The 132,055-nt window shown below is 39.7% G+C and overlaps 4 protein-coding genes across 4 annotated transcripts; 2 read left to right on the top strand and 2 right to left on the bottom strand.

The window, feature by feature from the left end:
* Positions 1-1,703: 1,703 nt before the first annotated feature.
* myct1b (myc target 1b) lies at positions 1,704-5,576 on the bottom strand. The gene is made up of 2 exons (XM_084742459.1): positions 5,376-5,576; positions 1,704-3,304 (listed from the first exon to the last, which is right to left on the bottom strand). The coding sequence occupies exons 1-2, from the start codon at positions 5,428-5,430 to the stop codon at positions 2,808-2,810; spliced, it is 552 nt and encodes a 183-aa protein (XP_084598585.1). The 5' UTR covers positions 5,431-5,576; the 3' UTR covers positions 1,704-2,807.
* A 13,772-nt stretch (positions 5,577-19,348) lies between these two features.
* On the top strand, positions 19,349-120,848 carry syne1b (spectrin repeat containing, nuclear envelope 1b). The gene is made up of 144 exons (XM_084742499.1): positions 19,349-19,833; positions 20,890-20,951; positions 27,826-27,921; positions 31,200-31,283; positions 33,357-33,449; positions 34,162-34,340; positions 34,435-34,631; positions 35,336-35,445; positions 37,873-37,980; positions 38,079-38,216; positions 38,702-38,866; positions 38,990-39,102; positions 39,743-39,911; positions 40,010-40,106; positions 40,593-40,795; positions 41,482-41,646; positions 41,760-41,912; positions 42,012-42,155; positions 42,664-42,831; positions 43,007-43,165; positions 43,252-43,416; positions 43,663-43,797; positions 44,459-44,617; positions 44,957-45,165; positions 46,278-46,386; positions 46,578-46,742; positions 47,015-47,182; positions 47,313-47,489; positions 50,255-50,395; positions 50,518-50,678; positions 50,928-51,078; positions 52,377-52,604; positions 52,696-52,794; positions 52,916-53,103; positions 53,319-53,442; positions 54,057-54,223; positions 54,378-54,531; positions 55,134-55,759; positions 56,474-56,653; positions 57,208-57,358; positions 57,505-57,663; positions 58,077-58,259; positions 58,392-58,493; positions 58,578-58,781; positions 58,960-59,167; positions 59,741-59,853; positions 60,040-60,245; positions 60,328-60,477; positions 61,663-61,954; positions 62,912-63,084; positions 63,199-63,508; positions 63,892-64,056; positions 64,996-65,352; positions 65,498-65,634; positions 66,344-66,521; positions 67,090-67,272; positions 67,362-67,505; positions 68,705-68,860; positions 69,205-69,369; positions 69,460-69,632; positions 69,809-69,962; positions 70,122-70,265; positions 70,687-70,851; positions 71,015-71,332; positions 71,582-71,737; positions 71,927-72,097; positions 72,242-72,568; positions 72,655-72,807; positions 73,870-74,037; positions 74,807-74,983; positions 75,099-75,245; positions 75,332-75,457; positions 76,074-76,250; positions 76,520-76,785; positions 77,367-79,527; positions 80,742-81,079; positions 81,854-81,998; positions 82,095-82,313; positions 83,412-83,680; positions 83,822-83,987; positions 84,116-84,271; positions 84,358-84,510; positions 84,646-84,828; positions 85,115-85,252; positions 85,494-85,679; positions 85,843-85,965; positions 86,095-86,277; positions 86,477-86,620; positions 87,537-87,719; positions 88,009-88,149; positions 88,505-88,618; positions 88,727-88,888; positions 89,705-89,899; positions 90,334-90,510; positions 91,498-91,689; positions 92,078-92,209; positions 92,519-92,619; positions 92,747-92,900; positions 93,018-93,146; positions 93,263-93,418; positions 93,681-93,890; positions 94,682-94,783; positions 94,895-95,014; positions 95,360-95,560; positions 95,689-95,862; positions 96,056-96,187; positions 96,560-96,756; positions 97,014-97,146; positions 98,204-98,386; positions 98,573-98,722; positions 99,599-99,775; positions 99,874-100,029; positions 100,141-100,296; positions 100,422-100,592; positions 100,783-100,916; positions 101,261-101,465; positions 101,730-101,912; positions 102,016-102,162; positions 102,260-102,414; positions 102,648-102,795; positions 102,885-102,979; positions 103,110-103,344; positions 103,712-103,906; positions 104,141-104,266; positions 104,447-104,602; positions 105,486-105,644; positions 106,686-106,852; positions 106,954-107,116; positions 107,461-107,648; positions 107,737-107,887; positions 107,977-108,159; positions 108,373-108,510; positions 109,834-110,025; positions 110,166-110,493; positions 111,712-111,783; positions 112,574-112,701; positions 112,994-113,120; positions 113,286-113,497; positions 114,069-114,269; positions 114,373-114,501; positions 114,762-114,974; positions 116,522-116,614; positions 117,556-117,614; positions 119,769-120,848. Exons 1-144 carry the CDS (start codon positions 19,758-19,760, stop codon positions 120,007-120,009), a joined length of 26,328 nt encoding a protein of 8,775 aa, XP_084598625.1. The 5' UTR covers positions 19,349-19,757; the 3' UTR covers positions 120,010-120,848.
* Positions 120,839-125,912, bottom strand: ccdc170 (coiled-coil domain containing 170). Its single transcript, XM_084742500.1, has 8 exons — positions 125,755-125,912; positions 125,408-125,590; positions 124,673-124,975; positions 123,326-123,505; positions 123,067-123,240; positions 122,585-122,827; positions 122,163-122,366; positions 120,839-121,319 (listed from the first exon to the last, which is right to left on the bottom strand). The coding sequence occupies exons 1-8, from the start codon at positions 125,779-125,781 to the stop codon at positions 121,041-121,043; spliced, it is 1,593 nt and encodes a 530-aa protein (XP_084598626.1). The 5' UTR covers positions 125,782-125,912; the 3' UTR covers positions 120,839-121,040.
* A 900-nt stretch (positions 125,913-126,812) lies between these two features.
* Positions 126,813-131,813, top strand: rmnd1 (required for meiotic nuclear division 1 homolog). The gene is made up of 12 exons (XM_084743047.1): positions 126,813-127,009; positions 127,394-127,855; positions 127,938-128,043; positions 128,130-128,205; positions 128,863-128,902; positions 129,593-129,693; positions 129,787-129,893; positions 129,989-130,053; positions 130,186-130,262; positions 130,571-130,691; positions 130,809-130,925; positions 131,197-131,813. The coding sequence occupies exons 2-12, from the start codon at positions 127,421-127,423 to the stop codon at positions 131,227-131,229; spliced, it is 1,278 nt and encodes a 425-aa protein (XP_084599173.1). The 5' UTR covers positions 126,813-127,009; positions 127,394-127,420; the 3' UTR covers positions 131,230-131,813.
* The last annotated feature ends 242 nt before the right edge of the window (positions 131,814-132,055 follow it).

Genomic DNA, 132,055 nt, shown 5'->3' with positions numbered 1-132,055 from the left:
CACAGTGCGGTCGTGTTGCCAGGCACTTTTCCGCTGGCGCACTTCGGGGTTGTGGCTTTAAAACGGGTTGCCATGAGGCAGGTAGCACGGAAAAATAGACCCCGAACTTCAAGTCGGGTTAGTATTAAATCACCAGAACACATAATATGTCTCGCAAAAACAACTTAAGGAAATTATGCGCAGTTGAATAAAAAAAAGACACATTCTTATATGGAGTCTGGTCCACAGGCTGTTATAATCAATACAAGCTTTGTTGCTGCGCCTCAAAAGGGGGTTTCTTTCATAATGGCAACCTCACACGGCGCACCCCATCTTTGTAACGCGAGTTGAAGTGACATTCTTGACACAAGACCTTGATGTGATGAATATGCTGGTGACTGACTGTCCTACCTTCAAATCACACTTTTAATTATCATTAATTAAGCGATTAATTGCACCATAACTTTCCTTCACTTTACATATAAGTAGACAAGGCTGACATTTGATTGACTCATTTTGTATAAATAACTGATTTCTGGCACCACTTCATGTAAAGGTACCTGTAATAAGCCTTAGTTAATAGGTAATTAAACGCTTAATTGATGCCTATTAATATATGTGATAATAAGACTCATATTAGCATAATAAACACATTAACAGTTACAGTTGATAAGTATAGAATAAAGGATTTATTAGTCTGAATAAACACTGTTTCCAATTTAGATCCAGTGGTAAAATAAATAATTGTATAGTTAGATGGTAATAAAGGTATAATAGGTCATAAGGCCCTTATAACATGCCTATCAATATCAAGACTACACAGATGTTATTAATAGCATAATAACCATGTTTACTGTTAAATTATGAGACATTTATAAGCACTTGTAAAACCCAATTAATATATCGCTTAAGAGCCATAATAAAAGCCTTATGAGTTTATAATAACGTTACAAACACATTTATCAAAACTACATATCATGTCATTGTTAAATCTTTTTTGTTGTTGCTTTATTAGGATTTCCACATGCTTTATTGCGCAGTTATTTACAGTTATTAAAAGTTAACAGTAACTGTTCATAAGGGAATAATAAGAAGGATTTATTAGCATATTATGCACTGTTTACGCTTTAGATCCAGTGGCCAAAAAATACACACTAAACTTAGTAAATGCATAGTCAATTGCTAATAAACTCATAATAATATATAAAGCCCTTATAAGATGCCATTATTGTTTATAATAGCATTGCAAACACCTATTAACACTAAACATTGTTGGCTACCTATCATGTCATGGTTATGTTCCTTTTTTAAGATTTATGCATGCTCTATTATGCATTTATTAGCAGTTAAATGTGAATGTATTAACATTAATAACATAATTTTAAAAATGCATAGCTAACTGCTAATAGACACACAACAAAGTATGTAGAAATCGCAATAAAATAAAAACACAATAGGTAAGTCCGTGAAACATAGTAAAACTATTTGTTCTGCTATACGATCATAAGAAACTCATAAGGCTTTTGTTAACATTCTGAGAACAGTTTCTTATAAAGTTTATTATGCTGTGACTGTCTTATCAACACATATTAAAGTCAATAAGTCCCTCATAAAGGCCTTATTACCTATTAACTAACATTCATTTCACCTCCTCAGGCACCTTAATATGAAGTATTGCCGATCACAGTGGTTTCATTTTTTGCACAAAAACACAAGCACAGGAATAAAATCATTATTAAATCTTTATTGTGATATTAGATAATATAACTATCTAGCACACAGTGTTTCCCTCATCTTCACGTGATCAGAGTAAAATCCACCCACAGACTTTTTTTTTTTTTTTTTTTTTTTTTTTTTTACCAGCAGCGTCTCTCAACTGGTGGATACATCATGGATCAGATGCTCTGCAATGGTCACAAACAAACTGTACTTGAACAGCAGCAATTAGTTGATTAATCAGTTACTTTTCAGTTGCTTGCTCCATATGCTCCAGTTTAAGGACAAGCTGCTTGTCTCTGCTTTATTTTGTAATATTCTTACATTGGAAATCACTTTAAGCTGGTTCATCTTAAAAATGTAAGTTCTCCTTCTGCCTTAAAAAGTGATGATAATTGTCTCAAAGTTGTCCTATGAATTTTGAAAATGTAAAACCAATTGATTTAAGTAAAGTGAACATGAGAAAACATTCAAGTTCAAAAGGCTTAAAATGTATAAGTTGAATCAACTTAACTGTTTTGCATTTATCTCAACATGTATTAAAGACACAGAGCAACTCTCTATAATGTATGTTTCCTTAAGAGCACAAAACAGAGGGGTTTGAAGAGAGTTTTAACTCTCAAACAACTGCATGCTGGGAAGTCTGCTAATATGCTGCTCAAGTTTCTTTCAAAACATAATTAAATGAGTTCAGTGAATTCACAGCGGTACATTAATTCAACTAAAAGCTCATTTTTCATTTCAATTCTGCAGTGGTCTGAAAAAAACAACGGGAAATTTTAAATTTATTTAACTTGAGAATATTAATATATATGTTAATGAGAAGAGATAAGTTGATTCCACTAAATTCCTGTGTTATGTTTTACAGTGAAAAACAACTCATCACTCAATGGAGGAACTAACATATTAATGTGTCTCTTACTGTGTATGTTGCAATACTGAGCCTGAGACTTGGTGGCTGTGGAAGCAGCTACAGACACACTGCTTTAGATTGAAAAGTGTCAATAAATGTCTGATCTGTCCCTTATCAAGATCAGAACACAGGCAGAAAGTTCAGATTAATCCCACAATGTTGTCCTTTTTCAGTTCTTGGTGTGTAAAGACCAACAGATTCAAGTGCAAGTCTCCTCAAAGGCGTGGATGACACTGTCATATGCAGGAGGGGGAGTGTGTGAGGGCAGGAAACCTTTAAGTCCGTTGTTTCCCAACCAGAAGGAGTGTCTCTTGTTTGGCACGAGGGATGCAGAATCTGATGACGCTGCTGTGTCCTCAGACATGTTGACCTGAGTGTCCTCCCCCATGTCCAGGCCGGCCCTGCTCCTCTTGGGCAACGGGCGAAAGGTGGAGGTCTCTTGGCCGGGCTTACTCCCCAGAGGGCCCACGGGCTCTAGGGAGGGCTGTCTGTAAACGCTCAGAAATGTGCTCCTGTAGAGGCCCAGCTGGCCGTTCATGGGGTTGTTTGTTTGTGAGGTGCCAGATCTCTTTTTGGAGCGCCTGGTGATCTTGGCGGTGGCCTGGCGCCTGGACGCCCAGGTCAACAGAACGTAGACCAAAGCACCCAGCAGCAGGCCCACGAGCACCGACAAACAGAAGGCTAGAATCATATCACCTGGAAAGGAAGAAAATCGATGCAGAGTGTCAGAAACGGGGAAGTACAGTAGGATCAAAATAATGGTTGGAAATGTTTAGTCGAATGTGAGGCAGGATGCATTGTGTTGTTGTTCTAAAAATGGGGAAGATTATTTCCCCAGATGGCTGTTTCAGCTGCATTTCAAGTTGGAAATAAAATCTGCTTAGCATAGACGGAGAGTGGTTGCAGCAGCTGAATAAAGTACATCTCTTACAGTACGTGCCAGATTTGTTTCAGCAAGTTTTGTTCTTTCTATTGATTTTTTATTACCGGACACGGCTATACTGGGAACTATGTTATATAAAATCTTACATCACACCTGCATGTGGGTTCATGATGTACAGTGTCATTGTGTTGAAGCACAGACTGAACATATTATTAGTGTGACGCATGAAGACATAAACTTTTATCATTTGATTGTCACGTTGTCCCTGAAATTATATAACACTGTAGGGGAGAGCGGGGCCTATTGTCACAAGGGGAAATTGTCACACCGGTTGTTTTCTCCAGCACCAAATCTAACAGCTGCACATACAATCATGGAGCGTGACTACTGAGCAGAACAGTGCAGGAGATGGTTAATTTAGATTAAATATTTGGAGAAACTAAAACCCCTTTTGATTGGATGCCTGCTATTGATAATGCATTAAACATTGATGGTTAAAAAGTCTTTTTTGAGAAGCACAGTTTGTATTTTTACTTGACTATTTTTATTAAAACATGTAGTTTTACTTGTAGTTGAGTAACACTTTAGTAACGTAGCAGCACTTCTACTTGAGTACAGATTTCAGTACTGTTTCCATCACTGTCTAAGAAATCATTTTGCTCTAGACATGCAGAATATGTCAGTAAGGTGAGAACAACTTTTAGATTTTTCAGCCGTAAAAGTAAAAAAAAACTAAACTACACTATTTATGGAATGAAACTGATAAGCAAGTATGTTCAATTATGATATTTGTGCTCCAAATAGAGGAGAGAAACAGTGTATTTTGATATCCAAATAAAAGTCTTGCAGTAAAGCTAGCTTGTGGAAAGTTGTTTGTGTTGTTGTGGGTTCACTCTAAACAATACACTTTTGTTGAAGCACAGACTGACCATATCGCTGGTGTGGGGCATGAATAGCATCAATTTTAAGGAGCAGATGTTTAACGGTTGAATTTATCAAAATGTCAATGGAGTCTGGCGGGCAGACGGCAAGCAGCTATTGAATTCAAACCTCAGGATAATAGGTTTAACTTAACATCGACAAGAGACTGACATTATAAAACTAATTTTTGGACACACAAATGCTACATATTGCTTCTTTAAACATAAATATACAAGTGTTAACATTTCTAATATTTACTTTTATAACTCATAAAAAAACGAGTTGTTCTAACTTGAATATTTCCTCATCAGAACTTCCTCATCTACTGCAGTGCTGTCAATGTATACTGACTACAAACGTTTACTGAGTTCTCACTAAAAGTTATTTGAGTCAAGTTTATATGCACATTTCAACAACAAGGCAGTTCTAAGTGCTTTATATAAAACATAATACAAGATTTAAAAAAAGAAAAAAGCTAAGTGGCATAAAACAGAAGAAACAAAGGGAGATAAATAGCCCTAAATCTAACTTAATAAAAGGCTGTGGCAAACAGAACAGTTTTAAACTGTGATTTAAGAGACATTAGAGATGTTTTCTGGAAATTTGTTCTAAATATGTGTTTCATATTGAATGTCTTGACTCCACAGACAATAAGAGATGCCCTGAGTGGTTTGGATGGTGTATTTTGTCATTTTAATGTAATATACTTTGGGCCTAAACTTATCGAGCGCATTATTCGGAGCTCATTTGTCAATTTTCCAAATGCAGAGACATCAGTCTAACAAAATGTGTTTCAGTGTATCTAAGAGAGTCAGTTCTGGTTTTATGTGAAAATATAATGTGCTGCTTGAATTGAAGAACCATCACATCTACATTTTACAATACAACATACAACTCTCTCATAGTGGTTTTGAGAAAAAGAGTCCTTCGATCTCCAAAAGAAAGAAATATAGACATACTCACCAAGATTAAACGATTTTAGTATCTCCAAAAGGGGATGTGTTTCATTTTGAGCCATAATTCCACCATAAACTGGTGTCCGATTCCACGCTGACTCCGAGCAGACACACCAACACTGAGATTTTTCCAAGACAGGCTTTTTGCTCCCCCCCCCCCCCTCCACAGTGTTTGGTACGGCGGAAACTTTGCTGTCATGCTTCCTTCCCTCTCTGGCTTTAAAATTAGCAAGTGCATTGCTTATCTGTGTGGGACATAACACTGGGAAACAGGGTTGTTTCCTTTTGCATCATTTCCTCAGGATCAATACTTTTCAACAATGGCTTTATTGGCTTCAGCAAAGGCACGTTTCTCGTGTTCTCTTGAAATGAGAAAATATATATATTTTTGTTATACACAGGTTCTTGATAGGACTATTGAATATAAAGAAATCAGAACCATTACAACTAACAACATTACCTCTGACGTAAAAAGTATTGGCAAAGTTTCCAACTGTCTTGACAAGGTTCTGGATCAGCTAAACTATGAAAAACTAACCATCCACAGGAGTCTGCAGGCTATCAAGCTCACAGTCTCTACGGGGATTTCCTTCAATTGTTGCACTGTTCCCACTTCGCTTCTGCCCTCGGAGTCTTCAGGCTGACATTACCACAAAACCACCCCTCTGCAGCTCAACAGCTGATACAAAATGCAAGAAAAGCCAGGGACACAGGAATGGGGGAGAAAAGGGACTGACTGAACAGGGCCCTCATGTAAGGGAGGGCCCACAAAGAGACTGGAATGAATAGCCTCGGATGTGGGCAGGGTCCAAAGTTTTGTGCCACACCCCTGAATACAAATAAATTGAAATATTTATCCATCCATCTATATTTCATAAGCATGCCATTTTTTAAATTAATATTTTGGTCAGATATTTACAATGAAATAAAAAGGTAAGAGATAAGATAAGATAAAACCTTATTAACTTGAAGGAAATCCTAGTGCCAGATTGCTCCAAAAATTATGGTAACATAAGAACAATAACATTAACATCAAATAAGTGAAATATAAATATAAAATATAAAGTGTGTAAGTTCAAAAGTAAGCTAAATAGAAAGAGTACTAATGGCAGTTACATTGAAAGTAATATTGGCAGTGATATTGCGAGGTAATAAAAGCACAAAAGCGGGAAAAAAAGATCAAAATTCAAATCTAAACAACAAAACACAGCACCCTCGGAAATATACATACCTGCATACCTGGTCCAAATGCGAATTATGCTCGACTAGGTATAGCCTCAAATCTTAATATTGAGAAATTGGTCATGGGATGGACCCCATACTTTAACAAATAGATCTCCCCTCCCTCCTATGTAACCTGCTCATAACTTGCCATTTATATTAATATCCATATTGAACAATATCCATTCTTTAAAAGTGAATATAGTTTCCTGTGGTGTAATTATTATACACCCTATTATTATACTATGATTCCCGGCGTTTTGACAAGCTAACATTGCGTGGTAGTCATCACAAGACACATAACATGGAAGTTTTGATAAAGCACAAATTATTTAATTCCACAAATTGTCTCATTTGCCATAATCATATAATATAGGCCACCTTCCTGCTGCATCTCCAACATGAATCACTGTTTCTAAAGTCTTGCTAATTTGGCAGGAATCCAGAAGGATCTACCTGAAAAATGAACCTCGTACAAATTCCCCCCCAAAAAAGGCTACAGAGAAGGTTTTACATGAGGAAAACTACAAATTTAGTTTAGACATTCACATGATGAAGAAGTCCTGCAGGTGGCGCTGACGTACTTGCAATGAAGATTCATTGGGGAAACTGCAGCATTGTGCACTGTCACAGTCAGTGTGTGTGATCTGCATAATAAAATAGCCTGGAGGTTCCCCAGAAACATCATATAAGAATATAATAATGCAGCTGCAGGCTTGTAAGGGTTTCATTTGAGTTGGATTATTATTAAGTTTTCTAATTGACCATTTAACTGTGGGGGAGCAGTAACGAAAAGTTAAAGTAAGTAATTTTCAGTATAACTTCTCATTTTTACTAACTTGAAAGTTATTCAGTGCTGTGTTTTCTTTTGTTTGTTTTTTTACATAATTACATAATCTTGACTATGAAGAGAGAGCAACCAGCTGGTGGTGTGTATATTTTGTATTTAGAACATTTATTGTGACAGGCTGTCTTTTGCATTTTAGAAAGTGAGAAACCTCTGACTATTTATTAAAAGCTTCCCAACTGTAACTGCAGACTCCAGAATGTGATACAACATGTGACCCTTTATTAATGACTTAATGAATGGATTGCGTACCAGATGGTCTGCAGCCGCTTCCCTTCCCATTAGATTAATTTAGGATGTAACTAAAAAGACAAAGAAAGTATTATTCTGGAGGAGGATTTTCCACAACCTGAGCAACCAAAACTTGTTCTTGCAAAGGACTTAAACCCGATCAGTAAAGTATCAGTAAATGATCTTTAACTATGAATACAGCCACAGCTTTTATGTCCTATAAAAAAGGAGTGCATTACAAGAAAGTTGTGTTCTTTATGTGTCTCTGTTGTTGTTGTTAGCATCCAGTAATTATGGAAGACCAAAACAGCCTAAATAAATAAATAAACGACACAATAAACAAATTAATATGCCATTAAATGCATCAAAAACATATTAAAAAGCAATGTAGGTATTAATTTATTTATAAAATGTGACAGAATTGATACTTCTGTTTGCTTCTGTATTTACTTACCTTTGCATTATTTCCCCATATTCAACTTCTTTCCAATTTATATGTAGAATTATACAGTATTAATTAATTTATTTACATATGTATTTCTTTATTATTATGCACTTCAATGTAGCATATGCAAAAAGGGGGGAAAAGAAATAAATAGGTTTGCAGAAATAAATAGGTGAAAAATGCAAGTGGAAAATAATAAATGAATAAATAAATACATAAAATGAGAAATTAAATGGGAGATTGGTGAATTAATTCAAATACAAATAAATACAGAGGCAAACTAATATAGAAATATCAATTTATGTTACATTTTCTAAATTATATAAATATAATTACATATTGTGATTTTTGTTGCATTTCATCAGAAGTCATTATTAGGAGATAAAAAAGTCAAAATTATGAAATTCTGAATCATGAAATAAAACATTATAATTATGAGATAAAAGGTCAACGTTATTAGATAAACATGAGATTAAAAAAAAATCATAATCATGACTTTTTATCATATAAATATCTCATCAAATTTACTACGACTTAGTACGGAGATTTATTTATTTATTTTTTTTAGCATTGAGTCATTAATTTATTAATTTTATTGAAGTTTTGGTTCTCCCTAAGATATTACTATAAAACACCATTACTACAACACTACCGTGAGTATAAACTCAGTCTGAGTGCCACAAACAAACCTCAGGAGAAAGAGAAAGAGAGAGAGACAGGGAGACATCCGGGATTCCACTCTGTTCAGTCAAATAATGGACCCTTTTGTCCCTAAAAAATTAGGAAGACAGGACAGGAACTACACCACAACACGTCCCACCCCTCCTCCTCTAGTTTGTGCAGTTCGCTGCCAGCTGCGTGCGGCCGCTCTTCTTCTTCTTCTTCTTCATGTGGTTACAAACTTGCACTACACGCCACCATGTTTCAGTTTCACCGTTACCAATGGCAACAAGGAAACACACCGACACTTCCTCTGTGAAGTTATCATGCTCTGCACTCCTCTAAGTGGTAAGAGATGAAATGTCAGATTGTGATTCATTGAAAGCGTTATGTTTGGTCGTCGGTTGTCAGGGATTTGTTTACTTAAGCGTTAATTAGTATTTTTGCGAGCGTTGACGCGTTCAAGCTGACTAACTTTTTGGTGTTTTAGTAACTTCCTCTCGTGTTGAACTGGGGCTAATAACAGTCACACCCTGCAGTCTCTACACCATTCAAATCACCATACAGGTGTCCAACTTTATTTAATCAATTCTTGTTAAATGTTAAATCATTTTATGACAATATAATGTGTACACAACTGGCAGAAATGTAACTAAAACCGTTAAAAACCGAAAATGGTTGTGCCAAGCTAGCTAACTTTGACACATTTTGGGCTAATTTAGACATGTTCACACTCAACACTTAGACTTCCTTTTTGACTGTCCTTAAAGTGCTACTATCTTTGTAAGCGTTTACCGTTTCACTCACTTGTATGTATAGTTACACACTAACCATTTTGCTTTCTGTAATGTATGGTTGTTGTCCAGTTAGTTAATGACAGGTTTGTGTTTATGTTTTTTTATCATTGTTATCTTTGTCCTCTCTGAGCTGCTGCATATCTATGTTCATGTTTGTGTCTTCCTGTTAATTTCTCCTTGGTGCTTATTGATACTAATGATAGTGCATACTGACAGCATACTTGGCCAAAAGTCTGTAAAAAGCATCTTATTTACCACAAAAGCGTGATAAATCAGAGCCACTGAATTATAGGCAGATTATGGGAAAGGTGTATTTTTATTTATTATTTCGATATAATATCTGATTTGATAGATTACGTCAAAGCATTTAACTTCAATCAATATTAATTTCAGCTCATTATGAATAAAAGCCATATAGTGTAAAGTATATTTGTGATGTACTGATGTACTTTACTAGAAAAATTAAATGAAGAGTCAGAACTCTTCTTTGTGTTTGTTGTAATAACGATGACAGTTAGACTTAGACTGAAAGAAATGTATATTGTGCATCGCTAATATGAGCAATGGATATATTTATACAGTAAATGTGATCATTTATAAATATCATATAGTCGCAAATAGTGCAGTTTAGTAGCTTTAGTTTAGTTGAGTTTTAGTTTTCAAAACAGACATTTTGTCATAGGAGGAAAAACACAGGTGTTACTTATCACATAAACAATGACTCTGTTTTACTCATGACAGCTGTGACTGTGAGCCAGCATGCACAGTGCCAGGACCCTGGACCAGAAGCACTTGAATGGAATTCAGCCATTGTTAATTTTATGCACCTGTGCTTTTTCTATTGTAACATGTCAAAGTGTGAAAAGGCCTTATTGAATTTCCACACAGCCTCTTTTGTCACCAGGTAGCACGTGGATTATTTCTTGTGATATCTTGTGACAAAAATACAAAAAGAAATACTAAATTATTCAAGAAATTCTGTGTTGTTTAGTGTCCAAGAAAGGGTAAAGCATCTGGAATATGGAAACAAAAGTTACAGTAAGAGGAGGCAGTTGCATAGTAAATACACACAATTGCAAATAATAGGTAAAAGCAACAATAAAAATTTAAATAAAAAGTGCAATATCCAAATAGCAGAAGCTGGAATTTAATAATAAAAGAAAAATGTGTGATAAAACAGGTTTGTTTGGGACATTCCCCAATAAATGTCACATCATCATTATTTTCAGTGTAAAATGAAAATTATGATGCAAAACAGATTGTTCCCTCTTATTGTGAGTCATATTGCTGTCGTGATATCTGTCAAAATAATTGCTATAAAGAATTTTCTTTACCATATTGTGCACCCCCTGTGGTAATCCTTTAATGACTGCGGTAAACTTCAGTTCAGGACTTTCTATTTCTAAGCTACAAAGTTACAAAAGTCATCCTGTGTTAATATAGGTATTCAACATGAGCATGTTCAAAGAACAAGTTAAGAAGTTAGTTGGTTCCAAAATGCAGGCTTACAGGCCTTTAATAAGTTAATAAACAGTGAGCAAAACAGTGTAGTAAAGACAGTGCTCAATAGGTGTGGCCTCATTTGAAACCATCTTCTATTTTGCAGGCAATGAATGGAAGAAGTGCTTCTATTGGACAGTAAACCTGCTTGTCCCTGCATGAAACCTGAGATTCAATTGGACCTGGCCCTGCAGTGAAACTAGAAAGAGAAGAGAGAGAGGAGCAGAGGGAGGGAGGGGCAGAGGGGATGTCCCACTCGGGACAGTTGTGAAGGATCTTCTGCACTCAGCATCAGTGACCCACCTTGTCACACAGCTGCGGCACACAGACGACATGGCCTCTCCAAGGCACTTGGGTCGATCAGACATCGCCAATGTGATGCAAAAACTGCAGGGTAAGTGTCACTCTTTTGCTCAGCTGGCTTACGGACAAAACATTCTCTCCTCCTGCGTTGCTGCACAGTGATATTGTGCTGATTCAATGCCTGGGCTGCAAGCCCATCTGAAGTTTGCCAGCTTTTGCAAGGCAGAATGCTCACACACACATGCTTACACGCACACGCCCACACTCACACTCACACTTACTCACTTAGCAGTAATTAGGCATACAGTTGTAAAACGTAGCATTAAAATTAAACTATTTCTCTTATGGGTACTCTTGTACCTCATTTCTGCATTCTGTGTTGCTGGTGAAGACTGAAATAGTTTTAAAATGCACAAAAATTGTAGAGAAAGAATGTTCTTTAGTATTTAACTGGCCTGTTCTTGAGTGTACGTAGCCTTTGAGAGCATAATACTGTGGTAATTTGATTTAATGTGCACACGGCCTCTTTTGTCTCCAGGTTTATTTATTTTCCAACATAGCACGTAATCTTATTTGGAGTAATAAGAAATTTCATGCTCATTCTTCTGATATCTTGTGACTGAACAAGACATACAAGACATACAACATTGTTTGGTGGCCAAAATAAGGTAATTAAGAAGTTACCAAAAGGAACATGATTCATTTTATTTGATGAATTCTTTGAATTCTTGATCTCAACACATGAATCAGAGCTCTCCTTTGGTCTGTTTGTCACCAGGTCTTAAAAAAAAAAAAAGAAAAAAAAAAAAAGATTTTCTCTATCTGATTTCTGTACATTTGTTGGAAAGAGCATCATGACATTCTCATCTTGTTACCAGTAAAAAGAGGAGCTTTTTAGACAATTTTTTTTTTTCCATGAATGGCTTATCTTTGCCCTTCTGCTTCATCACTTCTGAGAACCCTGGACGTTTCCTGCTGAGTCTTGAGTTAAAAGTCATTCTTTCTATTTGAGGTAGGCCAGGAACCATCAGTAATATTTAATCTGGTCTGGGTCTTGACATGGGATACTGAGTCACAACAACTGTGGCTTCATGAATGCACAGACAGTGCAATGAACAAGACTAAAACCTGACACCCTTTCTGCCCTTGCTAAGAGAATAGATCGATAACGGGAGTCTCTTTTTGTTGGGCTCCCCCTTTTGTTACAAGGGTATTGGGCCACTACCATCACTACACGAGTCTGGTCGATTTTGGCAGCCGCTGTAGCTCAGTGTATATTCATCTCTGGATGTGCAGTATACCAGGAAATTTTACACATTATGGCTTGTTACCATGGTGACTGTTATGAAACATTTGTCTGTGGTTGTGCCAACGCTGCCCAGTTTCTGCTCTTCAGAGCCTTGATTTCCTGTGCACTGCGAAGCTATTTCCATTCACTTGTAATCAATATATTATAAGCACAGTGAGGGTGAAATGTGTCATGACAAAGAACACCTGCCATTAATTTGTTACTGTTTTACACATTTGATGCATGCCCTGACACAAAGATATTTTTTCTTGTTAACACTGTATTGTGTAGTGATAAAAACAAACTAAACCTCCTCTTAACTGCTGCTGAAAGAAATAATCACAATGACGTTAAAAGTTTTAAGATTATAAACCTAAAAGACTGGGTTGTACCAGCAAAGATTTAATCTTAGAATAGTTCTAGTTTAGCAAAACTAGGTTTAAAATAAGTAAACCAGATTGAAAATTAAGTAGAGTTCTGTTGCACAATTAAAAGCTATTAAATAAGTTAGTAAGTTTAATCAATATGGAGATGCTTGCTTACCCAAATTAAAATAAAAATACATGATAAATAAATAAATTCATGAATAATAAATATGAGTGCTGCCAGAACCAAGTATGTTATAGGGTATAGTAACTTTTGACTGCTGTGTATTCCCTAACAAAATGTTAGATTGTTTCCTAGCTAGCTAAAAAGTTAACAAAAAGTTACCATTGCTAACTAGCTAAAAACTGAACAAAACACTACATTTGCTAACAAGGTAAAAAAAATGATAAAACATCTAATTTGCTTACTAGTGAAAAAAGATCATAAAATGTTACATTTGCTCACTGGCTAAAAAGTTAGTTAACTACTCATGATGACCCGGTAGAGAAGCTAATTTCTCCTCCTTTGAGAAAAACTTAAATGAATTAATGGAAAATTAAAAAAAAAACAAAAACAGACAGCACCACATTAAGGAAGGAGGAGAAAGTCAAGCAGCAACTGACAGACTGTTTTAACAGATCAACTGAAGTGAAAAAGAGATGCATCATAAAACTCAGTTTCAGGTTGAGTCTGTCCCTTAACTTTGAGGATTTTGATTATTTTGCTCAATCCATCTCAGAAAGGCAAAATAGGACTTTAAAGTTTTGGTACAACAAAATTTAATTGAATCTAAGTTTAGATTAAAAACTAAACAAGATTTAAGGAGAGGTTCATCTTTATTTATTTTAAGATAATTTAAAAGTTTGGTGCTACATAATTTAAAGTCAAACCATGATTTAATTGTATTTTTAAATTAATCCTTATTGGTGTCATTCATCCAAAGATCTGTAAATAGTAAATGCATTGTACTGACTTATCATACAACATTAAAAAAATCACATCTTGAATACTGTGTGAAGGAAAATCCCTTGAACAGTGCACAAATGGCATGATCTGCAATGCAGAGTGCCAGCCACTGTTGCATGTTTCATGTCAGGAAGTGGAATTTGGTGTCAGGTCACATGTGGAAGACATTATTTTGCCAGTGGTTATAGGTGCTCTGTAGATGGTGAGCAGCAAGGTACTCTGGGCTTTTTTCAAATCCAGCTTCCTGTCATTAAAGGCATCCTACAGAGAGGGTTACTTCAGACTCACTTTGACTGCAGCAACAGTCCATCTGGGTGGATGAATTATTGACACCAGCAAATATGCAGTCATACACACTAATGACCGTGCTAGTGTTGATTCTAGTGGTCTATATTGTATTAAAAATGTGTGAAGTTCCCAAACAGCCAACTTGTTGCCGTCCTGACTCATCATGCTGTAGTTGTGTTTGTTTGATTCCAGTGCCATAAGACAGACATAGTGTAGCAACACCTTGCAGCCTCAGATGCCCTCAAAGTACAGTTGATGTCAGTTTCCTGGTGGAGTGTGCATGACAAGCGAGTTGCTCTCATTATGCCTGGGCTATTGTGGGTTTTTTGTGGGTTTCACTCTAGTTAAGGCTGTGTGTCAAACAGGATATGCTGAAACACAGCTGGTGAAGCGCTTGTGGTGACGTCTCTTAGTGTGATGATTCCCTGCCCTGAGTAGATTCTGACAGTTAATGATAATGATTGTGTGATAATTTGTTAAGATTTTTAACTGATTTCCAGTAATTAAATGAAAAGTACAGCATATTTTTTTGCCTCTTTGGTTCCTGTGATAAGTAATCAAGTGACACAACATGAAAGTGAAAATCTTAAGGGCTGTAACAAATAAGTATTTTCTCAATTTACTGATAATTCATTTAGGCTATAGATGGGCTGGGTTTTGTTTAAAAAATTACAGTGTGAAGTACCAGTAAAGTACTTAATCCTATACCATGTGTGTAGTATAGCCATACATTCGAACATTCTGGTGGCATCTCAGCACCATGAAGTGCCTCCATCAAATACACCATGCTCGACTTCACCACACTGCAGATTATCAGGGTTGTAGCAGCTGAGGTAACCCCATTACATGTTGCATTAAATCAAAAAACACTTGCAGTGACTGGCTTTGAGCAAAAAGATACAAATAGTCACTTTTTTCTAGATCTGGGTAAGAAAAAGGATAGCTTGCAGGTCTGGAGAAGTTTCAGTACTCCTTCCTACTGGATTATTTTGGCCGATATCGTAAAGGTATTGAGTTCCAATACCCAGAATACAGAATATCAAAAAATAGTGAAAAAAGCTTCATCACAATTCTTCTGGACCTTCAAATGTTTTCAAATGTTTTGTCTCGCCCAACTGTCCAAAACCCAAACATATTAGTAAATGTCAGTATTCAGTAAAATTATAAAGAGACCTACAGAGACTCGAAGTCCCTTCTGGTGGACCGCCATGGGACCTTACTTCAGAAAATATATGAATGGTAGTCAATTGCAAGAAAATATTTTGGATCCTCTTGTGTAAAGAATTATACATATGACGTTTGTCAATTTAAAAGCTAATTTTACAAGTCAAGGAAGTCACCATTTGTCATTTGTTTTCTTGAAAATGACAGAAATGATGAATGAGTCATCAAAAGAAGTTGCCATTAAATTTCAGTTGATCAACCAAGCCATTAATCTCGTTGGTAAAAGCCTCCCTGCTCTGCACATGCAGCCAGAAACACAAGCTTTGTTGTGAAAGGTCAAAAGTGCTAAAGCATTGAGAACCACTGTGTTACGACACACCCATTGTTTGAAATCTGCACACCAAGAGGGTGGAGTAGTTACATCACAGTTGGAGTAAAAGCAAGTACAAGAAAGACAAGCGTACATGTTGTCAGCTGTAAGAGATGCTTCTACTCTACAGTGTCAAGAGCAGCTGCCAGGGACATGCAGCCATCTCACTGATATGATCTCATGAACAGAGAATCCCACTCTGTACTAAACCAAGCTGCCTCAGACGGTTTTGAATATTGCAGAAGGGAGTGGTTAAAAACAAACCATATCTCAATTTTTTTTTTGTCATACTGCTTTCATTTGTTGCCCTTTTTTGGAGCATAACATTACAGTGTTGTCATGTTGTTTTTAAACATTCAGTAAGTAATAAATCCTCATTGTCAAGCATTTCTGAATGGACAGCTAGAAAATCATTTCTTGCCCTGCCTGATTATTGTTGGCCTGGCAGAGCTGAAGTAGGACTGCTCTTGACTAAATGGAACAACAACAGAGTGAGTGCTTTTACAGTGCTCCCAGGTGACCAACATGGGCCAATGAAGCCAAGCACCTACACTACAGTATTGCCAAAGGTATCATCTGTCCTAAGATCACCTTAAGTACTCCATTACTCTTGTGAATTGCAGATGCTGTAGTGGTTTGATGTGTTTGTTGCTGGGGATATCCACTTTTAATTGCCACTTAGCTACTAGTACTACATCAGGCTTAATTAAATCAGTTGACTAAGACATAATGACTCAATGATGGGGAGCTGTTTTAGGTACGGATTTCATGCTTGTCAGAGTTAGTATATCCAGACCTGACCTACATATGTGGCTACATCTTATTACACAAAGGGAGCCGTGTAGCTGAGTTCAGGACTCTGGACAGCTCCTTAATAGGTAGCTGGATCCGAGACCGAGCAGCTGGAATACCAGGAAAACTTCAACTTATCATTTACAAGTTTGTTTCTTTCATGCACATTTTTTGTTCCATCTCTTATCCCGAAAATTAAAACTGTCAAAATGTTCTTCTTATTTTCACTAATCCTGTTCATCCACCAAAAAAATAAAACATAAGACCCAAAGTAATTGGCCGGTGGGTTGCGAATTCCACCCACTATCCACCCATGCAAGGTGGAGCTGTAGCAATTAAGTTTAAGTTTTTGTGAAAATCAAACTTCTTTCATCACTTTAAGCTCTCAAGTCTGGTCTTTTGCTCTAAAAATGTCAAATTTTGTGATTCTTTGAAATCTGTTTGGACCTTGATTATTGCTTTTGTGACTAAATTTTGTTTATTTTTGAGCTTTAAATCATTTCTCATGGCTGCTCAGCTTTGCAAGCAAGAAAGTTGGACCTTGTCTTGGGAATTGCTTTGTTAAACTGCTTTGCCCAAGCTCAAGAATGAACCTTCAAGCTCAAAATGTTGCCAGTTTCTTACTATTTTATTTAGTAAAACTGCTTGTGAATGGAAAGCATGCAACATTTTAGTAAAACAAAGCAGTTTAGTGAAAACAGGTGCATATATCTCAAAAGTAATTTAGCAAAACAAAGATATTGTTTTGTTATCAGGATCAAAATGCATGTGTTGGCAGTTGTAATGAAAGATTTCAGATGATATTGAGCCCTAGCTGCCTCTGCTGGAAAGAAAAACACATGACTTCCTATGTAGCAAAAGATTTTTCCAGGGTCGGACCTATAGGGCACTGGAAAAGCAAAAGCAAAGCTTTAGTTATAAGCATATAGTTATATATTTTGCCTCTGCTCTGCTTGTGGGACAGCAGTTCTGTTTTTTTAGGGCTTGTTTTCAGAACTATGCAAAGTTACATGAAGATGTATTGATATGTTTTTTCCAGGTGGGTGGGTGTTGGAGGTTCAAAAAAATGCTCTAAAAATATTGGTAACACTTTCCATGGAGACCACATCTACAGTGCATTATGGAGGCATTCATAGTTTATTATAATGATTTTATTATAATGCTTTTTGCACTCATAAACACACATATTGCTGTCTGATGCACTATACCAACAGGCATAAAACATTATAAATATGACTTGTAATGAATTTTAAGTTCAGCTAGAGGTTAACTGATGAGGGCTTAAACATTATGACTACCTCTACTCACCTGTAACACATCAACAATCAACTGTAGTGAGGACTTATAGTGTGCTGTGGTAGTCCATGCAAGTTATCACTGCATGTGAATTACATATTGATGCATCTATAATAATGCATGCTCCATCATAATGTTTTATTTTTAGTGGTAAGTAAAGTATAATGCATATTTTATGTATTTAAAATATTTTATGCTGCATTATAAGTGATTATTATGTAAGCCACCAAAATTCAGAGATTTACAAGTATAATTTTCTGCTTTAGGAGCGTAACCTTAAGGTATAAAATCCATATGAGGTATTCATAAGTGTTACCATAAGTAAGTGTTACCGAAATATTTCAATGATTTGATTACAGTCAATTATAAGGTTAATGTTTTCATTTTTAACGTGTCTTCATTGACATACCAGTTGGAGTACCTAACCTGTTTTTTGTTTTGGACTTAGCTACTCATAAATAATTGTGAGCAGCATTAATTGTAGTATTTCTAAAAGCTCATTGTTCTGAGTGCACACATCTGTCAACATCAGTTTAATGGTGTTACTTTTAACCTTTAGCTGTTTTGACGTAAAAGGGGCAAAAAAAAAATCCATTTTCACCCAAATAGCTTTTCTGGGCCAGTTCCACCAGCAGTCTATAGAGCAGCAAGAATAGAATCACAAGCTCAGGCCTATTTTTAGTCTATCAGAAAAGCTTTTAGTATGCCGGTGGTCCTGAAAGAATAAAGGGACTTTTCTGCAGGAGATGATAAGCTATCAAGTACTATACTTATTCACTATTGTGTGTTATATTCAGAGAAGTGGAGCAGCAGTCCAATAGAAAAACAGGCTGGTCAAAGCGTAAGTAGCTCTGCTTGGTCTTACAGGACAAAAATGCATCTGCTTTAGAGCTTTTACGTGATACTGTGTGTGCAGTGGGAATCCCAGGGTGGGTGTGTCCGCTTTGTCGTCACAATAGCATTGACACTGAGAGGGAGAGCAGGTGGTAGATGGCATTCACCAGCTTCAGCATTAATTATTAAGATTTGTTGCACCATGGTGAGCTTTGTGCAGCACTCTTTTAATTTAGTGTATTTAATCAATGAGCCTGCAGGGACTTCATTGATTTTACAGCCAACATTTAAAAAACAAAAACAAAAAACACATTTGAAAGGGATTTGTTTCATCATTGTCTTGGACACTGTACTGTAATGCTTTTCAACTGTGTCAGTCTCATAGAAGATTAGGCGAATCATAGGCAAACACAGGCCCCCACACCACAGACACACACACACACACACACACACACACACACACACACACACACACACACACACAGCAAACGCACACACATAAATCGGGATAATGCAGCCAAGGCTGTGACATCACCGCCTCCCACATGCTGATTGGTGGAGCCATGATTCCTCTCCAGCCTCAGACGGTACGATGATACAGCGAGGCAGTGCAGCGGGGGCTGTGCACATCCACACAGGCATGGCTCCTCAGGATGGGAGAAACACAGGAAGATCATGGAAGGATGGGATTGTAAATGACCCTTTCTGCTAGCGTTTTCTCTTCCTCTGCCGCCTGTGTGTGTGTGTGTGTCTGTGTGTGTGTCAGTGTGTCTGTGTGTGAGCGTGTCAGGGAGGAGGGGACGTTTTCATCCCAGCCCTCCAGCAGCTTTTGCTTTCACTGGGGAAACCAGGCAGCCAGATCTGTTTTGCTTCCTGCTGGAAGAGAAAAGGGGAAAAAGGGAGAGCAGCTGTGTGTTTTTGGGCCAGTTTTTTCCACTGTGGATCTTAGTTTCACACCTACATATATGTACGCTGGAACTCATGACAGGCAGAGGGAGAGAGCCGGAGAGTGGGTTGTAGAATGGCTCACTATAAGGATGTATCTGTCAGGAAGACTTCTTTAAATCTGGTGACTGGATTTTTTCAGTATCTACGTGGTAAGTAGGGCAACAGCAGCCTTCATCCCTCATCTGTGTGCACATATGTAGCTAATCTGGGATATAGCAGGGAAAATAACATATGCTAATGCTTTGTAGGTGAATCCCTACAGTATAATGGTACACAAACAGCTGTGCGTGTGCTGCATCTGTGTGTGTGTGAGCTATGCTCCAGTGGGCATCCCCTGTGCATCAGTGATGAAGCATTTGCCTGTGGGTCAACACAACGTCTTTGCTCCATGTATAGTGCTCGCACTGCTTCCTTAAACACGTGACCACTGTCTATATCTCTAAGGGTGGATGTTTAAAAATGGCCACTCTGTGTGCGGTGTGCAACCATAGCCTATACCGGCATGCGTGACAGGGTGTTAGAAATCAGTGTTCAATGCAACAACAGCTATGGCAAAGAAATCAGTTGTTTTGTTACACGTGTTGCATTATTCATGAGGCTTTGTGGCTGCATGTATTAATAGATCACAATGGAGGCTGGGGGTGACCTAAACAATCACGCATGTTATTACTGAGGGCAAGGGCGGCATGCGAGATGTGTAGGCAGAAATTTTCTATCCACTCATTCTCTAATCTCCTCGTATGACCTCTTTTTGGCAACACTTCTTAGGATCATCTATTAGACTAGAACTGTCTTACGTTATTCTCATTGCACAGATCTAATAATCGCAGAAGTCATACTTTGTAACATGCTTGGTGCAGGGCTGCTTTAATGCTACAGAAGCAGTGTAAAATCATGTAGCATTAGCAGGAGTCGTCCTACAAATGCTATAACTGATAAAAGTTATAGTTAGGGATTAATATTTTATGCGTTTTATGTTTCTGCGGTAGCTATAAACCCAACCATATCCGTGTTAAATCATTTAACAGCCACTTCTTTGCAAGAATAAGTCTGTAATCTCTGATCATCAGCTCCTGTTGCGTGCATTCTCCTCATTTGCTTGTGTGTCCTCTAGTCTCAAGTGTGGGGCTTAGGCTCAAAGTCAATCATCAGAGCATGTGGCATGTATCATTCATTGACATGCCTGTTGTGCCTTTCATTTCCAGATGAGCAAGAGGCAGTGCAGAAGAGAACCTTCACAAAATGGATCAATTCTCATTTAGCAAAGGTAAGTGTGAATTTCCATCTATGCTTGCCACCGCATCATAAATCACTTGACAGGGTTTTACAGGCTCATCAGACATATGAAGCAAATTGTCAAAGCAATTACATCACATGCAACTGAAGATCTATCTGTGTTGACCTTTTTCATCAGAGAGACTCGTGATGTTCTATTGCTCGTCATGATTATATACAGTAGCTTCTCTTTGGTCAGTGATATTTCAGGCTACTGACCCGTCACGACTGTGGAGGGAACTGACTGCAAGATGAGCTTTGCCATGCAACAATAATAGCCCCTAATAACACTGCACAAGACCACACGATATTTTAATTTGTCCAGTTAACTGTTAATAATGACATAATTTACCTTGTTTCTATTTAATGGAACAGGGTTTGTTTATAATGACAGTTTGCTGCATCTAATGGTGAGGAAGGAACACGCCCTGGACACAGAATATCTATGACTCTGTTTTCCTGAAAGGAGAACCAGTGAAAAGGTCATGCTGCTTTTTGCTTTTGCTGGAAAGATGACACAGACATGACAGCGCTCGGAGGCATCTTTACAGTGCAGAAATTGCACTGTGCAGTTCTGTTCTAAAGATGCTCACCAGAGGCATTTCTAATATTACAGTGGAAAGCTTATATTGATAACGGTTACACTGATCAGCCGCTAATATGGATCAAAAGACTTAGAACAGATTCATACAACTGCTGTTTAAATACTTATCTTATAGTAATCAAGTTTACTCACATCATTCATTTTGAGTCTTTTCATGCATGACAACATGAGGAAAAAAGAAAACTATGGCAATTTTATTTTTTCTAATACTTTGCCTTGCAGTAACCTTCTGCTGCTGCCTCCGTTTGCTGCATACACATTGAAATCATGATGGGGAACAAAGAAAGTCATTTTTTTCAAATTAAATAGAAAGGTCTATCTGTCACAGACTACAAGATACGTCCACTTCACTACACAACCATGGCTAAACCCAACCATGTAGTTTTCCTGGCTAAACAAAACCAAACTGCCACTGTTTCAAACTGTCAAAATGAACCAGTGGGATGCAACAGTGAACCTACAGTAAGCTATATTCCATATATAGTACTGATGTACTGTATTATAAGGTATTTGAAGTATACAGTGCACAGGTATTTAATTTATACAGTATTTTGAAAACTATTTGAAACAGCTGTACTGGATTTTGAAAGCAAAGCTGTCGGTTTCATTACTTTATATTCATCTAATAAATATACAAATGTCAAATGGTAATCTGCATGATAAATAAATAAAGAAAATGGTTTAAAAATCATCCACTTAAAGTAGGCCTGGGAGCTGAAAAACCTATCATGATAGTGAAGTTTCATATTGGCTGATATTGATAATTTGTGATCGTGTAGGGTGTGACTGACTACATGTTGTGTCCTCCCAGGCATGGAAGGTGACAAAGTGAGTAAAAATCACAATATTTTTGACCAAATACCTTGATACTGTGACAATGTTGTAGGGTTGACTATGTTTCACAAGATATTAACACAGTCAGTAAAGGGAAATAATAGAACAGATATAATATAATATAATATAATATGATATTGATATATTGCCCAGGCCTAACTTACAGTGATCGATTAAGTGGACTTTGATCTCAATATAAAAATTAACTTAATTATAGCACTTTTCATACATGGGGTTAGCTTAAAGTGAGTTGCAATAAAGGGTAGAGACAAGAGAACAGATAAATAGAGGAAAATTAAAAACAAATGCAAATACTGTGCAGTAAAACCTGCAGTCAAATGTTTAAAGCTTAAGTTGTTGTCTAAAGCTTTAATGTGTAACATTTCTGCATTAAAATGTCTAAAAATGCAAGACATTTGCAATATATTTTGTTGAGTTGTGTACTTACATCATCCCAAATGTTTCCAGCAATGTTCAAATGCAGAGAAATCTGTAATTTATTCAAGGTCATGGTCTGCTTCCTGCCAGCCATTGCTTGCTAGTTGCTAGCTGCTGTAACTTCCAGGAAAACACGGGATGCGTCGGGTACATCAGACAGTCAGGAAGGAAATCGGCACACATGACTAAATATTCCACACCACTTCACGTCATCGAATGTTTGTTTTTTTATTGTTTTAATGTGACTGCTAGTGGGAGAATTTACATATTGTGCATTTCAAAATGTGCACAGAGCTTGCATTTCTTATGGCCTTGGGCAGGGTATTCCACAGTTTTGATGCGTAGTTAGAAAAGCCTTGAGCTGCAGATTTTCTCATTGTGTGATCGTTTATATTTTTTAAAAACAGGCAGCAGAGGATCTAAGAGGTCATGCAGGATTATAAAACAACATAGAATTGGTATGCTGGTCCATTTTATACTTGGATGAGCTTCTGCACTGCTAGTGGAGTGTGTTTGTGTGGACGTACAGCAGGTATAATGGAATTATTTAGAAACTGGTTGTGTGTGGGGTACATATTTGTTGTGCATTAAGTGTCTGTGTGTCCTGCTGTGTGCAAGTGTGTAGGCATGTGCGTGGGCGTTTTGTTATTCTTGTGAGTGTGTGTATTTTGTGGACAGGATTGGCAGGGACAGTGACGAGGTGTGCAGATGGGAGAGCAAGAGGGTGAGGACAGCTCCCTGCAGGCAGTCGTCTGCTTCTAAGGCTCATCCATGTCAAATTACAAGGAGTGCACAACAATAACACATGCTGTTTTACATCGTGCTGTGACCCTAAAATAACATACTATATTCAGTTATGTGTGCTGAATTAAAGCTATAATATTAAACATTTCCACATTAAAATGTCTAAAAAGGCTAGACATATGTTATATATTTTGCTGAGTCATGCACATTTCAATTTTCAAACCCAGAGAAATCTGTAATTTATTCGTGGTAGCAGTGTGTTTCTGAACAGTTGCTGGTTGTTGTAAGTGCTGGGAAATGCAGGATATGTTGGATACTGAGTGAACTGAGTCACACTTCGCTAAATGTGAAATGAATAAAACTTTGATTGACCTTTGACCTCATTCGTGAACATGACTTCTGTCAGATGAATTTTCATCAGCAGTGGTGGTTGTTTAACAATGAAGACAACAACTCCCATAATCCCTTGCTACTTCATGACTAGAGCTGCAACCAATGATCATTTTCATTGTTGACTAATTTGTTGATTATTTTCTTGATTAATCGCTTTGTTTTTTGGTCTATAAAAGGTCAGAAAATGGCCAAAAATGCTAATCACATCCTCAAATGTTTCATTTTGTCCACAACACAAAGATGTTTACTTTACAGTCACAGAGGGGTAAAGAAACCAGAAAATATTGACTTTAATAGCATCCAGTGTTCCTCTTTTTTTCATTAGCCCAGTCAAACAAGTTAGTCAGAAACCTACTTGCTTAAAGTCAGTTTTTACAAATTGTTTCATCAGTTGAAAACAGCATTTTCTATCAATTTGTTGAAAAAAATACTTAAATGATTAATCAGTTATCAAAGTAGTTTAATTCTTTGATTACGACTTGCCAGTTTTTCTTGCTGAACATGGTATTTTGTTTGCAAGTGGGCAATTCCTATTGTTGAGTCCTGATTTAAGAAGGTGAAATCAACTTTTTCCTTAAAAACTTGCTCAAGATGATTAATCAATTATCAAAATAGATGATGATTAATTTAATAGTTGACAGCTCATCAGTAATTTCAGTCATAGTTGCAGCTCTATTCACATCATCAAACTAGCAGCAGAACTTACATAATATGTGTGTAAAGTCAACTTTAGGGCTGTGAAATATCAGAAATTTCCTGTAAAAAATTCAGAATAAGTCCTGAGTGATCTCTTTTGTGACTGCGATCACTGATGACACAGCAGAGTGTTCGACCAGTCTGACACAGCTTCAGGGTTTAAGTCTGGGACCTGGCAGTGAGATTTGGTTTAGAGGGGTCTTTTGTTGAGCCTGATCTGCCCACATTAGTTCAAAGCTGGGCTTCTAAAACTTTAGAAGAATCTCAGTTATGTGGCGGGCCAACGCAGAGACGCTCTGTTGGTCTATTCTTCATTATTCATGCACTGCGCTCAAGCTCACTCACTGTGCATACCAATAGGACTAATGTAGCAGAAGCCGCATCATGAAAGAGCTCTCAACAGTCTTATTTACACTGTGGACAGCTGCTGTGTGACCGAGATCAGCTTATTTAACAGACTTTTCATGTCAGTGCACAAAAGTTTTCTTGCAATAATTCACATGAGTTCTGTGTGTTTGAATAAATGATTAGTATTGGCCCGAATGGAAACTCCTTTTTATGGGTGAAAGTGTGTATTATCTAAGTTTGAACTTCCTCCAGTTGTCACACTTTCCCCCCAGCCTTTGTGTTCATTTCCTCTGATAATGTATCACTAAGCACCTTTCCAGTGATTTTCGGGGTTTTTCCATTGTTAGGAGACCTCATGTGACTCTGTTGCTTTATAAATTCATTTTCCAGGGTGGGAAAGATTTCCAAATTACAGAAGCTATTTTTGCATGATTGTGTATATTAGCAGTTGTTTGGAAAATATTCATGGTTTTAATCTGCCTATCAGGAATAGAATAGTTATGAATAAATTCTTACAGCAAAATAGTATGTTAAATTGACAACTCTAAACACATAACTATATGTGCAGTCATGCAATACTAATGGATCTTTAGGTGCAGTGTTAATTGTGCAATTCATATTTTCTGAACAAGTATTGTTCATATTAATCTCAAACAAATAATTAAATGGACAGTTCACACCAAAATCTAAAATACATATTTTTCCTCTCATATGTAGAGCTATTTATCCATCTACATTGTTTTGGTGTGAGTTGCCGAGTGTGTTAGATATCGACTGTAGAGTTGTCTGCCGTCTATCAAATATAATGGAACTAGATGGCATTCAGTTTGTGGTGCTCAAAGTGGCAAAAATTACACTTGAAAAACTCACCAGCAATGTCTTTTTCAACAGACAGTAGAAAGAAGACCTTGTTGTGAACAGTTTCATGTCGGGACAATTTTTTTTTTTCTACCAAACTACACCCACCAACCATATCACTGCACAGAAGGAAGTGTGCATCTACTCATGGATGACAGTCTTGTGCTTTGACAGTGTGGGATCCATCTGTTTTCTTTCTTCTGCTTATCAGGGTTCAGGTTGTGGTGGCAGCAGGTTAAGCAGGCTAGTCCAAAAATCCCTCTCCTCAGTAACACATTCCAGATCCTCCTGGCATTTCCAGGCCAGATGAGATATGTAATCCTTCCAGTATATTCTTGGTCTGCTCCGGGGTCTCCTCTCAGTGGGACATACCAGGAAAACCTCCAGACGGAGGTGTCCAGGAGGCATCCTAATCAGATGTCTGAACCACCTCAACTGGCTCCTTTAGATGTGTTTAGCTCCCTCCAGACATCTGAGCCCATCATCCTATCTCTAAGGCTAAGCCCAGCCACCCTATGAAGGAAACTCATTTCAGACATCTTTCAGTCACTACCCAAAACTCATGACCATAGGTGAGGGTAGAAATGTAGATCGACAGGTAACATGCAGAAGTTTTAGCTTCCATCTCAGCTCCCTCTTTACTACAACAGTCAAGTACAATACCCACATTACTGCTGATGATGCACCAAGCTGCCTGTCAATCTCATGCTCCATTGTTCCATCACCCTGAGGTAATTAGGCTCCTTCGCTTGGGGCAGCAACTCACTCCCCACCTAGAGGGAGAAATTCACTGTTTTCCACCAGAGAATCATAGCCTGAGACCTGGAGGTGCTGACTCAGTGTGTGCAATGCAGGATGTAAAAATGACTGGCATTGTCCAGAGCTGAGCTCTAATGTCATCACCACTGAGCTAGCTAGCATAATCATCACAGTTGGCAGGTGGAGTTTGGTAGAGAGAAAATAGTTCCTACATGAAACTGCTCACAACAAGATTTATAGATTGTGTTGAATAACTGGGTCACGGTTTCAGGAAAGTGACATTGCTGTTTAGTTTTTCAAATACATTTTTTGGCACTTTGAGCACCACAAGCAGAGTGCCAAGTAGTTCCATTACATTGAAGAGAAGGCAAACATCTCCAAAATTCTACAGCTTACACCAAAACAATGTACATGCATAAATGGCACTACAGGTAAGAGGAAAAATGTGTATTTTTGATTTAGGGGTGAACTGTCCCTTTAATAGCATTTGAATAGAGATTCTGGCACTAAACATGACACATATCCCACAGTACTTTTGTGTCAGGAGGAAGAGAAGTGTTCATGTGCAGAATAACAGGACAGACGCTTGCCTCTTCACGCTGCTTTGCCCCAAATAGGCAGCCAACTGCATCCTGTCATGGAATATGTTGAGTTGTGAAATGACCTGCAAATGGTGCCAAATAAAGAACTCCCATGTTGAGCATTCCTTTTAATTAAAGCTTTATTCTGCCGAATAAATACACATCTGTTTAATTTACTTATACTGTACAGCGCTGCTTGTGTGACACAGTTGGTTATATCACAGTCATTCATCATGGAGGGTGTACAGCTCTGTAAATGTGTGGATATGATATCAGGAGGCAGGACCCAATTAGGGTTAAATGAGTACCATCGCCTCAGGACTGGGCACCAAGCCACTGTTCAGGAAAAGGCACCATCTTTTCAGCTGCAGGGAGGCTCTGTGGTTGTTGCTAACAAGCCTGTTTCTCACAAACAGCGCTTGGTTTCTCTTCATCCCTGCTAATGGCTTAGAATACTAATATCTTTAAAGGCTATTGAATTAACAGTGTGACATTACTGGCTCTATAAAAATATTGTTTGTCAAGACTGATTAATTTCTAATTATCACAAGTTTGTATTTATTGTAATGATTAGTTTCTGTGTTGTTAAAGCTGTGTTCTCTCTCCTCCAGTATAAACCACCACTAGAGGTTAACGACCTTTTTGAGGACATCAAAGATGGGGTGAAGCTCTTGGCTTTGTTGGAGGTGCTGTCTGGCCAGAGACTAGTAAGTAGTACTTCTTGATCGTTTTTGCACAGGATTCAGGACAGGCCATCGTTAGGGGAAGTTGCCACATATAGTGGAAGTGGTATAAATCATGCAAAAGCTGGGGTCCTGAAGATTAATTTGAGATGCAGCTGAGCACTGTCAGTTCAGAGTGTACAAGGGCTTAGAACATTATGATGAACATTTATGATGCCATTCCCATGCTCAGTTATACCTCGTAAGGTGTTGCAGCAAGTTTTGGATTGATACCATTTGTTACACAGATTTAGTGCAAAATTTTACCACTGTAGAATAGATAAAATTGTCAAAATACCTCATGAAAACAACAAGACTGAGGAAAGCCATCCATCCTCTGAATGCTCCAGGTCTCTAATTTGAGGCTGTGACGTTTCTTGAGGATGCGATTATCCCAGAGCTCACAGTAGGTCATTTTTTACAGAGAGATCAAGTTTCAAAAAGTGTTCTCACTACTGTTACAAGTTCAACTAGGAGTACCCAAATGCAGATAACAGGAGGCAGAGGGGAGAGTTCAAAAGATATTTAATTAACTAAAGACCAACAAAAGCTTACATGAACAGTGCAAGGGAATCCAAAATCCAGGCAGGGAGAAAAAAACAAAAATCCATACACAGGAGGAATCAAAGGGCACAAGCAAACTGAAGTCCAGGAAACACTGACAAAGACGGGACCAGACGAGTGAATGAACCAACAAAGTAAAGAGGACAAGACACGGAATTAAATACACTAGGGAGGGGGAGGAAAACAAGACACAGGTGAGGGCAGTCAAAGACAGGTGAAAATAATTACTGATCACGAAGGGCAGGAAAACAGACAAAAAAAGGAAGTAAACCCAAAACACATGAGGGAGGAACAGAAACTACCAAAATAAAACAGGAAATAACCAACAAAATCCAACACCGTGACAACTACAATCAAACAGCTATTATGGGGACAAATATCATCACACATTAATGCATTAGGGCTCATTGAATCCACAAGAGTCAGCTTTCCAGTCAGTCCCAATTTATGCAATTCTACTAGTTTGTGGACCCCAGTATCCAGAAATATTCAAATACACCATTTTTAGAAAACAAAACGAAAATAACACATTTATGCTGCATGCAAAAGACTGTTTTGTTTTTTTGCAAAACTGCCTGGGAGTAACACTCTCAGCGGGGTCCCTTCAGTACCCATAGAACCGATTCTGATTCAGGTAGCTGGAGGAGAGATCTTATGACAAGGTGATTTACACTCCTGATGAAGTGTGAATTTACTAAAGGGGAAGAGCCCCACTGTATGTTAACCACTTAGAATAATGAATATGTAAATTAATGTACGCCTTTCCACCTTCACATTACAAGAACTTGTACATGTATGTGTGCATTCCCCACTATATTATATAATACCACTGGTAACATTTATTTTATGGTGCTTAACAAGAAATCTGCACACAGATTTTCTACACCTCTTACAATAATTGCTGAGTCACAAAGATTTAAGACAAACTTTAATGATTTGTAGAGTTCTGAGCTGTGCTATTGGTCGGTCTTTAAAGCAATGAAATACTGCTCAATGCTGTTTTTCCACAGCTAAGCAGTAAAGATGTTGCCTGATAGTTATCTGCATAAAGGTCTAGGCTGTAAGATTTAGAGGTATTTACTGGCAGAATATGGCAGAAATGTAATATTTTATTCACAAGTATATTATCATTCATGTGTAACATAATATACAATATACAAGAATCATTTACCTTAGAACAGAGTAGGGCTGTGCAATTAATTGAAATTTTATCAAAATTCAAATATCCAAATTGCAGATGCTGCAGTTTTTTTTGATAAATGTAAAATGTGTGACAAAACAGCCTTACAATGAAATAGTGTAGTGCTGCAGAGATGCCCTGGACCACAAATCTTATTCTCAAAATGTAAGAAAAAATGTTTGTTGGATCACAACCCAACAAATGTCACATCATCATGATTTAACTTTTTTTCTTCAGAGAAAATGAAAACTGTGATCCAAAAAAAAAAAAAAATTAACAATATCACCAATCTTGAATCATCATAATTTCCTGATAATAGTAATATTTGAACCATATCATGCAGCCTGAGGGAGTGAGTCCACTTCCATGAAGGTAGTCTCGTTCCACCGTTTCTACAGTAGCCCAGAACAGACGAACCTAAGACTGGTTTAGATAGAGCCTTTTGTATTTTTCATTTCTCCTACCACCACACTTTGAAGGGGAAGGTGAGGAGAGGTGTTTGCAATGTGCAAGCTCACTGAATCCTACGCACCGGTCCTTTAAGTTTAAGAAATCATCATAGATGACAATGAATGCAGCCAGTTGCTTTACTAAATAAATAAATTAATTAATTAATTAATTAATTAATGAATATTTTACTTCAGTCTTAAGTAACACATCATCAACTAAATGCTTTAAACTAATTGAAGTCAACTCATTCAAATTCATAAAGCAATATCTTAAAATAAGATTTATCCTCACTCAGCCGTGTCAACACAATTGACTCAGGATGCACAACCTAATCAAGATTGTAAATCTTTTCTACTTTCAAAAATCCCAAGTTTAGATAAACGTTGTTGCTCACATTAAGTGTTGGATCGCTGCACAGAAAGACCTAATTTAGATCTGAGCCTCCCCACTGTGAGAGGCTGGTAGCTCACCGGTATCTGTTTCTACATCTCTCTGTCTCTCCTTTACACACACACACACACACACACACACACACACACACACACACACACACACACACACACACACACATACACACATACACAAACACGCACACAGGCTCAGTCTCTGATTTAGTAATCAGACCTGTCTTGAAACAAACTGCCATGTCATCTGTAAAGCTGTTACTTGGCAAGTGAGTCATTTGCACATCATGGCGAGCAGCGTCTGATACTTTCACTTACTGCTTTCAGGAGTGCACTCCCGCTGGTTTACATCAGCCAAAAAAATTTAATACAGACACATCTGATTGAAGCTCTTATTTTAGAGCACTGGATTATACTTTTTCTCTTAAAGCGGCTTTGGTACTCAGCAGTTAATTTATGTAAGAAAAGCCCTGCTAATACTCCCAGACCACTTTCACTATCTTACTGTGTAACTATTGGCAAACATGATGGTTTTTCTACCAAAGTGGGTGGTTGGTACAGTACAGCAGACAAAATTACAATCTGCAGTTATGTAATTTCTGTTTCAAATCAGAAGATGGTTGAATGAAGATATCCTTTTCACTTTCTTCCCTCTCTGTCTTCAGCCACGTGAGCAAGGCCGCCAGCTGAAGAGGATCCACTGGGTTTCCAACATCGGCACTGCGCTCAAATTCCTCGAAGGCAGAAAGGTAAGCATTAGTGTTTTTTAAACACTTTTTTCCCCACAACTAATGTCGTAGTAGAAAAAAACAGTGGCATGTCTTAAAGGATAATTTCAGCATTTTTTAACCAGGATCCTAATTTGTCATGTTTTTGTATCTAAGTGAGTAACGGAGACAGCAACTTTGAAACTGATCCAGTATTGAGGAGGACCACTGCAGCCGTCGGGTGTGAAACAGGCTGCAGTGTAATTCTTATGGGCAGCAGCGAACCTCCTCAGTGTGTCCACTAAAAGAAATTATTTTGCCACTGACAGGCTTAGATAGACCGTTTTGTAGGGTAAGATCCCCTTTTTTAAACCCGAAATGGCCAATTTAGCACTTTCTCCAAAACCACCAGACATCATCGTAAAACACACTTAATTCAAACTCAACGGAAACAAAACAAGCGTTAATTCGCAATAGCTGCATCCAGCTACTGTGGTGTACGTACATGCATGCCTCCAAGTATGTATGGATTCACACACATACACACACACAACCCCCTGACCTATGTGGCAAAAGGCTCATGAGTTAATAAAGGGGTTGTGGCTAAGGCTAAGGTGAGGTAAACCTTTACCAATGAAAAATTAACTCTAAGTCCAGTAATGGCTCCCACAAATGCCTGAAACAATCAAGTGAGAAGTTATGGAGGGGGCGTGGGACACACCATTGGAATAGGAGCTCTCTGGTGAGTGCAGTGGAGCCTACCACAAGAGTCTACGACAAAAGCTTTACACACCGTTTCTCCCTGCTGCTTCTCTAATGTCTAACCTCCCTCTTGCGATAAATGAAGTATTTATTTCAACCAAACCAGAGTTGGTAAATGTTGGAGCAGTGGAAAGATGAACTGGGACAATTTATGTGAGTTTATCTTGTTTTTGTTGAGTTTAAATGATTGTTATTTTACAATGATAAAATACTGTTTGTGTAAATGGAGTCTGGTGGATTTGGTGAGAGCGATAACAGCTCCTTCTGGTTGAACAAAATGTTACTCTCTATATCTGTCCTGATTCTTTCAATAATGTTGTCAGATACTTATAATAGTCATAATAACAATCTGAGTTAATGGCAAAACAAGCACTTTGAATTGATGTACTTTCACGATGCATAGTTGCCCATAAGGATTACATTGCAACCTGGCTAACGGGTGCAGCTATCTCACTAAATACTGAATCAATTTCAAAAATTGTTGATTATTATTAACTTATACAAAAACAAGAAAACGGGTTGAAAAAATTCGAAGTTGCCCTTAGTCCAAGGTATGAAAACAATGAGAAAAATCTGTTGACTAGATGTTTGTAAGTGCACATAAGGTGTCTCTGGCTGTATAACATGCACTGTGTTGAGAGAAGCAGCAGATAGAAACAGGACTTCTTGATTACATAACCCATCTCTAAATCCTTTGGCTCTATGAAGCCCGTGTCCCACTTTCATCCGGGTTCCCTGAGGACTGAGACTTACATTGTTGTGATCTCTCTCCCATCATGTGTGCCTTCAGTCTGTGTATCGAGGATCTCCGGTCAGTCGCCATTAAACGCCCTGTGTGATCCTATACTGTATGCATTCTTTTAATTTGATGCACGATGTGTACTCAGCAATGCTTGGATACAGCAAATTTATTTCTATGAATGCAGTCATTATACTTTTCTACTGACATGCATCTTGATGCATTTTGATTCAAACACTAGTTACTGATGTGTCTGGCTCCTCATAATTATGAGCTGCTCAAATGTAGAGATGAAAACATGCAGATTGTGGCAGTTCTCCAATGCAAGGTTTGCACTGCTGTGTTACCTCTGCTTTTCTTTTAATGCCAAGTTGAAAACAATTCTCTTCTCTTTTCTTTTTTTCCTTCTGGTTCACTGTGGCTGTTTCTGTCTTTCTACTTTGGCTATATTAAAGTACTTACCTTCATCAAAGACCTGACTTTGATGACTTGATGACTTTGAGCAAAAAAAAAATGCTTGCTATATTGTTTCGAAGAGAATCACTCACGTCCAGACTGTCTGCATGTGACTGACTTATTTTCCTGAATAATCCTCTTCTTTGCTTTTGTTTCAGATCAAACTCGTTAACATTCATGCCACTGACATCGCAGATGGGCGACCGTCAATTGTCCTTGGTTTGATATGGACCATTATCCTCTACTTCCAGGTAATACTTCATCTGATCCCTGAAAGTTTAATAACTATATTCACCTCAAGGTGAGCTCATGTCCTGTGAATAATCCTTGCACTTCACAAACTCCTGGACAAAATGTTTTTTGCTCAACATTTTGATACAGTGTTGATCTCTGTCTTGTCTAAAGTTCACAAAGCTTTTGCAGCAATTGCAATTGAGTTAAGTTAACTGAACTTCTCAAGAGCAGGAAGCACAACAGCAAACACTCTCCATCACCACATTCTTCATGATGCCCTTAATTAATCTAATTTAAATATTTTTTGTAAATTTTGTAAACCTGAGAAGACATGTTCAGTAAGCTTATTACACTCCCAGTGAATTTATTCAATTTTTAACTGTTTAAGTTTGCTTGATAACTTTTAGTAAAATGAACAAAAATAAAAACTTGACTCAACATTAAAAAAAATGTCGGTCTCATAAGGAATGAGTTTGTGTCTAGTGAATGTAAAGTTTTCAAGTAATTTTGATAGTCCTGAACATTTGTGTGGACTGTAAATGCTAGAATTTTGTGTCATGGATGAATTGGGGTTTACAGTGAAGAATGCATAAAGCAGACATCACTGGATAGATTATGTCATAAACTGCAGATTCAGGCGGACGCCAAGAAATTATGCCATTTTCTTTTCCTGCTGTTATGTTCACAATGCAACCTTTTCTTTTCCTGCTGTTCTTGTTCCTCATTTAGATTGAGGAGTTAACCAGCAACCTGCCAGCCCTCCAAGCCTTGTCCAATAGCGACTCTTCTGTGGAGAGTTTAGCCAGCTCTGAAACAGGAAGCCCTCCCATGAAGAGAAAGGTAGTCAACAAATTCCAGGGCAATGCCAAGAAGGCCCTGCTCAGATGGGTGCAGTGCACAGCAGCCAAGTATGTCACTTTTAAATGACCTTTTTGCCCAGACTATACACCAAATATACAGGTACAATAAGATATAGTATGTAATTACATATATTTATTTCAGGTATCATGGAATTGAGGTGAAGGACTTTGGTCCCAGCTGGCGCGATGGTGTCGCGTTCCAGTCTGTGGTGCACGCCATCAGGCCAGACCTGGTTGACATGGAGGTGGTGCGGAGGAGGAGCAACAGGGAGAACTTGGAGGAAGCCTTTGCACTTGCAGAAAACGAGCTGGGTATTCCCCGTCTGCTGGATCCAGAAGGTGCCTTTGACCTTTCCTGCTGCTTACATTAAAGATTCCAGTGTAGTAGATTATTCAGACAAGCTAGCATTGCATATGAGTGTGGTATAGTAAAGTATTTGAGCGAAATTTGCCAGTGTTTTAGACATATATCAACAAATATACAATATTTATTACATTAATGAAGTTGTGTTACTCTGTCAATCAATTCTGCATGAGTGCTTTTGACTAAATGTGTGTTGAAAAGATCAGTGAAATCCTCCAGAGGATTAAAATTCCGTGTGTACTTGTGGCTCTGAGTTTTAGTCTGTGGAGGTAAAACAGTCTGCAGTGGCTCTGCAGTCCTGTCTTCACTAGCAGAATCGTGATGCTTTATTACACAGAGAGCTGCACTGAAATGTCTCTGCTTTTTACGGGAGCTTGACCCTGATTTACAGAAACATCAGGCCTAGGATGGAGATGAAAGTAGACATATTATAATTAGCTGTCAGGCCTGAGGAGATTTATCCTCTTGAGGATGCAAAATGTGTTTTTTAATTTCAAATTGACTTCATATTAAAAGTAATGGCTGTGTCATATTAGCTGTTTATTTCTACAGGAGTGAGATCATATTTTAAGTTCAATACTGAGATGATTTTTAAAGGCCTGAAAAACATTTGCTGCCTATGTTTAAAGGAGGTAATTTCCAGTGAAGTGCATCAGATAATGTTTGTGTTGCTCTGTAGATGTGGATGTGGACAAGCCAGATGAGAAATCCATCATGACATATGTGGCGCAGTTCCTGAAGCACTACCCAAACCCCCACCACTCTGAGACTGATGGACAGCAGGATGAGGTACTTCGTTTAAAACTTATGATACTGTATATTAACAGCATGTAAAGCGGTGATACCTCAGGCTGGAGAAGAAATACTGTCGTGTGAAGGTGTAGTTTCTTGACAAAGGAGAAATGTGTGACAAAACAACATTATAATTGTAGTGCTGCACAGATGCCTTGTTTTCTTTACCGTTTTGTGCAGCTCCACAATATGTGTTGCTAAATACTGTATTAAAATTCATATTTAACTCAATGTTATTATTTTAAAAAGTGTATATATTGTTGCCATCGACAAAATTTGTGTTTTGTGTCATTCATAGAGAATGACGTCTTGCAGAGATCATTACAACATCATATGCTTGATGAAAAAGTGCTTTAAAGGTCCAGTGTGTAAGATTTACATGGAATATTTGGCAGATATGGAATAATATTAGGCCTAAGTATGTTTTCATGGGTATATATTCACCTGAAAAATAAGAATCATTGTGTTTTCATTACCTTCGAATAAGCCTTTTCTGTCTGTGGGTCATCTTTCATAGAGGCCGCAATGTTGCACCACTGTGTTTCTACAGTAGCCCTGAACAGACAAACAGTAGTTTGAGATAGGCACTTTCACATTTTTCAGGAGTTTCACGGCCACTGTAGGGTCTCCACCTACATGCTAGATGACACTAAATCCTACACACTGGTCCTTTAACTGCTGCTGAACTTCCTGATCCTTTCCTACGTCCTGGCCCAATCAAATTTCTCCTTTTCTGTTTCCAGTTCTTGTTACGTATATGTTAAGCACATCTGTGTTAAAGAGAAAATTTTGCAAATGGTTAAACAGTGTTGCTAGGGGACCTGTAAAGAAACATATGTTGTCACTTCTGAAGGTAGCTAATGTTAGCAAAACACTAGCTAACCAGCTACTCTGACCTACATCAATTGTTATCTGATGTTTTGCTTTGTGGCAAAATGCCAATCCACATTAATTGTTAGCTAGCTAGTTACATCTGATAGCTTATGTTTTTCCAGATCCCCCAACAGTATCTTTTATCTATCTTTATTTTTTTCTCAACATGGAATATCTAACTACTGTAAACAAAGGAGAAGTTGACCGAGGTTCTTCCAACAGTCACGCTTGCTCAACTGTTGGAGCACAGAGTAAAAAGGCATAGGACCTAGGAAAGGTCAATTATTGTTATCCTGTGCCTCAAATTTTTCATGTTTGTCATTTTATCACATGAAGCTCCCATGAATCAGAATAATCATTGCATGAACACAGCAGTAATGTGATCATCACGGTTTTGTTTTCCATCATCATTAATTTTTCCATCTTCGTATTTTTTTGTGCACATTAAGCTGCTTCTTGGCTCAATTCCAACTTTTGCACTGTCAGTGCCAGTACTTCAGGTGAGAGTTCAGGTCGCACAGTAGCGCTGCATGCTTCTCTGTTTGGAGTATGTTCCCACCTCACCCTCATCTCATCTCTCATCCTCTTTGCTTCTCTTTAATAATGCATCTAATGCATTTTGTGGTGTGTTTGCATCTCTTTGTGTGCCTTGCTGCTTTCCTGGATAGTTTGGTCCCCACGATATAGAGCAAATGCTTGAGGTATGTTTCACTAAAATAACAGACTAAATCAGAGGTTTGAAGAAGATACTAGCATCTATACTTTTCCTTCTACCATGAATTCTAAAACTAATCTGTGCTAAAATGTAGAGGTTTGCTTTGTGTGAAATCTTAGCAGGTTAAAGGGATATTTAGGGTTATTTGAAGTGGGGTTGTATGGGGTACTTAGTCAGTGTATTACCTACAGTAGATAGCAGTCGACACCCCCAGTTTGGAGAAGCAGCCACCAAAAACTCACCTAAAATAACAAATTATTCAAAGTGTACTCTTTTAAAACACTGAAGTCACACAGTAACACAAAGTAACTAACCAAAGTACTGTTACTGTTTTAGCCAATGGAGTTTGCTTGGTTCGTAGAGCGATATTTGGCTTACACAACTGCAATATCCCAATGGAAATGGGCGTTTGATGGAAAGGTAGAGTGGTGAAATGATTCTAATTGGAACGTACACTGAAAGTGATTTAGATTTTTTTAGGTGGCTAAAGTACGTTTTTCTCCTGACCCCGTCCACAACAGTACATTGCTTAGCTTCTTCCACCGATATGCCTGCTGCTTCTATAAACTGGGGGTATGTCGACTGCCATCTACTGTAGGTAAGAAACTGACCTCATATAACCTCACATCAAATAATCCAAACTATCCCTTTAAGTCTCTTTTCTAGTCCTTATGTGTGTTTTTTTCTCTTTAATCTGAATTGACGAGTTGTCTCTGGGATGTCAGTTTGGTGTGAGTTTCCCAAAATATTGGAATGCTTATTTTAAAAAAAAAAAAAAGGGATTAAAACCAGCTTATTCCTGTCAGTCTGAGCTGAATGTTCCCTGGTTGTGACAGAGAGAGGAGCGAAAGATGCTGAGAGAGCTGAAGGTGTTTTTAGATCAGCTGGAGAGAGATGTGCTGCGGGCTCAGGGAGCAGAGGGAAACCTCACTGACAAATATCAGGTGAGTCAGGCCTGGAAAGACAAAGTGCATTGTTACATAACAGGCATTTATCCGCTCTCACCACATGTCTTTCTCATTTTATCCTTTTGTTTTTGCAGGCATTCAAGAGCTTCCGTGTACAGTATGAAATGAAGAAAAAGCAGACAGATCCGCTGCTTCAGCCGGTACACAGAGACGGCAAGCTGTCCGTGGACCAAGCTCTGGTCAAACAGGCCTGGGACCGTGTGTCTGCCAGGGTAATTATACTGCATACTTTTGCACAACGTGAATTATTTATAACCAGGCCAAACAGAATTAATTACAGTAATTAATAATGCCCTAAGTTAAACAAAACTGATAATAAATAATAGATTGTCAATTTGCTTTTTATCATCATGCTTTTTGTAGCTTTAAAATTGCATTATCATAGTGAAAGTAATCATAATGAGAGAGAAACACAACTGAGGGCTCCTCTCTTCACTGGCTGCCAATGAAAGTTCAGTGGGGTGCAAGCATTTGAATCAAGAGTTTGTTCAGAGGGGAGGAGACAGGAACAGAGGGGGTTTTGTTCATTGGCCAGTCTGCTCTTCTGCACATCCACAGCATGTCTCGACCGGCATAAAACTCTTTTGTAGCCTGAACGCTTGTGAACATGTGGACATGTTTTGATCAGCATAGCCTCCTCTATGGTGGGATCTTGCTTTGGTAGAGTGTTTTCTTTTTTAATGGATGTCAATTGCAGCTGCTGGACTGGCACATCCATCTGGACAAGTCCCTGCCTGGTCCTCTGGGCGTTATTGGAGCCTGGCTTCACAGGGCAGAGATGGCTCTCAGAGAGGACATTCCCATCCAACACGCTCACGAAGAGACAGCCAATGTTCTTCACAGAAAACTAGAGCAGCACAAGGTAACACAGCAGACCTTTGAGTTTCAGTGTATTTAGATACCTACCATGATGTTGCCATGGTTGGTATGCAAATCTTTTTTTAAAGGCAAAGTATACATAAGTAAATGTGATTACATTTTGCAGGAGGTTTTAAAAAACTTAGAGTCGCACAGGCAAACCTTCCAGCAGATCCATAAGGACAGATCAGTGAATGGGGTACCTGTCCCACCTGAGCAGCTCCAAGATATGGCTGAACGGTAAGATATTTATCAGAATAATTATAATTACTCACTGTTATGTGAGTTCACTTTATGTACAGTTTCATCTAAAACAGTAATGGTATATAATTTAACACCCAAACATCAACTTCATGTTTGCCAATTTGGATTTTAATTCAAGTTATTCTTAAAGGCAAATTATGTAGCCTGTCACCTGCAGCTCTTCATCTAACAGCTCACTGTGGCTGCTCCTTCTTGTTCCATTACTTGCTGCAATATTTCAATCTGATCTGCTGTCAGAAAATGACAAAAATGACCATTGTCTTGTTTTATGGACACATTTTTTGATGAACAATAACGGTTAGTGCCCATCTAGCTGACAAACACATTGTATTTCCCATGACTACGTCAGAATCAAAGTCAGCTCACGTTTTGCCAGTTAAGTGCTCTTAATGTGAAGCTGCTGTTTTGTTTTCATTAGCAGTAACTTCATAGTGCAAATGCAGTACTTTTATCAGTGGTCTATAGAATCAATCACTGTTGAGTTTCTTATTTATTTTAATGAAAATCTTTTAGATCATTTCTAAGTAAAACATTTCCTGTCTTTCCTGTCTTCTGTGCCTCTTGTAAAATCAAAGCAAAAAAAATAATGATTATAGGGCATGTGTTTAATTTGCAGGTTCAATTTTGTGTCTACATCATCACATGCTCACTTAATTAAACTGGAATTCTGGGAAATGAAGTATCGACTGATGGCATTTCTTATGTTGGCTGAGTCAAAGCTCAAGTCCTGGATCATTAAATATGGCAGACGGGACTCTGTTGAACTCCTGTTGCAAACCTACCTTGTAAGTTGAAGTTACTGTTGTTGTAGTTGCAATATTTACGTGGTGCTTTGTCTGTCAACTATTTAATCTGTATGTTCATCTTTGCCTTTGTATTCCAGACTTTTGTAGAAGGCCACAGGTTCTTTGAGCAGTATGAGATCATCTACACAGCCCTGAAGCAAGCTGCAGAAGTTTATGTAAAGTCTGACAGTTCAAGTAAGAATATTTTCTGTTTTCATCTCCATCCTTGACAATTTGTTTGTTGTTTGGGTATATGTATATATATAAATGTGTCTGGGCTCACGGTAAATGGTCTTGTTATTGATTTCATGTTACAGGGTCTAAGACCTGTAACAAAGGTAAGTCCAAAAACAGTCTGACGATCTTTAAAACCTTAATTTTGCCTGTCTCCTCCTGAGCTGTTTCTTTCTGTAAACATGGGGCTGCTTTTTTCTTTTCTAACATATTTTTAACTCCAAGAACTGAAAAATCATGACATTGCATTATGCATGAAAAAGTAACAGTACTTGCATTAGCTGGAATGCTATTTTAGCACGATCTCTCTGACCTAACACCATGTGGCATCAACCAAACGGCCAAATGATCAGCAGTCATAATCAATCATTGCTGTTTTTAAACATCTACAGCTGATACCAATGTTAGTTTTAACTATACTTAACTGTTTCCATATTTTACTTACAGTTGATGAAGCAGAAGGGGTAAGTAAGTTCCTCAATGATGCCACAGCTCAGTGGAAGAATCTGGCTCTGGAGGTGCGGAGTGTTCGCAGCATGCTGGAGGAGGTGATCTCTAACTGGGAGAAGTACAGCAGCACAGTGGCGGGTCTGCAGGCCTGGCTAGAGGATGCTGAGCAGATGCTCAATCAGTCAGAGAATGCCAAACGTGTAAGTACAATCACAGATACTAAAAATGATAAACAGTATTATTATGTGTGCCGGGTGTAAGCCTGGAGTGGATCATTCATTTGGTCGTGTGTGTGTGTGTGTAAGTTTTAAATTCATCAGTCTTTCAGAGGCTGTAGCGGGCTGAGTTTTATAGTAGAGTGAAGATACTGGTATCATATCACACTAGATGACGTGTGACATCCATCAGTACCAACCTTGTCATGGATGTTGGGAAGGCAGATAAATAACACTCCGAAGTTTATAAGAAAAAAAAAAACTGCCATGGCCATTTTCAAAGGGGCCCCTTCAACCTCTAACCTCAGCTGACACTCTTGTGGACTCAACGATCCAATTGTACTCATGTGTGATGAGGACAGTGCAGTCAGCTCTATGACAGAACAAATCGCTACAACTTCCACTGGGACATGCGGGCTCTCGTCCATGAATAGGCAACATCCAGTGTAAATTATTTAAAATTTCAGCTTTTGTGAGTTTCTTGTTTGTGCTTCACTGTCTGTTGGCTGAGTGCAGTCTTCTAGTTTGCAATGTGCAGCTTTTATTTGTGCTGTTAAACTGTATGAGGAATGTTTTTTTAAAATGGTCACAAAACATTTACGAGCCTAATTGGCTGGAGGCAGTGCATCTACTGTACCAAACAGTAATGGTGTTTGTTTTCCTTCTTTTAGGATTTTTTCAGAAACCTCTCTCACTGGATGCAGCAGCACATGGACATGAACGATGCCGGGAACTTCCTCATTGAGACCTGTGATGAAACAGTCTCACGAGATCTGAAGCAGCAGCTTCTCCTTCTGAACGGAAGATGGAGGGAGCTGTTTGTCAAAGTCAAACATGTAAATACAGTGCAATAATAAAAATAATATAATTATAGCTTCTGTCTCATCAGTTTAAGTTTTCAAACAGATAAATATCAACCATGTACTTTCTTCCTCTGTGTCATTGGCAGTATGCAAGAGCAGATGAGGTAGATAAATTGAGGCAAGACTACCAAGATGGGATTAATACCTTGAAAATGTTCATGGATGGAACCAATGAGAAGTTGAATGCTCCTGTTCAAGTATCTTTCCTGAATGTCAGAGCCTTTGTTCAAGATGTTGAGGTAAACAGTTGATACGTGCTTTTTGTTCCTCAGGTTAGACTGACTATTCATCACTCTTCTGTACAATGAAAAATCATCATACTATACTGTATATCCTAGGAAATCAAGCACAAAGTGCCAGCTATGGAAGCCGCCTGTAAGGCAGCGAGCCGTACTGCTCAGCTGTTGACCAAAGACACTCCACAAGAGGAGGTTTCACAGATGACGGCTGTGATGGCCTCGATCAAAGAGCAGCTGAGCAAGGTGTGTGCATGTCACGATACGTTATGTCATCCACTTATCTCTTATTTATCCTTTTCTGTGTGTGTATACATGTGTGTTTATTGTAATTAAACTGGTTTGTGTTTTTCTAGGCTGATACCCAGTTTGTATTGAAGGTGCTCATAACAGGGTTTATGCCAGTGTATTGCAAACCCAGTGGCCCGCCAGGCCTAAGCATTGGGGAATTCTTTCAAAAATATAGTAATATAGTATATGTAGGGTATTTTTTTTTAACTAAAATGTATCACACAGCTCCTCCTCCTTTAACTCAGTGTGTAGTTGCGTGTAATAGCTGTGAATGCAGTAGTGCAGTGTTGTGCCTAACACATTTTCTGGTGGAAACCCTGCACAATTTTTCACCATACGGTGTGGATGATTGCTGGCATGGCGATAAAGAAAGTGGTTGCTATTTGATATTGTTCATTTAAGATAAAAACAGCCTGACAGTCACTCGTGTTTCCCATTAATCAACATTCTTTCCTCCAATCAGGTAAGGGAGAGATGTTTGCCTCTGCTGAGGGAGTCCCAGTCTCTGTTACCTCCACTGGAAGAAATGGAGAAAAACATCACAGGCTTCTACCAGGCTCTGGAGAAAGCCAGTCATATCACCAGCACCACTGACTCTGAGGGACCAGTAGACTTTAAACAGAAATGCCAGGTAACTAATACAGTGGTGCCATACGAAGTTTATTGAATGACTTTTAGAAAAAGAAATTACTTAAAATACCCAATGTCGTGCATATTTATTCTCTTGAACCTGGTTTTACACCAAAAAGCATGACCTCAAAATATGAATAAATGGCTGACACCCTGCTTGTCATTGAATACTGCAGGAGCTGGTGACCTTCACACACAGCTGTAAGAAGTGTTTGACAGTGATAGAGAGAAACCACCAGACCATCCAGAAAATAATGAACAGCAGTAAAACCCTCCAGCACATGGACATGAGCCTTCTGCAGAAAAGAGTAGCAGACCTGCAGGCCTCCTCACAGGTACAGAAAACCTCAAAGACTATTTCAGTTATGTCCAGTGTTTGGATCCATGTTAGCATTTAAACAATACTCATTTGTTTGTTCAGGGCATGATTAAGGAATCTACAGAGTGGCGGAAGCATGTGGAGGCAAATAGCAGCCTCATGAAGAGATTTGATGAGTCACGACTAGAGCTGGAGAAGGTTCTTAAAATGGCACAGAACTGTCTGACGGAAAGAGGGAACCCAGAGGAGCTGCTCAAGAAACACACAGTAAGAAAATGAGGCTTGTCCAAAATTCAAGACAGCACAGTCTGTCGAACCATCATGGTTACTTCACAGTTTTGTTTTGAGCTAATGAGGCACCCAAACCATCATTATTTCTAGGTTGACAGTGCCAGACGTATCTGTAAATATAATGTAACTTATGTCTATTTAAATATCTCAACCAGTCCTGGCACAGTGTGGAACAATACAACAGAAATGAGACACACAATGAATTCTTGATTTCCTCTGCAGGAGTTCTTCGGTCAACTGGACCAGCGGGTCTTGAATACATTCCTCAAGGCTTGTGATGAGCTGACAGACATTTTGCCAGAGCAGGAGCAGCAGTCGCTGCAGGAAACAGTCAGGAAGCTGCACAAACACTGGAAGGTTAGTGCCTTGAATATTGTCATTTTTTTAAGTGCAAGCATGCAGCCCCAAGTAGATTCCAAATAAATTATGATTCATTTCTCTTTTGTATCATGTGTTTTTAATTATGTAAGATGAATTTAAATATATTAACCCCCAGGTCTGGGCCTAACTAAGCATAATTTTGAAAAATTCTAAACAGTTGGCAAGAGGCTAAGGAGAGGGACAGGGGTGGGAGTGCATGGGACAACCACTGTAGGGGGCATGGCGTAGCCCCTGACTCTCTGAAGGATAAGCAGTTATAGACAGTGATTAATGAATATTATGCATTATATATTATGCTGTCAGCATATTGTGATATGTTGTACACATTACTGCTCTGTTGTCCAGATTAATGATTATTAGAATGCTGCAAGTAAAACCACACAAATGTTGTTATCAAATTTGTTGTTTTACACATACACTTTATTTGTCATACCATGATATATACAGTATTGATGTCGGAAATTTTATAATTTTAACCTATTCTAGACCTCTACATGATTTCTTTTGGCTTAGCACACTACTCACACTGTATAATAATTATTAATTAAAACCTAAAAAACATTTGAAGGACACTTTTCAGCATTGCACAAATTGCTCAGAATCTGGCTTCACAATTGTTGTATTTCTTTACCCACAGGATATTCAGACAGATGCCCCCTTTCACCTCCTGCATCTTAAAGTGGAGGTGGAGAGGAGCAAGCTGACAGGGTTGCTGCAGGAATGCCAGGCGGAGTTGACCAGGGAGAACCGCCACCTGGCGAGCATGGGGAGCGAGAGGCTCGTCAAGGAGCACAGGGTGAGCACAAAGTGGCTGCGGCCGGCTGGCTGCATCCCATGTATTGATTAACACAGTGTGAAAAAATTCAATGCAAATTCACTGCTGTGTAGCAACGTGGGAAGATTTTGATTAACTTGATTCAAAATAACTGAGGCTTTTCCTGTGTGACAGCAAATACTGTCCTCAGTCAGTAGCGTTTAGCTGTCATTCACATACATTTACATTTTTTATTGTGTATAGAGCAATAGAACACTTAACAGCAGTAAAATCCACGCCATCCTTTGTTCATGTTGTTCACCTCTAACACAACAAAATGATCGTTCCCTTCTTTTTTTTTTTTTAATTTTTTTATTTTAGGGCTTCTTTAGGGAAAAGGGCCCCCAGTCCATCTGTGAGAAAAGGCTGCAGTTGATGGAGGAACTTTGTCAAAAGCTCCCAGAGGGAGACCCTGTCCATCAAACCCTGGAAACAGCGAGAAAGGACTTTGCTGAGGTCCAAGAGGAAATCGAGAGCACACATCAGAAGCTAATGCAGCACCAAGACAAATGGAAGGAATACAATGCAAGGTGTAGTAACTATTACTACTGCTATTTTTACTACTAATACCACTACTCTAATGCAGTCAAGGGGTTGCAACCTAAACACATCCAGTGTAGGAACTGTTGTCATCCAGCATAGAATTGAACTTTTTGACTGTTGCAAGGCTAATGTAGCAAATGTTGCAACAATAGAGGTGATTGTGTTGATGTGTTGTTTATTAACCAGGCAGCTGCCTGCATTCATTACATACCCAAAGTAATCATGTTTAAATTCTTTCATTCATTTGAGATAAGGAGAGAGAGAAAAAAGAGGTGGTTGAGGAAAAGGTTTACGATGCATATACTTTATGAATGATCATGAAATACAAAGTTTGTTTAGGATGAAAAAGTGCGGGTTGGTTGGTGGCTGTTCGCACTTTTGCCTCACAGCAAGAAGGTTGTGTGTTCGAATCCTGGTTCAGACGTGGTGATTCTGTGTGGAGTTTGCATGTTTTCCCTGTGTGAGTTTCCTCCAGTTGCTCCAATTTCCCAAAATGACTGTATGACTCATCACCAGCCAAGGTGCCCTCTGCTCCCCATAATAGGATGGGTTAAATACAAAGAATGAATTTGATTGTGTAATTGTACTCTGTATGATCACCTTTACCGTTACGTGGAGTCTGAACCAGACCATTCACACTCGCCGCACGCTCACCACATAATGTAATTACCTCTTGAGGAGCTGAACATCTGCAAGAACAAACCCTTTTAGCTCCTTAACCTTTGATGCCTGTTGCCACAGACCTCAACAGAGAAAATGTCTCTTTAATCTCTTTTAGGCACTAATATAATTTTTTTTGTATTAATTAAACCAATCATTGTCTAAAATCTAAATCTAAATATCAGCAACTAATTAATTTAAATTTACATAACAATGTATTTTACACACACACTTTTTGATCAGTTGTTACAGCCTGAAGATTTAGATTAAAGATGAGTTGTTCCACATTGTTATTTTGATGTCTGGCGAAGGTTCGTGACCAGAAACAGTGTGCTTCTTTTAAACTCAGTGCTGACAGTGTGCAGAAATGCAACCTTTTCTTTTGCATGCAACTGTTCCTGAAATCCGTTTGAACTTTTCCCTTTATGGTGTGAAACAGGTACGCTGAACTCTCCTGCTGGCTTATCTCCAAAGAAAGCCAACTGAGGCTGCTGAGAAGCCGAGCCAATGACCCCAGAAAATATGGACAAGTGAAGTCTACCATCATGGTGAGTTAGTCCGTTTACCCCACAGCCCAACTATCCACTGCCTCCTCCTCTCCTCTGTCATGTGTCACTTGTGATGTGTTACTGACTTGTTAATGTCGCTGCTGGGATGTTGATGAGACTGTGAAAACACTTTACATCATGTGATCCTTTTGACCACATGGGCTCTATCACTCTTTTTTTGTTGTGTGCAGGAGCTGAGGAATGATGCAGAGCTACAGGAGGGGAATCTCGGCTGGCTGAAAGCCCGTATGGCTGTTCTTATTGAGGTCTGCGCTGACAGCGATGGCCAGAGGCAAGGAAGTGCCCTGAGCAAGCTCTCTACTGATTTTAAGGGCCTTCTTGCTTCTCTCATAGAGGTAGGTGAAACTGTCACTGGTTTTATTTTGGTGCCAGACAGAAATTGAACATCATATCCCTTCTGGGAATCTACAGTATACTGCTTAAAGATTTTAACTTTTATTTAAGGGACATACAGGCATAAAAATATTACAGTAATCTGTAATCAAATGTAAAAGATCAGTGCACATTATTAGGACATTATCATTACTTTCATTTATTGAAAATTTATTGAACTTGCATACCCCAGTGTTTGTTCTCACACTGTTTTGTTATCTGTTCTGTTTTTCAGGCTGAGAAGATGGTGCTGGCTGTGGGCGACTGTGTGCAGTTCAGAGAAGAGGTACAAACTACTCTGGATGATCTCATACAGGGCCAGAAAGAGGCTCAGGCTGAAGCCACCAAAATACTGGACTGTCCAACTGTTAGAGAAGCCCAGCAACTACTCCTCATTCACCAGGTACTGTAGGACATACACAGAAAATGTATATAATTGGTAGAATTTATTTATGTGGTTAACTTTAATTTCACTAGATAAATACTTGATAAATAAATACTCTGTGCCAATACATGTGTCTTTTTCTCCATAGCAACTGTCAAAGCGCCTGAAGCTGAAGAGAAAGGATGTCCAGCAGCTGATCACCAGAGGCCAGCAGCTCCAGGCCGAGGAAGGTTTGGGAGAAACCTTGCAGCAGGACCTGCAGAGTTTAGAGAACACAGTCAGCAAAATGGAGCAGAACATGGATTCACAAGAGCAAAGCCTCGAGGTGAGTCAGGAAACTTTTGGGACCAGTGAATCATGCTTCTTGGATTAATTTCTGTGAAAGGAATATACGATATGCGATGAGTCAATCACTGTCCCCCTCAGCTGAATCCTGACACATCTCATCCTGTCTGTTAAATTTAGTTATTAGATGACAGCATCAAGAGCTGACTCATTTACTAAAAATAACGACATAAGGTATACTGCCTCTGCCCTTTTCTTCTTAAGTCTAATGTTATTTCAGTAAAGTGTCAGTATTTGTTCTGATTTCAGATGAAACAGTTTATTTTACACCTGCTATTATTTACATCTGTGATTTTGTAGTCCTTTGTGACGTTTAGTCTTGTTTGTTGTTGTAAAGGTCTGATCATTATGTGTGCTTGTACAGTATGTGTTTGTTCTGTAATGGTTTTTATTAGGCTTCCTTTCATTTATGCTGGAGGATGTATGTATAATGTGTAACAACAACCTGCCCAGGGGCTATAAATGAAAATTACCCTTTTGGCTAACTCTGATACAATTGCATCATATTGATGTTTAGGGCTGCAGGGTATGGTAAAAAAATTATATTGTGAGTATTTTGATAGATATTGTGATTGTGATATAATTCACAATTACTGGCAATGTTCGTTTTTACATTACATGGCTTACATGTGCAAAAAGATGTTATTAAAAACAACAGGACACATTATCACCAGGAGCTCAGTGATAAGGACTGAGTTGGGTTAAGAGAAGGAAAAAATAGATGAGAAATGTTGTGTGCTGAGATAGTGGGCTAGCTTCAGAAAGTACCTGTCCTTACTGATAAAGACACATTATGGCAATAAATGATTTTCTGCAGATGTTTTTCTTGGCACTGTGGCAGTAGCTGAAAGTGTTTGTTTCAGTGGACGTCTGCAGCCTTCTAAGATGTTGCCACTTAATTGTTGGACTGCTTTGCCATGGTGATAGGACAGTGTTTGTTATTCATTGTCACTGAAAAATATTAAGCTTTCTTATATCTGGAGAGCAAGGTTTATAGGCTAGGGCAGCACTACAGTAACTTTTCTTTATTACTTAAAACAGAAAATATTTTGATTAATTGTGCAGCCCTATTGATACAATTTATTAATGAGTGTTGTTTCCTTTAAATGAATGAGTCAAGTAAAGCAAATCTTGAAAGATTTGCTGAACATTTCGTGGGCAGAAAAGAGCTTGACCATGGGAAATAGTAGAGGGATTCCTGTAAATGCACAAGGCTTTGAAGATGCAGCATTTGTGGAAAATTGTCCTGAATGGAGGGTAGAGAGCTCTGATTGATGTTTTCTGCTGGAACGACTTGCCCTCTGAGGCTTTACAGTTCCTTTAGAAGATGGTGATGCAGTGAGTCAGTCATCACACCCCTGATGGTGCTTTTATAGAACATAGACAGGATGGAGGTGGGAGCCTTGAAATGGAAACTGTTGGGCTGTGCTTGTTCGGGACAATGCACTGTAGATCCAAGTAAAAGATTCTCTGTGAGATGCTGGTGCACATGAATAAACCTGATGTTTCTGCCTCTGCGGCAGGAGCACAGCTGCAGCACCGCTGGGGCGAGAAGCGCGCAGAATGTAAGATGTACCACCTCTGTCAATAAGCTGACTCATCATCCGTGCTGATAAAGCCAAATACAGTGGTGTCATCTGCATACTTAATGATGTGGTTCAAGCTGGATTGGCAGTACATGTATCATGTGTCAGTGTGGCCTTTTGGTGATCTTGTTCTGGGATTACTGCCATCGGAAAGTAATTATTTTCCCGCTGTAACTTTCATAATATATTAGAGTGATAGTGATAGTAGGGTGTTCCAATATTAGCAGTGTCCGAGTTTGCTGCTAAACAGCATTGCTTTTGACAAACACAGCATATTATTAGTCTCTTCTAACCAAATTGATTTGGTTATGTTGTGTTTTATTGATAAAGCTACTTTATTTTTATGATTTTGTTTTGGTGGAACACAAAATTACGAAAGATATTAACAGACAGGTCACTAGAAGCAATACAACACAGCTCATGTATTATCACTAGTTAGCTTTGTGTTAAAGGGAGATTTAACCATAAAATCAGAAAAGATATTTTTTTCTCTGGCCTGTAGTGCTATTTATCCATCCATTTTTTTTTTTTGGTGGAAGTCACAGAGTTTTGAAGATATCAACTGTAGAGAGGTCTTTCTTCTCTCCAAAAAATGTGACAACAGCCACAAGTTCTGTGTTGGTCATTTTGAAAAATTTGAAAAATTCAAAGCCATTGTCTCTTTACAAAAACGATGATGTGGTTACTCAAGATAATTCAGAGACTTTGTTGTAAGGTTAGTAGGTTAAAGGAGTCTGAGTTCAGTAGAGCCCTTGTAAAATAATGAAAGAAAAATCAGGTCCAAGCTAATTCAGATAGAGCTGACAGACTTTGTAAAACTGATCTGATCTGATGAAGGACCAGCTCAAATATAACTTAACATCAACCGTTAACAGAAGGCCCCTCATCACTAGTCCACTGTAATGTAATATATTTTCTCCAGCAACAGAAATAAGAATGTTTTATGACCTTTTGCTGTCTACAGTAGTTATAGTCCTACTATACTACTATAGACTAAGAGACACCTTCCTTCATTGTTGAAACAGCATTTTTCACTAGCAGACACCTCAGATTGATCTATAAGGGTTGTACTCTTAGTGTATGATGCCTTACGTGTAAGATATGAAGTTGATTTGATTTGATTTGATATCAATGATTTTGTGACATTGCCATCCCACAGGTCACACTTGCAGCCTGGCAGGAGTTTGACAGCCAGCAGGAGGCAGTGCACGAGTTTGTTAACAAGGCACGCTCAACAATGGAGAGAGACCTGAACTTCAGCAGTCCAGAGAGCCTGGCTGTTGAACTTGACCAGGCCAGAGTAAGTAAAGTTTGTGTTTGTGTTTTCTCTTTGGACATATTCTGTGGTTTACTGTTAATATTTTTTACTACTGATGTCAGCTAAATTGAGAATATCACCAATATTCTGTATTTTGTAAACAGGTGTTGCTGAAGCAGTGTGAAGCAGAGGCCTCACATATGAACACTTTGCTGAAGAGAGCAACAGAAATCCAACTTGGTCCAAAGAACAAGACTCTGCTTTTACAACAAGCTCGTTCCCTCAGTGACCAAGTGGACAAAGTCGAGGCTGGGCTCAAAAAGGAGTAAGAAGATGGGTTTCATTGTCGCTGCTATGATTCCAATAAACATTATGGTTTTGGCCTAAGATAATACTGTATCAGAGGAGTAGAAATGTACGTAGTAAGACTGGTGTATTTGAAATTGAGAATATATTTGTGTACCTACCTGAGACAATCTCAAAGACTCAGATGTAGTGAACCCAATTTTCTGGTATCCTGTATCTTACATGATTATCAAAGTTTATTTATGATTTAAATTCTCTTGTCCTCCAGTGTCAAGACTCTGGAAGAAATGAAAACTCAGTGGGACCAGTTTGGAGCTGGATTTGAAACCTTCTCCTTGTGGATATCTGAGAAGGAAAAACAGCTGGATGTACTGAAATCCTCTGCTTTGCCTCTTGAGCAACAGATCAAGACAGTAAAGGTACAGTATTGTCTATTATAAAGCAAAAACCCTCTTATAGTGTGTCAAGCAGTAATCCTAGCCAACCAGTAAGGCTGTCTAAATGAGCCCTTGATATTAGAACAACAACAACACAGGCCTTCTTTGCCTAAGCTCTGACACATTGTCTCTGTTTTGGACATCCACATCAGCAGATTTAATAAACCTGTCTTGTATGTTTTAATGATCTTCCTGTTTTGTTTATACCAGTAGCTTCAAGTAAATGTGCTTAATTTTGCCTGCATGAACACTCACTCAAACCTGCTTAGAATTATCATTAACATTCAATAGCATTTGTGTTAAATGTTCATGTGTAGCAGCCTCGATGGGAAAGTTTGGTTGAATGGTTGTTTGTACTGAATTTGAGAGCCCCGACATGATCGTCTGAATGCCCTTCTGTTGAGATGTTAAGTCATTTATCTTCAGATTGGTTTCTCCAGATTAACCTTGCCAGTCTTTCCAACAAAAGCTGTCATAAGATGATCACTTCTTATGCCGATTCAAAATAATCTCCAAACAGCCCACTTCCAGACATCCTTTTGTTGCGCCATCATGCCTTCCATCCACACTCCACTTCATGCAAACTTAATGTCAGTCACCAGTTTCAGCGCTGACACCAAGCTGTCACAATGTGCTAACTACTGTACATGCAGGTTTTGAGGTGTAACTTTTTGGTAAAACTGTGAGAAAGCACTCAGGCATTTTAGTAGTTATGATGATAACCAGGAGGAGATCATGAGATGGTTCGTGCTCAATAACTCTTTCGTGTTTGCAGTGATTCACAATTTTTGAAAACCCTTAAAAAACTTCTAGAAAAATGTGTATACTGACTCCTCATTCCTCTTAATCAGCAGGTAAGGGCTGCAAGGCTTACCTATTAGCAGTGTTGGGGAATAACCAGTTCCATGCAATTAAATTACAAAATAAATGTAATTGTAATCTGCTATATTCTAGATAGATATTCTAAATACATAAATATTTACTTTTTGGGTTGCCTGGTTTTGGGTAACAGTTTATAATGGCCAACATCATTACAGGCTGGTAAATTAACTTAAAAAAGGTTCAATTTCACCTGCCACTCAACAGTAAATTATTATGTTGTGGCTGGAATTTACCAGCCACTTTCATATTTTGCCAGCAGGTGGCTGGTTCTAATTTCCCACCCTGCCATTATAAGCATCAACCTAAGTACCGTTAATTTTACCACACTGATCATTACTCCCCAATGCCTAACAAAAGTGATTAGCTAATATTGATTTTTTTTTTTGTTTTGCATCCAGGCTGTTGGTGCAGAGCTTCAGGAGCGAGCTGACGTTCCTGCTAAGCTGGAGGCAGATTCTCAGGCACTCGCCCAGTTTGTATCGTCAGGGGAGGCAGCTCGCATCAAGGCCCGTCTGACCCAAATCGGCAGGTACTGGGAGGAGCTGAAGGAGAGCGTACAGCAGCTTGACGGACAGCTGGAGGAGAGCTCCTCTCACCAGCAAAAGTTTAAATCTAGCCTTGAGGAGGTAAAGAGGCTTATTGATACTTTTAAAATAAACAGTAGTATTTAGGGAAGATATGAGCATACATTTAGTTCTGATCTTTATTTTCTCCCAGGTGCAAGCATCTCTCAGTGAGCTGCACACAAAACTGGAGCATCCTATCAAATCCTGCACCTCCTCATCAGAGACTTACAAAGCTCTACAAAACCATATGGTATGTTCACTCGTTTTTACTTTTTATTTTTTGATAAAAAAAAAAAAGACAATACTATACTACTGTTCTGTGCCAGTCTTCCAGCTCACAAGTTATGCTGTGTTGTGTTTTTGTTCCCCAGGACGTCTGTCAGCATCTGGAGAAGCTGAAGGGAACCTTGCTGTCCCTGTCAGCTGGTGCCCGAAGACTCAGTGACAAAGAGCATGCAGAGAGGACAGTGACAGAGCTAAACACCAGCTATGATCAAAACATACAGGAGGCAAAGGACAAACAGAGCACTTTGGAAAACCTGCTTTCTCTTTGGCAAAAGTAAGAGAACAGACCATTCGGTTTAATAATTGCAAACAGTGTTAATAGTTGAATTGGCCCACTGGCTTATCCTGGACAGATAGACATAATAATGAATGATGATGGTATTAGAAACACATTCCTCACTTGTAGTGAAGTGCAGCCAACAGTATAAACTCGATGATTAATCCAGTTTTTACTCTTTGAGAAACAGTATTTATATCGATGTGTTTCAGGTATGAGAAACAGCGTTCAAACTTTGTTTCCTGCTTGGAGAGGAGTGAATGTGCATCCAAACCAGACAGTCAGTGTCTGTCAGCTGATAAAGCCAAGCTCCGCACAGAACTACAAGATTTGCAGGTACAACACATATTCACACAGTTATCTAAAACACATCGAAGTGTAAATCATTAAGTATTTTTTTAACACAGAATTTTTATTAACACAGAAAACAGACATACATAATGAGAATCCTCATATAATTTGCAAATAAATAAATAAACACGTTTTTAATACATTTCTTTCTCATTCCTGTCTTATTTATTCTTTGTAAATATGTGTGAGGCTTTAATACAGATGCAGATGCAGTTTGGCAGAACTGCAATTTTGCTGTGCTTGCACAGTAGCCGTAAAGTTGTCGAATCTTGTTGAATCTCTGAATAGACAAATAAAAGATTAAAAGTAATTGGTCCTTGTTGTGGATTAGATCAAGACTTCATTTCAGTCTATTCTTTATTGTCCTCCCTGTAATTGACTTGCAGCAAAACCAGACAGTCTTCAGTGATTTATTTTCTGTTTTGGTGCTGTGTGGAGGTTGTTGAATAAAAAAAGGAAAACATATATCCTATTTTGGGTGCCTAGGACTATTTAGTATTTAGTATTGAGTATTTTTTACACATGTACATTTACGTAACACTAACTTAAAAAGAAACCCCATATTTTGAGTTTGTAAGAGAAGTATGTTTTCCTCGCAGGCCTTACTCTCTGAGGTCCAGTCCCTTGTGCCTGCTCACGCTGAACTGGCATCTTTGGGGATGTCCTTGTGTCCAACTGCACCAGAAGAGAGAGTGAAGGAGCTGAAAGACGAGCAGGAGACCCTGCAGATGAGATTGCATGTTCAAAATGAAGTCATACCTCAGAGGTCAGAGTGTGAAGTATTGAATCAATAATTTTTGTGTGTGTCAAACTACGGCCTGCATTTAATGAAATACTGAAAAGTAAACAGTAGAAATGTTTGTTCAGTCAGGCCTTGTTTTTACTGATTTGACTCATTATGCTGCTTTTTTGTTCCCCAGAATCAAGGAGCTGCACAGCCACCTCTCGCTGGTGGAGCAGTTTGATCAGGCCCTGCTCAAATTCTCCCAGTGGAGTGAGACCATGCTCTCAAATCTGCACTCAGCTTCTCAAATCAACATCAGCAACCTGCAGCCTGCCACCGCACGAGTGAAGGTAGGAACCACACAGAAATATTGTTCATCTGTTTGTGCACTGAGGAGGCTGCTCTGTACTGAGCCAATTAGTCCGTTCGAAGACGAATAGTGTTGTGCTTCAGTGTAACAACCACTGACTGTAAATAAAGATGGATGCCACACTGTCTCCCACTGTAGAAAATATCCCGGATATGAGCGCTGCCATCTTGTGTTGGTGAGGTAATGTGGAGCCAGAGTCTGTGTAGTGGTGACCAGGGTTAAAGATATTAAGTTCCCCCATAAAGCTGGCTGATTAAGTTATAATTAGAGTCAATCATGATGTTTTTTATAGCATCAATAACTAATTAAAACCAAACTTATCAGAAAAACAAACACTTCAACAAACATCGGACTAATAAGAACTACCTAAAATGACAGAAACCACCATTTTTTTTAAAATGTGTACTTTGATTTTTTTAGTTTGACTCATGTCCCATCTACTAACATGGAGTTGGCAGGGTTTAAAACCTGGACTGATAGAACCACTAGATGTTTTTGCTTCACTTTTAGGGAGCTGTCATTTTGTCCATCTTGATGTATGTCAATTGTAACAACTGATTCTCTGTCAATTGCCTTTGACAGGAGACCCAGGTGGCTTTACAGAAGCAATACAGTGTGAAACAGAGCCTCGAGCAGCAGACTGAGAAGCTCTGTCAGTTCTGTGAGCCTGGTGATGCACAGCTCCTCCGCAGCAGAGCAGACAGCTGTCTGCAGCCCTACATGGAGGCCCAGCAGATCGCTGAGCTCCAGTTAGAGTGCCTTGAAAGGCTTGAGGCCTTTCTGCAGACCCATGGTGTGGCTGCAGGGGTGTTGCGGGGTCTGAAGCAGACTGTGGAGAGTGCCGGGAGCTGGGACCGTGGAAAAGTAGAGGAGCTGCAGCAGGAGCTGGCCACTATTGTCCCAGACATCAGCCAGCTTGAGACGCTAGCTGTCAATCTGGACAGCAGTCTCTGCAAAAGCCATCTCCACATTGGTGTTGGTGAAGGATCCCGTAAGTCATGCCGCATGCTGGCTGATGCACTCAGTGCTGAGCTGGATGCAGTGAGGAACTTGCTCGGCACTAAGCAGAGTGAAGCCGAGGCTCTGGGAGCTCTGTGGACATCATTTAGACAGAGGAAAGAACAGCTGCTCAAAGCTGTGGAGGACATAGAAGAAAAAGCTGACCACCAGAGCTTCAAAGAGCCCAGCCTGCATGCACTACAGCAGAGGTAAAGAATTGCAACGGTGTGATTAAATCAGTTTCTCTATTAGTTAAGTTAGGCAGGGATTCACCAACATAGATTAATTCACTCTAATCAGAGTTTAGGAAAACTAGGTTTAAAATGAGAATTAAATTTAAGCATAGCTCTGTGGCACAATTAAAAACTAATCACTGTTTATTAAATCCAAGTTTTTAATCAATGTGTAGATGCTTATTTACCCAAATTAAAATAAATAAATAAATAAATAATAAATTTGAGGAAGGTTAAAAAAATGTTAACTTTTGGACCATCTGTATTTCTTAACAAATCATTACATAGTTTGCTAGCAAGCTAAGAAATAAAAACAAACAAACAAACAAACAAACAAAAAACATGTTATATTGTTAGCTTGCTTCCTAAAATGTTAACACAACATTGTTTGCTAATTAGCTAAAAACTAAAAAGAAACATTGTTGGCAAGATAGCTAAAAAAAGTTGGCATTTAAATAATTGGTGCAACAGAATAAAGTTTAATCTAGGTTTGGAGTGAAAAATAAAAGACAGGTTTAAATATAATCTTTATTTATTTTAAGCTAGTTCAGAAGTTGTGTGCAGCGTAATTTAAAGTTAAGCAATGATGTAATCAGGTTTAAAAATTAATTAATCCCTGTTGGTGCAACACAGCCTTATTAGTGAGGTTAACATATTATCCCCTTAACATATTATCCCTGTGTTTGTCAGGCTGAGGTTCTTTAATCAGATGGAAGATGAGCTGCAGTCACACCAGCATGAGGAGCAGTGGCTGAGGGACAAGGGCAACCAGCTGGCCCAGAGAGATGCTGAGCTGGCCGGGGAGGTACTGAGAGAAATCAGTCTCCTGGAAACAACATGGGAGGACACCAAGAGGCTCATCACAGAGAGGTACTGAAGGAATGGAAGAGGATGTTTCATGCTACTGAGTCAGGAAATGTTGCATTATCAAAAGGTGCATAGTAAAAGCTAAGGACAATAGCCACTAGTCAGTTCTAAGATAAAAATAACTGGAAGAAAGAGTCAATGTGTAGGCATTTTCTTTTATTTTTTTCTACTTTTTGCCATTGTTGCAGATGTAAATGAACCAAGAACCAGCTTTAAAAGATTTGAACTTTCTGTTGTAGCACTTGGTTCCCACATTCAATAATTAAATGATTATGAAACACATTTGTTTGGTGGAAAAACAATGTTATACTGATTGCTGTTGGTTGATTGTTTCAAACATGGTAAAATTATTCTGAAATATTACAGCAGTTCTAGGATGTGAAGCTTTTACCTGCAAATGGCTAAAAAAGAAAATGTCCTCCTTTTTTCCATTTATTTTATACACTCAAAAAGATTGTTGGTTTTTTTTTTCACATTCATTTTCTGTTATGGTGTTTATTGCATGCTATGCTGCAAGATCATTTACACATAATCTTGTATCTCTATTTCTTTTACAGACAGGAGCAGTGTAATGTCCTCGTTGAGCTGATGAGAGAATATCAAATCCTGAAAACCTCCATCAGCAGCGTTACTGAGAGCACCGAGCCTCTGGTTGACATAAGCTCTGTTTTGAAGGACCATGAAGAAACCAGGAGGTCACTAACCAAGGTCAGGACATTATTTTACCTTTTTGAGGATGTACCTCATCTCACTTTCTTGTAGTTAAACTGTTCACAAATCAGTGAATCAGTTTTGCCTTTATAATTGTTCATCAGAATGCTTTAAAGATTTGCTGTCTTTCCTCCATTTTGCAGCACGAGGCAGTGAAGATAGAGATGGCGAGCAAGCAACATGAACTGGACCAGTTTTCCAGTAAAGGAAAACAACTGGTGGTTGAACTGAAGAAGATTCCTGACTGTGACGCTCAAATGATGAAAAAGGATATGGAGACACTTGTTGATCAGTGGCTGGATGTAAGTCGGACTTCATGAGCTGCTATAATAATAATGTGCAAGAGACGTAACTTGTGACTGACCAAAGTCTTCTGTCAGAAGCTAGATTTAGCCTAAAAAAAGAGCCAAGAGAAGAAGCAGAAGTCTAGTTTTGTCTCAGACTTCTGGAATTATATTATGCGTAAAGATTATAATGGAACTTTTGCTTGACGCCAAAAATATACTGCCCACCCCAGCTTTAATTGAGTACAAATTTATATGAATTGGTCTTAAAACATTAACACAACAAAACATTATCACAATGTAGAGCCCTGCGATGTGCATAATGTTGGCTTAGCAGTGCAACCAAATATAATTACAGAACATGAAAAAGTCAGTGTGACACACACTACAGAGAGGAAATGACTGACTGATTGATTTAATCAACTCCTTAGGTGTCTGAGAAGATTGATGACAACATTGATCGCCTGAACCAGAATTTGATGCTGTGGGAAGATGTGCGTAAAATCAACGAGGACATCGAGAGCTGGACGAGCAGCTGTGTGATTGAACTAAATGAGAGCCTGAACAACCTCAATGACAGCCAGAAGGTGTCAGGAAGGCTCTCCATGTTACAGGTAAGATTTCTAATCATTTGTTTTGTTACCTGATCCTTATGGTTTTTCACATAGGACAGTGTGAAACTTAAGAAATGTAAAACAATGGAGAAGGGGTGCACTACATGCTTTTCTCATTTTATACATCCACAGACTGAAATGGGCGAGAAAGAGCAAAAACTTGAAATCCTGCAGAGCAAAGTGTCAGAGCTGAAGAAGTTCAGTCAAAGTCAAGAGACCCCTGCTAAATTACAGGTAATAAATATGATTCGATCTTATGTGTTTTGTTTTTTTCTGAATGGTTGTACTGTACTTCACAGTTTATTCTTCTGTTATAAGGTGCTGGAGAATGACCTTCGCAAAAAGATCAGCAGTGTTCAGAAGCTACATGAGCAGGCCAGAGGAAACCTCATGGACTTTACTTTCCAAAGGAAACAGCTAGAAGACTACATCTCCCAGATGTCTGCATGGCTAAAAAGTATGGAGGATTCCCTTGTTTCTTCTCCCACTGGATCAGATCCTGAGGACATCTGCAGAGTGAAGGTAACAATGACAGAGTAATGTACAGCTCTTGCAAAGGTGGGATGAAGAAGATGGATTCAGTTTGAATCTAATGTGCCTCTGTAAACGTGTCTTTGTGTTGCAACTTGCTATTAGAAGGCAGAGATGAGAATGTAACTAAGCTAATCAACTAATGTGCTTTGTTGAACATGTTTTGAAGGATCTCCAGAAAGAGCTGCAGAACCAGCAGGGCAGCATTGACTCCACCAGAGAGAGCCTCAACACCCTGTGCAGAAAATATCCCTCTGAGGAGCTGGCTGGTCTGGGTTCAGCTCTCACTGACCTCATCAAGTCTTATGAGTCTGTGAACCAGCTCTCTGCCAGGACGCTGGTGTCACTGCAAAACTGTCTACAGCAGCAGTTCAATGGTGAGAAATCATCAAAAAATATGAATGAAACTTTAAAATTGTATTAACATACATGAGAAGGGTCAAACCACTGACTTACTACATTTACTGAACATTGGGTCAGACAAAGTTAGACAACTTTAATCTTTCACGAAAAACAGTTGTGTACATCACCATATAATACAAAATCAGCTCTCCTCCCTGAGGCAAACCCCCTCAGTTTATTATCAAGATCTATTTTAAGCCCCTTGAACATGTTCTTTGAAATAAGTAACCTTAAGATAATTCTTAATTGTAAATATGATGGATTTTACTGAGTGATCACTCGATGTGGTAGCGTACTTGTCACACTATTGTAATACTGATATTCTAAAATGTTGAAGTCATAAATTCTACATTACATAAAACTGTTGTACTACCTCTTATTTCTGCGGCCAGATACTTTCTGTAGCCTGCTATCATTTTAAATGAGAAACCATACTTCATCTAGTGATCACTGAGTGTAAAATTCTTCTTTCGGCTTAAGCAAGAAGTTCATTTTATTCTGTATGAATCTACACCAGATATTAATTCTTTTTTCCTTTGCCTCCTCAGACCTTGTTCAGGAGTTCCATCGCTGGCTTTCAGAACAGAGGGAGATAGTGAAAGAGTGCTCTGACAGATCTGGAGACACTCAGATTGTGGAACGAAAACTACAGAAACTAAAGGTAAAACTGATAGTGTGCTGAATATTTGAATTCACTAAATCATGTTTTTTTTATGGGGATGACAGTAGAAATTGGAATATATTCTTATCTACAACTGGTGAAATGAAAGAATAACCAAAATGTCTGATTCAAAGACAACATATGAGTTATGAATCCAAAGCTAAAATGATGTGGGTTATCTGTCAGGGCGCCATGGATCGTGTGGAGGAGGGTGAAGTACGTCTCACTCAGGTCTGTGAGGAAGGAGAAAAGCTCCTGCTCCATCTTCCCAAAGCCAGCGCTGGACAAGTCCAGCAGCACCTGTCCTCCATCCAGCAGGACTGGGACAGCTTTGTGGAGCAGTGCAGACAGAACCAGCAGATCCTGGAGGACAGCGCGTCTCTCATGAAAGGGTAAGAGACTCACATAAACCAGTTCTGAGAAGCACTTCGTAGGCCAGACACTTATAAACATTGCCTTGTAAATTCCTTGTAGGTTTGAGGGTCGCCTTAAGAAGCTCAGGTGGTGGTTGGAGCACATGGAAAAGAGGATGACTACAGATCTGCTCGAGGCCAAGCAACGTGGTCCTGAAAAGGCTGTGCTCGAGCAGGTGGAGGAATATCAGCAGGAAGTGCTCAAAGAAAGGTCAATATTTTTACTAAGAAAAGAAAATACATGTTTAATGTTTTTTACAGTCACGTGTCCCAAAAAGGATCGTAACAATACATCATGTTGTAACACCACAATATTTAATAACTTAATAAATTTTCACTTTATTACGTAATAACACCCATGTTTTGTAATAAACACCAGTAATGCTATATGAAATAAATTCCCTCACATTTTGTAATAAATTAAATATTGCAGTAGTTATTCCAAAATGCTGGAGTGGTGATTTCTAATAAAGAAAATGTAATAATACAGTGCATTATACCAGGGGATCCAAAACTTTTCCATGCCAGGGCCCCCAAGTAGTATTGGTTTATGGCCGGGTGTCCCACTTTTGCAAGATGTCTTCAAAAACCTAAAGTAGACCATTTTTCAGCCTCTTCTAGATGCCTTTGTTTCAGTGACACTGATGTTTAGACAGTTTTGAACACTCATTTGAGAGGTTCTTAAAGCAAAGAGTACAATCGGGGGCACTTATAGCCAGTCTTTCATACAGCAGTAAATCCATACTTTATGTGTGCTGCATCATACCTGAGTGAGTTTTACATGGCCAGGAGTTTATTAGAGTTTTTGCAGCTTAGCTTTGTCAACTGGACAGCTTTATCAGGTCTTTTTCTTTTCAAAAACGTGCCCATTTTTCTGAGTTAGCACTGAATGTCAGGAGCAGATCAGCTTTGCAGCATGTGCAGACCGGTCCAGGTCAACAGTGATAGTTTATGATGTGATAACAGGCAACTAGAAAGAGGGCCACTGAAAATAAGATTTCAATTGGTTATATACTATTACAAATAATGACTTATAATAATGTTTAGAACTATGAAAACCACTAACCAATTATGTTATACCCAACCAAAATGGATGTCTTTATCTGTACATGTGCTACATTTTCCCTACTTAAGCTAAATTAAACTTCCGTAATATTTACATGTCTCTATGAACCATCAAGTAGTTTTTATTAAGCTAAGGACTATAGTAACTTATTGTAGCTTTTAATATGCATTTTAAGTCACTATTATTGATGCTAGAATGCATAAATAAATATTAATTAAATGTGGCAGATGCTTAAAATGCTGGTGTTATTACATAACCTAGTGAAAATTTCTTACATTTTGTTGAAGTATTACATAATGCAGATCACCAATATTTGTTCTTTCCATGCAGGGATTCATTTGAGCGCTTATGCCAGGAGGGCCAGGCACTGAATGAAGGTGGGCGAGGTGACGGTAGTGAGACCAGAGTGTCAGCTCAGCTGCAGTCACAGCACCAGGCCCTGCTGAGACGTGTGAGAGAGAGGCTGCGCAGCTGCCAGCTCACTTTACAAGAGCAACAGGCCTTTGAAGAGACTCTGCAGACGACCTGGAGCTGGCTGAACGGAGTCCAGGAGCGCCTGGCGTCACTCAACAGCACAGTTGGTAATAAAGAAACTCTGGAGAAAAGACTGGGTCTTGTACAGGTCAGTGAATAATGGCCCAATCCAAATCTTTGGATTTTAGTGTTTTCTGTACACAGTTTTTGTTTTAAAATACATTTTTTACTGACCATCATCAAACACATTTTCATAAAATGAGTTCCAAATATTGTGTCCATACATCATTAATTTTGTCTGAAATGCTCCTCTTTGAGATCTGTATCTAACACAGGAAAAAATAAAAACAAAAACAGTGAAAACTGCATACAATTAAGGAGTGAACTTTTTACTGTGTGTTACTGAACTACAGTAAAATCATAGATTTGTTAAAATAAAGTCTGGCCTACGGGGCCTTACATAATTAACCCTGTTTTCCCTGCGTGACACAAATAATTCCAATTAAACATACGCTGTTATCATCTCTGTTACCACTGCAATATTCATCCATGCATTTAAAGTTGGACTTTCTTGTAATAATAGTTTCTTTGTAAGAGCCTTTTTCGAAGATACCAGCAGTATATCCAATAAATATTTATCTCTTTCCAACCATTCGTGAAAGTCCCAAAAATATGGTCTTACTGTCCATGGGCATAATGGACTTTAGATAACAGGGCAGAAATAATGATTTGTATTCATATTTCCACTGTTTCTCCAGCAGATTTTACTCTAGGGAGTTACCGTCATAATAGGATTTTGGAGAGAACATTATAAAGTACCTTATTAGATTTTTCCAACTAAACTCCCCCCACTTTTGTGAACTGTTACACTTCTACTGATACATCCACATTGTTGTCCATTCTTCCTTGGATAGAATTATCCCTCCTTGTTTGCCCCATTTTACTTTAATATACAAAGTTGTGTGTTTAATAGCCATTTATACTGTGTATACATTAAATTCTAATGTCAGTATTTAAATTATATGTTTTTCTAAACTTCTTGACACATTTTGAAGCACAGTGATGATGGATTTCTAATAGTTCTTGATTTTTTTTATTTATGCAGGATATCCTGCTAATGAAGGGTGAAGGGGAGGTGAAGCTCAACATGACTGTAGGAAAAGGAGAACAGGTCCTGAAGCACAACAGAATGGAGGGACAGGAGGTCATTTGTTCACAGCTACAGAGCCTGAAGGATGCCTGGGCCAACATGTTGATGACCTCCATGAGCTGCCACAGGTAAGAAATTTGTCTGCACCTCGGGAGTACAGCCAGGCTGAGCTGATGCCATGGTTCATAATCGGGACTAAATACACTTCTTAATTTCTTATAAAATGTAATTATCGCCCACAGCCGTCTGGAGTGGACAGTAGCTCAGTGGACCAGCTTTCAGGAAAGTAAAAGTCAGCTGCAGCAGTGGATGGAGTCAGTGGAGCAGGAGTTGGGGATGACTCTGCCTCAGCAGCCAGGCCTCAAAGAGAAGTCGGCTTTGCTCGAGCGCCTCAGGGCCATCCAGGCCGATGTGGATGCTCATGCAGCAGCTCTGTCACGCCTGACAGACAAAGCAGTGGAGATGCATGAAAGAACTGGCGACCAGACCTTTGGACCGGAGTCGAGGGCGGAGCTCAATGCGCATTTTGCTGATATCTCAGCTGTTGTCAAGGTGATCTAAATACTGACTTTAAGTAGTACTTGCAAATACTTGCTAAATCCTAGTTGATTAATTCAGGAAAACAGGGCCAGCCAAAAAGAGGCTGCTTCAGGGATCCAGAAACACTCCCACAGGGCAGACACATAAAAGTAGCCCCATTGTTGCCAAAACTAGGAGACTGGCTACATTAAGCAAGTTGACACAGAATATTTGTATATTAAATTGACTTTAATTGTGCAAACTTTAAAGGTTGCACACCTCTTCTCATCCCATTTGCCCTGTCACAGAACTTTTTGGCTAAAACATACAATAAAATATTTTACACTTTCATATTTAAACAGAGTCTTATTGATATCTCGCAGTTGGTGTTTACATTGTCTTTTTCTCCCACACAGGGTAAAGTGCAGTCAATGCAGAACATTGTGTCTGAGCATGAGCAGTACCTGGATGCTCTGAGAGATTTCAATGACTGGCTGGTTTCAGCAAAAGAGGAACTTCAGCGCTGGTCAGACCTGTCAGGAGATTCGGTCTCCATTAAAAGGAAGCTCTCCAAGGTGCAGGTGAGGAACTTCAAATGCTATATTTTATTTAAAAAAATCTCCTAGTCCTTCCATACTTTGCTATGTTGTCTTCCTGTTAGTGCCTGAATATCTCCACAAGGAAGCACTTGGGGCGTCTTTACTGGGTCTTTAAACCAGATAACCATGTAATAAAAATCAAGCACAAACGCCCAGTCATCTCTGGCTTTTGTGGCAACAGTTTCATTCTTTTGGTCACAGTCGAGGGCTCATTACTATCATTTATTTATCATGATCCCCTTTACTATGATTGACATCATACCTAAATGTAAAAACTTCTTAAGATTATGTTAGGCCATGTTAACACTGGGGACTCCTGTGCATATGGCACAGAGTTGTCACAATACCACAATTAACAATATTGTTACAGTACAATACAACATTAATATAAAAACACACTTGTTGCCTCTTTCGATACTACTGAGAAAGAAAAAAGTCATAACCACACAAAATAGGGTAATATTTCTTTTTTTTAATTAACAACTTGCACATAGTGCTGGTGCAGAAAAAGTCACTGTCTGCTTTTGCTGCAAGACAAATTTCAGGCAGGACAATAAAGACTGAACTGAACAAAGGTCTTGATCAGTTACTTATTTTTTATAGCTCTGGACCTTTTGATTTTATAATTAACAGTTGTCGTATTGTTTTAAACACAAGGTATCGAAAATGTATCAAGTATCAATGCCTTAGGGGGGGAAAACAGTCAAACTGTTGTCTGGCTGTCTGTGTCTTCGGTTCCTTTGCAGAGATGACTGTCAGTTGTGAGCTTTGCTGTTGCAAGGGAGTGGATTTGAAGAAAGAAAATCAAACAAAAATGTGTTATGGGTTTGAGTTTCACAGGACCTACTTACTTACTAACTCAAAACTAGTATTTTCTTATTTGACAGAGGTGACATTTGTGATCCCTTTTGCCCTTTCCAGGAGTTGCTTGACTCTAAGCAGCGAGGCAGAGAGAGGCTGAACCGGGTTCAAAGATGTGGTGCCGTGGCAAGAGATCACACCGGCTCAGGGGGCTATGAGGCTATGGAGCGAGAAGAGGCGGCCCTCCTGTCATCGTGGGAACAGTGGGAACGTGGAGCACTGCAGACACGGGCCAGTCTAGAGACCGCCCTCTCCCAGATAGCCAGCTCTGAGCAAGAATTCAACAGTCGGTCAGCACAGCTGGAGCAGGATCTGAGGGACTTCAACCGTCAGCTACACGACTGGCGTTTGCGGTTGTCACAAGCAGAGGGAAAAAATGATGGAGAGGAGGCTGTTAAAGGCTGGCAGATAGCAAAGGTAGGTATTGGCTTTGTTTAGGTCCAATTATGAGTATCCATTAATTTGAAACAAGCAATGATAGAAGTAGATAACTAATGCATATGAGATGCTATTATTAGTTTTTGTGGCTGTTCATCAGTGGTTGTAATTGTTTTCCACATAGGAAACTTTGGAGGAACTCGTTAAAGCCGAGCCCATGTCTGACAGTCTGAAGACTCAACTCAACGATTTGTGCAGATTCTCCAGAGATATGGGAACACAATCTGAGAGAGTGTCTGCTCTCATTAAAGACTACAACAGGTGAGGCAGTCTTGGTTCTTTAAAGCAAACTGTAGCTACATTTAGCATTTAAGATTTACATTCAACTTCAAGTACTTTAGTTTCCATGGAATTACAGAGGATCTGATGTAGAACTGTACACCAAGAGTGTCCAAAAAAATAGCAACACTTGTGCATTGTAATACAACAGCCTCACAATAAATGTTACCTTTGTCAAGTGTTTCTGCTTTTTTAAGACTAATAATTTTGTTCTTTCTGTGTTTGTGACATTTGAGGTTGTACTTTATAGTGTTATTGTACTGGACTGGACATTTGCATCTAAGGAGGAACTAGGGATGAACTACATGCAAAAACAATCATATTAATATTATTTTGACAGATATTGCAATTGTGGTATGAGTCATGATTTAAAAATTTTAGTGGGGTCTGTACCAAATTCTTGAAAAGTGCTTGAACTTGACTTTGGAATCGTGGGTAGTGTTTAATTTAATTGTTTATCCCCACTTTTGCCAAAAAATGGAAATTCTAGTTTTGCATTGTGTTGCAAAGTAAAGGTATTTTGATTTTTCTTGTCAAAGTAAGCTTAAATACCTCCTCAACCAATGGTTAAACCTAGAAGAACCAACAAGCCTGAGACAAAAGAACAGAAAAATATACTGCAGTTTGATTAAGAATGTTAACATGCTGAATGTGGTGTGAAATTTTTTTTTTCTTTAATTTTTGTTTGTAGTCTGAGTCTCCAAGCATCCAGGGAGTGCCAGAGCAAAGAAAAGCTGCTGGAACAAGGGTTTCGCTCAGCCTTCAGAGAGTTCCAGCAGTGGCTGGTCAATGCCAAGATCAACACGGCCAAGTGCTTTGACGTACCTCAAAATCTCAATGAGGCCTCCTCAAGCTTGCAGAAGATTCAGGTACAGCACACAAAGTTAAATATATTCAGGCAATTGTGCTGCCAGAACTACAGGTTTGTTTACCACTCAGGGTGGCAAAACTGTGTAATTTTAATTTCACACAATAAGTTGGTATGTTAAAGAATGTAACTGTAACTAAAAGACTCACTTAATGGAGCCCCATGGTTGTTCAGACAGGCACAGAAATGGTTTATTGTCACATGTTCCACACACGTACCAGTCACACATGTCCATGACCTGTCTGTTTCAATAGCTGGTTCATATGAACATTTGAATCTTAATACAACAATGCTGAGCTCTGCATCCTCACTGCTACATTGCTGCCCCAGTCTCCTCCTGTACAAGCATATAATTCAAATGTTTGTAACATTTTGATGTTTAATAATAGTATTTCAGGCTCTGCTGGGGAGGTCTGTGAGCACAGGAGGAGTCTGTGTCAAACACAGTTTGTTCCAGAGCATCACATGAGCGGAGCCACAATGAAAGAAACTAAAAACCTTGACGTGTGGGTCCTAAGGAGTTTCACCACATGCTTGAGTTATCTTTTCATCTCTTCTTCTCTCCTCAGGAGTTTCTAAGTGACAGAGAGCAAGGTCAGTCAAAGCTGAATGCTGTGGTCGCCAACGGTGAGCTCGTCTCGAGTATTGCAGCTAAAGACAAAGTTGATGCAGTTCGGGCCAAAATGAACACTGCCAGAGAGGACTGGAAAAATATGATGTCCAGCCTGCACAACAGAGAGACAAGTCTGCAAGTAAGCACCGAAACGTCTCTTCTCACCTATGAAGGCCAAAGATAAGATAAGATAAACGTTATTGATCTCTGTTGTCTTGTGTTTTTCAGAACCTTTTGTCTCAGATGAAGGATTTTGAGGCGAGTGCTGAGCCTCTTCAGGAGTGTCTGAACGCCACAGAGCTGGCTGTACAGGAGAGCAGCACGCGGCTTCACGATCTCACAGCCAAGAAACTGGAGCTTCACAAGCTGCAGGTACTAAAGTCCACTGAGCCAGGAACACCCGTCACATTCAAGACCACTCATGCTCAAGTGCGACCACCATTCAGTGCTCGAGTGCAAAACCTGACTGCCTGTCATTTGCAGAAACTCACCATTCTATCTATGTTATTGTGTTTTAGCATCATTATTATCCTTTTTAGGAAGCGCTGCCAACAGCTCATGCTAACTGCCAGTTGCTTACTTTTGGATTACTGCCATCTGTCTGCTGCTCTTTGTTTCTTTCATATCTCCTCTGAACAGTGCCTGTTATACAGATTAAAGGGATAGTTCAGATGATTTGATGTTAGGTTGTATGAGGTACGTATTAATAGTCAGTGTATTACCTACAGTAAATGCCAATCGGCACGCCCCCAGTTTGGAGAAGTAGAGAGGAGTACTGGCATTGGGAGCTAATCAGTGTGCTGCTGTGGACACGGTCAGCAGCAAAATATATTTTAGTCGCTTAAAAAAGGTCCATCTAAAAAAAATGTATCAGTGTAAATGTACACTATTTTAAGAATATTTTCTCTGTTTTACTTTGTCTTTAGACAGTCTTTTCAGACAGGAAACCATTTAATCCAAATATGGCTCTCACCAAACTGACCAAACTCCATAGGCAAATCAACAGTTTTACTTTGCAGAACACAGGAGTTGCTGGTCTACTGCTGCTTCAATCTATTGGTTTGTTTGTGTTATTGTGTGACTTTGGTAAATCCAAACTACACTTAAATTGATGGTAAATTTTTTTAAGGTGGGCATTTTTAAGTGGACAGTTTTGCTGCTGACCCTGCTGCTGGCAGGAGTACATTACTTAGCTTCTGTGCTCGTAGTCCTCTCTGCTTCTCCAAACTGGGGGCATGCTGACCATCATCTAATGACTAACAATAAGTACCTCATACAACCTCACATCAAATAATCCAAACTATCCCTTTAAGACTTGCCTCATTTATAAAAGAGCTGCTTTTAGAATCTATTAATTGTTTAAAACTGTCTACCAGCTATTTCCAGAGGCCTTGATTGCACGTCATGACCACCGAGAGCTTTACCAACAGTAACATTTGCAAAATGTCTCATTCGCTTTTCTTTTTGCCATGTTGCCATCTCTAACCCTTCAGTCTGTGTCTGAATTTAACTGTCTTATATCTGTGTGTCAGCTTGCATGCCTCTTTGATAACCTGCTTGTGCTCTTCCAGTCTGTGCTTGAGGAGTTAGCCTCTCACGAGATTCAGCTGAACAGGCTGAAAGAGAAGGCCCAGCTGCTGTGGGATGAACACGCGGCCGGCAAGGGTTTTGTGCACCGTGTCTCGCAGCTCTCTGCTCAGTACCTAGCTTTAACCAACCTGACCAAGGTACAGTAACGCCCTACCAACCTGCCTATGCAATGGGGCTTTTTCTGGGGGTAAAGCTGGAGAGGAAACAGAGGCACTAGACTGGATCGAGCTCTGACTTTAACGTTATTTTACAGATGGTAAACAGTGAATGCACTAACTTAAACACTAATGTCTTTCTTTTGTTACTGTGAGTCTTATACATTGGATATACAAGTTTGTTTTCTTTATGTCTTTTGTACTAAATCTTTATTAGTCATCAAATAATCTGCATGTGCAATTATCAGGTTGAGCTTTCTGTTGCTTAAATTTCCAAAATCTATAGTTGTAATGATCTGCTTGTGTCCTGGTTGGTGGCTCTGCAGGAGAAGGCTTCACGGATTGACCGAATTGTCACTGAGCACCAGCTTTTCTCCCAAGGGCTGAAGGAGCTGCAGAACTGGGTGGCTGACACCAGCCACATGCTGCAGACTTACTGTGCTCCCACAGCTGACAAAAATGTTCTTGACAGCAGAATGATCAAGCTAGAGGTATAATAAAATAACAGATATTTTTCAGATTGAGTTACTGCTGTGAATACCAATTAAGGGAGTGTAATAAACGTGTGAATGTTGCGGCAGGCGTTGCTAACTGCTCGTCAGGAGAAGGAGATCCAGCTGAAGATGTTGATCACAAGAGGAGAGTCAGTTCAGAGAAACACCTCAGCTGAGGGAGTCCCTGCTGTCCAGAAACAAATACAGGAGCTCAAAGATTCCTGGGATGCCCTGCTCTCCGCCTCAATCCAATGCAAAAGGTTAGTTCTCCACCACAAAAATACAGCCCTTTATAAGCTTCCACATAAGGTTTTTCTCAGGCCCTCGACTATTAAACTTGGACAGTGTACAGAGCATCATTCTGTTTTTGTATTTACGCTATTGTTACGACTACTGCACAATTGTCTGAAATCACTGTACTTTTTAAAATCGACAGTCAGCTGGAGGGTTCCCTGTCTCAGTGGACTAGTTACCAGGAAGATGTCCGCCAGTTTGTTGCATGGGTGGAGCGTGTGGAGGAGAGTCTTGACCCCACTGATAAACAGTGTCCAGAGATGAGAGACAAAACTGCTAATCTGAGCAAAGCCAAGGTACTGCAGTCTTCTTAGTCGTACCGTAAGGTGTATAAATGATGTAGTTAAGTTCTTGTAGACTAGAATACAGAATACTTTTAAGTTGTTTAATTAAGTCAGTTAACTACAACAGATAAAAACTTGAAAAAGCACAGTTTCAACTCTCTGTTTTTTCAGTTGCTGTATGAAGAAGTGCTCAGCCACAGCACCCTGCTGGACACCATCACTGCAAAGAGTGTCAGCATCACTGAGAACTTTGTCACTCAGCTGGAGCTCCAAGATCTGCAAGAGCGTTATAACAACATCAAAGACAATGCCATGGTAATAAAAGCAGAAATTGCACATTTTACACGGAATCCTATTTGAAATATATTTCAGCTTTAGTATTAGATGCAGTTTATATTTGTATTTAGCTGTTTTAAAAGAGTTACAGAAATGTCTGAGATGTCTAAAATATTAAAGCTACAGACAGTTTCTTATTCGTCTTGTTCTTGCCTTTTATGGTCATAATGGTAATAAAATGTATTGCTATTTTTAAACACAAATCGGCATGAGACAAGTGAGATTCATCAGCAGAAAATCCAAGACAAATAACATCACACTCTCAAAAACACAATTTGAATGTAAAAAAAAAGTGTCAAAACTTGAAAACACTGCCTGCATATCAACAAAGATGTCATCACATGAAAAATTACAGTCATACAGCTCTCACATTATGATTAAATCTTCCTTACGACCTCAGAGGGCCGTAGGCAAAGCAGAGGAGCTGGTGAAAGCCCACCAGGAGTATCAACGGGGCCTCCATGCATTTGAGGACTGGCTGGAACAAGAACAAGAGAAGCTTGGCTGCTACACTCAACTGGAGGGTGATGTTGATATGCTGGAGGAGACGCTGCAAAAGCTGCAGGTTTGAAAATTCTGTTGGGAAATGTAAATAAAGCAACAAACATAAAATGCTTCCATGACTACTACTACAGCTACTGCTACATAGGCAGAAGTTCTAACCAGTTAATATATTATCTAAAAGATTAGAGAGCTGAAAGTGTTCAACCATATCTGTGTATCTACAGGAGCTACAGCTGCACTGCACCGAGGGCCAGGCTTTGATTAACACCCTGCTTGTCAGTCGAGAGCTGGTCATCCCCTGGGGCCTTCCTCAGATCGAAGATCGAGCCCTGGAGACCCTGCAACAGGAGTGGAGGCTGTACCAGGCCCGGCTGGCCGACACTCGGGCGCAGCTCAACAGTGCTCTGGCTAAACTGCGGCAGATGGAGCAGAAGTTTCAGCGTCTCGACAGCTGGCTAAAGGGCATGGAGACCAAAGCACAACTGCGTAGCCACCGGCGGTCCGACCGTGCCACCAAAGATGCTCAGCTCCAGCTAATAAAGGTTAGTGTTACATGCACGGAGGCTGTGCATAATTAAATGTAGTTTTCAATGCTGTTTCAGTTACTCTGACTGTATTTTAAATCAGTGTGGGTCACTTCAGTCTGTCAGAATCAAAAGAAGAATCTTGCAGTTTGCTCATTTGCATAGGAAGCAATGTAACTTCGACACATTCAGTATTTCAGACTAATAATTAAGTAGGAGTATGATTAAGTATTATTCAGACATGTCTAATGGTCCTTCTTTGATCAGAGCTGGCAGGAAGAAGTGCTAGTTTATCAAGAGGAGATGGAGGGCCTCAGTCTTTTGGCTCAGCAGGTTTTGGATGAGACTCACATTAGCAGCCGGATCAGCACCAGAGCCACCAAGATTACAGCTCGCTACCACGTCCTGCTCCTGCAATTACTGGTAACATCTTTTTTAAACACAGCACACAGTATCACAGTAACACAGAGTTTTGAATGTTATATATATATTCTTGTAGAATTCTTGCTAAAAATCTTTGCTGTAAATCTGTATTTTGACAGATAATTGTATAGATATCATCAGTTCAGCTACCCTAAACACTGGTCTCCCATAACTTTGTTTACATTGCAGGAGACAATCAAACAGCTGCAGGAGGAGGTGTCTTGCATTGAAGAGGCACAGTGTGTCTTCAGCACCTTCTCAGACTGGCTCAGCACAGCTCAGAATAACTTCAGCACTGTGGCTATCAGTGTCGATGCAGTGGACCGCTTTGCTATGGAGAGAAAGATGAAAAAACTAGAGGTAAACTCTCAAACACACAGCACGTTCTCTGTATGTTATTGTCTGATCTGTAAGACCATTTATAGCACTGATGAGACATGATTACTGACTTTCTGAGACAAATTTTTACCAGGACTAGTAAAAGTAGTGACATGTACCCTTCAGGCTCTTCAGGCAGACATGGAGCAGGGTCACATTTACCTGAAGACAATGAGGGAGAAGACAGAGCGAGCCATGGCCTTCTTGGAGGAGCCTGAAGCAGAGCAGCTGAAGGAGGAAGTGGACACCCGCCTTTTCCAACTACAGGAGCTGATGGAAGCTCTGCGTGCAGAGCACAGCTCCCTCGAGAAATGTATCTCCCTCTCCAAAGACTTCATGGACAAATACAAGGCCCAGGCCCAGTGGCTGATGGAGACAAAGAACCTTTTAGCATCCAGTGTGGAGCCTAAAGCTGAACTCTACCAGAAGAAGGCTCAGCTAGCAAAATATAAGGTAATTTAACTCTGGTGAAACTGTTTTTCTGAAGAGAGCTTGAAAAGTAAATTATTTTTACCTGTAATATTTTTGCTTGTATGCAGACCATCCAGCAGACCGTGCAGTCTCATGAGTCTGCAGTGAAATCTGTCTTTGAGAAAGGAGAGGCCCTGCTCGACACGGTCCATGACACCACCATAAGTGACAAAATGAAAAAGATGCAGGCTGACTACCAAGATCTCTGCCTTGCAGCCAAGGTTTGAGCACTACGATGCTGTTTGTGCTGACATGTTTTTAATTTTATTTTTATTAGGAAGGTCATTCCCAGTCCAGGTTTAAAAGATAATAGAGCACATTAATCACATTTACATGATTACGTAATGATATAAACTCAAATAATATGTCCTTGTCTAAATGAAGCATATCTTCCTTATATTGCTCCTCCTTTCACTTTACTTTAAGTAACTTTAAACATTTGAACAAAATGATGTCACAAACTCATTCATCCACAAAAATCTGCTCCTCATAACACAGTCTCTGTAGTCCAGAAGAAATATGAATTGATGATGTACCCAATCCATTTTGACCACATTGCCCTAACTTTGAAGGGCTTTTATAGAAAATGTTAGTCACTTATCAGTCTTCTAATGTTGCAGCATGTGGTTGTAACCACTTCCTAGTCAGGGCTTGTTCCCTTCATCATCCTTTCTCTTAAGTAGGATGAAAATTCTGGGTAGTCCCAAAATAAATTAACTACGTGTGATTCACATCACCTCTAACAGTTAATTCCAACACATTGATATCTCTTCTGAGCAGGAGTGATGAAGAATCTCACAAATCTCATTTTTCCACCCACATTTCCTCCAGCTGTGCAACAATGTAGTTAGTCTGCTGTGATTTGCAAATATTTCCACTTCCATTCATCTTCAGATATAACCATTCCGCCCTGTCTTTCCCATTTGTTTTTAACATGTTAACATTTGTAAATTGACTTGACATTCAGTATTACATTGTCTGCTTTTTCCAACCCTGCAGTCTTAACTCCATTTACCCCATGTCTCACTTGTAAATATCTAAAAAAAATCTTCATTCCCCATAATCTCTTTTTAATGTTTTAAACTCTGTAGTATTCCATTATTCTTCTGGGTTGTTGCTGAGGAATATGAAAAGTTCAAAACCATGGATTTTATTCACTGTCAGTGTTTTTTTTACTGTACTGTACTGTAAACAAACAAAAGGATACAATGATTAGATTGATTGGAATGTTTGTGTCATACAGCTACATAAATCTCTGAGACTGGCTATGTATTGTGTTTCAGACACAGGTCCAAAACCTTGTGGAGTGGGTGAAGGAGCACGAGGATTACAACAGTGAACTACAGGAGGTTGAGAAGTGGCTCTTACAGATGTCCAGCAGACTGGTCACCTCAGACTCCATGCAGACCAGCGGTATGGAGATGGCCACTCAGCAACTCGCCCGACACAAGGTGACCTCAATCATACTGTCCCACAGAAATTAAATACAGTATAAAAATTTGTACTGTAATATTAGTTGTGTAGTTTGAGCTATTATGTTAGATTTAAGATTCAAGATATGTATTTGTTTGCAACAACTCCTGGAATATTAAAATGATAAAATAAAAAAAAATACATACAGGGAAAAATAATGAAATAACACAGAAATACTATGTACATAATAAAATTAAGGTGAGAAACAGTAAAACAGTCAAGAAATTAGTGTGAAACAGCTGCAGTGTTCGACTATATGCAGTGTGTACATTTGCAGGATGGACAATTTATAGTGAACTGACAATTGGAAACATAGAGGTGCTGAGCTGCAGAGTCCAAATGAAGTGCAGGATGTGTGTTGTGAAGTGAAGTATTTATGGTCCGTATGGCCTGGAGGAAGAAGCTCTTTCTCAGCCTCTCAGTCTGAGCTATGATGGAGCAGAGACTCTTGCCGAAGGGCAGCCACTGAGACAGTTTGTGGTATGGGTGGTGAATATCATTAATAATCCAATATGGACCTGCACTGCCTGGTGTAGATGTCCCGGAGACAGGGCAGTGCTGTCCTGCTGATGCGGTCAATACAGATCAGTCAGAAGTTTTTATCCTGAGAGCTGCAATTGCTGTACCAGATAGAGATGCTTTCAGAGAGTTCAGGCCATACTTCTAAATACTTTTGGATTTCACTTGTTAAGATTGTAGTTTACATTATGTAATCTGTATTTTGAACACTTGACTGGTCTTTTTCAGGCAATAATGGAGGAAATAGCCAGTTTTGAGGAGCGCCTCACCAGCTTGAAGCAGAAAGGAGAAGATCTCGTAGCCAGCTGCACAGACCAAGTTCAAGCTAAGATTAGTCAACAAGTCCAGGCTCACCAACAAGGGACCAGAGACAGCTACTCTGCCATCTGCAGCACTGCGCAACGTGTGAGTAATACAAGACTACAACCACAGATCTTTTATCCTATACCTTTTGAAAAAAAACAACACCTTTATTTTGTGATCTAAATTAGTTAAGGTCTAATGTCATCTTGTTTAACAGGTGTACCAGAGTCTGGACCGTGAGCTGCAGAAACACGTTAACCATCAGGACACTCTGCAGCAGTGCCAAACCTGGCTCATCACAGTGCAGGAGGAGCTTCAGCTCAACGATCAGGGACCATCTGGTTTGCAGGAAGCTCTGAAGCAGGTAACTCACTCAGTGCAATTTGTGCAATGATGGCGATAAGTAATTTTTCCATAATTTATTTTGATTCATTACTGTTGCACATACAGGTGAAGCACTACAGGGCCCTTCAGGAACAGGCCAGTACCTACCTGGACCTGGTGTGTTCTGTGTGTGACCTGTCGGATGATGCTGTGAGAGTGGCAGCTGCTGAGGTCCAGCAGGTCAAACTCACGGTCAGTAACTGTTACCTACCATTTTATTGATAACAGGATAATGAAGAAAAAAACTATATGTGATTCACGAAACATACGCTGAAGTCAAGTCTGTTCTTACCGACCTGAGCTGTATAACATTTTTCGTCTGTGTTTTCATAAAGTAAATGGCATTATTGTCAGAATTATTGACATTTCATAGTACATAACAAGTTCTGATTTTGTGTGTATTGACTTATGTGTGGTCATGGGCACTCAAATGGAAAGGCTGCAAGTGTTGATGAACGCCATTAAAGGTCTTCTTGTTCAGGCGCATAATTTAAGATAAGATCTGTGCGTATGAACGCATGAGGCCCAATGAATCTTATATGGGTGATTTTAACTACATGAAAAATAGGAAATATTCTTGGTGCTATATTTACACATTGCAAAGGTTCATGAAATACTGCATGCTGGCATATAATATGGCCAGTCCATATTACCCTTCAAATATTCATGTATCAGTCAGTAGTATACAAGCAGTGTGGCATGCAGTGTGTAATTGCAGCTGTTCTGTGTGTATGAATATGTATGAATTTTCATAATAAAAAAACTCTTCAAATATTCACTGTACGAACATGTGCATTTGTTTTTGCAGATAGAGGAAAGGATGTCCAGTGCTCAGGAGCTTTCAGAGGGTTGGAGGGAGATCAAGGAACAGAAGCAGGATCTGACCAGCCTGTTCCAGGACATGGAACAGCAGCTCCTCAGCTTCTCCAGGAGGCCGGCAGAGCTGGAGACCAAGATAGCTCAAAACATGCTGTCACAAGCCAAGGTAGAGAACAGTACCATAGCCACTAATCCTATGACAAAACACAAAAAGGGGAATTCATTCTTTCTTTTGTGCGCTTATTAAAATTTGCATGCACTGTACATCTGTCTAGTCTTAAGTATACATTTAAGTGAATCTAAACACTTTGTGATTTTGTGATTATTATTATCTAATCCAACATTTTGGCCTGATGTGTGTATGGATTAAAGACAGATCTTCTTACTGTTTGGGTGTATTTCGGGTTATCATCCAGTATATTGCTTGTCACACAGGAATGCAGCCAGCAACTGCAGTCCAAACAGAGCATCCTGACCAAGATGACAGAGACTGTGAGCAGATTGACTGGTGGCCAGGACTCTCCAGAGCATGCAGAGCTCGACCGTCTGAGCCACTCCTGGCTCGAACTCTGTCACCAGGCCAACAAGCTGCAGAGCCAGAGGGAGGAGGACCTGCAGAGGTCGAAAGAATACCACGACAGTATCACTGCGGTGGAGGCGCTGTTTGAACAGGTGTCCAAAGAGTGGGACAATCTCGCCAGGTGTGTTTGTTCATCGAGTATACAGTAAAATAAGTCTTCACATACTGCTATGCTCTGATTCTAAAAACAACATTAAAGTCAACATGTTTTGTTTAAGTCTGCAGGAAAATTTATTAACCGATTGAGGCAGCAGTAGACCAACAAATATTGTGTTTGGTGAGGTAAAATGACTGATTTAGCCTACAGAGTTTGGTAGATTTGGAGAGAGCGATATGTGGTTTATATAACAGTGGATCGCCGTTGGGAAAGGCTGTCTACACCAAAGTAAAGCACTGAAAATGTTCTAAATATAGTGTGCGCTTAAACTGGTGTTGATTTTTTTTAGCTGGGCCTTCTTTTAAGTGGCTAAAATACCTTTAGTTGTTGACCCTGTTCACAGGAGTTTGCAGACAGTGCCCCTTACTGCTTCCCCTAACTGGGGTTGAGCCAAGTGCCATCTACTGCAGGAATACATTGACTATCAATAAGCGCTTCATACAAACCCACATCAAATAATCCACACTATCCCTTTAGTAGAGGACCTTGTCATATCTTGTACAAAACAATTGTATAATTCTTTTTTTTATTTTTTTGTGTTACAGAACGGATGCTGAAAGTTCATCTCAGCATTTGGAGGCATTACGGAAGCTCGCAGTAACTCTGGAAGAACAAAAAGGCACTCTTGAGGACCTGAAGGAACAGAAACAAAAAGTCATCCAACATTTGAACTTGGATGACAAGGAGCTGGTAAAAGAGCAGATCAGCCACTTTGAGCAGCGATGGTCTCAGATGCAAAACCTAATTGAGAGGAAAATCCAGGACTCAGTGGTGACCCTGGAGGATATGGGCCAGGTGGAGGCCCGTCTGAGAGAGGCTCGCGACTGGGCAGAGGAGCAGCAGCCTGCCCTGTCTGAGGCCATGAAGATGAGTCCTCCTCCAGAGCTCGCTCAGAGCTTCCTGTTTGACCACCTGAGCATCTGCAGCGAGTTGGAGGCCAAACAGCTCCTGCTGGCACAGGCCATGACCGACGCTGACAGGGTGCTCGCCCGGCTGGGCCTCAGTGAGCGACAACGTCTGCAACAGCTCATTACAGACACTCAATCTGAGGTAGAGTCTCTGAGTGTGAAGGTTGTACAGCGCAGGAAACATCTCAGCAAGGCTTTCACAGAGAGAACACAGTTCCTTATGGCTGTGAGTCAGTCTATTTCCTGGGTCCAGCAGAATGAGAAGAAGGCCCAGGCAGAGGAATACATCGCCCTGTTACCTGATGACCTGGCCAAGCAGGTCAGAACATGTAGGAACATCCAGAGCAGTCTGAAGGCCTATCAGAGTGAGCTGACCTCTCTGTGGTCTCAGGGGAGGGACCTGATGAGGGATGCCAGCGAGGAGGAGAGGAACGAGATCCTCACAAAGCTGCAGGAGTTACAAAACATCTTTGACAAAACGTTACACAGATGTGGACAGAAACTTCAGGAGCTTGAAAAAGTATTTGTTTCCAGAAAGTATTTCAAGACAGATTTGGAGAAAATCTGCCTGTGGATAAAACAAGCTGATATCGTCACCTTCCCTGAAATCAATCTGATGGTTGGAGACGCTGAATTAGAAGCTCAGCTCCTAAAATATCAACACATAGTCGAGCAGGCGATTGAATATGAGAATCTTCTTCTAATTGTACAACGAGCTGGCCAGGAAATACTGCCCAGTCTGAATGAAGTAGACCACTGCTATCTGGATGAAAAGCTCAACACCCTCCCACAGCAGTATAACAGCATATTAGCACTAGCCAAAGAAAAACAAGAGAAAATCCAGCAGGCCATTCTCACAAGGAACGAGTACACCTCTTTCATAGACGTCACGCATAAAGCACTGAAAGAACTCGAGGAACAGTTCAATAATCTGGGCACACAGCCTGTAGGCCTGCAGACAGAGGAGGTTCTCAGTTTGCAGAGTGATTACAAAGCAATCCAGGCAGACCTGAGCAACCTGGGTCTAGCTGTGAGTGAACTGAACCAGAAGAAAGAGGGGTTTCGGAGCACCGGTCAGCCGTGGCGCCCGGAGGAAATGACCCAGCTTGTGAGCCTGTACAACGGCCTGAAAAGGCTGATTGAACAGAAAGTTGAGCATCTGGATGAAACCTTGGAGTCATTTGAGGACCACAAAGCAATGGCTCTGCAGGTTGACTCTGAGTTAAAGGCCACAAAAGAGCAGCTGGTGAAAGTGAATGCGGAGACACAGTCAGCTGAGGAGAGGCTGAAGAACTACCACGCTCTGGCGGGGAGTCTCCAGAGTGCCAACTCTCACTTGTCCAGGCTCATGGAGCAGATGGACACTCTTGCACCCCGCGTGGACCAAGCAGCCCATGATGCCTCCAAGGAACAAGTGCTACTGTGGCAAGAGGAGCTGCGGTCTCTGCAGGCTGCAGTTGGAGACCTGATTGAAGAGTGTGAGAACAGGTTTGTCCAAAGTAAAGATTTTGAGACGGAGATGAAGAGGACGCTGGACTGGCTGCAGCAGGTCAGAGATGAACTGGGCTGTGCTGTGATCGTTGACGTGAGGGTGGAGAAGGTGCAGGAGGAGATCAGAAAGCAGCAGATCATGCAGGAGGAGGTCCAGTCGAGACTGAGAATAGTTGCTGCTCTCAGCAGCAGGGAGAAACAGCAGTACACCAGCGCCAATGAGCTCGTCCCAGTTCATGTAGATACGAGCCTGGAAGAAATGGCAAAGCTGCAGGCAGACGTTCAGAAAGCACTGAGCTTCAAACAGGTGAGTCAATATTAAATTCAATATTCTGTAAAACTTCATAATTATACATATACGTATTTTAGTGAAATGCTTTGTGTTAAAGGTACTTTAATGCCTAAATACAGTATTTAATCTGTTGTGAGAAAAGTTAATCTGTTGTAAAAAGTTAAGGGACACTAATACACATACTCAGTTTTTGAATGTCTTACTGTTGTGAAAGCTTGTTATGCAAAACGATAATGCTGTTTGACACCCACTTTCCAATTTATGAAATATGATCTGGACCTGATCCAGTATAGTCGAAATGTGAAAAATGCAGTGAATTCTCCCTTTTATTGCATTTTCACAAATAGAATAAAGGTTTCACAAATCTGAAATCGTGTTAAAGCTTTACTGATAATGTCAAATACACTTTAACAGCAGTAAGAGGTGCAAAAAGCTGTGGAATGGTTAGACTTTTCCCTTAAAAGGTGAATCAGAGGCTAACTTCTGCGTCATGTAGGTCTTGCACATGTATGTTGTGGTTTGAGAGTGACTTCCTGCTTAAAGTGGAACTTTGTGTGTCTGTGAAAGTAATGGATACCAAAAAGGGTGAGATAAAATACATGGCTGTGAGTGTCAAGTATATACGTATGTGAAAATGTTCATGTAGGTATATCAGTAGATTGACTTTAAATGTATAATATACATATGTAGGAATATGGTATATGTTTATAAATGTGAGAGTGAAATAGAAATGTGTGGTAGTGTAAATATATGTAAGTGAAAGTGAAAATACATGTATGTGTAAGTAGTGTAAGTAAGTGTATAGAAGTGTAAGTGCGTCCATGTAAATCCACAAATATGAGTAGAAATGCGTGCATGTGAAGTCCAAAAAGACAATGCAGTGCAGTTCAGAAAGATGTTTTTGGTTTTGTTTGTTTTTTGTCTACCCTGCCTGCCCAGGGACAACAAATGCAAATTAGCTGCTAGCTAACTCTGGCGCATCTACTTTAAACTGTGCAGCTGCTGCAAAAATAAACAATAAGAAAAAAATAATATATGTATGTGAGAGTGAGCATATGTGCATGTTAAAGGTGAATGTATGTGTGTAAGAGGACCAGAATGAATTAAGGCTCAGACAGACCCTCATAATCTGTCATTTGGTGTGAGACATCAGAGAACCTGCGTTCAGTATCAGTGTAATTTTTTTTTACCTAAATGATAAAAATTTTATTCTTGGTATTTGTGTAAAGATCACTCTGGAGGATGCCCTGGTGCTGTGCCAGAAGTACCACTTCAGGATGCAGTCAGCCTGTGAATGGCTGGAAGACGCGGTGTCCTTCCTGCAGCAAGCCAGTCTAGGTGTGGACGTGGAGAACTACGAGGAGTGTCTCCGGCAGCAGGTGGACATCATGGCCACAGAGCAGGAGTTCCTCATTCACCTGGAGGAGCTGCAGACCCTGCTGCCTCAGCTGGAGAATGTGGTGAACCCCACGGCTAAAGAGCAGCTCCGCGTGAGCATTGAGTCAGCAAAGCAGAGAGGCGTGGAGGTCCGAGATCAGCTCCAGTGTCACCAGGACGTCCTTCACAGGTAATGAAAATAAAACGACGGGTGGGAACCAGAGGGGTGTAAGTGACAGGGTAAATATTAGAGTTATTAATCAAAAATGAAAACACCTAACAGTGAACACCTTGCATTATTTGGGCCCAAACGAGCACAAGTGCACTGACGTTCTTTTGAAATATAGGGACACAGGCACAGGACACAGAGAATTCAGGTACAGAAAGACAGGGAATGAAAAATAATATAAAAAAAACATGCAAGTATCTCATTTCAAATCAGTCTGACACTTACATGATCTGTATGAAATATGATGAACTTCAATGTTTGATCTCTTAATCTTAATTATTTGTTATTCAGTGAATGAATTATTAGATAGATAACTAGTGATAGATATTATATATTATCAAATGGACTGTTCTCAGTTGGTTATTTGGTGAAAATGGTAATTATTATGCCCTTTTTTAATATTGTGTATCAGATCAAATGTTGGCTTCAAAAAGGCACGTGTGACTTTCTTATAAACAGAAAGACAGATTTTTTTTTACTTTTCAGTGAACCTCAAATTATTTCCCATTAAGTAAATTTTCACCCACATGTTTAAGATATTTTAATGTTAGAGATTAAATTCACTAAACAAAGTCAGTTTTTTTTGTTTTTGTTTTGTTTTTCCTCTAAAGTTGGCCAAATTTCACTTATGCACCCCCGCTGGTTCTTACCCCTCAAATGTGTAATATACAGTGATGATGCAGAAAGTTTGTCAATAATGGCTTTTCAATCTCTGACATATTTTGTTTTTCTTAGCTGTGTGGCTCAGTGGAAGACGTACCAGGAGGCGAGGCAGACTGTAATTGAGCTCATGAATGAGGCTGAAAAGAAGCTGACTGAATTTTCCACTGCAAAGGCAGCCACAGGCCAAGAGGCTGAAGATAAGCTCGGCAGTCACCGGGTATGAGAGGCCGAAATGTCATTTTACATACAAAACATGGGTGTTCCCCAGTGAATGCTGTGCACTTAGTTTACTGAATCACTCTTATTCTTTCAGTCCCTTGTATCACTGGTGAATGGCTTCCAAGAGAAGCTGAGTGGTTTAGAGGAGCAAGCTGCCCAGCTGGAGCTGGTGGGGAGTGACGCCAGCAAGGCCACCATCAGTCGCTCGATGACCACAGTGTGGCAGCGCTGGACCAGACTCCGAAGCGTGGCACGGGGACAGGAGAGAGTACTGGAGGACACAGCACAGGAATGGAGGACTTTTAGAGAGAAGGTACACAGACAGACGGTGGGGGGAAATGTGTAATTCATAATTAAATTAAAATAGAGTCAGGGTTTCTGCCGGTCTTTAAAAGGTCTAAAACCCAATAATCTGATTTTAGGCCTTAAAATGTGTTAAAGCTATAATATGTAACATTTTTGCATTAAAATTTTTACAAATGCCAGACAATTGTTATTGTCTAACAAGTGTTATATTAACTTGTGTTCTTACATCATCCCAAATGTTCGCACCAATGTTAAAACCCAGAGAAACTGAGCTACAAGGTACACAAGGTAAAGAGTAAGGAAGGAAGTCAGTAAAGATGACTTAACATGTCTTTTATATTATCATTTTCTTAGTTATTTCAGCTATGATGGTTGTTTAAAAGTGAATTGAAGTGAAGAACATCCTTTTTACTTCACAACATTATTAAACTGTCTTTTGTTATTGTTTTAGTGTGAGAGAGACCCCTAGTGGCAGAATTACATTGTGACAGGTCTTAAAAATTGATTGGATTATGAAGTTAACAGTTTTGCAGGGAAACAATGTATTGATTACAGTATAACAACTACAAAACTAAACCAGGATGCTCCACCTTTAAGTGTGGAAAGAACAAGAAGTCTAAGATTACACAATTTGGATCACTAAGAGATTTATTCATATCAGTTAATTACTGCTTCTTTTGCCAGTATGGACTTGAAATAGATCTTAAATAACTTTTTTAGGAGGGATTTGGAAAATAGGTCAAAACATACTGGAGGACATGGACTGAGTGGCAACAAAAGTTCATTAAATGACTGTCCTTCTGATGCCCACGGTGTCTTCATCAGTGTCAAAAAAGAAACGCACTGGGTGTTGAAACATGGGACATCCTTCAGTATTTTTGGACCTTTTTTCCAAATCTTTCCTGGACAAGAGAATCCTGGCCTTGAGAGCACCGGACAGGCCAGCAGCTCCTTGTGAGTCAGTTGAAGCAAGTTTAAACTCTTCCTACGCCTTAAATCGTATTCATACTGATCTCAGAGAGGTCTTAAATTTCTCTTGTTGAAACCTGCAGAAACCCTGATAGTATTTTACCACCAGCTGAACATTCCTAATCATTTTGTACAGATGGTGAAGGTGAGAGCCGTGTCCGATGAGCTCCAGAGTCGTTTCCCCGACAGTGCCGTGGAGAAGGCTTCCAAAGCTACCCTGCAGTCTCTGTTGGACCAGCATGACCTGCTGAGCCAAGACCTGGAGAGAGAGCTCTCCTCCCTCACGCTGCTGCGTCAGTACGCTCTCAGCTTGCTGCACGACGTGGAAGTACCATCACCAACACACGAGCAGGATGAGCTGCCGAGCCTGAAGGAGATCAGAGCTGTACAAGACCAAATGGAAAGGTAGGGAGAAGATAAACATGCAGGGCTGTTGCATTTAGGATAGTGTCTAACCGGTGGTATTGTTTAAGTAAATTGTTGTATCATTTGGCTCGAAAACATTCACTACTATTTAGAAATTAATTTTATTCTCCTTGCCTCCAGCCTGCTGACACAGTCCAGGACCAAGCGGGCTCAAGCAGCTCAGGAACTAAGGGACAGAGAGGAAGTGGAGAAGGAACTCAGTGTTGTAAAAGCCTGGATTCAGGAGACCAGGGAGCTTCTTCTCAATCCCACACCAGACATAGATTCTCTGCTGCAGGAGCTTGAGGTATTTTTCACAGTAAAAAAACAGAAATAATCTTCTTACTGATTCTCCAGTCGTCCCCAGATACATTGCTGTTTGAATATTATTATATCTGAGAAAGGTTACATGGGTTCTACATTTGTTGTGCACAGGTTGTACATGGAGATGTGATCAATTATCGTCAGAATGTGGATAAATTAGCAGAGCAGCAGCAGAGCAAGTACTTGGACCTCTACACGATACTGCCCTCTGAAATCTCCATGCAGCTGGCTGAAGTCTCACTCGCACTGGGTGCCATTGAGGATCAGGTACTGTACCATTTTAAATGCCTCAGATGTAAACAAGTTTTAATGGGCCTCACGTGGCATTTCTTGACATTTCCTATGTGTTCTAGGTTCTTTCAAAAGAGAGAGAAATTCAGAAAACCAGAGAAATAAAAGAGGACTTCAGCTCTAGAATCCACGACACCTCTGAGAAACTCAAAGCAATCTCTGCTAAATTCAAGGAAAAGTCTCCTGATGTCGATCACGCCAAAGAGGAGGTCAAGGTGGGTCAACTTGCTTTGGTCTTTCTAGTAGTGTGCAGTTGATACAGATGGCTAAAGAAAGGTTTTACTATCATTCAAGAATATTAGATGTCAGGAAGGATATAAAGTTATGCATGTTTAATTTCTTTTTCTCAGAGCCTTGCTGAGGACTTGGACGTTTGTGGTCGCACCCTCTCAGAACTGGATGCTGCTGTGCAAGATTTTGGCCGCAGGAACCCCCTGCTGGCCAAACAGCTTGGTGACGCCATCAGCAAACTATCAGAGATGCATCACCACACAACAAGGCTTGCAGACTGCAGGAACAACTGGCTCAAAAAGGTTTGTTTGCTTGCAAATTTTATTTTCTGCTACAACAGTCGTAAGTTTAACACAGTTGTTTAGCTGCACATAGCTTTTGTTTGACAATGATGATGCTTTATTGTCAGATCAAGTCTGAAATTTCTCTTGCAGCTCAGTTTTTCACAGCAGCTACATTTGCAAAATCACAGAAAAAACTAAAATTAAGATGAGAAGCAAAGATACATACACTTAGCATAACATTACAATCACAAAAGGCAGTCTGCAAGGCTCTTGAATGTGCATTTCTATTATCTCTTCTCCTCAGGCTGTCTGCTATTTAGATGAGTATAATGAGATGCTGGACTTTATTGTGAGGTGGTCGGAGAAAGCCAAAAGCCTGTTGAGGGCAAACATCATCTGGAACTCCTCTGTCCATCTGCAGGAGCAGATACGAATGTACCAGGTGAGTTTGGGGTCCAGATGAACATCCTCATGGGTGATGTTCCTTCTCTATATTTTTAGAGAAGGAAAGTGAGGGCAGACATGGTTTGAGCTAAATTCTTGCTTGGCCATGCACAGTTCACAGACACATCAGGTGTTTTACCCACATACACATTTCATGATAGACGCATGTTGCATGAAATCAATCATCTCTTTCCGCCATGACACCACATTAATTCACTGCCCTGTTGTCCTGTGTTTAGGCTGTGCTTCGTGAGTCTCGGGAGCTCCACGGAGACCTGGAATCAATGGCAGAGAAAGTGGAGCTTCTGTCTGAGGTGCTGCAGGTTGAGTCTTTGAGCCAGCAGGTTTGTGAGCTCAGCCGACACACTGAGGAGCTTCAGCAAAGCATCAAGATACGACTACAGAGCCTGGAGGATGCAAATAAGGTACAGATGGAAAAAAGATGTCTTAACTGTTTACATGTTTGTGACAATTATGGATAACCTAGTTTTCCTGGGTTTTTTTATATCTCACTGATAGAACATTACTTCTTTCAGCTGATACCTTGTGATAAATAAATGTGTAACAGACTTATGCATATGTCCTCAGAGTATGGAAGCCCTGGAATATGAAGTTAAGGCCCTTCATGTTGCTCTGGAGCAGGTCCAAGCAACACTGACCTCACCAGAGTTGGCACGTCAGAGCCTCAAAGAACAGCTGGCTCAGAGACAGGTAACCTCACCAAATTAAAATAATCAATGATATGACCTGTAATTTGTCATAAAGCACCTTGGCTGCTCACTTTGCACATTTTATCTTGTTAACAGTTTCATGCAATACAAACTTTCCCTGTTTCTGCAGCGTCTGTTGGCTGATATGGAAAGCTTCAAGCAGCAGGTGCAGGCGGTGCAGCTGTGTCAGAGTGCTCTGCAGGTCCCAGAGGAGGTGATGCCCAACCTAGCCATCTGTCGCACAGCGCTGCGTCTGCAGCAAGAAGCCAGTCAGTTGCAGCACGTGGCCATCCAACAATGCAACATCCTACAGGTGCAGTAGGGGGCACTATTGCTGCAGCACAGTCGACAGCATTGTTAATTCTGCATTTTAACACAATATGCAAGGCAGGGTGTCTGTTGGAAGGCAGTTTGAGTCACAGTTCTGCTAATTAAACAAGCTATAAGATGATTTTGAGGCCACAAGCAAAGAAAATCAGGCAGTAACAAAACATCTTCATGGTTTCATCTAGGAGGCCGTGGTGCAGTACGAGCAGTATGAACAGGAAGTGAGAGACCTCCAGGGGCTGATAGAGGAAGCACACCGCGTCATTCAGGACCGACCGATCCCCTCAAGCAACATCCAGGAGCTGCAGGCCCAGATCCTCCACCATGAAGTAAAATACATTAACTTACTCACTTAACCCACCTTTCCTGTACAGGGAAGGAAGGAACCCTCTACAGGTCATCAGTGTAATACAGGCATAACAAAGTGTGACATGATTACATGTGTTTACAAATTTGGAGGAAACCCACCTTAAAGGAATAGCTTGGATTATTTGAAGTGGGGTTGTGTAAAGTACTCCATAATCACTATATTTAGAATATTTTCAGTGTTTTACTTTGCCATCAGACAGCCTTTTCTGATAGGAAACCAACATTATGTGAGCCAAATATCGCTCTTTTCAAACTCCATTGGCAAAATCTGTCATTTTAACTCACAGAACACAGGCGTTGTTGGTTTCCGGCTGCCTTGGCTAGTTTCTTTGTGTCATTGTGTGAATTCTGTGAATCCGAACTGACTTTTTGAAAAACCAAAGGCACAAATTAATACAAACAAAAGGCAGAAGTTTACGAGCAACTTGGCCTCTTCTGTAAAGTAAAATTGCTGTTTTTGCCAATAGAGTCTGGTTGAGTGAGAGAGAATGATATTTGGATTAAAAACAGTGTTTTCCTGTCAGAAAAGGCTGTCTGACGGCAATGTAAAGGGGTGAAAAGATAATATAATATACTGTACACATAAAGTGATATTGATTGAACACTGACTATGGATAAATTCCTCATACAGCCCCACTTCATATAATCTGAACTATCCCTTTAACATGTGACTTGAACACAGAAAGGGTTAGGCATTAAATCGAGGTCTGTTTTGCCAAGAGGCAGCAGCATTAAAATCAGATCTGCTGCACCATTTATATTTATTCGTCTAATTCAGTGCAATCCTCCTTTCTACTTATCACACTCTGTAGTGCTGTGTCATGTGTTATTCCTCATAACTGCACAATAAGTCACAAATTTTGCATGTTTAAACAGGAGCTGGCCCAGAAGATCAAAGGTTACCAAGAGCAGATCGCCTCGCTTAACTCAAAATGCAAAATGTTGGCAGTAAAGGCCAAACATGCCACCATGCTGCTGACAGTGAGTGATGTGGAGGGACTGCCCGAGGGGCTGCAGGAGATGGAGGAGGAGAAATCCAAGAAAGCTCAAGCCGTCATGGTAAGACAACATAATATAATGTACCACTTAACAGAGTGTTGCTGAGAAAGCTGTTTGCATCACTGGTGATGGCATCGCCTAATTAATAAACCTCTTAACTCATTCTGCTATTTCTGGCTTTAATTTTACTAATTAAACCTTTTAGTCTGCTTTCATTCTGCAATATGTGTTTTTCTATGGTGTATTAATGCCACTTTTATCTAAAGAAAACACATAAATCATGATTGACCTTTCCCTATCCACCTTGCATGTCTGCTTATCTGTTAATGTTTCTTGCATGGCGTGTCAGATGACGGCTGGTCGCTGTCACACCCTCCTGTCTCCTGTAACTGAGGAGTCTGGGGAGGAGGGCACTAACAGCGAGGTCTCTTCTCCTCCTGTCTGTCGCTCTCCTTCTCCCATCACTCACACTGAGGCCACTATAACCAAGGTATCTACCCTCTCTCTTTCCCAGTAAGTCTGGTGTTTCAGCAAAATTGCAGCACTTTTGAAATTTGTGTTTTTTCGGTCCATGAACTTTCTTTTTCAAAAATCTTCCCCAACACTTCTGTAATATTTCTTGTGGTTAAATGCCTAGTTGAATAAAATACTGTCAATTAATAAATGTAAAGGCAAAAACAAACCAAGGGAACTATTAATCAATTTCTATTCTCCCCCTGCACCCGCAACTTCATCATGACTAACTTGAATTTGGGGCTTTATAAAAGTATTAGTACTTGTTTTGCCATCTGTTTCATAACTATTGTGTATTAACTGCTGGTGGCTCTGTTTGAACGTTGTTTTAGATGGGAAGAGGAACGCTCACAAGAGCTCCGATCCAAGAATTATATGATCCAACATTTGAGTCTGTGGCCAACCTAGATGACTTGCAGCGCTCCTGGGAAACATTAAAGAATGTGGTATGTGAATAATACAAGACATCAGCTTGGTGGTTAATTGATTCTCATTTCTTGTTGTCATGTGTTCAGGTGCAGCACTTTAACATTGTCCAATCGCTCCTCCAACAGATCAGCGAGAAGCAGAGGTCTCTGTATGAAGCTCTGGAAAAGCAACAGCATTACCAGGGTTCACTCCAGTCAATTTCCTCCAAAATGGAGGCTCTGGAGGCCAAACTGAGTGAGCCTCTGGAGGCGGATAAAAGCCCAGATAGCCACATTAAGGCACATGAAGTGAGTCATTACAGTACAATAATGTTTTTAAATATTTTGATGGAAAGAGAGCTTCGATTAACAAGGAAGTTAGTTGTCATGCTTCTAAAATAATGTACTCTCGATAATGCCAAGTAAACTTGTCGAACTGTGTCAGACATAAAGAAGAGTGCTTTGCTAATGATGTATGTCTGTGGAAAATATAATGTGGGTAAACCATGAGGTTTTTTTTTATCAGGGCCAGTATGGATATCAGTTATAAGTAATAAAGGAAACAGATAAATTCTGGTGTCAAAATTTAGAATAACACAAACTCAACACAAAACTTTGTTGAAATGCCTTTAAGCATATGTTTCATTAACAAGAAGTGCACAGAGCTGCCAGCACCATTTCTTAAATTCTGGTTGTAGGCTCATGGTGTGTCCAGTCAGTCAGTGCTGGGTTAGACCACAGAATGGTGACTACAGACAGAGAGATGCAGCTGCATCAGCTTTTGTAAATTAATTTATCTTATCAGCAGTCAGATTTAAAAAATAAAAAACAGATTCTGATAATTGTAAAAGTGCTGAATATTTGATCAGATAATCTGTCAACCCCTATTTTGGGCCTCTTATGTCATCTTGTTTAGCATCTATAACATCACAGGTTACAGTAAAACATTCCTTGTCTCTGCAATTTAATAACAAATTACTGCTTTCAAGTTTGCTTGAGTCAGACTTTGTGATATTTATTGTATGACACATTCACGGTGTCCACATTCATAAACGATATTTTGAATGAAAATAAAGTAAATAGACATGCAGTATGCAACTCTTCTAACACTGTTGTCCTCTCCAGGGTCTGATAGAAGAGATTCAGAGCGTGCAGGAGGAAATAAACAGGCTGCAGACGAGCTTCACTGAAGATCTGGCCTCGAATGCTGTGGACTCAGACATGGCCGACCAGCTGGCCATGCAATCCTCCCTCGCAGTGTTAGCTGAGAGGATGGCCACCATCCACATGAAGGCCACAGGGAAACAGCAACTGTTGGAGGTAGTAATTGTGAGGCTTCTGAAAGTCTGTTACTACGAATAGTAGCTTTCAGTTGTGCTTTATTGATGAATTATTTTATTTCTGTATTACTGAATTAATAAAATGAAAACTTAAGTTTGAGACAGCTTATCATGAGAAATCATGCTACCTCATCTTTGGCATTACCTTTACATACTTGTTTTTATCTGTGTACTTTTGTAATGTAATGATGTATTGTATCATATCATATTGTTTTGTATTACTTGTTGAAGCACTGTACTTACAACATTGAGCAGTAGTTTGTTATAATCATCCCAGGCAAAACTGATGAAAATTAGCTTCATAGTTAACACAGGCACATTTACATTGAAGTATAAACTACAGTGTTGATTAATGTGCACAGTCCCTGATAACTAAATAAATAAATAAGTAAAATGTGCTGTGCTCTGCCCCAGGAGCGCGTTACTGATCGTCTGGAGGGTCAGCGTCAGGAACAGGCCATACAGCTGTATCAGAACCAGGCAGATGAGCTGGAACAGTGGCTGATCAGAAAGCGCGGTGCTGTGACCTCCATCCTCGAACCTAAACCTGTTGAGGAGACAGACATGGAGGATCTGCTTGCTGAAATCCAGGTAAGACTTCCCCCTGCTGTCCAATCAGAGCAATGCATGCAAACATGTTAATCTGGATTATTAGTTAAGAATATGAATTAATTTATGGTTACTTAATAATATATGTGTCATAACAAGTTGTCAGGTGTGGCAGTACTGTGCACTGGACAGCTGTTTTTAGGTGTTCAACCATTGTCTCTGTCTGCCACACCAGTGCAAATTCGCCCATGGATTATTTACATCCGTCTTATACATGAATATTTTGTTTCCGTTGTCACATGTGGATCATCCCAAGGGGGCAGGAGCCTTTCAGTTGGTAAACAAGAGCATTAGCGGAGTTAGAGGGGCATTCAGTGGCTGGGCTCCTAAGCGACTATAGCACCAGTCTTAAGCAGATTATGCAGATGGCTCTGTGTGACAGGGGCCTGTTAGCAGCATAGGGCGGAGTAGTCAGGGGCTGTGGCTTCCAGACGATTAATGGATCCCGCTGCTGGGATTGGTGTTGGTGACAAAGCTGCTAGGATATCCAAGTAGGGGAATCCTAGAGAACGGCGAGGGCAAGGCAGAAGGGAGGGAGGGAGAGTTACTCTATGCCTTAGAATAACCTGCTGGAGCTATTGATCGCAGAGTCATGGCAATGCTACAGGGAAACAAATGTGTCTTCAGACATTGGAGCAGCATTCACTGATGGGCGTTGTAAACCTGTCTGGATTTAGAATGGTGTTCTGCAAAGGAGAATTACTTTTGAGTTTGAGCTCGAGCATGTACACTGCAGAGCATGGAGCATGAAGGATTAGTGGTAATATGTTGCACAGGAGGCGAGGCGGGAGAGGTGGGCCAAGGATGACAGCACAGGGACAGCTCTCGCTGTCCTGTGGCTTGGGGAAGCTGCTACTGGTGTAGGGGGGGTTCAGCCAGACCCTGGCCCCGGCCTGGCTGTTTGTCTGGAGGGACTGTCTGTGGTGAGGCAGCATGTTTGAGATGGCTTCTCTCCTCCTGCTGCTGCAGAACATGCTGCTGGAGATCGAAGAGAAGGTGCTGGCCCTGTCCGAGCTGTCCATGCACAGTGAGAACCTGCTGCTGGAGGGCCGAACGGAGACGAGGGAGGAAACCGAGCAGCTGGCCAGGAAGTTACGCACGTTGAAGGGCGGCCTGTTGGAGCTGCAGAGGATGCTACAAGACAAGCAGATTAACATCCAGGTGAGAAAGAGTAGCACGCTTTAAATGTTGACATACACAAATGTGTGTGCATGTTGGGTTCAGTTACTCCCCACTGTAGGTACTTCCAATGTAGGTCAAAATATTTTCCAAAAATATCACATGTGACATTTTCTCTCTAATTCATCCCTCCATAAAGATCATTTTATGTTCAAACTTGCATTGGCCTGTTAATTAGAACATAATACATCAGGCTGACCTAAGTGAAATGAAGAGTGAATATCGAATGTTTAACCTGGCACCTCTTTCGTTTAACATTTGTTTACATTTGCTGACAAATTTGCAAAACCTGTGTATCAAAATTTTATGGCTGCATGTAATGGTCCTGGCTCCTCACTCATGTTTCATAATTCATTGTCTGGTCCTCCAGGGTTCTCTGCAGGAGCAGGAGGACAGTGAATCAGACTCCAGCCTCTCACAGAGTCCCAGTGTGCAGGACTGGCTGGACCAGGCCCGGACCACACGTTCCCAGCAACACAAGGACAGTCTGCAGAGACAAAGGGTACATTGTCACATACTTTTCTTGTTTTCTTGTTTTAGTACTCAGTCTTCATAGCAGTTCACTGGGCAGTGATGGCTTAGTGATACTAAAATGAAATATCCTTTCTCACATGATTTGCTGTTCATAATTTTACCATCGTGTAGTGCAGCACTTTTGCAAGATATATTTTTACAATTATACTGGTGAAAAATTAAATATCTTAATCAAATGAAATAAAAATACTTTCATCACCTTTGACAGTTTTGTTCGGAAACACCTGAATTAATGAATTACATCATACAAAATCTGTTTTACATATCTGATTTTTAGGAACTGGAGGAGCAGCTGGCAGAACAGAAAAAATTGCTTCAGTCAGTTGCAAGCAGAGCAGAGGAGATCCTCATCCAGCAGGCCTCACCCAGCAGTGTCAGGTATTTCACATGCTATGAAATCAAACAATCATGCATATATACAAATACGACTAAAAGAAAATCATAAAATGTTAATCTGCAGCAGATTATAAATGGAACATTAATTCATTATTCTGTCACCGTGCAGCACAACAGAACCGTTTTCACCAGCAGCTTTGGTTGAGAGGGAATCTCAGGCTGCTCGAGAGCAGATGAGGCAGAGGTGGGAAAGCCTGAGACTAGAGCTCAAAACTAAACTGCAGCTCCTGCAGAAAACCCTGGAGCAGGACCACAAACAACCGGTATAGACCTTATTGTATTGTCGAAGAACGTATATTGATAGCTTTCTTGTTATCAAGATTTAAAGCCAGAGACTGTTGTTGACTGTCTATTTTCTGGTTGTTGTTTTTGTTTTACAGGTATATTCCAGAGCTTCTCGTGTGACCACAGCCGGATCGCTGTTCAAAGGAGAAACACAGGCTGACAAAGCCTCCCTGAAGACTCTGTATGACAGCTTCAGACAAACAGTAGAGGACATGACCACTCAGGTTTACTATTTCTCTTACATTATTGTACATTTTAATAAATTCATTACATCACAGCATTAAAATATGTAGTTCAGCATGTGTCAAAACAAATTTTCAACATTCTTGTGTGATCATAGCCCGGTGGTGGTGAGACACAGGTGCCGCAGATGGAACAGCAGCTCTACGCAGCTGTGTCATCCACCTCCTCTTGGCTGGATGGTGTGGAGAACAACGTCTTCTCTGGCTCAGTGCTGCTGGCTGAAAATGCAGAGACCCAGCTACAAAAACAGGAGGTACAATCAGGACTATTTGTGATTTTTCTGTAACTATTGCAGGAGATTTAAAATAGCAAATCATATGAGCCTGGAAATACTCATGAAGAATAGAATAGAATTTTGGATGGAAAATTAGAGTAAATAAAAGATTTATGTCCTCATGAGGATTTAAAACAGAAAATCAACTCTGCAGTTTATTTACACTCTGGATGTTATCCTGTCATTTTCCAGTTGAGTGTGTTTGTAAATCTTTCCCCAACTGTCATGAACTTTCATTCAGACCTTAGAGAACGATGTGAGACATGTCACAGAGGACGTGAAGCTCAGCCAGGCTCTGTTAGCCGGGTCTTCAGGGTTGAGACAAGAGGACAGAGCGCTGCTGGAGGACAACCTCGAGTGCCTGAAGGAGAGATTAGGAGCGCTGGGCTGTGCTCTGGGACAACGCTGCGACAACATGAGGACCAGAGCACATGAGCTCACAGCCTACCAGGTTTGCTTGATGTCACTTTATTTTGTTTTATCTGTTTCATTTAATGGTTTTTTAAAACATTTTTTTTTATAAAATACATAAAAAGAAAAGAAAACAGGGAGAATGAAAAAACAAAGAATGTAGTGTGGGCACACCAGGTCAAGTAATTATGATGTATCATGTCAGATGTCCATTACTGTCCAAAGGAAATCACATGAAGTTAGCGTCCTCTTCAGTCCATCTATCCCATTTTCTGAAGGTTATTCCTCTAGATCTGAAAGAGAAAGTCCTTCTTTCCATTACAAATATTTCTTTGACTATGTCCATCCACTGCTTGAGATTTGGAGGCTCAGTTTATATATATGTATATATATGTATACATTTAATAAAAATAAACAGTAGTTTACACAGATACCTGTCACAGTCATTCTTAATAATCACATCCTGTCTTTTTACACAAAGACGCAGGACCTTTACATCATTAGGGATTTCACATCCCCAAATCTTTCTTGGAGCTAAAGCTATTTTTCAGAAAATATTTGAATTGTTGCCTTTCATGATTTATTTTTCTTCATGAAAATCCACTGTGAAACCTTTACACAGTAGTCAGATTTGCAGAGCTAATAACTGTTAAGGAAATGTTTATTTCTATTGTGTTAAATCATGTTTGCTTTTATTGAACTTGATCACAGTTACAAAACACACAACATGAACATTTCCGTCTAGCCATATATTTCCAGTATTATATCTATAAATACCCTACATTTATAAATATGTATTTATATTTATAACTTGTCTTTTGTCTAATACAGACTGAGTTGCAACTTCTCCAAACTGCTTTAATTGAGACCAAGTGCCAGATCCTGCAAGCCTTAGCTGGAGCCATGGATAGACCAGCCTCAAAACAGCTGGAGGTAATGCAAGCTCTACAGATATATGTGTGCATGCACACACCCATCAAAGCTTACAGAGAACAAAAAAATGATTGTGAATGTTCTTCATTATTACTGTCTATGTTGTCCCAGGTTATTGCCAGTGCAGAGGAGAGCCTGAAAGACTTTGAACAGAGGATTACGGAGCTCAAAACCAGAGGAGCAGCACTTCAGGCAGATCAGATATCAACAAACAAAATACTAAAGCTCCAGGTAACATCAATGACTGCTCTCACTAAAAGATGCTCAGCTTGAAATCCACATAAAAAGCTGCTCAGTATAGGTTTTATTGGTTATAGATTATATTTTTGTGAAAAATATAATTTAAGAAAAAGTTTAAGTAGATAAAAGTTATGAACCTCTTATAAACATGAGTTTAGAAGACCTATGTTTTATATAAAAATGTTTTGGTTTGTTTGAGTAGACTTTGGAAAACCTCAGTCTAGCGGAACAAACATGATGCATGATACAAGAACATGAAAAAAGGAGAAAGGCTGATGGTATAGTTTCAAATAAATTAAAATTAAATGAAAACATATTCTTCATGCGTGTTTTCAGGATTCTTATGAGGAGCTGGTGATGACAGTGGGTTCCCGGCGCAGTGGCCTGAACCAGAACATGGCTCTAAAGGAGCAGTACGAGCGAGCTCTGCAGGACCTGACAGACCTGGTGGACACAGCTAAAGACAAGATGGCTGCTGATCAGAGGATCATCGCCAGTTCTGTGGAAGAGGTCCAGAATCACCTGGACAAACATAAGGTTTGTTCAACTTGGAGCTCTGAAAGGCTTAAACAATATTTATAATCAACAGTGTGCTGGAGAGAAACTACCAACAGAAAAATAACTTGCCATTTGCTTGTTTGTGTGTGTCCGTTTGTATTTTTCAGGAGTTCTTCCAGGGTCTGGAGTCCCATATGATTCTAACAGAAACGTATTTCAGAAAAATCAGTGGTCTGATGCTTCCTAAAGAGAGTCAGGCCCTGGAGGAGACACTGGCTGAAGCTCAGAGTGTCCTCAAACAGGCACACAGTAAAGGAGTGGAGCTGGAGTGTATCCTGGAGGTGAGAGAGGAAATGCTAATTGTGTTATTTATCTTTTGAAAACATACCGATACATTCATAGGAAGTGTGATGATATCATAATTTAAATAGCTTATTTTTCTGGCCTACTACCTCTACTGGTAAGAAAATCTCTCTCAGAGGCTCACCTGTCAGCTGTGTTAATTGCAAATGTTGCATGTGTTCTTTTTTTCAGACTTGGTGCCGCTTGGTGCAGGATTACCAGAGTCTGAACCGCCAGTTGGAGGCAGTTGAAGGAAGTATCCCTACTGTTGGACTGGTGGAGGAGACTGAAGAGAGGCTTATGGACAGAATCTCATTGTATCAGGTACAAAGGAACTTGAATGCAAAGTCTAGGATATAGCATAAAGTTTTTGTTTTGATAACCTCATCTATTAGATGAGACAGGTGCGTAGGAGAAGCAACTAGACCAAAAAGTTGCAAAAGTGCTCCCACACATTGTCTAACTTGTAACATAATACTTATATGTGACATTTCGGTACGCTGATGAAGGTCTTGTACCGAAATGTCACAAATAAATGTTATATTGCAAGTTAAACAGTGTGCAGGATTTCTTTTGCAAAGTAGAAATGACAAAGTATTTGTTCACCCTAACCTTCTCGCCTGTTGCTGTTTCAGCTACACTTTCACTTTTCTAAGAGTTTGTTGTCCATCTGCTCCTCTTCCATTCTCTGTAAAGGGTCTCAAGGGGAGACTGACAGAGCACCAGCACAAGCTCTATCAGGTGCTGGATGAGGGAAAACATCTCCTGCTGTCAGTGTGCTGTCCTGCACTGGAGAGTCAACTTGCACTGCTGGGGGAACACTGGCTCAACAACACCAGCAAGGTCAATAAGGAGCTGCAGCGCCTGGAGGCCATCCTGAAACACTGGACCAGGTCTGAAACACATCAGAATCTGAACTATTTAAAGGCATTAAAATCAATATGTTCTGTACTATAGGGAACCTAAGAAACATTATCTTTTACAAGCGTCTTAAATTAAAATGGGGAGCTTAGCAATGATTAGTAATTGCACAGACTTCAGTGCACGTCTTCATTTTACTAAATAAAATGCTTAAAAAGTCTGAAGCAGATAGACTGTACCTGTGATTTCTGAACTCATTGCATGACATTGTCCTATGGTTTTCCTGCAGGTATCAGAGGGAGTGTGCAGAGCTCAGCCAGTGGCTGCAGTCTGCTCTGGAGCGTCTGGAGTTTTGGAACACACAGGCGGTGTTGGTCCCACAGGAGCTGGAAACTGTCAGAGACCATCTCTCTGCTTTCCTTGTGAGTCCATGGATTTTTTTGTTTTTGCTTACATTTGTTACCTGCTTTGATCCATGGACATTTAGGCTCTTTGCCAGCAACAGTGCTAAAACTATTAGATATTTACACCAGGCTACACTGTCAGATACACAGTAGTTCAGTATTTGTGGGGAAAACTGTAGAAAATGATTATCCATGCAGTTTAGTTAGACCAAAAAAAAAATAAATCCCTGTTGGGACATTAGTCTCTGCATCTGACCCATGTTGACTATTCATGAGCAGTGGGCAGCCACAGTGTGATGTTCAGAAACCAACATTGCAACCAACTTTTGTGTCTTTATCCTGAATCAGTTTTATTAATTTTATATGCATATAAACACTAACAGAGATAAGAACAATAAAACAATGTTAATATAAGTTAATACAAAGAATAAAGAATAATAAAATACAAAATAAAAAAGAATACATTACATAAGAGTAAGTCTATAATAATGGGTTTTAAGAAGTGACTTCAAACTGATTATCTAAGCCTTATCTTCTCAGGCAGGTCATTCCAAAGTCAAGGGGCCCTGATGGCAAAGGCATGGTCACCTTTAAGCCTCGACTTTAGAACAACCAGAATGACCCCACCTGGGGATCTAAGGCCATGACATGGCTCCTATGGAGTCAATATTTCCACTATGTACCTTGGGACTAGAACCACACAGGCTTTGTGATCAGTGATCAGTAAAATCTTAAAATCAATATTAAAATCATGGTTTTGGGATGGAATAACAATAGACCAGAGGAAACCCGCTTGAGTATGAGGAGAAACTCCATACGAAATGGATCTTGTTGCTTCGAGGTGACAGTGCTCATCACTGAGCCACCATACTGCATATATCCATTAAGATGTTTAAAAATATATATTATAGTGTAATTGTTTGTGAAATTTGTATTTCCTATAATTGTAAAATTGTTAATAATAGTAGTTGTCATAGATGTAGTAATAATATGTAAAAGCCCTATTTGTAGTATCATCAAAAAATACACCTTTGATTGAATAGCAGCTTGTGACTTCTGTCTCTGTTTGTCTCAGGAGTTTTCAAAGGAAGTTGAAGGCAAGTCAAGCTTGAAGAGCTCAGTGGTAACCGAGGGCAACCAGCTGCTGCGTCTGAAGAAAGTGGACACGGTGGTGCTGCGGTCCGACCTGGCACGCATCGACACTCAGTGGACTGAGCTGCTCACACGCATCCCAGTGGTCCAGGAGAAGCTGCATCAGGTATCGTCACATGCAGCCCAACTGAACAGGCTTAGCTGCTCCAGGGCAAATAGGATTACACCTTTCTACACCGCTCCTGTACACACAGTTTTCACACGGGTTTGCCCTCAAACTGGCAGGATGTGCGTTTGTTTTCATCCTGGATGTTTAACATGTTGCTGTTTCGGGTGTTATTTTTTTACTCAGATCCAAATGGAGAAGTTGGCCTCCCGTCACGCCATTTCTGAGCTTTTTAACTGGATATCGCTGATGGAGAACGTCATAGAGGAGGATGAAGAAAACCTGAAGAGTGCAGTGGGGTCAAATGTGATTCAGGACTACCTGCAAAAATACAAGGTACTGTAGTGGACTTACCATACTTATCATGCCTGTATGCAAAGTACGTTTTCTAAAAGTGCTCGTTTTTGCCACTGACAGGCTCGGATTGTTATTATAAGTGTAGTAGTACAAGTTACAAGGATTGCTACAGAGATAGACCTTTTCTAAAGTGTAAGATCCCTTGTTTTAACCAGGAATAGATGCAATATCTCTCTTTTCAAAGTGACCAGACTCCTTTGAGAAACCTTTCAGTTCTACTGCTGTCTCTATCAGTTTTTAACCCTTTAAAACACCAAACTTTAGACAATAACACAAACCAACAAAAACACCAAAAGTCACACAATAACACAAACAAGAGTCAGCGGTAGACCAGTTAGGTCACTGTCACTTTGAACAGACCAATATCGTGTCTGTGGTTAAAAAAAATACATTCTTAGTCTTTAAAAACCGTGTTATCCTTTCCATAATTTTGTAAGATATTTGCAATAACAATCTAAGCCTGTCAGCAAAAATAAGCACTTTTAGTGGATGTTCTTTGACGCTACAAGGTTGCCTAGAGGAATTATGTTGCAGCTCGATTTTATTTCAGCCAGCCGCAGCACTCTTCCTAAATACTGGACCAATTTCAAAAATTGCTGTCTCCATTAGTCACTTAGACACAAAAACATGGGAAAATTGTAACCTGGTTGAAAAATACAGAAGTTATCCTTTTAGGGTATTTGTGTGTATCCAAAGTTTAGGTGTTTAAACATGTTCCTGATTGCATCTTTGAGTATTCCTTGTATGGACTCTTAATAACCCAATAATTATGTTGATGTCATCTATGATTATGACTGATGAACTGTGATTGCCATTTTATTTGTGAATCTACTGTTTTTTCTCCCTCCAATTCAGGGCTTCAGAGTGGATTTGAGCTGTAAGCAGCTGACCGTGGACTTTGTCAACCAGTCAGTGCTGCAGATCAGTGGTCAGGATGTGGAGAGCAAGCGCAGTGATAAAACAGACTTCGCTGAGCGACTAGGAGCCATGAACCGACGCTGGCAGATCCTACAAGGCCGCATCAATGAGCGGGTGAGGCCAGAGGCACTTAATGAAAGAATAACAGCCACTGACATTTATTAGTGCAAAATGTAGGATGTTACAGTTTTATTGGTATGAATTACTTGCAGATTCAGTTCCTCGAGAGCCTTTTGGAGATGTGGTTGGAATATGAGAGCAGCGTTCAGGCCCTCAAGTCCTGGATGGCAACTCAAGAAGAACGGTTAAAGAGGAAACACCGGATAGAGGATTTGACATCTGTGCAGAATGCTCTCAAAGACTGCCAGGTAGTCTGCTCTTACTGTGCCAGCACTGTTTTATTAAAACATGTAACTATTTTATGCTGTTATTATCAAGCCTTTCTGGGTCCATGTTTGTAAATAAATGGATTTTTTTAGGAAATGGAAGAGTTGGTGAAGGAAAAAGAGAAAGAACTAGAGAGGGTGGAGGAGCAGGGCTGTGCCCTTGTCCAGAACAAGACCGATGAGGCCTGTGCTATCGTCATGGAGACGCTCCAGGGTGTCAATCACACCTGGGCTAACCTGGACCACTTGGTAAGCTTTAATGTGGTACTTCGGTTACATCCATCTATTCTGCACCACTCTGCTCTTCCCGTTTTTCTGACCTGGTCTTTACAAGTTACTGAGTGTCACTGCATGTGTTTTTTCACCTTCAACAGATCAGGCAACTAAACATCAGCCTGAAGTCAGTGCTGGATCAGTGGAGTCTATACAAGCGGGCTTCAGAAGAGATCAATGGCCACTTGATGGAGGGTCGGTACTCCGTGTCTCGTTTCCGCCTCCTCACTGGCTCCTTGGAAGCTGTTCAGCTGCAGGTGCAAAGTCTGCAGGTATGTTGCGATGATTTATTATACCTGTCAGCTGGCCTGTAGTCATCCAGAGAAATTTGTTTCTATTGATAACATTTGTACATGTTGTTTCATATGTTTATATTTTTTCATCAGGGGAATGTTTCTAAATTTGGTCCTGTACACTCTGTATCCTCACTGGAAACGCTGCATTTGTCTGTCACCTCTGCAGGATTTGCAGGAGGAACTGGAGAAACAGGAGAGCAGTCTGAGAAAGTTTGGTGCTGTGACCCACCAACTGCTGAAGGAGTGTCACCCTTCAGTATCAGATTCTCTCAACAATGCCCTCAAGGATGTCAATGCAAGGTGATTTAATAACAATAACAAAAAACAAGTTAACATAATTTCAGGAATTTGCAAAAAAAGAAAACAATAATCAGTAACCAATGATCCAATATTAATGAAAACATACATAAACAACAATATGTGAAAAAAGACAAAGGAAAAAATAGTACATGTATGTATACAATGTATATTAATGCATGCAAGTCAAGAAAATATTCAACATAATCAGTTAAATGTGATGTTTACTTTTAAAGAAATCAAAGTTTATATCTGTACACCACAATATCTGAGGCAGTATTGGCTATGTTTCATTCTATTAAAAAGAAGATGACGTTGACATTATTACATGTCATATTTTCCCTCAGGTGGACCGGCTTATTGGAGGAGATTGCGGAGCGTCTGAGAAGCAGCAAAGCCCTGCTGCAACTGTGGCAGCGCTACAAAGAGCTTTATGAGCAGAGCTGCAACAGCCTCCAGCTGCAGGAGGAAAAAGCAGACCAGCTCCTCAAGCTCGCCTGCAGCAAGGACATCGCTGACGAAGAAGTGTCCGACTGGATCCAAGAATGCAGTGTGAGTGAGGCCACAGCTGTGCCACTGCTGACTCATTTTACATCTAAGCAAACACTCAGTATACGATGATGTATTTTAACGTGTAATGAAATGAGGTTTCTCAGCAGATTCTTGTTTATTTTTATCAAGTGAAAGTTAAAAATGTCTCTCTGTGCCGTCCAATTGATGCATACTGTTTTTCCATGTGGCATTTTGTTTTATGTTTTTTTGTGTGTAGAATGAAAAAGATGCTCCACTATAAATTTTATGGGTGTTTTTTCTCAGGAGGTTCTCCGATCCCAGGCTCCAGCGCAGGCCTCCCTGCAGGTTCTTCAAGAACTGGGAGATCAGCTGAAACAGCAGGTGGACACATCGGCAGCATCTGCCATCCAGTCAGATCATCTCTCTCTCACCCAGCGGCTGTCTGCTGTGGAACAGGCGCTGACCAGACAGCTCACCACTCTGCAGGTAGAGTAAAAGATTTATGACAAACAGTTTTGAATCAAAGTTGTCCATTGTCAGTCAGCCAGTTGGAATCATGAATTTTACTGACATATCTCCTCCACACCAGACTGGAGTTCAAGACTATGAAACCTTCAATGATCAGCTGGATTCACTGGGATGCTGGATCATTGAAGCTGAGGAGGCTCTGAAGGTGCAAGATCCCAACGGCTGCACCGACCTCACTGTCATCCAAGACCGCATGGAGGAGCTCAAGGTTTGTTTTTGTTGTTGTTTTCATTTTGTCAGTTAGTTGAAAAAATCAATTTTATTGAAACTGAGACATATGACATTTATCTCTCTTCCTCTTTCAGAGGCTCATGCTGAAATTCAGCAGTATGGCTCCTGAGCTGGAGCGTCTAAATGAGCTCGGTTACCGGCTCCCTCTCAACGATTCAGAGATCAAACGCATGCAGAACCTCAACAGGAGCTGGTCCACAGCCTCAGCACAGACCACAGAACGATTCAGGTATGATGACACATTAAAGATATGGTACAAGGTAATACAAAAAGTAACAGCCTTTCCCAACAGAGTGTACAATGCTGTATATCAATTTCTGAAAATAAATAATTCACATAAATAATGTCAAAAAGACAAGGACGTACAGTAAAGGCCAGTAACTTGGCCTTGTGAGATGGTGGAATACGTGGGCAACAAAATTATGTATTTTATTTTCTCAATTGCTGTTTGGTTCTCTGCAGCAAACTGCAGTCCTTCCTGCTGCAGCAGCAGACCTTCCTGGAGAAGTGCGAAACATGGATGGAGTTCTTGGTCCAAACAGAAGAGAATCTGGCAGTGGAGATTTCTGGGAACTACCAGAGTTTGATGGAGCAGCAAAAAGCTCATGAGGTCAGAGTCTCTTTGAAATAAAGAACACTGAAACTGCTACTTTTTAAAAAAATGTATTAATCATTAAACATCAACATGCTTTCTTCCAGTTATTCCAAGCTGAGATGTTCAGTCGACAACAGATCCTGCACTCAATCATCAGTGATGGACAGAGGATGTTAGAGCAGGGGCAGGTGGATGACAGGTAAACACTGTTTCTACTCTGTTTGTCATAAGATTTAATGTCTTATACAGTATTGCTCTGAGCAGAACATTGCTAGGCCTAGTAAATATATTTCTCTTTTAACAATTTATATTACTTCCCCCTCCTGCAGAGATGAGTTCAACCTGAAGTTGGCTCTCCTGAGTAACCAGTGGCAGGGTGTGGTGCGGCGGGCTCAACAGAGGCGGGGCATCATCGATGGTCTGATCCGCCAGTGGCAGCGCTACAGAGAGATGGTGGAGAAGCTGCGCAGATGGCTAGTGGAAGTATCCCACCCTGCAGAAGCCCTTCAGTCAGGGACTACAGTGCCTCTGCAGCAAGCTCGCTCCATGTTGGACGCTGTCCAGGTAGATCATGTAAAAGTACACATCTCAGATTTATCTAGATTGTGCTGGACAGAAAGAGTCCACCCATTAATGTCTCCAGTGCAGGCAAATATTCGCCAAAATGATTAATGTTTTAGTCTCAATGGGTCTTTGTCATGGTGACTAAGACGTGTGATGCAGCAGATCCTGGCAAAAAGATCAAAATCTTGATCGATGAAGAGAGAATAAACGTACTCGTAAAACAACAGCTACAGCAGAGACTGATGTAGTTTAGGTGCAAAAGAGGGCTTTAAAAATTGATACTGACTCAATGTTTACTGTTCATCTACATGTGTTGGTTTTGCTGTTAATTAAAAATAATTTTATCTGATTGTGCTTTCCGTTTCAGCTGAAGGAGAAGGTGCTGCAGCGTCAGCAGGGCAGCTACATCCTGACAGTGGAGGCTGGCAGACAACTGCTCCTGTCAGCTGATAGCCGGGCGGAGGTGGCATTGCAAGCAGAGCTTACTGAGATCCAGGAGCGATGGAAACATGCCAGCCTCTGTCTGGAAGAACAGAAGAAAGAGCTTGCCACCTTGTTAAAGGTAAACCAAGTCTCAGGGGACTTTGAAGGGAGACTATAAATGTTTTTGCTTTGTAGTTTGAATTCTTTTCCTTTTTGTTTTTCAAAACTTCCACCAAGATGCACAACCAGCTTTTACTTTGGTTTGAATGCCAAAGAAGTCATAATAGAGAGATTAATGGAAGTTATTTTGCTGTATAACTCTTACGTTATATTGCACTAATGCAGTTGCAACCATTGTTTTTGTCATATACAGGACTGGGAGAGGTGTGAGAGAGGGATTGGTGGATCACTGGAAAAACTTCGGGCCTTCAAACGGCAGCTGTCTCAGCCTCTTCCTGATCACCACGAGGATCTGCAAGCTGAGCAGATGCGCTGCAAGGTAACAGCCTCCAGGCATTTTTCAGTTATTTCATCAAGTGGAAATTTTACACAAAGGAAACTTTACATACCTAGAACACAGGGCTGAAATTCAGCATTGCTTTGGGAATCTTGAGGTGTTGGTAAAAGTCCTGTTGGCAAGATTTACAAACGAATAATACTACTTCTGTTTCAATAACAGGACCTGGAGAACACATTTGATGGCTGGACGGGGGACCTGGCCCATCTAACGGTGCTGCGGGAGTCTCTGTCTTGCTACATCAGTGCTGAGGACCTGTCTGTCCTTCAGGAGCGAATTGAGCTGCTGCATCGGCAGTGGGACGAAATCTGCCATCAGGTACAGTTCACTACTACGCATACATGTGCGTAACTGGTTTCCTGAATATATTACTATACTATACTATACTATATATACTGTATACTGAGTATCTAATGGGCTAATGAGGCCTTATTCAACTTTATTGGGGACCACAAGAATGAACAACTATCATATCTTTATTTTACATTACATTTACATTTACATTATTAGTTATGTAGTAACATTTATACCACACAGGTGTGACTATGGTTTTGTCTCTCTATTTCCTTGAGATACCAAATGATGGTGCTGGTGTCAAATAAAATCACAAGACTTGTATATTATGGTCTGGATGGTGACAGTTTGCCAACATCAAATATATCATCAGGATAAAAGATGGAATATATATTTGACTAATGAGTTTTAAAAATGAAATAGAGCCTTATGGAGGGAGAATGTTCACACAGAGACCGTTAAATGAAAGTATAACAAGAAGACAAAACAAGTGTTACAACTCTGTTTTTTTTTCTCACATTGGCTTTCACATGTCTGAAAAAATCTGTAACTTGTGAATGGAGTATGCACCATTGTCTGATACAGTGTAACTCAAAATGGCACTTCAGTACAGATTCTAAAAAGAAAATTTTACTGTCTACAGCAGTTCCTTTGGTGTGCAAAAGTGAAACCTCAAGGTCATAATTTTTTTCAGTTGCATCCTGTGTAGCGTCGATAAAATGTGCACACAGGAAACACACAGCCGCTGCTTGATGCAAATGAATCAGTCATGGTGCAGTGATCTCTCTGATCTCTGCTTCCTTTTCAGACTCTTTGACATCAGTGTTTAAAATGTCTCGACTGATCGTTTTTATGCATTTGGCACAGTGATGCACTTAACTGAATATATATTGCTGTACCTCTGCAGCTGTCCCTCCGCAGACAGCAGGTGAGTGAGAAGCTGAATGAGTGGACCGTGTTCAGCGAGAAGTACAAGGAGCTCTGCGAGTGGCTCACCAACATGGAGAGCAAGGTGTCCCAAAACGGAGACATCAGCATCGAAGAGATGATCGAGAAGCTTCGCAAGGTAAACAGAAATATGTCTGAGTGGACATATCATTTACTGTTTATGTAAAATTTAGCATCAGCAGTTTAAAAAAAAAAAAAAAACAGTTAGCACCAAGCTTCTTATCATCATGTTGATATCTGCTATTCCTCATAATTTTAATTATACTATCTTTAAAAATAAGAGTGTATTGGGACTAAAAAACAATGCCGTCAGATGCCATGCACCAACAGCATTATTTTCTGTAGACAGGCCCCACACCAGCAGTGGCTAAGCCCCCTCCACTTGCTCTTTACTTTAGTTTTACCTGTGCTCCAACTTCAGTCTCTGCCAATAGCCTGCACCACCCTGCCTCCCCTTGCAGCACCCCCCCCCCCCCCCGCAAGGTAGCTGAACATCTTCTTGTCACCTCTGTCTCTCGTGAGTGAAATAATGGAGAGACTAGAGCCTCTTTTCTGTTCACTTTTGCTGTTTAGCTGGTATTGGTTTGACTTGGCACGTCAGTACAGCACAACAGGAATTTACGGACTCTACGGAGGTGTGTGTCTTTTAACTGATATGCACTTGTCTTTAGTGGAGCGGCTACACTGGGCATTTCATTTCCTGTAACTTCTTTACAATAAAAGTCCCCTGTTGTTTTGTTATTTAAAAGCTTTTATTATGAAGCAGCAAAACCAGGAACTGTTGGGTTTTAAGCAGCAGTAACTTAACTCAGCTCCTATCAGCTGAAACCGAAGACGATGAAACGGTAATATAATGCAGAAACATGAAAGTACAAACACGACACAGGAAAGAAACTAAACTTAAACCACAAGAGATTCATTTAGAAGCTACAAGAGTAATGAGACCTGACCACGCAGACACTTCTAAAGACCACTTTGTCTCTGCTCTCCTGTGTAGACAGGAGCCCAGTCTCACAACACACGCTTGTTTTGTTTTGTTTTGTTTTTTGTCCATTATGCACATGAAATAACTGCAGTAAAATCCTTTTACATTTCATTGGCTCTCATTCTAGCTTTTAAGTGAAGCATTCAAACTTTTAGTTGTGTTGTGTTATGTCAGGACTACCAGGAGGAGATCACTGTGGCTGAGGAGAACAAGCTGCAGCTGCACCAGCTGGGAGAACGTCTGGCCAAAGCCAGTCACAAGAGCAAAGCAGCTGAAATTGAACAAAAGCTGAACAAAGTCAGCGACCGCTGGCAGCACCTCCTGGATCTCATTGGAGCAAGGTGACAAGACACACCTGAACATTTTGAACATTTTTTCTGTCCCTTGCAAAACTTACTTGCATTAGGTTGTACTGACAGAGTTGAATGAATTACCCTCACAGAGTGAAGAAGCTGAGAGAAACGCTGGTGGCCGTCCAGCAGCTGGATAAGAACATGAGCAGCCTTCGCTCCTGGCTGGCCCACATTGAGACCGAGCTGTCCAAACCCATCGCCTACGACTCCTGTGACTTCCAGGAGATTCAGAGGAAGCTCGATCTGCAGCAGGTAACATAATGTACAGCAGAGTACAGTACTAAGAACAGTACTACATTAGAAAATATATTTTATCATTGCAGAAATTCACTGTAAACCTGCATCCTCGAACTAGCCTGAGCAGTTACTTTTAGTAGTTGTAAACCCCAGATGTTAGCTAAAAGGTACTGAACTCTGCTCCTTTCATGGATATAATGTTTTAAAGCTTTTTCTTAATAAGAAGAATACAGCAATAACAAATTAAACAGGCATATAGAGACCTGAAATGTAGTTTCTAAAAGCTTGAATTGTACAGATAAATAAAGAGCTGTGTTGAAAATGAACTCATTTTCTGTTTCTCTTCTCTGACTATTCAGGAGCTTCAGCGCGACATAGAGAAGCACAGTACAGGAGTGGCGTCTGTACTGAATCTGTGTGAGGTGCTTCTACATGACTGTGACGCCTGTGCCACCGATGCAGAGTGCGACTCCATCCAGCAGGCAACTCGTAGCCTTGATCGCCGCTGGAGGAGCATCTGTGCCTTGTCTATGGAGAGGAGACTCAAGTAAGATGTCATATATGGGTTGAAAACACAAAGAGTAGTGAAAATATAATGTTTTCCTCACTACATTTTCAATATTTCTCTCTCTTAGGATTGAGGAGACGTGGCGTTTATGGCAGAAATTCCTAGATGACTTTGCACGATTTGAGGAGTGGCTGGCCACTTCAGAAAAGACTGCTGCTCTGCCCAACTCCTCTGGTGTCCTGTACACTGTAGCCAAGGAGGAACTAAAGAAATTTGAGGCACTGCATATTAAAAACTTAAACTGAAACAGGGAAAATGATGCCACTGTCGATTATCACCATATTAACAAATGTCTGTGTTTCTGTAGGCCTTCCAGAGGCAAGTCCATGAAAGCCTCACCCAGCTGGAGTTAATCAATAAGCAATACCGCCGCCTGGCCCGAGAAAACCGCACTGACTCTTCCTGTTGTCTGAGGGAGATGGCTCACAATGCCAATCAGCGATGGGACAACCTGCAGAAGAGGGTGGCATCAATCCTCCGCAGGCTTAAGGTTCATTGTTACATTCATGATCTTTTATTGTACGCATCTCTAAATCATCTTCTCAGTTTTATATAAGATGGTAGCATCTGTGTGTTTTGTCTGTTTGGCAGAATATTACATCGGTTAATTCACAGAAACTGTTGAACTATTCTATGCATTATGCCTTCACAATGTACAAGTGCAGATCATTCTAACAGCAGCATCTCTGTTTCAAACGTGCAGCACTTTATTAGTCAGAGAGAGGAGTTTGAGACGGCCAGAGACGGCATCTTGGTGTGGCTGACAGAGATGGACCTGCAGCTGACCAACATCGAGCACTTCTCTGAATGTGACATTCAGGCCAAGATCAAACAACTCAGGGTAGGTTTGTCACAATGCCTTCTCACTGATTTCTTTACTTTGTACTGACCACCAGATATATGTGTGTACATATATTTATCTTAGATTTATTGTAGCTTCAAGCTTCCTGAACATTTTTGGACTGAGATTTTCTAGCATAATGTTTTTTACAGTAACTTCCTTGTAGAAAACCACTGCATCATGCAGGTACAATATAATAGCAGCAACATGATGAATGTTTTCTTTTTTCATGATGTTATTACAAAGTGTATACATCTCGTTCATCTAAAATGCATGTTCTATGCTTTCAAAATTATATTGCATTAAAAGCAACTGAAATATTGGGTTGGAGACCTGATTTATGTGATGAGATGATGAGATGTCACAGCTGGGTAGATTTGGTTTATCAACAACACTAGCAAAGCAACAGTATATGAAAAGCACAGCAGGAACATCAGATAGATCGGATCGTGTTTGACTAGATATCTGTGTACTGTGTAAATGATGCATGATGATGATACATGCAGTCCAAAGATATTGTTGATATGAGATATTGTAATCCTTGTTTTTATTTATTGTGTTCTTTTTATTTCTAGTATTTTGTTGTGGAACTTGTACTCTTTCCTCTCTTTTAGATTTTTTTTAAATACTTATGTTTGCAAATTTGTGGCGGTGTAGCTATCTTTAATTTGAATGATAAGTGGATTTTTATGCTATTGTATATTTATTCTCTTTTGTTTTATTAGTTGCACAAATAAGGAACGAGAATATCTCTTTAAATGTTAAAAATATGGTTGACGGTTAAAACTGAAATAAGTAATTCTGCTGATTTCACATATCTCTGAAAGCCTCTTGTCTACACAGAAGTGACTATTGTTCTTAGTGCAATGTCACAGAGATTCTGTCTATAGGAAACTAATTAAGTGAGCAAAAAAAGTTCACTTTTGATTAATTTCAAACATGCCAATCTCTTCAAGGATTCTTACTGTGGTGTAGAAAGCTTAAATACATATTTGACCTTTGTAGTTTTTGATATGTTTAAAAGGACTTTATCTACTTTACTTTATCTACAAATTTTCTAAGGTTTTAGAGGCATGTTATCTCATATATTCTGATATTTACCATTGTGAAGAGCAGCTACACTGATGTTGCATAGTTAATATTGCAACATGACCATCTCACAAGTCATACTGACTGATCTTAAAATTGTTAAATTAAATCAGGAAATTAACATCTGGAAGTTCATTTTTCAAATTGAGATTGTGAAAGAATCTTGTGTTCATCAGGAAAAACAGAATTAATGAGGACTTGTTTATCAGAGCTCTTCCTCCTTCATTCCCACAGTCGTTCCAGCAGGAGATCTCTCTCACCACAGCCAAGATCGAGCACATCTTCCACCAGGGAGAGTCGCTGATAGAGAAGAGCGAACCTCTGGATGCTGCTGTCATCGAGGAGGAGCTTGAAGAGCTGCAGCGATACTGTCAGGAGGTGTTTGGTCGAGTGGAGCGCTACTACAAGAAGCTCATTCGACTTCCTGTAAGACCTGAGAACTTTTTTTTTTTTGTTAATCTGTGATTTCACTGTCCATTGTGGCTTATTTACAGGCACTGAACAGTGGTCTAAATATCAACAATTAAATCAGCACAAACTGACAATGTCATGAACTTTTCCTTCAGCTCGCAGATGATGATACTGAAGTGTCATTGTCGGACCGTGAGCTGGAGCTGGACGAGCCTGGTGATTTGTCCAGCCTGCCGTGGAACGAGCGTTTAGGGGACGGCTTCCTGTCACCTCTGCCCTCCTCCGGACGCTCAGCCTCCCTGGCGGCGCAGCTCCGGACCGAGCGCTCGGGCAGGGACACCCCAGCCAGCGTGGACTCCATTCCCCTAGAGTGGGACCATGACTACGACCTGAGCCGCGGGCTGGAGAGCGCCAGCAGGGCCCTGAGAGAGCAGCAGAGTGAGGAGGGAGACTTCCTCCAGAGGCATGCCTCTGCCCTGTCTGGTTAGTTTCCAAACAAACACACACAACACAATTCTGCTTAAAGTGAAGGTTGAGACTTAAAAAACTAAGAGCAATGGTGTATGAGGTACGATGGCTACAGAAATGTTTTATTTTAGAAGGGAGGGCATCCTTTAATCCTGTGGTTTCCAGCTTTTATGGCTTGTAACCCCTGAAGTATTGGCAAGAGTTGTGAGCAGTTCCTTCAAAAGTCAGAAAAATGAATACAAATATGTGTAGCAGAATAATATTTTCCTTCTTTATGGTCCAATTCATCATCTTGCAACCCCTTGCATCAGTACAGCTCAAGTGTACTAAAGAAATACACTAAATGCCAGTGCTAAGGTGTTGTCTGACTCTGACCTTTGCTCCCTGCAAGGAGATTACAGGGACTGAATGTCATCAAGACTAGGTAACCTGAGATAACTGGTACAAAATGAATATCTTGGAAAAATCAGTTGTAGTCTCCTAAAAAAAAACAAAATAAACACTAAGATGCTCCTCCAAATTGCAAGTTAAACAATTTGTAATCTATACAAAATGTATGTTGATTGCAATAGATGCAAAATATAAATAATATTTAGAAGATAAAAGTTATAAAAGCTGTAAGATATAAGTCCAACAGGAAAAGTTTTACATTCAGTAAAATTTGTTTTGAAGTAATCTCGATTATAACTTTCACCTCTTCCAAGAACATTTTAATCTTTCTCTGTTGCCAAATACAATGAAGCTCCTCTAGTTTTCATACTTTTTGTGTATGTATCTGGTATGTTTTTATATATCAGTTTATTTCGACCAGTGTCACATATGTCCACATTAACCATTTATACTGAATTTAAGGCTTGTATTTATTGATTTAGAGTGAGCAATAGCACAAATTTCAAGTACAATTAATTCCACTGGGGAACCTGGATCTGATTGGCTTTTAAGGCTTGAAGTCTTTCTGTACAAAGGTGACCTCATACAATAACTCTTTAGCCAAAGCCTGTCCCTAATACTGTTGATGTGATTTGTTCTATACAGTGAATGGGTAAGCTGTGGCACACAATAGATTGTCATTGTATTGTATTTTCCTGTAACTGATAACTTGTGGCAAATATGTGGTGGTGAATCATAAAAAAAGGTTAAAAACAGCAGATAACTACCAGGTTAATCAGCTGATGGAGTCAAACAGTGTAATGCCCGCTGCTGAATGTGTGTACTGTATAATGTTTCTTCCAGATGTAGTCATCCCAGAGAGCCCTGAGGCCTATGTTAAACTTACAGAACAAACACTCAACAGGTCCTCCACTGGTAGGCAACAGCAGACCCCAGCATGACACAAAATGTTTGGGGCCAGAATTAACAGCTGCACTCTGAGTGACACCTCACTTGTAGCCTAATCACCGGCTTGGACTTTGATTTGAGTTGATTTCCTCTCTTATACACACTTTGGGCACACACGGTAACCGATGGCAACACTTTCTAACACTGGGGGTTAGGGTCAATTCCATTTTTATCTCTTCAATTCACTGGTTCTGCCTTTGTCTCTAATTCAGCAGAACCGAAATGGAATTCAGCCTAACCCTTCTTTCTAACCGGCTTTCTTACTTTTGTTTGCAGTGTGCTGTGTAGCTAACCACTTTGGATTTTTTTCATGTGCATTTTATGTTTCAGAAAAGCATGTTGTTTTATTGTCACAGTGAACAAGTCTGAGCTCTGAACTTCTTGCTGAAGGGATTGCAGATTTGTTTTAAGTAAAGTTTTCATAGGCTCCGTTCATACAGAGACTCATCGCGCAAGAAAAATGCTTTTGAACTTTCAAATGAAGGATTCAACTCTTAGTGTAAGAAGGACAGGAGTGCGTGAGGTGGAAAAAAAATTACTTCTTTTTAGGAAATGCAGATACGATCACTTGTCAGGCTGCGGCAGGCACCCTCGCCGTTTGACAATCTGCGTTTCTCCTTCTTTCAACTCATTTTTCGCACTCCGCATGTTGTGTTTCTGTCTGAACGGGTCTTATCTTTTCTTGGGGTGTAAAGTATATTTGACTGAATATTTGATCATGATCTGCAAAGATGACAACTTGATATTGTGTCTACAGGGGAGGTTGCCTCTATGGACTCACATATTCACCCCCTGGATGTCAGCCGCTTCCACCTGCAACAAACAGACAGCAGCCGCAGTCGCACACCCATAAGCACGGAAGTGGATGCCTCGTACATGGGATACGTATGTGTTACTCTTATGGCTAAATGACTACTGCTAGCCAAAAAAAACCACTTTATTAAATCTCTTTTGCAACAAACTATATAGAAAGTGATAATTAATTCTTGGTCTATCTATATGTAACAACCATCACTGGTATGAAACTTAAAAAGCTTGTTAGCTTGTTAGCCAATTATATTACTTTCACCTTTAAAGTAGTAATTACTTGATTATCCAGTTGAAAAATCTTTCCTGAAATATGTAACATAATCTGTTTACACTAATATGTGTAAGTTAACACAAATCCATTCTGCAGATGCGGCTGCTGGGTGAGTGTCGTGGCAGCATTGACACAGTTAAGAGGATGGGCTTTGAGCTGAAGGAGGAGGAAGACACGGTGTCTGGACTGGCAGATCCAAGCAGCTCAGAGTCCCAGACATCAGGTAATATTACACCACCTATCTTGCATGCATAAATCCTACATTAACACACATTTTAAATTAATGTATATGGACAGAAAAGGCTGAAATGTGTAAATGTTGCCAGGCTTTTGTCCAGTGGGACACAGCTCTGATGAATTATTTTATCTCTTACATGCTGTAATCTAGGAGTGATTGAGCGCTGGGAGCTCCTGCAGGCTCAGGACCTCAGCAAAGAAATGCGCACAAAGCAGAACCAGCAGCAGTGGCAGCAGCTGAACTCTGACCTGAACAATGTGTGGACTTGGCTGGCAGAGACAGAGGAAGAGCTGGAGCAGCAACGGAGGCTGGACCTCAGCACAGACATCCAAACGATTGAGCAGCGCATCAAAAAGCTCAAGGTATTGTTGTTCTCTTTTTGGTTTGCTTGTTTACTTTAAATTATATATCATTTTGTACATGACAGTTTTTCCTTTCTTATATGTTTGCTTGTCTCTTCTTCTGTTAAAGCAAATATATATAATATTAAGATAGCAGAAATAATGCATTGTAAACAATCTGATCTTTTGTTGTTTCTTACAATGAATAACTTTTTTAAAAATGTCCTAGAGATGTAGGTATAGTCCTTAAAAATTGATTGACAGACCATCTTGACAGCTTTATCACTTTCCACTTTCTACTGGTTAAGTTGGAATCAAACATTGTTTTAAGATTATTTACCATATCCTAGTTCTGTTGTCATAATTCTGGCCACTCAATCAGCTTCCTGATTGATTAAAAATTTGATAAGAGGTTCAACTTTGTAACTTGATGCATGTGGTCTTTATTGGTTTACACATCTAAGACCAAGTCCTTTTATTGGTTCTTTATATTGTTGTCAAAATGAGATATTTTTTCTCTTTGTGACATCCTCTGTAAGTTGCTCTGGATGGGTGCCTTCATTAACTGTAAAATGTAAATGTTTGCCAACAGGAGCTGCAGAAGGCGTATGACAAACGCAAGGCCATTGTGCTGTCCATCAACCTGTGCAGCGCTGAGTTTGTGCAATCAGACACTGAGGAGTCCCGAGAGCTGCAGGCCAAACTGAAAGACATGAACAACCACTGGGACAAACTGGGCAGTTCACTGGAGGAGTGGAGGTCTTCATTACAGGAGGCTCTTATGCAGTGTCAAGTAGGTGCCATGCATCATCTTTAGATCCTCAAATTAACACAGAGGGGCTTAATGGACGAGTAGCTCAGTTCTACAGTTGAGTTTCTACTTTCCTTCTTAATAGGACTTCCATGAGATGAGTCATGGTTTGCTGCTCTGGTTAGAAAACATCGACCGCAGGAGGAATGAGGTGGTTCCCATTGACCCCATCCAGGACAGTGACACTCTCCATGAGCATCATAAAACACTTACGGTACTAACCTGCAAATATATAAATATGAGTATGATTAGTTCAACATTTAACACGAACACTGTTCTTAGTGTTGACCATTAATGTGCAATGAACATTACATAATACAGATTTCTTTTTTAAATCATTGATTGAATCACAAATAAAAGTATAAAATCTGACCAAAAACTTAATTTAAGAGGGATTTCCTCCTTTGACTGTGTGAATAATTATAGTTCTCCTGTTGTTGTAGAATTCATGTCTCAAATTCACAATCTCCACAGCAAATCCGCCAGGAGCTGCTGGACTCCCAGCTCAAAGTCGCCTCGCTGCAGGACATGTCCCTCCAGTTGCTGGTCAACTCTCAGGGCAGCGACTGTCTGGAGGCCAAAGAGAAGGTTCATGTCATCGGGAACCGCCTCAAACTGCTGCTAAAGGAAGTGACCCGCGACCTCAGAGAGCTCGCCAAGATCCTGGACATCACAAGCAGTCAGCAGGTAGATCTTCACTTACCTGATACTTGTGTCATTTTGGATATGGTTATTAGTTTTTGAGATTTTATTTTTTTGTACATGGTTCCTTTATATCAGGGGTCTGCATTTATCTTTAATTATGGTGCATTTTTTTCTAGCATTGTTTGTTTTACAGGCACAGTCAGAAGATAGAACTGTATGTATGTTTATTTCTTTGAATTGAATTGAATTAAATTAAAATTAAATTAAATCCTGTCTATTTAGTTTATTTTATGTATCAAAAGGCAGATTTTATTTATCTCATCAGCCAATAAGGGCTAACAGAGTTTACAGCAGCTTATTTTTACTGTTCATTTGGCAAAATGAATAGTGTGTTGCACTACAAGACAAGAGATGTAATTGATCCCCACACAATAAACAACTTATGTCCAATTGTGCCTAAATTCTCAGACCATGAGAATTGTGCATAAATTCAAGGGATACTTCTTTCATTTAAATTAACTGGATTATATTGTTTATCTGTGTTATTCATCTCCTAACAGTGCAGTTTTATATTTAATTCAGGGGCGCCGCCAGGGGGGGAAAGTTAGGACGATTCTAAGGGCCCGGGCCTGACAGGGGGCCCTTTGAGGGCTATCAATATTATTCTAATATTATTATCTATCTAATCTTTCAGGGGGCCCAAGATTTCTGGCAGCACCCCTGATTTAATTTGTTTCCTAAAGTAGATTTATGAAAAGACATGTTAAAGTTTTGATATTAACTATAAAAAAGGACTTAAGCTTTCAACAAGGGGTTAGATATTCTGCAGGAAATAGTAGTCTAGATCTTTTTTTTTGTTCATATGTGACTTAAATCTTTGCTTTTTCATAACAGCACAAGTTTCATTGAATCTGATCTCCTCAATTCTGATTTGGGCCACTTTCATATGCAGTCCTAAATCAGACACAGGTCAAATTTTGAACTGTCATATCAACTTTGACGTCACTCTAGAGCCTCTCAATGAGTACAAACAGACGACAGCTGCAACAGAGGTAGTCAGCGGAGGGACACTGAGTTGTTAGACTCATAAGTATTTGGGGTGACACGTCTGTACAAGCAAAACTTGAGGGGTTGTATTGTAACAGGTCTGTGATTGAAAGCATAGTGAAGAAAATGGCCAAACACAGAAAAGCGTAGCTGCAGTCAGAGAAAAATTATGCGCCTAAACACCAAGTTTAAACAAGCTGAAGACTCAAACCAACAAAGCGGTCTTACTGAACTTGCTTCCAGACGACAGTGTGCTGCATGTGACGTCTTTGTTGTTGTTCATTTGCGCATGCAGTTCAGTTCAGGACTGTGACCATTTTATACTGGAATTTGATATTGGCCACATTTACGAAATGATTTGAAAAGCCAAACAAAAATAAATTGTATCTGAGCAATAAATCTAAATTGAGCAATCAGGCTTGCAGTGTGAATATAGCTTTTGTTGAAGGGCCAGATTCGCCTACCACTGTCTGATACTCAACATGTCTCTCACTGTCTCTTTCTTGCTTTCTCTATCTTTGTGTAAATGTTTCCTTTCTCAGGATCTGTCATCTTGGTCGTCTGCCGATGAGCTGGACACGTCCGGCTCCCTCAGTCCTGTATCAGGAAGAAGTACACCGAGTCGGCGACGATCGGTAACGTACACACCCGCCTGTTCACACTGCTCTGTGAGAAGCCAGGTGTTCGGTTACCCCTCTGAGACCATGCATACAGTAACTTGTGCCCCAAGTGCCCCGTTGAAGGCCATACTCACCCCCTGTCATCCCAAGATCTCTCCTCTCTACACCTCCACAACCTGCTTTACACTCCCTCCCTCTGAAATCAGAACTTTTCCCAGCCTTTTTACTCTTCTTGCATGTTGTCTGTTCCCAGAGCAAGCCCTGCCAGTGACCGGGGAGTCCTTTCTTTCTAACTTTTTATTTCCTCTCAAATTACTTTCTCAGTTCTGCCCTAGTTGTCACCTTTTCTCTTCCAGCATTTCCACACTAAAAAAAACTTCTGTCCTACAAATCTTTTCTCCCTCTAGACTTTCCTCTAATTTCTTCCAACTCTAGTTTTGGTTTGATCCCTATAGTGTTATTCTCAGGAATACTGGCTATCATGAATCTGCTAAATTTACAAAAGAAGCATAGAAACTGTTTTTATGACGTAGAAATCATGGCATCATATTTGTTTTATATTGTAGGCTACAAGAATGAAAAAGCATTGTTTTTGCAGCAGCATTTATTCTTTATTTATTTAAAATATCAGTCCAAATAAGCATGTCACTGCTTATATTATGTGTATGTTACTAAATGTGGAATTCTTGCATCACATTGCATAATTCGTAGCTTCCTATTTGCAATCAGTTTGTTGCACTCACAAGCCAAAGCACTTCAAAGTAGTCGTGCACTTTGAAAAGCCAGAATCCTTGTTTATCACGGGTTACAAAATCTATCACCTTCACATATGATTTTGTCGCTGCTCTTCTTTTCATTTTTGGGATTTTCTTTTCATCGGTAGCTTTGTCTTGATTTGCCTGGACTGAAACATACTTTCTTTCTTTTACCCCCCCTCCCCTGTTCATTGCAAACAGCAACGGGGCAAATGTAGTCTGTCACAGCCTGGACCCTCTGTGAGCAGTCCACACCACAGGTACCTTTCTGTTGGTTTCTAGCACACCCAGAAGATAATGGAACTCATCAGCCCATGATGCACTTGGAGGCCGATTCATGCTTTCTAATCCTCCCCGAGTCTGTGTTTTAAAGAATTAAAAAAACTCCTAATTTCAGCTTTTAACCCTAGTGCCAGATTAGCAGCTCATGATAGTGAATTCCATCATCTTCTGTACGTCTAGACGCTCTGTGTAGGCTAGGTGACGAGGTGAAATGCAGCCCAGTCATCCTCGATAAAAGAGTTTCACAAGGAATGGTGCAAGGCCTCTTCTCCGCCAATGTCCTTGGCTGCTTAATATCGCTAACCAGAGGGCATTTCTTTATGTCTCAACACAAATACTTCTCTATATCTAACACTCCCTCGCTGTTACTGAGCACACACACTCCTTTCTCTCGAATTGCCGAGCCAGTAAATGTCTGCAATGAACAATGCAAAGGCTGCAGTTTCTCTTTTCTCTCTCGCTCTCACTCTCTCCTGTGTGACATCTCTTCTTCTGCTGCTGCTGCTATCTCACCGACTATCCGCCATCTCCCCCCACCCCCTCAGTCTGTCATCTGTGAGTCTTGCCTCTCAGGTCCTCATTTGTGAAGTGGTAAGGGGCACATTTGGTAACAGCACAGGATAACCTGAGCGTAAAATCATACTTCTCTAATGTTCATGCATTCCTGGAGTCAGGGATCACGCTAATGAAATTCCTTTAGAGAGTACTGCAGTCCTGTTCTCTCCTAATTTAAAGAAATAAATCTTTTTTTCACAGTAGGTAGGTGGAAGTAAGCTTCTTTACACTAATTCCCTTTAGCTTACCATTGTATCTAATCACTGAGGCTAAAAGAAGACAGTTTTACTGAGGATGATGGTGACTATAAATTATACAATTAATATGCTAAGCTTATGCTAAGTCTCTTGGCCTTAGCTTCATATTTAAAGGGTTAATTTGGATTATTTGAAGAGGGGTTGTATGAGATGCTTATGCATTAGTAATCAGCGTATTGCCTACAGTAGATGGCAGTTGACACGTCCCCGGTTTGGAGAAGCAACAGAGAGTTCCACCACGGAACCTAAGTAATGAACTGTTGTGGACAGGGTCAGCAACAAAATGGATTTGGATGGACCAGTGTACAATAATTTGACAAAAACAGTAATGTTACCACACAGAAGACAGACGTAGCTGGTCTACTGCTGCCTCGATTAGTTAGTTCATTTGTGTTATTGTGTCACTTTGGTGTTTTTACATGTTGGGGCATCTCAACTGCCCTCTGGGTGTAAGTAATACACTGACTTTGGATAAGTACCTCATGCAACCCCACTTCAAAAAATCTGAACTAACCCTTCAACACACAGACTTAAACTAGAGAGTGGTATCAATCATCTAATCTAACTGTCAACAAGAAAGCAAATTAACATATTTCCGAAACTATTTCTTTCAGAAAGCCAAACTCAAAGAAACTGTTTCTAATCGCTATGCTCTTCTTGCCTCGGCATGCTTTGCATTTTTCAACAGGACACAAACTTTCAAAGAGTCCTTTTTAAACAAATATCTGACAACTCAGCTGATACTTGCAGCATGCCTTTTGTCTTTTATCCTAACATCCTTTGCAAAGGAATGCAAGCTTACATATTAAATGTATTTGTCTGGTGTAGGATTGTACAGTATGTATGCCTTGAAAACTGTTTTTGTGACTTGTCTTTGTAACTGTGTTTATCCACCCAGTCTCAGTCAGCATGTAGATCACAATGTGAAACACTGTCCCAACATTGCTTTGAACCATGTTGGCAATGTCTTTCAAACCACAGCATGGTGCTTCAGTCAAGCACTGTCATGCAGTTCTCCTGTCGCTGAACTGAGATCTTATTTGGATTGAAAATTGGTAGACAACGTAAAGACCGAAGTGTAAAGAGATAAGGATATTCGATTATAGAGCAGTTCAAGTGAGGTTTGTTTATTAAATTAGACTAATTTAATTTATCAAAGTTTATTTTTGTGAGCAGCAAAGAAAAGCATTTAAGGTTGCGTTTATAATGTGATTACACAGGTCTGAAATTAGGCAGGATTTTATCTGTTTTCACAAATCGATGTGAGTCACTAAAGGGAAGTCTGTGCTGCGTTGTGAATGTGTGCGTGTGTGTGAGCAGGTCTCGCGCCGCTGGATCCGCTTCCTCCCATTCTGATTCGGAGACGCCGCCGGCTCGTAGGTCCTCGTTTCTGTGGCGCGTCCTCCTGGTCGCGCTGCCCCTCCAGTTCTTCCTGCTCCTGTTAGTGGTCTTTGCCTTCCTGCTGCCAATGTCCGAGGAGGACTACTGCTCTCAGTCCAACAACTTCGCTCATTCCTTCTACCCAATGCTCAGCTACACTAACGGACCACCCCCAGTGTAGGCTGACCGGACTGTCAGAGCGATTCATTTCAGTATTCTTGCATCAGTATGTCGACAAAAACTGATCTTCATCCATCCATTTGTACTGCAGACAAACAGCTGCCATCTACAGTTAATATCTTCGTGTGTAGCACATAGGATCAAGCATCTCACTATGTTACTCTGTGTAATGCTGTGTCGATTAAGGAGCATCTTTGGTGCAACAAAACTGAAGAGACTGTTTTTGCCCACAGAGGACATTTGCTGGATGAATGAACTGAAGATCGACTCAGTGGCACTGACGCTCTGAGGAGATCTGTCAGTGGATCGCACCAAAGTTAAAATGCTGAAATTTAGCCTGTGAATTTGCTTGTAACTCAAAAATTTGTAAAAGAAAAAACAAAAACATTTAATATATCTGACATTGCAATTATTTTTTTACCTGTATTTTGGCATGCCGTTTTATTTACTTACATCCTTCATTGTGTCTGTGGTAAACAGTCCATTTTTAACTTGAAGTAACATCGATTCATTCATGTGAGATTCATTTAAGCCAAGTCGTGTGTTTTTAATATCAAAGCGAGACACAATTCAAGAGTTTAACCTTTAACATAATGTAAGTCATCCATGGTCTTTATACATTTTGCTGTTTTATTTTTTAAACAGAACGTAAAATACGACTTTATGACTGAGAATTATGACATATAGAATTATTGTATATTTTGTATGACTGTCAGTTCGGTATCAAATGTATAACAGTACAGGATTATGTAACATGTGTATATAATGGTAAAGAATTAATATGAAAAATGTATGTATATGCGACCATCAGAAACAATGAATGCCAAATCCTCATTTTGATATTTGTCTTTTAATTTCATTTCTTTTCATTTCTTATATTTGTTCAGTGAATCTTTGGTGAATCTGACAAATAGGAAAACATGTTGTCTGACAGATCATTTCATACTGTATAAGGTTTCTTTTATATACTTTTTAGACCACATGGTATTTTTAAACTTTAAGTACAGTTTGGTGTAAGTTCAAGGTATAAATTTACGCTTCATGGAGGAGAACTGCATCTCCTGGACAAGCAGACCTGGAGGTTGACAGATTCAAAGAGGAGCTGTCAGGAATGTCCTGGATTTGGTGGAGATGAGGCCTCTGGTGAGTAGGACAGTGCCACGGCATGTTAACATGATGAAGGTGGTGGTGGTGATGATGATGAGTGTGAAGGAGGGTCTCCAGCAGTTTGATGATTTCATAATTTGGATGAGGCAAAGCTGCAGCATCCAGACCCAACATCTGGGAAACGACCATCCGGAAATCCACCAACTGAACAACAGAGAAATATGTCAAAGTTTTATTTTGAAACTATAGTCTGTGATCCAACTTTAAATATGAGTCACCAAATCATTATAACCTGCCAACTTAGTTACAGTCTTTTTAAGTCTAACATGAAAGACTAAATAACATTTTTGGAAGGGTTATTTGATGCTCTTTAAACCTGTTATTGACTTTTTGGCCACCTGAGGGCAGCAAGAACAATCTAAAACCACAACACTGTCATATGATCGCCTTTTAAATTGGTATGGCAAACACAACGGTTGCCTACTTACACCTCCAGCAGATACAAAGCAACATAAACATTCATTTGAAGTTATGTTTCTGATTTAAGTCCAATATTCACTCTCTTTTAGCTCTGTTTGGTCTCTACCACCTTTTACTTAGCAATAAATATGCAACATCTGGTTAATGCTTTCCATTGAGAAACAATAAAAATGCTTATTTTCCATGTATTGATCAAGCTTGCCAATTATATAATATTTTTTTAATTTAAAAAATGACCATTTGGGCCTTATAAAATTCATTATTTCAATACAGTTACAGGTCTGCTACAGAGAAGTTTCATAATTTGCAAAAAAAAATCTGCCATATTTTTATTATTTGTCTTAAGACCATGTGAAAATACCAATATATAAAATGCGTACTGGATGTTAAGTCAAATTTCATGGTTCATTTTTGACATTTGAAACAGCAGTCACAAGTAAATACTACCCTGTGGATGCAAGTGACTTAGACATTTGTTGAGATTTTCTTGTGAAATTTAAAATTAACTTTCAACATAACTGTTCAGATGTTGCTGAACAAATCTTTTCACCTTCGTGGTTTCCTCACCTCTCTCTCCCTCTCAGACAGCTGAGCCAGGCTCTGTCTGAGGGCGTTGATCTGTTTCTGGTCCTCTCTGGTCTTCTTCTCTCGGCTCTGCAGGTCTGAGCTTGTCGAGTTCAGCTTCTTCTCCACCTTGGCCTTCCCCTCCACCAGCTGATCCAGCCTCTTTTTCTGCTCCTGCACGGTCTGACTCTGTTCCATGACTTTACACTTGGCACGTCAGACAAAGGTGTTTAGTGAAGTTATTCAGTGGCTTTTTCAAATTGATTTATTGCTCTCAAATACTCTGATATTTAAAAATATATACAGTTACAAAAATGGTGCACACTTCTTCCATCCATACACAGATATTAACACAAATACATGATCAATTATGAGGTGAAAATGCCTCTAGATTTAATTTTGGACTGAATCCCTCTTCCCTCTACCTTGAGCTCATTGGTGTGGGACAGCTGGGCCTTGAGCTCAGTGTTGGACAGTCTGGTGGCCTTCAGTTCACCTTGAAGACGCTCCACTTTCCTCTGCAGCTTCCTGACCTCCAGGCAAGCATCATCCCGCTCCACAGCCAACACTGAGCGACTCCTCTTCTCCTCCTCCAGCTCTGACACCTTCTTCCTCAGGAACTGGATGTGGAGTCCTTTGCTCTCGAGTTGGTCTTTCTGCGACTTCAACTGATGGGAACATAAGTATTTTGATTACAGGAGTATCACTGGTCATGCAAACACGACTGTTTTGCATTTGCACATTTAGAGAAGAAGTTTGCTTCACTGCTGATATAAAAGTTGGTAGATTCATAATAAAATACCATTCTGCACACATGTAGAAAGCTGTGATTGCTTGTTTAGAGCTCCTTGTAATATCTAAAGATAATAAAACGCAGTATTTTTCTGCTCCACCACAAACTGCCTACCTTTTGCTGTAGACTGTAGGTCAGACTTTTGCTCTCCACCAAAGCAGTTCCCTCATGCTTGACAAGCTGCTCGACACGTGACAGGATGAGTTTTAGCCTCATATCGAAGCCCACATCCACAGCAATACTGTCAACCTTCGTCTTGTCTGACAGCTGCTCCAGGAACTCTTCATACTGTTAAAAAAAATTAATTGATAATTCTCTCATTTAAATACTGTAACTGTACTTTCTTTCCCCCTGCTACTATGACTTAACTCACATGCTGTTTGCTGTGTCTCAGACCGTCTCTGTGCATGTCTGCTTTTAACAGCTCGGCCTCCAGACCCTGCAGTCTCTCCCTCAGGTCCTGGACTTGCTGCTCTGCAAGCTGAGCCCTCTGCGTCCGCTCGCTCAGCTCCTCGGAGACATGAGACAGCCGTGTCTCCATCTCTGACAGAGACTGCCCCCAAAACACGTAGTAAGGGTGTTAGTGGTTACCTTGGGGTAGGAGTTCCTCTTTGAGACAAAGTAAATGTAGAGACGTGTTGGAAAGTAACTTAGCACAGCTTCCCAAACTCTTACTTTAATTATTTTAATTTCAAGCTACTTTATACTTTTTTTTACAATAAAATACAAGGAACTGTTATGAAGTAAATTAAACCACACAACGGCATATAAAATAAGTAAAATGAGCTCTACCACAGTTGGCTGCAACATTAAAATGCTGCTTACATGTTTTTTTATGTTATATGCTATGTTGTTTGTGTTTATTGTTTTTCTATTTGTGCTCATGTGCATCAGTCTGTATTTTTTAATGTTTTTTTTATGTGCCACCAACTTGCCAGGGACTGCAGATGAAAACTAGTCTGTATGGTTAAATCTGGCACATTTACATGATGCGCTCAAGTTCTCATGTTAATTAATGCTCAGTGTCCCTTCTAAAATAAAATCAAGAGGAACATAAAACATGACAAAGTGCCACAGGGTGCCCTTCCGGTGGGCAAAACGTGATAAAGTTCCCTCCAGGATGCCCTTTCCAAGGTTAATCATTCCATGTGAGTTTCATTAGAGAGGTGCACTAGTTATACTCACATAATAAAACAATTTTAAACTTGTGCAGGGTTTATAGCTGTTGCACCATAAATGCATCACAACTTTCTGCTCGCTGGTGCCCTTTTTAATTTTTCGCCCCTGTCCCTTAGACAGCCTGAGTGCACCACACTGCTTATACCAGAGTATTTTTTAAAACTGAGGTATTGCTACTTTTACTTATTTTAATAGACCCCTGGAGACACATTATTTTCTGATATTTTATTAAATGTTAAATAATCACTTTCCTGGTGATTGTAAATGTTACCCTTTACCCGTTCTTTACAGGTTATAACACTTTCAGTTCCTCATCTGATAGGGTCAAAACTTTAGCAACACTAAATACAAATAACTTTATTGTAAAACCAAAGTGTTTCAGTTTGCTGACTTCATCATCTTGTGAACTTGAAGGCCACAGGTGGGTCTCCTAATAAAGCTGTTCATATCACAAGTGTTGCCTGAGTTTTGACCTTTAAATTTCATTTCCTTCCTGCATGCACCTTGAAAGTATAGTCAAATCCTGACTCTCATTCCTCACCTTGTTGCAGAGAATATCCACTTGGTTTAAAACATCTTTCTCTGTGGGTAGGATGACACTCTCAGATTTCCCCTGCAGCAGGCCTGACACCTTTTTCAGGAACATCTGTAGTTTCTCCTCAGCTGCCTTTGTCTCTCCCTGGCTTGACTCTAGTTTTCTTTCAAGCTCCTCCACCTGTTTCTCCAAACAGTGTGACTCTCGCCGAGCCGCGTCTATGACTCTCTTACTGGCCTCGAGCCTCTCCATTAGAGTTCCCTTCTCCATCTCAACACTCCTCCTACCAACCGCCAGGCCGTCCAACTCCTGAAACACAAAAACACAACAAAGAGTCGCACCACATAATCCGGTCAAATATTTCATGTAAGATCATATATATTATACATTCAGCAATTAAAATCATAAGCATAGTGGGTATTTTATATGCTGATTCTAGTATTTACATTCTCAGTATAATTAAATTTGACTAACATTATATCAACAAAACAAATTAATCAATGAAAGAATCAGTATTTACCCTCTACAGTTTTATTTCCAGCTATGTGGAGGCTGTCTTTGTGTTTAGATTTTCATTTTGGAGAGTAAAACTTAAAGAAAAATTCACAAGGAAAAATGTAAAATCCAGTAAATGAAAGAAATTTGGAGACTTTTATTTTGGTGTCTGGGCAGAATTTTCTGATGCATTTACTATCAACTAACTGTATTATAAACTTAAGTTTAGAAGCTGTTTTAAAGTACCATTTTGAGTGCATCAAGTGCTGCTGCACTGCTGGCAGCCTTCCTCCTCTCTCTGTCCAGCTCTGACACCAGCCTGAGCACCGTCTCTCTGCTGGCTTTACACTCCACCTCACAAGACTTCACGCTCTCCTCCAAAACTCCAATTCTCATCTTCAGCCTCTCCCTCTCATGAGACTGGTCCACCTGGTCATTAAAACAAATATTCAAGAGTTATTCTAAAGTAGGACACTTTACATGTATGTGCATTTGAATCAAACATGAAAACTTGTTAAGCTGCCAACAAAATGCAAAATAGGAAATATGTGTCATACAAGGAGGTAAAATACATTTCTGTTGTGTAAGCATACCTCATCAGAGTTTTCCATAACTTCCATAATTAGAAGTGTTGCAGGACAGGTGAGTTATACTGTAGAGACTTGTTTCTGTTTTAAGAAGTCTCCTGGCAACACCAAACACAAGATATACCAAACTCCACCAGAGGGGGCGATGTAGCTAAAAAATGTCTGATATCCAGGGACTGTCAATTTAAAAAAAAAAAAAAAAAGATCTTTGGATGAAAATTAAATATCATTGATAGCCGCTAAAGTATTGAAAGGATGAACAAAATGCATGAAATAACATAAAAGACACAAAACAAGAACCTGATGATGATGATGCAGTTGAAGGTCAACTCCAGGGTTTGGGTATTTTTGCCCCAGATCAGGACTTCCAGGATGCCCTTCCTCAGGCACCAACTTGAAATTGTTACCATATAGAATATGATATTTTACTGTTGTTCATCTATCAGGTCATGAGCCATTTTCTCAGTCTATTACTTTTTGCATTGCATTGCAAAATAATGTAAGTAAACCATATAAGCTACAATCTCACTTTAGAGTTCACAAAATAGTAAACTATAATAGTAGATTTTTAAATTCTGAGCCCTTACTTGTGACCCTTGATCAGAGTTTTCACCTCTTTGAGTTAAGGCCTGGTCTGAAGAGATGAAAATCTTCAGTATGTCACAAGAAAGGGCACAAAAAATAGAGAAAATGTATTGTAATTGGAACAGATATATTGTAGGTTGCTCTTAACTGCAGGTTGGAAATCAATGGCCTAGTGAAAAATGCCAAGAAATTGAGATTGTTAAAAATATATAATATATCAGTCTTAGTCTGACATGTTTGTTAAAAAAAAGAAAACTTCTTCAGTAAATCAAACTAAAAAGGAAGTAGCGTTAAAACAATCTAACATATATGTTCAGTAGTTTCCCTCTCACAATCACAAAAAAGTGCATCTGCTGTTTACAGTTGTCTTTGATTATGTTAAATGTGGACTGGAGTAGCCTGGCTGCGACAGCCGCACAAAACCTGTCAGACAACGTTCGGGGCGGAAATTACGAGAGTTTTACGTCACCTCAAACAGGAAATAAGCGTCCACAAAACTTTATTAGCAAAAACAAACACGCCTCATCTGTCTGTCATGCAAGGTACCGTGTAGTTGGTCATGTGAAGTTCACTGTTATGTTTTAACAAAACATTTAGAGCGACTGACATTTTCTGACGTGTGGACCAGAGTTTTAAAAACCGACTCGTTTTGAATCTCGTCTTTTTCATTTTCCCGGTAAGCTAACCAACGGCTAACTCACTCACGAGCCACACACTGATTCACAGCAGCACGTTACCACTTCTGTTGGCTTGTAGTTCAAATTAACTCAAGAAATAACTAGGACCGTGTTTATTTTTCATGTATTATTCATGCAGTTTATTTATTTACTGATGGGTGAATCATAACGAGACTACCAGTGTGGATATTGAATGCTAATTTAGTCAAGGTCAGTCTTGCCTGTTTTTGTCTCCTAATTTAATTTTAAATTGGATTTAAGAGGCTCGAATTAAATATTTTAAGTGGGTATCCATGTGCTACTAAATCCAGGTTGGTTTACAGAGTTTAATTAAAGCATGTCACGACGTTACACTATTAAACAGCTGTTTTCCTGTGTCGCAGCTCACCTGCACAGCTGTTTATGTTAAGATGCTCCTCCGGACGTTGTGGTCCAGGTTGGGAGCTGCAGAGAGGAAACCAGTCTTCATCGGTGCCTCCACCAGTCTCTCCCAGTCTGTCCAGCCACGCAAGTATGAATCCAAACCCAGGACTCACTCAAACTGCTCTGGTCCCTGCATCTTTTCAAGGACCTGTTATTTAAACACTGCTCACCAACAGCAGGGACATGGGAGGTATGTTTTGCCAGCTTTAGGTGGATTTAAAAGTCTCAGCAGCACTTTAACAGACTCTGGGATACTGGCTAAATGTAGAAGTGGACAGAAGCGTCTTTATTCGACCGATCTTGTGAAGGCGATGTTAAAACCAAGTATAAAACCAGCAACGGTGCCTGGAAAAAGGGTTCTCAAAGGACCAAGGACAAAACAACCTTCTAGAGCCAACCAGCCACCCCAGAATGAGGACAAGGTGATCAGACATCTTTTTAAGTGATTAAACATGTCCTGCTTTTGTTTTACTATCATTAATTAAATCCTGTGTATCTCTGTAGGATATGATGCAGTGTATTGCCTTTGCAACAGCAGATCAGTATCATTTACCAACACTCTGCCATGACTTGATAAGCCACGGCTTCCAGGAGATAGATTTACCACGAGGTACGAAACTTGTCAATACATTGCAGCTTTCCAGGGAATTAAATGTCCATGCAACACTTTTTATGTCAATCATGTTTTGATTACAGATGCCTCAAATGTTCTGGTGATAAGCACAGACATGGCTGCAAAACCTGATGACGATGCTCTAATGTTCTTCTTCAGGTAAAAATAAAGCTGTCTGTTTTTTGTGTGTCTTTTTAGGCTTTGTCTTGAATATTATAACAGCCTTTTAGAGCCATATTAAGGGAAAAAAGAGAAAGAGAAATACCATGTTGAGAATAACATCAGAATGATATTTCAGCTTTATTCTCAAAATGCAAAATTAAAAAGATTGTCCTCCCATTTCTTACCCCTCATGCCGTTCATACTCTACTGTATGAATGTAATTTATCAGATGCTAAATTATTAAAAAGAAGTACAATATTCTGTTCCTCTAATTTGTTATATAAGGGGCTGGGTATCAAACCGCAATACTTTTTGAGTCCTGAAAGAAATGTTTATCTATCCAGTATCAAAAATCCTCTGAAAAATCCTAAATTGCCTTAAATTACTTGTCTTCAAATATTTTCTGATCTAAATAATAACTTTTTTAAATTTAGAAAGTGTTTTATTTAGACAAAATTCTTTCTTGCATCAATTTAAACAAACCTATGTACTAATAAACTGATGGAATTGGAACTGGAATTGGTACTAAAGCTTGAGTATGGTGTTAGTACTGATAAAAAAAAAAAAAACAGCAAAGATACCCAGCCCCAGTTATTGTGTTTTGCAACCTTTTATATATTTTTTATATGGACTGACTTTCCCTGTCTGTTTCAGGGAAGGCTCAGTAGTTTTCTGGAATGTCGAGGAGAAAACGGTAAATAAATCTTTATATATTTTGTCATGTGTAACATTGCATTAATTGTAGTTCTTGAGGGTGCTCCGATCAGGATTTTTGGGGCTCATCACCGTAAAAAAAAATGTAAAAAATGAATGAATGAATCATGAATTGACAACTGTTTATTCCTCTCTCTCTCTCTCTCTCTTAGAGACACAACTTAAACCACAGCAGCCTTTGCTTTGTTATTGGGAGCAGCTAAATAAATATACACTGTGATAACGGCTCTGCATCATGAGTCAATGATAAAGTCTGGAGTAGCTTCTTTTTGTTCTGGGAAGCTGAGGCAGATTTGTGCCCTTATTAGAGGAGTAGAGAGAGAGGGGAGAGAGATAGAGATCAGCATGATTCATATCTCTTAAAGCTTATTTTTCCTTATAAGCATGTTCGGATTTTTGCGCACAGCTTGTTTCTCTATCTACAATATTCCCTGCTGTGCTGAAAAGTCATTCGGTATTGTCATTTGTGAACATGCTGCCTGTGCAAGAGTGAGGAAGCTGCTTTTATTCTCCTGCCAAAAAACATGTAGCTGTTTGCTTCATCTGATTGCCAAAGTATTTAGAACAAATACCAGCCTATAACAGGTCGGAGCACCCTTAGTAATTCTTGTTTACTTCTCTGCTTTAGTATACGCCTTCAACAGTGTAATTTCTTTCACTGTCTTTACAGTTGAAAGGAGTGTTGAGGATACTGGAGCATCATGAGATCCAGCCCTATGAAGTAGCATTAGTCCACTGGGAAAATGAAGAGATTAACTACACTGTTGGAGAGTATGTTGATCTTCACTCTTGTTTTGTTTTTCTTTATTTCTACTTTCAGACTTCCTGTAGCTTCTTGTAAAATTTGTATCTTTTCTTCTTCAGAGGAAATACAAAACTTGAGTGCGGTAGCTTCATTCTGAGTGATCAGATGGATCAACATGAGGCTGTTCTGGAGAAATTTGCATTTTCAAATGCGTTGTGCTTGTCAGGTGAGAATTTCTAAATCATAAAGATTTTGCATTTCTTTGTGGTAACGCTGTGCTCAGTCTCGTCTCTGAATGTAACCTCTGTCTTTCTTTTCTAGTCAAACTGGCAATATGGGAGGTGTCCTTAGACAACTTTGTAGAGTCAATTCAATCAATTCCAGAGGTACGGTGGATACCTAACAGCAGGCAGCAAGAAATTATGAATAATTGATTACCTTTAATGATTGTTTGTCTGTAAGGCAGATTGTGCATCTGTGCTTCCCTTAATGCTAATGTCCTAATTTATTTTCCTCAGACGCTGAAGTCTGGCAAAAGAGTTAAACTGTCCTCTGCAGAGGTTATGAAGAAGATAGGAGAGCTTTTCACTTTAAGGTAAATTCAGTTTTCTCTAAATAGCAGTTCATCCAGAGTGAACTGAAAAAACCTTTCAGTTGTTTCTGACAGTCAACTTGGAACTTCAGATTTAATTTTTTTTTTTTTTTTTTTTTTTTTTTTTTTCAAGTTTGTGTTTTCCAAGTTATCAGTAACAGAAATTCGTTGACATCTATATTTTTTTGTTGCAGCTTGATTTGTCAGTTCCTTCACTCAATTTACTACTTGCAACATCTGATCTGCTGTTATTTTAAACTCCAGGATGACTGACTGTTTAAAACCTATGTGTTTACGTTTTCCTCTGACAGACACTGTATAAACCTGCGGTCTGACCTGCTCCTCACACCAGATTTCTACTGGGACCGAGAAAACCTGGAAAAACTCTATGATAAGACCTGCCAGTTCCTCAGCATCAACCGCAGAGTCAACGTAAATGAAGCTGCTCCAAAAAATAATGTGACACCAAAGTTTTAACACAGAGACTCAGTCTGACAGACATTACTTTGTTTTTCTTATCTAAGTTACAAACATTTCTTTTGTTTTTAGGTTGTAAACGAGAAGCTGGAACATTGTACACAGTTAACAGATCTGATGAGAAGCCACCTGAGTGAGAAGCACAGCTTGAGGTTGGAGTGGATGATAGTCATCCTCATTACTATAGAGGTAAGGATATAAGAGAGATCCTTGTGTCTGATGTGTAAGATGTTCTGTTTTGTACAAAACTGCCCCCTTTTTCAACCTTTTTTTAAATTTTATTTATCACATCAAACCAGTGACCTACACCTTGCAAACAATTTTTCAAGCATTTCCTGATGAATTTCATTTTTAAGCTCATTTGTTTGATTTTAATTTTGCATTACTTCATTTTAGAAAAGAACGCATACAGCCTTTTAAAGTTAAATAATCTTGTATCTATTGCTTGTTTTTCTTATAGGTTTTGTTTGAACTTGCAAAAATTATCTTTTAAACTGCTCCTCCAATAATGGACAAACCTGAAAAGGGCACTGAAAGCTCCAAAGGAAAAATGCTGCACTGTACAAAGGTACTTTGTCAGTGATCTGTGACACTGTTCTCTGGAATCATGAAGCGGACCTAAACATTTTTGAATGTCTTACTGTTCCTGTTTCGTATTTACATTTCAACTGCACACAATACATCTTTCTCTATTTCTTTTTAATTATTTCTTTACTGTTTTGCTGAAGATCATAGTCAAGGGTCTTGCACCATTTTCTATGCATTTGCTGCTTACTGCATTTTCTAAAAACAGCACATCAATGGGACTTTTGGGATCAGCTGACCACACAGTAATGTTTTCTGAGTTTTGTTTTCCGAATCTATGTGTTTAACGATGCTTATTTCATTTTAACATAATGTGCAAAAGTCTATGAATCTCATGTGACATTCTTCTTCTGACTGAAACATTAGCAACAAAAAAGAAAACAGGATGGTGTAATATATACATTATATATATTTAAATTCATCAAGTCCAACAACTCCATCTGTGAGTGCTGTGTGAAGATGCAATAAAGTATTTGTTTTAAATGTTTTAAATGTTTGTCAGTTATGTCACAGTGTTTGCATTTAAAATATCAGTGCATTGAGTAACTATCAGTTCAGTAGAACATCTAAAGCCAAATTATGATCACCACATGTTTCTGTATAAAATAATTTGCAGTACAATAAATACATACAGGTTTGAATTTATTCAAATAAAATATTTTATTAATAAAACACTGGCAAATATATATGTAAATATTATATAAACACAGGTAACTCAGGTTTATATTTTGTAT

This window comes from Lutjanus erythropterus, chromosome 18 (genome assembly GCF_056507025.1).
Source record: "Lutjanus erythropterus isolate fLutEry1 chromosome 18, fLutEry1.hap2, whole genome shotgun sequence".
NCBI classification, from domain to species: domain Eukaryota; kingdom Metazoa; phylum Chordata; class Actinopteri; order Lutjaniformes; family Lutjanidae; genus Lutjanus; species Lutjanus erythropterus.
This window is presented reverse-complemented; position numbering and strand designations above follow the sequence as displayed.

What these genes read in the sequence shown, in the direction of transcription:
- myct1b (XM_084742459.1), bottom strand. Translation starts at nt 5,430, where the DNA reads ATGGCTCAAAATGAAACACATCCCCTTTTGGAGATACTAAAATCGTTT. An exon ending in ACTAAAATCGTTTAATCTTG is followed by an intron (nt 3,305 to 5,375) that starts GTGAGTATGTCT and finishes CTTCCTTTCCAG; the next exon opens with GTGATATGATTCTAGCCTTC.
- rmnd1 (XM_084743047.1), top strand. Translation starts at nt 127,421, where the DNA reads ATGCTCCTCCGGACGTTGTGGTCCAGGTTGGGAGCTGCAGAGAGGAAA. An exon ending in GGAGATAGATTTACCACGAG is followed by an intron (nt 128,044 to 128,129) that starts GTACGAAACTTG and finishes TTTTGATTACAG; the next exon opens with ATGCCTCAAATGTTCTGGTG. An exon ending in CAATTCAATCAATTCCAGAG is followed by an intron (nt 130,054 to 130,185) that starts GTACGGTGGATA and finishes TATTTTCCTCAG; the next exon opens with ACGCTGAAGTCTGGCAAAAG.
- syne1b (XM_084742499.1), top strand. Translation starts at nt 19,758, where the DNA reads ATGGCTCACTATAAGGATGTATCTGTCAGGAAGACTTCTTTAAATCTG. An exon ending in AAGTGAAGTCTACCATCATG is followed by an intron (nt 46,387 to 46,577) that starts GTGAGTTAGTCC and finishes TGTTGTGTGCAG; the next exon opens with GAGCTGAGGAATGATGCAGA. An exon ending in AAGCTCTACAAAACCATATG is followed by an intron (nt 52,795 to 52,915) that starts GTATGTTCACTC and finishes TTTGTTCCCCAG; the next exon opens with GACGTCTGTCAGCATCTGGA.
- ccdc170 (XM_084742500.1), bottom strand. Translation starts at nt 125,781, where the DNA reads ATGGAAGTTATGGAAAACTCTGATGAG. An exon ending in TGGATATTCTCTGCAACAAG is followed by an intron (nt 123,506 to 124,672) that starts GTGAGGAATGAG and finishes TTTTGGGGGCAG; the next exon opens with TCTCTGTCAGAGATGGAGAC. An exon ending in TGTCTGAGAGGGAGAGAGAG is followed by an intron (nt 121,320 to 122,162) that starts GTGAGGAAACCA and finishes TCTGTTGTTCAG; the next exon opens with TTGGTGGATTTCCGGATGGT.